At 43.4% G+C, this 144,179-nt stretch overlaps 1 protein-coding gene across 1 annotated transcript; it reads left to right on the top strand.

Moving 5' to 3' along the window:
• The first annotated feature begins 40,868 nt into the window (after positions 1 to 40,868).
• Positions 40,869 to 104,118, top strand: IL11 (interleukin 11). The gene is made up of 5 exons (XM_063435565.1): positions 40,869 to 41,049; positions 45,879 to 46,042; positions 54,673 to 54,759; positions 83,315 to 83,473; positions 103,951 to 104,118. The coding sequence occupies exons 1-5, from the start codon at positions 40,869 to 40,871 to the stop codon at positions 104,116 to 104,118; spliced, it is 759 nt and encodes a 252-aa protein (XP_063291635.1).
• The last annotated feature ends 40,061 nt before the right edge of the window (positions 104,119 to 144,179 follow it).

Here is a 144,179-nt window from a genome sequence, read left to right as displayed (position 1 = left end):
AAAAGCCCTACTGAAATCTAGGTAAGCAATGTCTACTGCACCACCCTGATCTATAATTTTAGTTACCCAATCAAAAAAATCAATAAGATTAGTTTGGCATGATCTCCCTGTAAACCCATGTTGTCTCTGATCGTGAAATCCATGTGTTTTTAGATGTTCAACAATCCTATCCTTTAACATGGTTTCCACCACTTTCCCTATTACTGAAGTAAGGCTTACTGGCCTATAGTTGCCCGACTCCTCCCTATTACATTTCTTGTGAATGGGCACAACATTCGCCAACTTCCAATCTTCTGGGACTACTCCTGTTATCAATGATTGGTTAAATAAATCTGTTAATGGTTTTGCTAGTACACCACTAAACTCTTTTAATAGCTTTGGGTGTATTCCATCAGGTCCCATTGACTTATTTGTCTTTACTTTTGACAATTGAAATAGAACCTCTTCCTCTGTAAACTCACGTGTAATAAATAACTCATTTATCCTTTTTCTTAACTGAAGTCCCTCTCCTTCATTTTCATCTGTAAATACCGAACAAAAATATTACTTGAGGCAGTCAGCTAGACCTTTATCCTCTTCTACATTTCCTTCCTTCTTTTATTTTTTTATCTAACTAATCCTTATTTTACTTTTCTTTTCTCATTTATGTATCTAAAAAAAGTTTTGTCCCCCTTTTTTACTGACTATGCTATTTTCTCTTCTGTGTGTGATTTGGAAGCTCTTGCTTAGCCTCTTTCTGCCTAATCTTATAGATCATTCTGTCTTCCTCACTCTGGGTTTTTTATAATTACTAAATGCTAACTTTTTGTTTTTTACTGTTTTGGCCACATCTGCAGAGTACCACAGTGGTTTCTTGAATCTTTTGCTTTTACTAACAAGCCTAATGCAATTTTCTGTTGCCTTCAGTAGTGCAACTTTTAAATAATCCCATTTCTCTTGGACGCCATTTAACCCCTTAAAGGACCACTCTAGGCACCCAGACGACTTCAGCTTAATGAAGTGGTCTGGGTGCCAGGTACCTCTAGGATTAACCCTTTTTTTTATAAACATAGCAGTTTCAGAGAAACTGCTATGTTTATAATGAGGGTTAATCCAGCCTCCAAATCCTCTAGTGGCTGTCTCATTGACAGCCGCTAGAGGCGCTTGCGTGCTTCTCACTGTGAAAATCACAGTGAGAGCACGCAAGCGTCCATAGGAAAGCATTGTAAATGCTTTCCTATGCGACCGGCTGAATGCGAGCGCGGCTCCTGCCGCGCATGCGCATTCAGCCGATGACGTCGCGATCAAGATGGAGAGGAGGAGGAAAGCTCCCCGCCCGGCGCTGGAAAAAGAGGTAAGTTTAACCCCTTCCTCTCTCCAGAGCCCGGCGGGAGGGGGTCCCTGAGGGTGGGGGCACCCTCAGGGTACTCTAGTGCCAGGAAAATGAGTATGTTTTCCTGGCACTAGAGTGGTCCTTTAAGGACACATGACATGTGTGACATGTCATGATTCCCTTTTATTCCAGAAGTTTGGTCCTTAAGGGGTTAAATTGCTCCAGTTTGATAATGACTCCTTTACACATATTCTAAATTTAGAAAAGTCTGTTTTTCTAAAGTCTAAAACTTTTGTTTTTGTGTGGTGTGACTCAGTCACTGTTCTTATATTAAACCACACTGACTGATGATCACTGGATCCTAAACTTTCACCTACAGTAATATCGGATACCAAATCTCCATTTGTTGACACTAAATCTAGTATGGCCTCTTTACGAATTGGCTCCTCAACGACTTGTTTTAGAGACAATCCCAGTAGGGAGTTTAGAATATGTGTGGGAGTTTAGAATATGTGTGCTCCTGGCACGAGCAGCTATTTACAGCAGTAGCTTAGTCTCCAACAGCTCAAAATACATAGTAAAAACAAAGAGAACGTTACCTGTGCTCTGGTCTAAATCCCTATGTTCATTTAAACAAAATGGAGGCTCTTAGTTTTATTCCAATGGCCATTTGAATATAAGCTTGCATGTCACGCCAAGGCAAGCCCCAAAAAGTAATGGAAGCACCGGCCCTGGATGTAGGTTTTCAGCAGAGCTTAGGGGCCTAGACAGGACATATTTGCGTATTAGGTAGATTGGAGCAGCATTGTGTAGAGATTTGTAAGCAAGTACCTGGATCTTAATTTGAGCCCTATCACTTACGGGAAGTCAATGTAGGGACTGACCGAGGAGGGAGGCGTGGGAGCTGCAGGCGGACAGGAAGATGAGTCTCACCACAGCATTCTTTATAGACTGAAACGGGGCAAGTTGGGAACAAGTAAGCCAACTGGGAAGCGGATTGCAGTAGTCAAGACGAGAGATTACAGTGACATGGACAAGCACCTTAGCCACATCAGATGTTTAATAGGAGTGGATGCACGCTATGTTTTTGAGATGGAAGCAGCAGGATTTGGCGATTGACTGGACATGAGGGGTGAAGGAGAGATTGGAGTCAAATGGAGGCAGCGAGCCTGCAATGTAGAGCTGATGGTAGCACAGTTGACTGAGAGGAAAATAGACAATGGGGTAGCAACACTTGAGGGATGAAAGACCAGAAGTTCTGTTTTGGATATGTTAATCAGCAGCCATCCAATTGGAAATAGCAGAGAGGTAGTCAGAGACAAGTCAAGAGGGGTGGTGAGAGATCAGGGAAGGACAGGTAGATTTGCATGTCATCCACATAAAAATTATATTGGAAGTCAAAGAAGCTGAGGAGTTTTCCAAGGGAGGCAGTATATATTGAGTACAATAGGGGACCAAGTACATGCCCTTGGGGAACACCAACAGAGAGGGATTAATGAGAAGAGACAGAGCAAGAGCAAGCAACACTGAAAGAGCACTGGAAGAGGTAGGAAGTGTCATGAATGCACCCTACTCCAAGAGTGTGTGTGAAAGGCTTAAAGTTCACTATTTGTCTGCACTAGACCGGAAATAATGATAAAATCCCCCTTAACACCACCCACACTTAATCATAATAATATAAATATTACTATTTCAATGCTGTCACCACCAAGACCATTTATAAATGGGGTCCCTTAGTCACCCCAGGTAACCTAATAATAAAAACCCACCAAATACAACTTAGCACAATACCTATGCAGTTGCAAAACACTCATTAATTAGTCTCTTCAGGTAACGTGATTCTTCACCAGACAAAAGCAGAACCCAATAAAGGAATATTTATTATGAGCAAAAAATAGTCACAGTACATACAAAAATATAGATGACAATCAATTTAGTTACACCAACAACAGATAAAAAACAAAAAGGATAAAATAACAGAAGTCCTAATCACTTACTCACTTAGGTTTTTTAAAGTAATACTTCTGCCCAGGGGGTCTGTGACAAAAAAGATGGCGACTCACTCAAAATTAGATTTTGGCCCCAAGCAAGTACAATACACATTTCAGTATCATTAGATTATATACCCTGTGGATTATCAAGCCTGGCCCAGAGGTGGAGATAAGGCATACCTATAGAGACAATAAGTGACCATCCCATTGTGTTCCAGACCAACATCAGTCCAAATGGAAACATTTGGTTCTATCTACACTTATGTACTTGCCACAGAAATAATAATTGCATCTATGAATTTGTTACCATTTCTTAATTCCATAGATATGTCACACTTCTTACTTGTGACCCAATATAGCAGACATTACAATCCCTTCCCATATGGTTAAGTTACACAAATTATGTTTAGGTTTGATTAGAAGATTGTGCTGGTCACATTCTAAATAAAATAAAAATTAGGCTTAATTATTAATCTGGGGGTAAGTATTAATGTTTCTTTTGGATATGATACTGGAACACTAGGGTTTTATCTTGAAAGCTAATGACCATTCATATTAAATGACTCCTATCTAATAGGGAATCTAGACATATAGCACACTAGACAGTTAGTTTATATTTAAACCAGACTTCCAGGCCACTTATTTGTGATCTCGTAGATCGAGATTACAGAGGATGAGAAGAAGCTGTTGATGATTAACAGTGTCAAAAGCAGCAGGAAGGTCATGTAGAATTAGGATATAGCAGCGTCAAGCAGAGAGTAGGATTCAAGGAAGTCTGTCAACCTCGCATACACAACGTTCTCAAGTATCTTGGAGGCAAACGGCAATAGCGAGATAGGACAGTAGTTGGATGGGGAATTAGGATCAAGGTTGAGCTTTTTCAGAATCAGGGTTACGGTTGCATGTTTGAAGGGTAGAGGAAATATAGCAAAGAAGAGGCAGAGCAAGAGAAGGAGACAAAGTGCGGATGAGATATAAGGGGATAAGATCGAGGGAACAAGTGGTGGGGCGGGAGGAGCAGAGCAGATCAGAAAACCTTTCTGCTGTAGCTGGTGCAAATGAGCATAGGACAGCGGAGGGAGTGGGGTTGGGTGAAAAATTGGTAGGGGATAGAGGGAGATTAGAGATATTTTCCCTGATTGTAGAAATCTTCTCAGTGACGTGAATTGCAAAGTTTGTGGCGGTCAAGTTGGTAGGAGGAGGAGGAACAACAGGACGAATAAGAGAGTTAAAAGCATGAAATAGGCGTTTGGGTTTGCAGGGGAGTGTGGTTAGGAGTGTATGAAAGAGCCAGACTATAGGAGTGCAGCATAAATTTATAATGGATGAAGTCAGACTTTCTCCAGCAGCATTCAGCAGTTCTGGAACATTTTTGGAGGTATCGGGTCAGCTTGTTGTGCCAGGGCATGTAATAAGGGGCGCTTGCTGTGTTTAAATGTAGGAGGTGCCACAATGTGTAATTGATAGTAAAGAGAGTGGAGTTGTAGAGGGAGTTAAGATACTGCACCACCAGACAGTGACAGATGCCTGGTGGACCCAAGCTAAGAAGTCAAACCATTATCAAACAGTTTGCCTACTTACATGGGGGCACTCCTTGCCTCATAACCACTATAACAGTAGTGAGTATAGTGCTTCCAGTGTTCCTTATTTTTTAGCAAAGAAAGTGAGAACACATAACATAATATATCCGTTCATTTAAGGAGAGAGAAGAAACAAACATACTTTCTGTGCAAGTTTCTCATGCAGTTGCATGCCTCTCAAAAGTCCTGTGTTGGATCATTAGTCATTAAACAGCATATTGTGGTAAACTGATACCTGAAGATTTAGGCAAAAAGTGCTGACTCTCAAAATTCTAAAGCTGGTTATTTAAGCCTAAATTTTGCAATGTGTTTTTCATTTGACTGCAATTTGCTGTTTAATGAATAAACCCAACAGTATGAATAGTTTACAAGGTAAATGTGCATTTTTGATTAAAATAGCTAAGTCAATTTTCCAGCTCAGTTATTTTGGCATGTCCCTGTTCATTAAATAACTCTCAGTAATATAGATATATCTTGAACAGTTCAAGCAATTGGCCTATCGCAACATGCTTAGTTGCAGACTAACTGTCTCTCCTATTGGAAGAATATCAAGTGTTCCAATAAGTTTTAATTTTGAGTGGAAAAAGAATGGCCCATTCAGTGTCACCTCTCTATAAATGCCCTTTTCCTCACTCTTAACAGTCCTCTTTCCATAAAATATTTGACTTCATCCAGCCTCGCCTCCTTGGAAAGCCTGAGAATCATCACTGTTTCCGAATTCCACTTTAGCCTTCCCCTCCTTCCTTACATTGCCTTACCTTTTTTTTTTTTTCCTTTTTTTTTTTTTTAATGGCGTGGAAGAATTGCTATGGTGACCTGAGAGCAGTTGGATGTTCTCACATGGCAAATTTGTTTTGGCCAGCTCTACTCTGAATTCAAAACCCATTCACTGGTCAACCCCACCCTGCCTAATGATGTTCTCATGGGTTTATTCTAATAGGTATACTGACTGCCTGCTTGACAGAGAAATTTAGCTGCCAACTCTCCATCACAAATAGTTAGATACAGCCTTGCATCATACTAGCTGAACACAACAAAGACCCTTGTAACACATTTATTCTGTAAGTACCTTTCTTATATGAACCGCCTGGAGGAAAAAAACATATACATTGTTTAGTCTACTCATAAGTGGCGTAATTAAAGATTGTGTAATCTGATAATGCAAACAAATTTCAAAGAAGATACTTTATAGAGAAAGTTAAAGGACCACTCTAGGCACCCAGACCACTTCAGCTTAATGAGGTGGTCTGGGTGCAAGTTCCCTCTAGGATTAACCCTTTTTTTTATAAACATAGTGTAGCGGAGAGCTGATTTCTCACAGCTATTCTCCACTTTAGATCCAAGGAAGGCTCAGGAACAAGTCATTAGTAAATCCACAGCAGAGTTTCCAGCAGGTAAAAAGGTACAGCAATATCCCCACAGCACTCCCAATAACTGGACGACACACAGTTTCAGGAGTAGAACTGACAATCGTTTATTCCAAGGTTTCTTATAAAGCCTGCTCCCATGCAAGGGAGGGAACTACAGTAATTATGACAGTAACTAATACAGTGCTTGTTACCTCCCACACATCTCCTCCCCTCAGAGTGAGTCATAATCCCCTTAACTTGTACAGTACTTTACCCCAAACTTGGATGTACCCCTAAACCATCACATATCCTTAATATAAGGGTACCGCTAGGTAGCCCTGATCTGGGTGAATATAATATCCAAAATTCACCCAGATCGGACCAGTGGTTCGGTAGTTACAGGAAGGTGAAGTTTGACCGACCGCACACGAGTTGGTATCCGAAAAGGGTTCCATGAGAATGGGCCCTGCGGTCGGTCTCCGTTCGGCAGTTAAAACAGACATTTATAATTGCCATCCATACTTTAATTCACCTAGATAGTGATTCCCTCATTCGGTACTTTGTTACTACCGAATGGGGATTCGTTAGGTCTCTCCGTTCGTCAGTTACGGAGCTCTGGAGGTCTCAGCGGTGTTTGGTTGTTTGAGTGTCCGATTTGAGTTCCAGACACTCGACGACCAAACACCGCTGAGATTTTCATGCATAAGATGGCCGCCGCCACGTGTACGCATGCCGAATGGCGGCCACCCAGATACAATGTTAATGAGCCGGTTAACTTGCGGTTTGGAAAGAATGTGAACCTTAATTGCTGGCACACTTCTCTCCGGGGTGGTCCCTCCATTCGGTAGTTTCCCTAAGCATATAGTACGGATGGAAACTACCGAATAACATACAATTTACACTTTAAATAGACGAATAGCAATTCAACACAGGCAAAATTATAACGAATATAGTCACACAGGCATTTTGCAGGACAGGCTTACTGCGTTCCGCTACACATAGCAGTTTCAAAGAAACTGCTATGTTTATACTGAGGGTTAATCCAGCCTCCAAAACCTCTAGTGGCTGTCTCATTGACAGCCGCTAGAGGCGCTTGCGTGCTTCTCACTGTGAAAATCACAGTGAGAAGACTCCAGGGTGCATAGGAAAGCATTGTAAATGCTTTCCTATGCGATCGGCTGAATGAGCGCACGGCTCCTGCCGCACATGCGCATTCAGCCGATGACGTCGCAAGGAAGGAGGAGAGGAGGAGGAGAGCTCCCCGCCCGGCGCTGGAGAAAGGTAAGTGTTTAACCCCTTCCTCTCTCCAGAGCCCGGTGGGAAGGGGTCCCTGAGGGTGGGGGCACCCTCAGGGCACTATAGTGCCAGGAAAACAAGTATGTTTTTGTCACATCCATGGTCTCTAACATGGCAGTAATATATTATATAATGTTCCATGCAGTTTGGTATTTGGCTGGAGCCATCAGTTACAAGATTTAATTCCTTAAAGGAACACATCCCAAGTAAGTTGTTATGGTGTTGAACTCAACATTTGTCCAAATTTAATGAATAGGAATCTAGTGATAGGCTAAGAACATCAATTGGTGCTCTCAGCCAATCACTTGCACCCAGTCAGAGGATCCTCATTAAAGTCAAGTGCTGAGACAGGGAAAGAGAGGCAGAGCTGACGGGTGCATTTAGACAACTTTGGGTTTAAACCGTTTGGAAATGGTTTAACCCTTAAAGACAAGGGACCTCCAGGCACCATAACAATAAGTTAGAATTTGTTTTGGTTGCCATGGTGTTCCCCTTAAGGACCAAACTTTTGGAATAAAAGGGAATCATGACATGTCCCACATGTCATGTGTCCTTAAGGGGTTAAGGACCAATTACATGCCATAGCATCCCCCAAATTTGGTCTTAAAAACACTTTATCAGCATATAGATGTTGTACAAAAAAATTAATGTTTTGCAGAATGCTGCACCATAAGTGTGCCTCCATAGCCACACCCTCTCTCCCTTATCAAATGTATGTATACAGTCTCATCCCCTACAGCAGTGCTCCCCAACCTTTTTATCGCAGCGGACCGGTAAACGTTTGATAATTTTTCCGTGGCCCGCTTGTTTTGATTTAATAAGACAAAAAAAAAACAGTCACATATATTAAAAAAACACGCAGACACATACATAGTCAGAAAATCACAAACACAGTCACATAAAGACATAGACTCAAAATTGTGTGTATGTGTGTGTGAGCAGTGCAGTGTGTATGTGAGGGTGGCAGTGTGTGTGAGAGTTGCAGTGTGTGTGTGTTTGGGGCGGTGTGTGTATGGGGGGCAGTGTTTGTGGGGCAGTGTGTGTATGGGGCAATGTGTGTAGTGTGTGTATGGGGCAGTGTTTGTGGGGCAGTGTGTGTGTGGGGCAGTGTGTGTATGGGGCAGTGTTTGTGGGGCAGTGTGTGCAGTGTGTCTATGGGGGCAGTGTTTGCGGGGCAGTGTGTGTAGTGTGTGTATGGGGCAGTGTTTGTGGGGCAGTGTGTGTAGTGTGTTTATGGGGCAATGTGTGTAGTGTGTGTATGGGGCAGTGTTTGTGGGGCAGTGTGTGTAGTGTATTTATGGGGCAATGTGTGTAGTGTGTGTATAGGGCAGTGTTTGTGGGGCAGTGTGTGTAGTGTGTGCATGGGGGCAGTGTTTGTGGGGCAGTGTGTGTATGGGGCAGTGTTTGTGGGGCAGTGTGTGTAGTGTGTGTATGGGGGCAGTGTTTGTGGGGCAGTGTGTGTAGTGTGTGTATGGGGCAGTGTTTGTGGGGCAGTGTGTGTATGGGGGGTAAGGAGGGTAGGGAGGCTTTTTTTTATTTATTTAATTAATTAAACTTAATATATTCATGTCCCCCCTCCCTCCTCTCCCCCCTCTTACCTTTACTGGGAGGAGGGGGGACATTTCTTAGTCCCTGGTGGTCCGGTGGGGATTCCCTGGTGGTCCCAGTGGAGGTGAGATGAACTCTAGCCCAGTTACAGGGCTAGAGTTCACTCTCGCGAGATTTGGAGCGTTGCCGTGGTTACCGCGGCAACGCTCCAAATCTCGCAAGAGGAGGACCCGGAGGAGCTGTAGGTAAGAGCTCCCGGGTCCTCTCTCACTCCCTCCCCTGCCGGCTGTCAGCACAGTGCCTGCAGACCGGGGAGGGAGATCTCTGATCTCCCCTCCGGTCCGCAGGCACATTGCAGGGCTGGCACTTGGGCAATGCCAGCCCCGCATTAGCCGGCAGGCTCGCACACCCCTGGGCGGCCCGGTACCGTTTGATCCACGGACCGGTACCGGTCCGCGGCCCGGGGGTTGGGGAACACTGCCCTACAGCACTGCGTGATCTCATTTTAATTCACAACCTGGCTGCAGACAGTCAGAGAAACTGCAAAAAGGCAGTGATATCCTTACTATGTGTCACCCTAGCTATCCGCTCCTTCCAATGCAGGTTGCTTTATAGTTCAGATCATTCAGTACTGTCATTGGCTGAGCTGTGTGCATACATCTGATAAGAAAGTCCTTTTCTGGAGTGAGGGGGCGTTGATAAGAAGGCAGGCTTATGGTGCACCACTCTGCAATAATTTGTGCAAAAACTATAAATATTTGAGCATGCAAAAAATACAGCATTATAATGAGGCAAAAAATGTATTAAAGTTGTATTGGTGCCAGCAGTGTCCCTTTAAAGTAAATAAGGGAATACGTTTCATGATGTATAACATGCAGGTTGACAAAAGTTGACAAAGGTTGAAGCTTTAGTCAAGCTCTACTTTCTTTGTTAACTTTGTCACTGACTGTCAAGCTCATTACTCACCTCCCTCCAGCCATGCATCATGCTGGAGATCTTTCACAGGCATGTGCAGACCCTGTAATTTGTGCATGCTCATTAGTCAGTATGTAGGCTAAGATGGTGATGCTATGAAAGAAGATCCAGTGGGACCGGGGATAATTTGAATGCAGGAATGCTTAAACTAACTCAACCAGGACTGTAACTAGTTGTAACATTTCTGTTAGTACACGATCAATGTTAAATTACAATTGAAGATTACACTAGCTTTAGTGCATTAATAATCTTAATTTTAGTAATGACAGGAGGCAAATATTTTGCATAATCTCTCTTTACTAGCTCCACAGCAGCAAAGAAACTCATAGAAAAAAAGAACCAATCACAAGAGAGTAGGATGTACATGAGGTATAGTGACCTAAGCACTTCATCTTTCAGACAGTGACAGCAAGCAGAAGCAAACATATAACAAGCAATAACAATAACTCCTAAATCCAACATCCGAAGGAACAAACTTCCAGAGAATTTTACACGTACAACCAAAACAACTTCAGGGCTGATTTAAACTGAAAAGAGAATGAGTGACAGGTTTAGACACATAATCATGAATGTGGAAATCCAAGTAACACACAGTATACATCATTTCATAGTAGGAATTTGTAAACTAAAATCTGATAACTGAACAACAATCATATAAAACTCCAATGACCATTCCAAACCAATGGAAATAAAATCATCAATGTAAACACAAAACATCAAGAGTCCAACCTTCCTTAGACAAGTGAGACATATAAGTAAAGCAAACAGAAAGGGTGGGACAGCAAAGCATGGTGGAAAATACTCGCCTCCTGTCATTACTAAAATTAAGATTATTTGAACACTAAAGCTAGTACAACATGACAGAATGCTTTATATTTTGCAATTTTAACGCTGAGAAAGGAATAGAAAACCAAGGCAGAATCCGACTAGTGAGATGAGAGACATGGACCGTAACCTCATCGGGGGGAAAACGAGACACCCACCTTGAATGTCCGAACATCCGATACATGATGGAAAGACACCAGACCAAGCATAACGTAAACTTGGCCGATAACAGACAGAGAGAAAGTCATTAGATGCCCAGTTTCGTAGAATACGGAGAATGATCTCCACATCTCATAAGCTGGAGGTGGATGTCACTGAGTAATTGGCACACAAGAGGATTCTTGCCCACTGGGAGTCCCCAGACCAGGACATGGGCCATTGAACTGGCAGAACATTCCACATTAATGGATCGAGGTTCTATTCCAAACACCAACCAGACCATGAATGCCCAGATGGAGGGGTAGCCTTGTCGTGTCCCTGGGGCCTGAGAGTCCAATAAGAGGTCCCTAACATCCTACAATAGTCTGCCGATCTGCTAAGAACCCCAGAAAGAGTCCAGGCGACCCTCCAGGAGTAAAACGTATGGGTTTTTCTTCGGGTCCGTAAGAAGCATCAGGTATGAAGACAGGAAGAGGAGATCCTCACAGGACAGTCTCCGAAGGTTCGAGAACCAAGGTTTGCTCCATCACAGCTGGATGAACAAGGTCAGTGTTACTTGTTGACCACAGAGGTGATGGAGAACTCTCGCAATCATTGTGAAGGAGGGAAAAGCGTGCATCCCCAGGCGAGGCCCAGCCTGCAGGAATGCTTCCATCATCGTGCACTCCGGATCTGGCAGCCAATTGAAAAATGCTGAAGTCTGGTGATCCCTCTGTGGTGAGATGGGGCACCCCCGGGAGGTAGTCTGCCCTCAGGGGGATCCTGCGAGGGAGGCAGCAATCAAAGATGCCTTTTGTGATGTCTGATAGGAGACAGGAGCAGGCTCCGTCCAGGCGATTTGAAATACCGGACTGCGGCAATCTGTCCATCAGGAGTAGGATGTAACAAACAAGTTACTCCTTCACCAGGCTGTGGATAGTGAAGGATCCCGTTAAGAGTTCCAGGCAGTCAATATGAAGGGAGAATTCCTGAGTTATGCACACGCCTTCCATGGGTACACTCTTGCAGGTTGTTTCCGCAGCCCCGCAGGCTGGTATCCGACTCCAGAACGAAGTCCAGTTGGTCGTAGGTGGGGTTCACCCAAGAAAACCTCACCATGAGGCACTGCATGTCCCAGTAACGTAGCAGGCCTGAGAAGATAGCCTGGATGGAGGAGGACAGTAGCCCACGATTCTTGCAAGTGTGTGAAGGGGCACGGTGTTTCAGCAGAGGACCTTGTGAATTTCCTTCAGGATTGAGAAGACCTGTGAAGGAGGAAGATTTAGGGTGCAAGACGTGGAATCGATTATGAATCCTAAGAAGTGGACCGTCCAGGAAGGTCCATCGCAGACTCCTGTCGTATTCACTACGAAACTTAACGATTCCAGGCAGACCACGAAGAATCGCACATTTTAACATAGGCTTGACCCCTCGGAAACGAACATATCGTCCAAGTAAATAATGCAACTCAACCCCCTGGCCCATACATAAGTGATCACTGGTTTCAGTAGTGTCGTGAAGCATCACGGAGCTGAGCTGAGGAGGCAGGTGAAGTGCCAAGTTGACCGCGTCACAGGAAACATAGATATCGTCGGCAAGAGGGGTGGAAAGGGATCAACAGGACATGTCTTCATGTCCAGTTTTGCAAACCAGTTCCCTACGTGACAAAAGACCCTTATTAAGTTTGAATGCCTTCCACTTTGAAGTGATGGCATCTCATGTGGGCATTGTAGGAAGCACATTCGATAATACCATAGAGACACTTACCTGAGAAAAAATGGAATCTAGAGCATCTGTTCATTCCGTGACCTCTGGACGATCGGCTGGAGTACCAGAAGGGTTGTCTCCCACCCACTTCTGGTAAAAAGGATGTGGCTGTCAACAAGCTCTGCTGAATACTCCCCTAGAGAGGTTACCATGGAACACCTTCCTCCTGGAGGTTTGAATCTTGATGAGGAAAGTGAAAACATTAACATGCGTAATAAGCTCTCTCAGGAATGCCTTCTCGAAGAGTGTGCCTCGTGCCCAGGGGCCCCAATGTTTAGGCGCCCAGACCCACCAACTTTCCACCAATACGGAGTAGTGCTGCTATGAGCTTCTCAGAGGAGAGGCAAACATTGGTGTTTCCGACGAAACAAAAGCATGTGTGCCCAATCACGGATATCGTGAGCCCATTCCCGGATGGTGCTGGTATCATCAGTTATTTTATCCTGGAGAGGGGGCCACCAGAATCCAGCAATTTGTCCAGGGCACCTCAGAATCCTCTCCTAACTCCCTTGTGGGGTCGCGGCCACCCATAACCATTTGCTGATCAAACACATGTGTCTGTGTCATTCTGTCTGGGAGGGAAAGGTGTGGGCAGTCCGACTGCAAGCAGTTACAGACATCTTTATCCAGAGACTAGCAAAGCCACAGGTGCATAAAGTTGGCCAGGTGTTCAGGAGGGGACCAGTCTCCCAAACGTGGGGGATGGATGTTGTTTGGGTTAAACAGCTATTGACCAGTAGGATCCAGGATTGCTTCCGTGTCTTCTTGGGCAGTAGCATGCAAGGTACAGTCACCTTCAGCCATCTGAAGTCACCCAGAAAAGTCTTGTGTATGAATGTGGAGTCATATGTGGATTCTGAACCTCAGTCATTGTTATCAAATCCAAGGCATTAGAGTCCGCCCTGTAGTGGGCTCATCTGGTGGCCGGTACTGGTGAGGGGACCGGCCCTCCTGTCAGCACATTTAAGAGTGTTTTCTTTGCGAATACCGCCACCGCTGCTTGACCTGAAATTTCACAGGGTTAGCCTGGGAATCTTCCATAGTGGCAACTCGTGTGACACAGAATTGAGCCTCACCCAAAAAGTAGACAGGTAGAGTTATCATGATATGGGACACCCTTATAGAAGGCACAAATTAGGAGGCAATTGCAGGAAGCAGGGCAAACAGACCAGACTACAATAGTAGCAGGCAATGCTCACAGAAACCATACAGGGTTATAATCTTAACAGTGGCCAAATATAATAGACTGGGGCTCACCCAGTAAACAGAGGCCACAACAGCATGCCTCCACTCAGGAGCACAGTGTAGTATAAATATATATTAGGGGGCTCACCCCAGGTGCACAGGGTAAGAACCCTTAGTCTGTGCTCAAACAGTTAATTCAAGGTTATGGGAAAATGGGAGAAAGTCCTTTAAGCAGTATGTCCTGGAAATCTTGTCCAGCAGTTAACAAAGGCTGCAACAGCATGTCTCCATTTGGTAGCAAAGTGCAGTAAAAATATAGTAGGGGGGCTCACCCACTGAGTGCAGGCTACAGTCCTGACAGAGAGCACTAATCCATGTTTTAATAGTTAATCCAAGGTTATTGGTGAAATCACTTTAACCCCTTTGTTTCCATTAAGGAAACACATTAATGGAGAAGAGTAATACTCTGACCTGTCTTCTTCATGGAGCAGCAAAGGAAGAGGAAGTGATTAGGTCACTATAACTCATGTACATCCTACTCTTTTGTGATTGGTTCTTTTTTTCCATGGGTTGATGAGATTATGCAAAATATGAAGCCTCCTGTCATGTTGCAAAATTCAAGTTTGAATCAGGTCTGAGGTTCATAGTATCACTGATACCTTGCATATAAAATACAGAAGCTTAATAATAGTGATCCCAATAAGCATATCGATCACTTTAATTTTAATGCAAATGCTTTTCAAAAACAATTATACAAATTACAGAAAACTATTTACAACAGAGGCTAGAAAAACATAAGGGACAAGTATTTTTTTTTTTTTTTTTCAAATATAGGAAAGATTTGTATTAAGAGATAAAGTATATAAATAAATGAGGAATTAAGTTGTCATCACACTTTGTTCTATGCAGTAATGCTGACATGCAGAATAGCTTGTCAACTAATTACCCAGACCACACACAGCCTTAGACTATGCATCCTTATTCTGGTCTTCTGCACCTCTCTACAGTGCCAAGATTAAGTCTCTGCTGTTCACAATCACAGACAACACACTAAGTCTTTGTTGATTGGCATATGTGTATAATATTGTAAGGCAAAAAACCTAATTCAAGCCTGCAAATAACTTTTCATGGTTGGTCATTTCTCTTAACATAAATTGTGTTAGTCTACTGTAAAAAGCAAGAGTAAAACAAATATGTTCCACTGATTTCAACTTTGTTTTTGTATGAAATGAAAAAGTAATCTATGATGGACAGGTTTAGTAGCACTGAATAGCTTTCATGCCGACTTTTTATGAGGCTTCAGGGACAGAGTTAGTGAGTGGCAGGATGTAATGAAGAGGTAATTTGAATTTAATTCTATTAAGTACTCTGTGTTGGACAGCAGGGAATCAGAAAAACACATTTAAAGCCAGTGCTCTGAGAGTTTCTTAATTTATTTCTAAATTCATTTGATCACATTTTTTTTTACTATATTTTTGTCTAAGAATGTGGATACAGTGAGCACTGCTTATGAGTTCTCAACAACACTTTATTAAGAAAGTAATTTTCAAAAATAAAAAGTAGTAAAGCAAAAATCCACAAATGCTTAGAGCACAATTTAAACAAAACATTTTGGTACACAACAGTCAAATCCAGATATGAATGACAAACACTATTACTGTTAGAAATATTACTCAAGTAATTTAATAATCTAACAACCAAATATATTTGCACTAAGATAAAGTATGAGAACAGTTTGTGTGATTTCATTACAGGGATATGCAGGACTATATGTTAAAAAAAAGTCTGCTAACATGGTATAATGTATCAAAAACATACAACTCTACAACCTCCCACCGCAGGAAAGTAGTGATACTTCAGAGGCATGATCTATACCCCATAACTGATTCAGTAAGCTTAAATTTGGTGACTATAGTGTCTATTTAATGTTCCGAATTCCTAGTGTTGTGCTGATTCAAGACTCTCAACATGTGATGTCAATCTTTGGATAAATGCTTGACAATGACATATTGTGATATGAGAAGACCAGGTCCACTAATCTAATACGGCACACAACAGCTCTGTCCACATGTCTAGGTTATTTATTTATTTGGAATCTATCATGCACTGATTGATCAGGTTAAATTAAATTATATATAGCTTCACAAAATGTTGTTGATGTGTTAAACATGTTATAACCAATGGCTTAAAACGTTTAGATTGCATAGCATATAAGCTAGACTCAATTAGATTTGGTGTATAATATAATGGATTTTATAGGATTTTGAGGCAGACTGGAGGAGCCATTAAAACTTTGAGGGTCTAGCCTTGACCACATGCTGCTAGATCTTAACATTTGCAAATATACAGTCACATTTACAGCACCCAAAATAGTTTGTAAGGATGGAAAAAATTAATTCATGATACATTTCAGGCAACTCCACTCTGCCTGCATGATTCTTAAATATTTTAAATGTCACCTACCATTAAAATCTCTTTACCTTCAATCATTTGTTGCATGTTTGTTAATGTCTCAAGTCATTTTATGTTTAATTAACTATGACATAATTTGGCAACTATATTGTCTATCAATTAAACAAAAATCATTATCTGAAGTAAGAAGCAAGAACCCATAGAAGCAGGGTCAGTGCCATGATGTTTGACTACAAAGGCAAAGATGAATTTTGCTGTGCCACAAAATGTGTTTTTGCCTGTGTGTCTGCTTAACTCCCCCCTCCAGATTGGTGCATTTGCAATAATTGCAGAGCATGCAGCAATTATAGCAGGAAAGGAATTGAGATTGTTGCCACTGACAGTCTCCCAGGGGCTGAGCAGAGCAGCAGTGAGTGAAGATTTGACACTAGAGAAAAGGGTAAATAAATCTTATGTTCATTTTTTTTTTTTTTTTTTGGTGGGGAGAAGGGGCTGGCGCCTGACACTTAGATTTTTTTTTTTTTTAACTTTGGAATTTTCCTTGAATGTATGAGTGCTATTGTGGCGGAACCAGCCCCACCACTTATGTCTGGAGAGGACTGCTTGCCAGCCTCTTGCCCTGTGATTATGGTCCCTGGGAGGTTTGACCCTTGAAATAGCAGATTTGAGCATAATGGATTTTTTTATGTGCTGCTGCTGGCCCTTTAACTCCCAGAGAAAGGGTTTGTACTTTTAAATTGGCACTTCGAATGCCGTCGAAGTGCCGAAGTAGTCGAAGTGGCCACCATTTGAAAAACGAACACGTGGCGGCGGCCATCTTGGTTCATTCCATGTGGTCAGCGGTATGTGTAGCCAAATTCATGGAACTGAAATCGGCTACACAGTTCCGCGAACACCGCTGAGCCTTACCTTCTCCCACTGTGATTTTGCAGCCGCAGAGACTAAGTCCAGTTCGAACATTCGAACGCTCGTTCGAATGGGACTTAGTCATTTTTTCAGCCTGAAATAGACCGACCGCACAGCCCAAATCTATGGAACTGTTTTGGGCATGAAAATGTGCTTGCGGTCGATCCTTAAGGACTTCCATATAACCTTTTAACCCCTGAACCGATTGTCCTGATGTTTGAGTATGTGTTTATTTCCCGCATGCTGATTATGAAAATGTATGTTTTATGTTTGTGGCATGTATATTTTAGAAGTCATAAATATTTTGTAAAAACTGTATTCCTCTGCCTGTGATAATGAGAGTACCCATTGTGTTCAGTAATCATATCACAGGCAGAGGGGAGGATTTTGTGTGGGAGTGTCTGTGTGTATTGTACGGATTGATTGGTTGTTCTGTAAAACCCTGTGGGCTGTACTGTGGTTGTGGATTGGGAATAAAAGAGACTGTATGTGCCAGTACAGTCAGATTCTGCTTAACCCTCAAAACGAAGTGTCGTCTCGTTATTGGGGGAATTGGATTGTATGCTGACTGCCAGGAGTGTAACCCTTTCGTATGGTTTTCCTGTTCAGCTGTTTCCAGGATTTGTAGAGTTTGCAGTTCGAGAAAAAGTTACTACACCTGGGGTAGTGGGTAGCTTGTCCATGTCCAGGAGCTCCACCTCGGCTCTGGGGGGTACTAGTGCTCCGGATCGGTGGGTTGCTGAGTGGGCAGAGACCAGCGGTACTCTGACCTGCTGCCAGTGCTACCATGGGAGCCCAGTTGAGGGAATGGCGTAGTAGGCTCCCCACTTTGAACTCGGTACTGCTGTTGGAGGGCATGACAGGCCATCTCCCCTTTGGATGAACCTCCCTGCTGTCGTGGGACAGGGCCGACAATCCCTTGCCCCTGGGAGGCATATGCAGAGACCATGGTCCCATCTGCACTGGTGTGGGGCTCATCATCTCCCCTTGGTGGGCTAGGCTGCCGCTGGGGAGAGCGAGTAACACGTTCCTCTCCCTTACCCACTTTCTGTCGCTGGGGAGAGGGGGTGACAAGCTCCTCTCCCTGACTCTCACTCCACTGGTGGAGGGGGGGACCGACTGTCTCCCCTTCCAATATATTGTCCTGCTGCTGTGGAGCGATACCAACTGCCTCATCTGCCCCCTCTGGGAGAATAGGATCTCCCCTTTGTGAATTAAGCTGCCGCTGGGGAGAGGTGGTCACCGACTCCTCTCCCTGGAAGACTTTCAGCCGCTGGGGAGAGGGGGTAGCAGGTTCCTCTCCCTGACACTCTCTCTGCTGGTGGAGGGGGGGGACCAACTGTCTCCCCTTTCAATATTTCGTCCTTCTGCTGGGGTGCGAGACCGACGGTCTCTGCTCCCTGCAGGACACTCTGCCGCTGGGGAGGAAGGATGGCACCTTCAGCTCCCTGTAACACACACTGCCGCTGGGGAGGAAGGACGGCACCTTCAGCTCCCTGTAACACACACTGCCACTGGGGAGGAAGGACGGCACCTTTGGCTCCCTGTAACACACACTGCCGCTGGGAAGGAAGGACAGCACCTCCGGCTCCCTGCAACTCACTCTGCTGCTGGGAGGAAGGATGGCACCTTCAGCTCCCTGTAACACACACTGCTGCTGGGAAGGAAGGACGGCACCTTTGGCTCCCTGTAACTCACACTGCCGCTGGGGAGGAAAGTGCTCCTTCGCCGCCCGCCTGCCTGCATGCCCGGTCGCCTCCCTGCCCAGCAGCCCCACTGGACCCCAGGTGAGAAATCGACCCAGCTATCCCAAAAGTAGGGAGGCTCGGTGGATTTAATATTTAAAAAAATAATAATAATATTAATAATAGTGAGTGGGGGGGGGGTGTATGTGTGTGTGTCAGTGAATGTAAGTGTGTGTGTGTGTGTGTGTCAGTGAGTGTGAGTGTGTGTCAGTGAGTGTGAGTCAGTGAGTGTGAGTGTGTGTCAGTGAGTGTGAGTGTGTATCTGTGAGTTTGTGTCTGTCAGTGAATGTGTGTGTGTCGGTCAGTAAATGCGTGCGTTTGTCAGTGAGTCTGTCAGTGAATGTGTGTCCGAGTAAGTGTATGTCTGTCTATCAGTGTGTCAATGAGTGTGTGTGTCTGTCAGTGAGTGAGCATCTGTCAGTCAAAGTGCGGTCTTGACAGGAAGGGGCAGGAAAAATTTTATTAGGGGGAGGGGTGCCCAAGCACCGTCCTGCCTAGAGCAGCACAAATACTAACTACACCACTGGCAGGTGGGCCGCAAATATATCCATTGAGGGCCGCATGTTTGACATGCTTGTACTGCTTAGCAGCAGTCACAATGATTCTTTTGTGGGTAATGCAGAACAGCCATTAACAGAGCTAAGGCCGCCAGATCTGACATTATGTATGCCACTGACCTTAGCCCTGCACATTGCAAGGAGCAACTGTCTGCTATCACCCCTCGCACTTCCTTGCAACATAGGAAACTTAGCTGCTGGGTGTAATGTTGCATTAGGCTGCAGGGGAGTTTTAATTACCTGAGCCTGTTCCTAACAACTGTCACTATGATCTTCCTCTACAGTTTCTAGTCTTTCACCTGCCAGGAGCCGACAGCCGACAGCCGACAGCATTGAAGTTTTGTGCATGTGAGAATGTACAACCCTGAGGGCTATATGGAGGACTAAGGGATACTGAAAAACAAAGCATTTTTCCCCTTAGCCATCACTAATAACAGCTTTGGGGCTTGACAAGGCTAGTTAAAAGTGATTGCCTCTTTGTCAAAAATAGGAAAATAAGACAATGTCGTTTCTACTTAGTAGAATCGTAGTAAAGCTTTTGATTTGGTTGGAATTCCAGTGAATTATCAAATGTATCTTTATGAAATACTCATTTCATAAAGATACATTTTAAAAGGGGAGGGGGTAAGAGTGCTGCTTTAAGCATATTTTAATAGCATTAAGGACATTTGTTGATGTTTATAGAAAAAGCAGAGAGGTGGCTGGAAGTAACTAAGACAGTTCAGGCAAACTACCAGTCCAAGTATGCAAATATATTATATGTGAAATTGTGGGGCCCCTGACAGCAGCTCAAGGTCTGGGTCTGCCCCCAAATCCAAAAATCCCAGGGGTCTTCTAACGGAAACAGAACTTCAATCCCTTTGTCCTTTCATCCCATTCGGGAGGTGAATGTACCTGGGAGCCCCAGCGCGGGAGGTGAATGTACCTGGGAGCCCCAGTCCCTGAGTGAAACCAGGCAAGGGAAGCGTCTCCTTTTGGGACACAAATGCTCCACCTGGCCGCTGCCCAGTTATACAAATGTTGGCCACCCAGGAGAGCACACATTAATTACTTTCCTTGTGGTTTCACACTTATGTTGCAAGTTGCCAACATTCTAATTGATTGGTGCGAACATTCCAAGGGGCACTGGGGAGGTCCTCGTTCGGGAACTTAACGAGGTGGAAAGCAATCCGCTAATGCTCCCCCTGGATGGCGGTCGTATAACAAACGGGCTGCCACCCAGAGGAGGCACACGCCAAAGCTTCCCTTGCAGGTTGTGGTTTTGACACCTCATTATGAGGTGCAAGCGTTCTAAACTAACATTCTAAATAAGTTGTCGGGGTGGTCCCTGTTCGGGAGGTGAATGCATTCCCTTCGTGTAGGACCTCCTGAAAGGGGAGCAGGCACATTCATACGAAAACAATGGGTAAACACACAGAATATAATACAATGCAATTCACGAACAGGCAGCAATCCCACCACAGTGAGAACAATATATACGCCCAAAATGTGCAGTAAAGTATAAAATCAAATACCTTTATTTTCTTCACTTAAAATCTCTACTGGGACAGCAAGAAAAAAGGTAAAACCTCAATAATGCTTACATGTTTCGTGCCTCAAAGGCACTTCATGAGAGACTTAATTTTTTGCAGACTTAAAAGGACATCTGGGCTTGGAGTGGCACACTTGAGCGCATGTTATAGAGAATAATTACTGTTCTGTTCACGTGAGTGGTTCTATGTCATATTATTAGGCTCTATCATCCTTATTTGGTTATACTATATATATATTTGTCTTGTTCTTTATTACATACTCACATACTGTACATCTTGTGATAATCTGTATTGCATAACTCCTTTTATTTCACGAGTAGAAACTTCACTCTGTCGCATTTAGAAATACAAATTTGCATGTTATCACTTTAGTTGCACTCTTTTTTTTTTCTTTATTTAATTTTATGCAATAGTGTGCTATTTTGTCAGTAGATTAAATTAATTTACCCACTTGGAACAAAGTATTCAGGGGTGCTTAAAATTAACTAGTTAATAATTAATCAAATATAGTTGTCAGGATATCACTGACCTATTTTCCTTCTGTTACAACCATTTGTTAAAAAATAATTTTACAACATAATACAAAAAACACAACATGCTCACTTGTACCCCAACAATATCAAATATGTATGATCTAATGGCAATTGCATAACTCAATAGTTCTATGGAAGGAAAACAGCAAGAAAAGTGGGCTAGAACAAAAAAGAATTAGATTAGAACAGAAGGTCAGAATAATATCATGTGATCCTTGCATAACTCATCTAATCACAAAAATGGACCAAATATTTTGTTTCCTGTTACTGACCTGGCAGCTGATCTTGAATATTCTGCCAGTTCTGCCAGGAATTAGCGTAATTAAGAGGAGGGGATGGGAGATCTACATCAACGGAATAAAAGCAAAAAGATTGCCCACTGCTCTGCATTATTCAAGTGACAAGCTCACATTACTTAATGATGTAATCCAGAACACAAGTTAAAGTTAGCAAATGCACATATTGCATCAAACAATTTTTTTTTTATAAAAATCAAATACACAGATACACACACATATAAATATTACACATACACACACATATATATATATATATATATATATATATATATATATATATATATATATATATATATATACCAATATTTTGGGTGTTGAACATTTTAGTTTCGTCATGGGATATCAGTATAGTGGGCTAGGCAACCATCGAAACTCCAAATGTTGTGAACTAAATCTCCCATAAAGCTCTTAGAGTCATAATACTGGCAAAGAATTAAGGGAAATGTAGTCCACAACATCTGGAGTACTGAAAGTTGCCTAATTCTGTTAAAAATGCTAGAGAGAAGTGGAGGAAGGATGTGGTTTAAATAAGCATTAGTGGGCCTGGCTGCATTGAACAAATCTGTAAGTACTCTAGATCATTTTCCCATGTATAACACAAGAGTTAATAAGGTTATAGACTGAATCTTGATGAAGTTGCTAGGGAAATATTTATGTGTGCTGTATATAAAATATTTCCTGGGGCAGAGACAGCGCCTGCACAAGTTGGACGCACATCTAGACAGCTCTGCAAGCTTACCCCGATATAAAGGGTAATTTCCGACATCAGCCCAGCTATTGCGCCCAGAGGGAACCAGACAGACACCCAGAGGTATAGGGAAAAAGAACATAAAGCATCGAGCGGACCCTGATTCGGGATCCAGAGATATAGGGGTCTTTATGAAACAGACAAGATGGCGACTGCTGAGGCCTATACCTCAATGTCATTGGACGATGACAGCGTTACCGCCGATATCAACCCTCTCATCTCAGCCACGCTCAGCACCACAGACAACTGCAGAGTCGCAGGACTCAGCCCCATCTACTAAAGCAGATATCAAGGCACTAATGACAGAAATTAAGGGCATGTTCAAAGTGGCTATGGCACTGATCCGTGAGGCAGTGTCTAAGCTCACTGACAAAGTGCAGGCAGCAGAGGAAGGCATGGAGGGCACCAAGCTGGCACAATCCGCTACCGATGCCGCAACAGGAGCGCTACAGAAACAATGCGCAGACCAACAGGCGCAGATAGCCTCCGTGGAGGATAGGGCCAGAGCACAAAATTTGAAAATGCGGGGAGTACCGGAAACAATTGCAGGGGCCGAACTCCCTCACTACTGTAGGAGGCTTATTGCCACGCTGCTAATACCCAAACAGGCAAAACAACTTGTGGTAGACTCCTGTTTCAGACTTACATAGTTACATAGCTGAAAAGAGACTTGCGTCCATTAAGTTCAGCCTTCCTCACATATGTTTTTGCTGTTGAGGAAGGCTCCTAACACAGCCCAAGATGCACCCAGGGACGTTTGAAGTAGCACAGATGGCATTTTTCCGGGGATTTTCCAGACATACCCTGTATGGCGAAGATCCCTCAAGCAAGTTACCTAGCTACTACAAGAGCACTCCATTCCTTACAAATGGGGGCGCGCCGTATCCTGGCTCATAAGCTCCTAACACAGCCCAAGAGGCACCCAGGGATGTTTGAAGTAGCACAAATGGCATTTTTCTGGGGATTTTCCAGACATACCCTGGTATGGCGAAGATCCCTCAAGCAAGTTACCTAGCTACTCCATTCCTTACAAATGGGGGCCGCACCGAATCCTGGCTCATAAGGCCGGCAAGACACATCTGATATCACACCTCTCTGAAGCATCAGCTTTCCTCCAGTCTCTCTGGGCATACCGGCAGAGAAGGCTCAACTGACAGATCGCCCATCTGTCACAGGAGCTGAACCCCAACACACAGGAAAGAAGAAACCCACAAAAGGTGGATCTAAAAGGCCTATTACCGAGCCCTATAGTGGCCGGACTTAACGTATTAATATTGCGAGAATCAAGATCAAGGATACAGAAATTCACAAAGTCAAGACAAAGCCGGGTCAGGATACCAGAAAATACAAGTCTAATACGAAGCCGAGGTCAAGATACCAGAAATCACAAGGTCAATACGAAGCCGGGGTCAGGATACCAGAAATCACAAGGTCAACACAAAGCCGGGTCACGATACCAGAAATCACAAGGTCAATAAGAAGCCAAGGTCAAACACAGAAAATCACTAGGGAATCACTAGGTGCACAAAGCGAGGAACTATACAGAAACCATGATAGAGCAATACATGTAGAGTTAAAACAAGCCTTAAATAGGCTCACAAGAGTTCCCATTGGTCCACGTCATCTTTGCGAGCCCAAACAGCATTGGGTCACCTAGATGACATGGTCCCTTTAAGGTAATGGCTTAATTTTAATTTATTTCTAGGGGCTGCAGTTTTTACCGCAAACCAGCAGAGGGAGACATTAGCGGGACCGAAGGTAAGCATTCTATTCATGCCGCGCAGCCACAAGGGGCATGTAGGCCACGCGGCCCGAGAAGAGGAGCGGCGCAGTTGCCGGGTAAAGGTAAGTTTGTGAAACCATCCTGGACTGTAGCGGAATTACCCCATTTGTATCCAGAGGAAGCGGGCGGGGGACAACCACCTTACCTACCGGAAGTCTGCACCAACAGGTACTTGTTTCATTAGTTTGCACTGTTTCATAGTGCATAAGACCCATTGTTTGTTTATTTCTCTATAACCTTCCACTCGTTCCACTGGCTCCATAAGCTAATGGTCTAGCCCCATGTTTAGTTCCCCCCCCCCTTTTTTACTAGAACGTGCAACGGCATACAGTCGCTTTTTATGTAGGCGTAACTATGCACGCTCAGCCCAAGTCCTTGGCCTTCTGAACAGGAAAAGGTCCTACTAGCTGTGACCCACAGATATTGAAGGCTTGTAAGCCTATTACTCACCCCATAAGCACCTTAGATGAGCTTTTGCTCAACAGCGTTGTGATGATAAGCTATACGGTGCAATAAGCCCCATACCTGCCCCCCTTCAGATATAGATCACTTACACTTTCACTGACGAGAAAAGGAATCCTGGCTACAATAACGTAAAATAAGTTGACTCATGCTATGTGATCTTTTTTTTTTCCATATTTAATTTTTATTGAAATGTCATCAGATTGGTACATATTTGCAATGTTTCAGGTAGGTACAACGTACAATTTGTCTATGATCAGGCATTTGTCTGGTAACATTGTGTACAAGTAACATGCAAGTTAAGTTTAAGTTTACATTGCTCAGCTCGACATTTCGGAATTTTTCATAGCATTAAGAAGAAGAGGGGGGTTGAAACAGGTGGGTACAGAACGAAAAAAGGGGAGGGGTAGGAGGGGGGGAAAGAGTTCACATGGTAACATTCACATATACATGCGTGTCCTGTACTGCGAGTGAGGTACATATTGACACAGTATCAATTTCAAATGCGTAGTTCCCAAAAAATCATCTTATCAGGATAACCAGCTTTCCCATTCCTCTGCAAACTTCTCCCCTTTGCCTTGAAGGCGGTAAGCTACTCTTTCGTAAGAGCTAATTACATCTAATTTTTGTATAAGCGCCATCGTGGTGGGGGGGGGGATTTGTTTTTCCATAATGATGCTATGTTGATTTTCTCTAGTGTGAGTATGTTAATGACTACTTTTCTGTGGGGGTGCTGTTTCAAGTTGGGTACCATGTGTAGGAGGCACTGCTCAGGTTTGCGTGGCAGGCTCAGTTGCGTCTTAGATAGTATTAGTGATCGCACTTGGTCCTAGTAAGGACGCAGCCCTGGGCAATCCCAGAAAATGTGCAACATTGACCCTTTCACCTTTTCACACCTCCAACATAGGTCAGATACGCCCTGGAACATATTAGCTAGTCTATGAGGCACCAAGTACCACCGCATGGTTATTTTACAGTAAGCCTCCCGCAGGGAAAGGCTGCTTGATGCCTTTTTTGTTAGTGCTATGGCCTCGTACCATTGGTCCAAGGGATATGCCGACCCTAGTTCTGCTTCCCATTGGAGCATGTAGGATAGCTTCGGTGAGACTTGGGTCGAGCTGCTCAAGATGGCATTATAACAGAGAGATAGGGGTTTCGTTTGTGTAGGCGACAATGCGCGTTTGAGGTTCAGTGAGCCCATGTTGGTGATGGTTCGGAGCTGTGCTAATCTGGATGCCAGTGTATGTTTTACCCTTAGGTAGAGGAATATATCCCTTGGTTTTAGAGAGTATTGCTGTTGGAGAACAGGATATTCTTTAATGTTGTCTTTCTCCATTAGGTCTTGTACTGAGTGTACCCCCTTGTCTTTCCAAGGTTTCACAGCTAGATCTGGTGAGAGAGCCATCAAGGATTCTATTGGGGCCTCCTTCAACAACATGTCTGCGGCTAGTATGTTCGAGCTCCATGCCTTCCAGGAGGAAAGCAGGAACCGCGTACAATGTAGCATTCCCACACCTGCCCCTTGGGGAATCGTGCTTACCCACAAGGCGTGAGTTATGTCGTGGGGGCGGAGGCAGGCGTTTTCTAGAGACAGCCATATAGGGTAGCTGCTCGCCTGAGTATGGTTGAGAAGTCTCATCCCCTGTGCCAGTACCATAGCCCTATAATAAGCTCTGATATCTGGGAGCCCCAGACCACCTTTTATGTAGAGGAGGCCCAACGTATTCCTTGCTACTCTGGGGGGCTTCCTCTTCCAGATGTGTGCATTAATTGTGCTTTGGAATTTGGTCACAAGTTTGTGTGGCAGTGCTATGGGTAGCGTACGGAAGAAGTAAAGGATTAACCCCTTAAGGACACATGACGTGTCTGACATGTCATGATTCCCTTTTATTCCAGAAGTTTGGTCCTTAAGGGGTTAATGGGAGGGTCATCATCTTTAGTGAGTTGATGCGTCCGAGCCATGAGACCTCCAAGACAGCCCATTTCCCCAAGTCCCTTTCAATACGTCTTATTAGTGGTATATGATTCTCGTGGGGGAGAGCTTGGATGTTTTTTGTCAGCTGTATGCCTAGGTATGTGAGTGATTTCTCACGCCAGTCGAATTGGTAGAGGCCTTTCAGGTCAGTGATTGTGTCATGTGGTAGGTTGATCGCCAGCGATTGTGTCTTGGACGAGTTATTTTTGTAGTAGGATACCAGGCCGTATGTCTTTAGTAGATCTAGCAAATGTGGGATAGATGATTTTGGGTCCGTGAGAAAGAGGAGGATATCATCAGCAAACAGGGATATCTTTTTGGGGCCCCCGGGTGTACATAGGCCCCTGATTTGGGGGTGCTCTTTAATGAGTCGTAGAAGGGGTTCGAGGCATAGTATGAAAATGAGAGGAGACAGTGGGCATCCCTGTATTGTTCCATTCTGGATAGTGAAGGGCTTGGACAAGAAACCTGTGCTAAAAACTTTGGCTGACGGATTCCTGTAGAGGGCCATAGTGCTGGAGATGTACGGGGCCGGGAAGTGCATCTTGGACAGCACCTGTTCCATGTACCCCCAGTGCAAGCGATCAAACGCTTTTTCCGCGTCTAAAGCTAGAATCAGTCCAGTTTGTGATGCGCGGTTAGCCCAGTCGATCAGATTAATAAAGTGTTGTGTGTTATCCCGACCTGTCTCCCAGGCACAAAACCCGCTTGCTCCTCAGACACAAGAGAAAGTAGCAGCGGCCTTATCCTACCCGCTAATAATTTGGCGTAGAGTTTGAGATCTGCATTGAGCAGAGAGATAGGCCTGAGATTAGCACATTGCGTAGGGGGTTTGTTGGGCTTGGGCAGTGTCACTATGAAAGCCTCTAGCATTTCGTCCTGGATTTGTCCTGTCTGTTTGATTTGGTTGAAGAGCTGTGTGAGATGTGGTGTGAGCTGGTTTGTCAGTTTAATGTAGTAGTAGTTAGTCAAGCCGTCGGGGCCTGGGGACTTGTGCGCGGGTAGAGTCATTATCGCCCGTCATTATCGCTTCGTCCTCTGTGAATGGTTGTTCAAGGGTTTCCTGTTGGTCAGGGGTAACATGGGGGGGTTGCACTCGTTGTAAGAATTGGGCTATTTCGTCACTGGAGGGTTGGCGCGTATCAGGATCTCTGTGTAGTTGGTATAGGGATTCGTAATAGTCAGCTAATGCGTTAACAATGTCTTGTGGGTGGTAAATTTTATCCCCACTCTTTGACATAATGTATGGGATTTTTGTTTGGAGCTGGCGCTGTTTCAGTTTATTTGCCAATAGTCTGCCTGCTTTGTTCCCTGTTATATAGTAGTTTTGTTTCAGGTGTCTCAACTTTTTTCTCCGTGTCGTGTAATTGAAGTAAGTGTAAGCTGTCTTTTAATTTCCTTAGAGTATCATGTTGTGTTTTAGTAGGGTTACTTTTGTGTAAAGTCTGCAGAGCGGAGATTTCTTGTTCTATTGACTCCTGGTTGTCTTTGCGGGTCCTCTTCAACAAGGAGCCCAGTTGTATGAGGTTTCCCCTCATTACCGCTTTGTATGCCACCCATTGTGTGGTAAGTGATGTCGTGCATTGAGTATGGTCAGTGAAGTACTGCGAGGTTCGGTCTATTATGGTCGTCAGGGTTGAGGCGTTTTTAAGTCAATCAGTACTGGGGCGTGGTCCGACCAGTTGATGGGGCCTATCCGTGCCTCCTTCACCAGTGGAAGTGTCCTTCTGTCAGAGAGGCATAGATCTATCCGGGAATATGTCATGTGGACTTGGGAATAGTAGGTGTAGTCTCTCATACCGGGGTGAATGTTGCGCCATATGTCGTAGTAGTCATATGTGTAACGGATCCACTGGCACCCCGACTGGGTACCTCCGTTGAAAGATGCTCCTAGCGCTTCCAGAGGACTCCAAGTACTCCACCAGACACCATAAGCACCGCAGGCTGCAGCTATCTCCCTTCAGAACGAAGCAGGAACAAGCTCTTACAAGAGCTCAGTGATTATAGCAAGGGAATATGCCAAGCATAGCAATCCCTTGTAGCAGATTCCCCCAATAAGAGACAGGACTCAAGTTGAGGGTAAAAATAGAACTCTCTGGCTGCTAGCTTGCAGCCCTTTTTATTAGGTGCTCCCATGAAGGGGAGGGACACACACAGTAACGTACATTAACCAATCACACAATAGTTACATCCCACACATAGCCCTCCCCTCTACCTGTAAACTAATAATCTGTACACACAGGAAAATACAATTATCCTAGGTAGGGAAAATACAGTTTTTACACAACATTCATAACTCCCAAAATATACATCACATTCGCATAAAAATACATATACACAATCAATCCATTCGGGGGAACAACATACTCAAAAATCATACGAATTGGACCAGGGGTTCAAAAGTTAGTACAAATGTGCATTTGACCTTCTGGAAGCATGGTTTTTAGAAGCTCAAACTAGTTCCCCAGAATCCTCTATCCTGGAGACAATGGAGAAGCTGATTTAATTATATCCAGGGACAAACACAGCCTCCATTAAGCACATGTTACCAGCAACCACCAAAAGACATAAAAATACATAACTCCTGTTATACTAAACAGAACCCCCACATTCAACCCATCCCAAGATGGCTTGGATCTGAGCGCTCAACATATCCAAACAGCGTTTAGATGCCACAAACACAGTTCAAATGCCATGGGGTTTAAGTTTCGTATGGGCTGATGAGAGGGCCCATAATCCTGGGGCAGCCCAATAACCCACAGTATGCCCAAATACCGTGCATAAAGGGCCAAATTGCCCAGGGACCGTAGTCACAGGGTAAGAGGCGGGCAAGCAGCCCCCTCCAAACCACAGTGGCGAAGTGGCTTTCGCTACATATCTTCCCATTCGGGGGTAGACTAACCAGGTACCTGACCTTCTGCCGGTCAGTACCTAGATTAGTCGGGCAGCCCACCCATAAAACAAAATTAGCAGAGTAGCCCACCCACAAAACAAATTTAGCAGTGTAGCCCCCCCACAATAAAGAATTCACAGAATGGCCCACCCACGGTACATAGTTCACAGAGGGTCTAACCCACAAAACAAATTTAGCAGTGTAGCCCCCCCACAATAAAGAATTCACAGAATAGCCCCCCAACAATAAGTCATACTGGCCTGTAGGTCCCAAGTTGTGGGGTGAAACTGTGGCACCCTCGGCCTTGCTGGGCAAATGGCTGTGAGTACTTGGGGGCCAGATGCCCGATGTGCTCTGCTCCGGGGTCAGAGCTGGGGTAGTCTCAGGGTAAGGAAAAAAGGAAGGACAGAGGCCAGCGGCGCTCTGCCCAGTTGCCAGCTCTTCCGCTGAGGCAGCCTGTAGAAAGTCAGGCTCAGGGGAAGGAAACAAGGGAGGCCAGAGGCCAGCGGCGCTCTGCCCAGTTGCCAGCTCTTCTGCTGGGGGGTCAGGGAACAAAGGAGTTGACTGGGGAGGAGAAATATCACTTACCTCCCCCTGGTACTCCGGCTGCTGCTGGGGGGGGAGGTTGATGCTCTCCACTTTCTCTAACTCCAGCTCTAGTTGGGGATCTGGCCCGGTTGCCCAGCATCCCTGTAGGGCCGGTGGAGAGATCTCGGTCCCATCTCCACCTGCCTGCAGGGGGTCCTCCCAGGACCAGTCTATGAGGTCCTCTACCTCGGGTACCTCTGGTTGCTGTTGGGGAGGGAGACCGGTTGTCTCTTCCTCCAATAACACATTCTGCCGCTGGGGAGTGAGACCGACTGTCTCCCCTCCCTGTAAAACATACTGCCGCTGGGGATCTGGGCCGGGTGCCCAGCATCCCTGTAGGGCCAGTAGAGAGACCTCGGTCCCATCTCCACCGGACACCTCGGTTTCTTCCTCGTCCCACTCTACCTGTGGCTGGAGTTTCTCCCAACGTGCCCACTGGCCTTCCCTCAACGCCCTGTGTTGTAGGTTCCGGGTCACCATGTCCCACACGAACCGCACGTATTTCTCCTCTGGATTGGGTCCGTAAAACTTCAGGCGCAACCCTACCATCGTGCCAAACTCTAGTACGGAGTAGCTATACGCCATGCTTGCTGTAGCCACTGCTGGTTCCATTATGTTGCTGAAGATATGGACGCTGCACAACTCCACACGTTACCGGTGTCTCTGAGCTGCTTCTCCTCGCACTAGGACGCCATCCCACCGCTTGCCACCAATGTAACGGATCCACTGGCACCCCGACTGGGTACCTCCGTTGAAAGATGCTCCTAGCGCTTCCAGAGGACTCCAAGTACTCCACCAGACACCATAAGCACCGCAGGCTGCAGCTATCTCCCTTCAGAACGAAGCAGGAACAAGCTCTTACAAGAGCTCAGTGATTATAGCAAGGGAATATGCCAAGCATAGCAATCCCTTGTAGCAGATTCCCCCAATAAGAGACAGGACTCAAGTTGAGGGTAAAAATAGAACTCTCTGGCTGCTAGCTTGCAGCCCTTTTTATTAGGTGCTCCCATGAAGGGGAGGGACACACACAGTAACGTACATTAACCAATCACACAATAGTTACATCCCACACATAGCCCTCCCCTCTACCTGTAAACTAATAATCTGTACACACAGGAAAATACAATTATCCTAGGTAGGGAAAATACAGTTTTTACACAACATTCATAACTCCCAAAATATACATCACATTCGCATAAAAATACATATACACAATCAATCCATTCGGGGGAACAACATACTCAAAAATCATACGAATTGGACCAGGGGTTCAAAAGTTAGTACAAATGTGCATTTGACCTTCTGGAAGCATGGTTTTTAGAAGCTCAAACTAGTTCCCCAGAATCCTCTATCCTGGAGACAATGGAGAAGCTGATTTAATTATATCCAGGGACAAACACAGCCTCCATTAAGCACATGTTACCAGCAACCACCAAAAGACATAAAAATACATAACTCCTGTTATACTAAACAGAACCCCCACATTCAACCCATCCCAAGATGGCTTGGATCTGAGCGCTCAACATATCCAAACAGCGTTTAGATGCCACAAACACAGTTCAAATGCCATGGGGTTTAAGTTTCGTATGGGCTGATGAGAGGGCCCATAATCCTGGGGCAGCCCAATAACCCACAGTATGCCCAAATACCGTGCATAAAGGGCCAAATTGCCCAGGGACCGTAGTCACAGGGTAAGAGGCGGGCAAGCAGCCCCCTCCAAACCACAGTGGCGAAGTGGCTTTCGCTACATATCTTCCCATTCGGGGGTAGACTAACCAGGTACCTGACCTTCTGCCGGTCAGTACCTAGATTAGTCGGGCAGCCCACCCATAAAACAAAATTAGCAGAGTAGCCCACCCACAAAACAAATTTAGCAGTGTAGCCCCCCCACAATAAAGAATTCACAGAATGGCCCACCCACGGTACATAGTTCACAGAGGGTCTAACCCACAAAACAAATTTAGCAGTGTAGCCCCCCCACAATAAAGAATTCACAGAATAGCCCCCCAACAATAAGTCATACTGGCCTGTAGGTCCCAAGTTGTGGGGTGAAACTGTGGCACCCTCGGCCTTGCTGGGCAAATGGCTGTGAGTACTTGGGGGCCAGATGCCCGATGTGCTCTGCTCCGGGGTCAGAGCTGGGGTAGTCTCAGGGTAAGGAAAAAAGGAAGGACAGAGGCCAGCGGCGCTCTGCCCAGTTGCCAGCTCTTCCGCTGAGGCAGCCTGTAGAAAGTCAGGCTCAGGGGAAGGAAACAAGGGAGGCCAGAGGCCAGCGGCGCTCTGCCCAGTTGCCAGCTCTTCTGCTGGGGGGTCAGGGAACAAAGGAGTTGACTGGGGAGGAGAAATATCACTTACCTCCCCCTGGTACTCCGGCTGCTGCTGGGGGGGGAGGTTGATGCTCTCCACTTTCTCTAACTCCAGCTCTAGTTGGGGATCTGGCCCGGTTGCCCAGCATCCCTGTAGGGCCGGTGGAGAGATCTCGGTCCCATCTCCACCTGCCTGCAGGGGGTCCTCCCAGGACCAGTCTATGAGGTCCTCTACCTCGGGTACCTCTGGTTGCTGTTGGGGAGGGAGACCGGTTGTCTCTTCCTCCAATAACACATTCTGCCGCTGGGGAGTGAGACCGACTGTCTCCCCTCCCTGTAAAACATACTGCCGCTGGGGATCTGGGCCGGGTGCCCAGCATCCCTGTAGGGCCAGTAGAGAGACCTCGGTCCCATCTCCACCGGACACCTCGGTTTCTTCCTCGTCCCACTCTACCTGTGGCTGGAGTTTCTCCCAACGTGCCCACTGGCCTTCCCTCAACGCCCTGTGTTGTAGGTTCCGGGTCACCATGTCCCACACGAACCGCACGTATTTCTCCTCTGGATTGGGTCCGTAAAACTTCAGGCGCAACCCTACCATCGTGCCAAACTCTAGTACGGAGTAGCTATACGCCATGCTTGCTGTAGCCACTGCTGGTTCCATTATGTTGCTGAAGATATGGACGCTGCACAACTCCACACGTTACCGGTGTCTCTGAGCTGCTTCTCCTCGCACTAGGACGCCATCCCACCGCTTGCCACCAATGTAACGGATCCACTGGCACCCCGACTGGGTACCTCCGTTGAAAGATGCTCCTAGCGCTTCCAGAGGACTCCAAGTACTCCACCAGACACCATAAGCACCGCAGGCTGCAGCTATCTCCCTTCAGAACGAAGCAGGAACAAGCTCTTACAAGAGCTCAGTGATTATAGCAAGGGAATATGCCAAGCATAGCAATCCCTTGTAGCAGATTCCCCCAATAAGAGACAGGACTCAAGTTGAGGGTAAAAATAGAACTCTCTGGCTGCTAGCTTGCAGCCCTTTTTATTAGGTGCTCCCATGAAGGGGAGGGACACACACAGTAACGTACATTAACCAATCACACAATAGTTACATCCCACACATAGCCCTCCCCTCTACCTGTAAACTAATAATCTGTACACACAGGAAAATACAATTATCCTAGGTAGGGAAAATACAGTTTTTACACAACATTCATAACTCCCAAAATATACATCACATTCGCATAAAAATACATATACACAATCAATCCATTCGGGGGAACAACATACTCAAAAATCATACGAATTGGACCAGGGGTTCAAAAGTTAGTACAAATGTGCATTTGACCTTCTGGAAGCATGGTTTTTAGAAGCTCAAACTAGTTCCCCAGAATCCTCTATCCTGGAGACAATGGAGAAGCTGATTTAATTATATCCAGGGACAAACACAGCCTCCATTAAGCACATGTTACCAGCAACCACCAAAAGACATAAAAATACATAACTCCTGTTATACTAAACAGAACCCCCACATTCAACCCATCCCAAGATGGCTTGGATCTGAGCGCTCAACATATCCAAACAGCGTTTAGATGCCACAAACACAGTTCAAATGCCATGGGGTTTAAGTTTCGTATGGGCTGATGAGAGGGCCCATAATCCTGGGGCAGCCCAATAACCCACAGTATGCCCAAATACCGTGCATAAAGGGCCAAATTGCCCAGGGACCGTAGTCACAGGGTAAGAGGCGGGCAAGCAGCCCCCTCCAAACCACAGTGGCGAAGTGGCTTTCGCTACAATATGTGTGCAGCAGCTTGGTCAGGTCGTCTCCCAATGAGACTGAGGCCTTTTTGGGTGGTTTGAGCTGAGATCTACTTATGTCCCGTGACGGGTCCGGGGAGCAGTTAAAGTCGCCGCAAATTATAGTGTGTCCTACTTTTAGCCTGTCAATTTTCCGAAATGCTTTGTTTAGGAACGATTTTTGTGTGTCATTTGGCGCGTATAGAGATACTACAGTTGTTTGGATTCCATTTAGTGTTCCCACCACTATCAGGAGCCTCCCGTCACCACTCGCATATTCCTTGGACATAGTGAATACCCAGTCGTCATGGAAGTATATAGAGACTCCCCGTTTTTTAGAGGTGGTTTGTGCGTGGAAGGCTTGGTAGTACCGTCTAAATGTAAATTTGGGAGGGTTGCTTGCACAGAAGTGGGTTTCTTGAAGGCATGCTATGGCTGCCTTGGAGGTGGTTATCTCACGCATCATAAGCCTCCATTTGTGGGGACTATTCAGGCCCTTTACATTCATAGAAAATACTTTTAGAGAGTCATCCATTATCACGATGGGGCGTACTGCTAGTTATGTACTTTGGCTCGCAGGGACTGTCAGCAGGATCAGTGAACTCATACGGAAGATATAAGGCATAAAGGGGTTTGGGTAATAACAACATACATTCTGAAACAAAATATTTACATAGCGTCTTAAACGTAACTGACGCTTTTCGTGGATGAGTCGCAAGTCTGGTCATTACACCGGCCTGCTCACTCCTCCTAGGGGGTAAACTCCGAGTGCCACCCAAAAGACCCAAATAAACGCCTAAATGCCATTTGGTGTAGCTCCCTTTATGTTCCCATGTTTATGCTACCAGCAGGGGCGTGGACCCCTAAAATTCGCCTTCAGCTCTCTCTAAATTGGAGTAGAATACAGTATCCCACCCAGGCGGTACACATGAGTCCAGGCTCTGCCCCTTCCCGATGTGGCATAGCCGCTAAGCATTTTGTACATTAACTTGGTGAACGCTACATTCTACACTCATATACCTGAGGGTCAGATTTGAGCCCGGCCTTGCAGCATACCAAAGGCATGTGGTAACCTAACGTAATCGTCACAACGGCATAATAACAGTAATAATAACATTAATAAAGGATATAGTGTCCAGCTACTTAGCCAGCGTAAACAGTCATGGCAGTAGTCCGTCTTACTGAAACTTGTAAGGTTAGTCTGCCATCTGCCATTTTTCTCGCTGGTGCTTTGGGGAAGAGGCATCATGGTCACGAGTCTCTTTATACGGGAACAGACCCCATTCTTTTTTCCTTGTCGCCATATCAGAAGCTTTGTTGGATATCCCCATCTGTACTGTATTTGATTGTTCCTGAAGGTTTTTGTAATGGTGACGAATTCTCTGCGCCGAGCCATCGTTAATGCTGATAAGTCCGCATATATTTGGATCTTAGTGTATGGTTCTTGTAGCGTGGTAATTTTCCTGGATGCCGCCAACAAGGCTTCTTTTGTCTTGTAATAATGAAAGCGTGCCACTGCATCCCTTGGGGTGTCGCGGGGCAGCCGTTGGGGCTTCGGTAACCTATGTGCCCTATCCATGAGCCAGTCACCTTCCCTTATGTCCGGTAAGAAGGATTTAACTAGGGCCACCAGATAGTCGTACAGAGCGTCCGCTGGTACCGTCTCCGGTATTCCTCGGAACCGTACATTATTTCTCCTGGACCGGTCTTCCATGTCCGCCATTTTGCGTTTCAGTTGCTGGTGCTCTTCAGTGAGACTGTGCACCATGTCTGCCAGTTCGGCATGCTCTGTACTCAGCTCCTCCGTGCGAGCTTCTAGGTTGTGAGTGCGTTCTCCCAAATCCGTCACCTCACGTTTCAGTTCGTTGGTTACCTGCTTAAAATCCGCTTGTAGGGTGACTCTAAATTCTTGCAGCATCAGGTATAATTTTTTTTCTGATACTGGGGCGTCGGTATATTGGCTGGGCTCTTGTTCTCCCCGGTCTCTTTTAGGCAAGCGGAGCTGTTCCGTGAGCTTGGTTTGCTTCGTAGGGGCCATTTATGCAGTCTACGTGTTAGGGGGTGTTCTGCAGGGTCTGTTAGGTGGTGTATTGCGGCGATTTACGAGGCTGGTGGGTCAGATGGACCGGGAGCACTCACAGCATGCGACCGCTCGTCTCGGCAGTTGGCCCATGCTATGTGATCTTAATGTCAAAACTATATCAAGCTCATTACTGTACAATTCTCATGCTATGTTGTAATTCAGCGATAACTCGCAAAAATAAAGAATTTATAAAAAAAGTTTCCTGTATATTTTTACTTCTTTTCTATTTATCCAATAACTATATTATACAAATGATAATTCCAATAAACATATAAATTAAACATTTTAAACATAACAAAGGTAACAATTTCTTACTACATGACAAACATTGCCATATTATTGAAAAAATAAAATAAAACCTATACAAATAAATATAGGAGACATTTAAACAAAAAGAAAGTGATTTCTTTGTTCCCGATGATCTTTTTATAATCAAAAAGTGTATAGTCATTTAGAGAAATTGCTCATTGTTCAGATATAATTACCGTATATACTCGAGTATAAGCCGAGTTTTTCAGCACATTTTTTGTGCTGAAAAACCCCAACTCGGCTTATACTCGAGTCAATAGTCTGTATTATGGCAATTTGCATTGCCATAATACAGACTGGGGCTGTGGGGGCTGCAGAGAGCGTTACTTACCTGTCCTGCAGCTCCTGTCAGCTCCCACCTCCTCCGCGCCGTCCGTTCAGCACCTCGGTCAGCTCCCAGTGTAAGTCTCGCGAGAGCCGCGGCTCTCGCGAGACTTACACTGGGAGCTGACAGAGGGAGCTGCACGGACGGCGCGGAGGAGGAGAGAGCTGACAGGAGCTGCAGGACAGGTAAGTAACGCTCTCTGCAGCCCCCACAGTCCCCACTGAACTACCAATGCTGGACCACCAGGGAGTAAGAGCCCCCCTCCCTGGCCAGCTAGCAAGCAGGGAGGGGGGACGAAAAAAAATTATAATAAAAAAAATAATAATATTTAAAAATAAAATAATAATGAATAAAATTAATAATAGAACAATCAAAATGCCCACCCCCACCAACACATACACACACACACTGCATCACACACACTCACACTTCATTCATATACACACACTTCACTCACACACTGCATTCATACACACACTGCATTCATGCACACACTGCACTCATGCACACACTGCACTCATGCACACAGTGCATTCATACACACAGTGCATTCATACACACAGTGCATTCATACACACACTGCACTCATACACACACTGCACTCATACACACACACACTGCACTCATACGCACTGCACTCATACGCACTGCACTCATACGCACTGCACTCATACGCACACACTGCATTCATTATATACACACACTGTAAATAAATATTCAATTAATATATACACACACACAATGCACTCATACACACACAATGCACTCATACACACACAATGCACTCATACACACCCACTGCACTCACACTGCACTCATACACACACACTGCATTCATTATATACACACACTGTAAATAAATGTTCAATTAATATAATTTTTTTAGGATCTAATTTTATTTAGAAATTTACCAATAGCTGCTGCATTTCCCACACTAGTCTTATACTCGAGTCAATAAGTTTTCCCAGTTTTTTGGGGTAAAATTAGGGGCCTCGGCTTATATTCGGGTCGGCTTATACTCGAGTATATACGGTACTGCTTATCAAATGCTTTACTTGTTAGGGTATGTACTTCGCTGGTGTTCCAAAAAATGGAAGAGAAGGAAAGTTGCATCCTGCATGGAGAGTAGCCAACATTCTGTTATCCAGCTGTTCTAGACCACTTAAGCAAACAGCAAGGCCCACACAACCCTTTCTCTTTTAATTAGGTGGCATGTTTATAATAGTGGTTATGGCACTACTACAGGACCCTTATTTCTTAGACTTGACCTTGTGAGACTTGTAATCTGACATAGCCTTTTTATCATGTTTTGTGCCCACAATGTAGCCTTCCAAAGGTTTCTAGCAGAATGTTAAAAAAATTAATTTGTCCCAGCGATTTAATGAAAACCTGTTATATTTTTTTTCATGAAGCAATGGATAAATCTGTATTTTAATATTCCTACACTATTTATTCAGCTTTCTACTGACATTTTCTCACCGACCGAAATAACGCAGCTAGTAAGAAATGTATTTTCTAACATTATTCTTATATGTATTATTTTAATGTGACTTGGCTGTTCTTTGTGGCAGAAACTGTAGATCAGTTCACTAAAATGTATAACAATTGCATATTGCAAATTGATTTAATATATAAATGTAAGTTGTAGAGAATTGAAAACTGCAAAATATTGGTTAAAATGTGACAACAGCTGTAATTTTTCTTTTTTCAAATCAATACTTTTTGGATTTATTTCACTGTAATCTATCATTAAGTAAGTAAAGCACAATTGTTTTATGAAGTAGAAAGTAGAGTTTGAAATTGTTTCTGCTTATCAGCAGCTAGTATCTTTCAGTGTAATAATTATTAACCCCTTCAGGACGGAGTCAATAGTGCACGTTCTGATCAAAACAAAACGTAAACAAAAACTGGAATTTGCGCTATATGTCTGTTCACCCGTAGTTCCCCTCTTTCATATTATATGCACCCACACTTATTATATATAATTTTGTTAAGGAGAAACAGGGCTTTAATTTATCATTAACTATTCATATATGGAACATGAAATTTAAAAAAAATTTGAGAAAATAAGATTTTTTTTTTTAAATTTGAATTTCCGTCTGACATTTTAGCTGTGAATGTCATAATACTGTTAGGTTTTACTGCACAAAAATGCACATATTTGTAATCAGCGATGTCTCATGAGTACAACAGTACCCCCCATTAACAGGTTTTATGGTGTTTTGGAAAGTTACAGGGTCAAATATAGAACGTTCCATTTTCAAATAGAAATTTGCCAGATTGGTAATGTTACCTTTGAGACTGTATGGTAGCCCAGGAATGAGAATTACCCCCATAATGGCATACCATTTGAAAAAGTAGACAACCAAAGGTATTGAAAGTGGGGTATGTTTAGTCTTTTTTAGTAGCCACTTAGTCACAAATATATTTATTTTATTTTATAACATGTCTAATTTTTTTTTTTTACACTACCTACCAACAGGGGGACTGTCTAATATTTTAGACAGTCCCCCTGCTGGCAGATCCACAGCCAGCTATAGGGGGCCATGTTATTGCTCTTTGAGAGCGATCACATGGCCCCCGGGGGCCTGATTTGCCGTGGGGGGCTGCCTGGGCTGTCAGGCAGTCCTCCCGAAGCGGAGCGCCGGTAAGGTAAGTATACCGGGCGCTCCCGGGCTCAAAGTCGTTACGGCGTTCCATGCCGCCGCAACGGCTAAAAAGCCCACTAAATGCGGAACGGCATGGAACGCCGGAAAGGCGGGAAGGGGTTAATAGAAGGCACTGGGGGTTTTATTAAAACATATCCACAAGATTTGGGTATGCTAGAGCACAAACAACTTAAGAACAAGTGACAGTGAGGACTTGGCCTAGATTACTTGCTACAGTTAATGCAGCAGTGCAGATGATTGGCTTGGCACTTTTTTGTTTAAGAACAAGTGCCAGTGTGGATTGCAATCTAAGGCTACTTGCCCTGTGTCAAACACAAGAAAAAAACATAGAAAACACAAGAATAACAAATTGCCAGTATAGCCATTGCATGTATTCTTTTACAAATTCCCACCAAAGGCAACACGACTTGCCTAAATGCTCACCCAAAGTCCCAATATAGACCTTAGGATTGTTGCATTTTATGGTCTCTCCCATAGATAAAGATTAAAGCCCTTCATAAAACCAGCCCTATACCATGCCTTAAAGGGACACTACGCTGCCCCAAAGTAAAAATAAATACATTACTTTTAAAGGAACCAGAAAAACTACAGTTTAACAGTTGTTCTGGTGACTATAATCATTCCCTTCAGGCATTTTCATGCAAACACTTCCTTTTCAGGGAAAATGCAGTGTTTACATTCCCCCCTTGGAACACCTCCAAAAAAGCATGGGATTGGCTAAACATGGGCAATTCTGATTATGTCACCAAGGACGCACATCAGGGACGGGGCCTGCATGAGCGGCGTTGGAAATAAGGTGAGTTTTCACCTTTTCTAAGGAGACTAAGGGGGGAAAGCAACCTAAATGGTGGATTAAACACTATAGAGTCAGAAATACATGTTTGTGTTCCAGACCCTTTAAGTAGATATGTCTATCTATGTCTGAGCTTCTTTTGGTTCTTCCACCCCTTCCCAGACTTCAGCTGTAGATCGCCACCATGGCTGACTCTGTGTCACCTTGTTTGAGAGTGGTGTGCTCCGTGCTTTCCACCGCCATATTAGGTTTCTCTGAGCTGCCGGAGCTGAGGTCTTCTGAAGAGAGCGTCGTCTGGATGAGTGTCCACTCTTCTGTAGTGGGACAGGTTGTTGCATTATGTGCTCCGCCTATGCCAGAAGTCGGCAATTTTTTTTTCCAGTCTAGCCAGGACATCGAGGTGATCGCTGCCGGGACTGACACATGCCGCATCCGCCATCTTGGGTAAGTCATCTTGTAGTTTCTCCATCTGTGTTGCTTCACCCCAGGCTCCATCAACATCAGGGTAGCCTCCCATGGGGGGACCGGGATCATTCCAACCGGTCCGCGGGAGGGGGGGTTAAGGGGCATTAGCGCGTAGTCGACTGCTACTGGGCTCCTCTCAGACAGGAGAACAGCGATTTCTCCCGCAAGATGTGCACCAGGCCGCAGGGTCCAATTTGGGGCATGCAGGCTCCCATCAAATCGCTTGTTGTCACGCTGTATGGCCTCTGTCGTGAGTGTGCAATTGGTTGCCCTTGCCAGCTCAGATCGAGTGTGGAAAAGCAGTGGAAAGCCGCTATTTCCAAGATTGTGTGGGAGCGTGTGCGAAACATGTCTCTCCACCATGCTGGTCATGCACCACCCCTACAGTATCTCTTTAAGTACAAATCTAAATCTTAATATTTGCTACAAATCACATTATGACAACATTCTGAGTATTACATGAACTTGTCTTTATATACACAACTTTATGATCAAAACATTCATTGAATTAATCTCACCATTGTTTGAAGTTGTGAATATGTCTGGATTTATCCTCTGTGCATCTCTTTTCCACAGAAATAAGGCTGGGATAAAATAATTAAATGCACATAAAATTCCATTGTTAGGGTTGATAACTAGAGACAGGTACTGACTGAAGGAATAACTTGAGATGTATCTTTATTTCTTTAATCATTATTGCAGGTGTAACATATTTCAGTGAGAACAGTAAAAAAAATACAATATGCAGTACATGATTCACTTTAGTTAAATGATCACTATAGGGTCAGGTACACAAACATGTGTTCCTGACCCTATAGTGTTAACACCACCATCTAGCCCCCCTGGGCCCTTCATGCCTCCATAAACATAGCAAAATCTTACTGTATTCAAGCCTGAAGCTGTAACTCTGCATGCTGTTAGATTCAGAAAAACAAGCAGTCTGCTGACATCATCAGAAGTGGTAGCCTGATCCAATCACAGTGCTTCCCCATAGGATTGGCTGAGACTTACAAAGTGGCAAATCAGAGGAAGAGCCAGCATGATTCAAACACAGTGCTGGCCAATCAGCATCTCCTCATAGAGATGAATTGAATTAATGTATCTCTATGAGGAAAGTTCAGTGTCTGCATGCAGAGGGAGGAGATACTGAATGTTTCGATGCATTTTAGGCAGCCATGACCCAGGAAGGATCTCGAACAGGAGTGGCCAGTGTAAATTTATTGCTAGGATGTAATATAAACACTGCATTTTCTCTGAAAAGACAGTGTTTATAGCAAAAAGCCTGAAGGTAATGATTCTACTTACCAGAACAAATTCAATAAGCTGTAGTTGTTCTGGTGACTAGTGTCCCTTTAAGAAATGTAGTATTCATGCAGAATTACAACATGCATTAAAAGAAAAGGTAAACTTTATTGATTGAGTCTTGAATGAAAGTAAGCTTATGAGGTTTGTATCAGTGGAGGCTGGTTGATAGAGGCAGGTGGGACATTGCCCCCAGTCTTTGCTACAAAACAAAGAGATTAAGGCATTGTACGGCCTATTGATAAGTTAAATAATTAAATAGTTACATAGTTACATAGCTGAAAAAAGACTTGCGTCCATCAAGTTCAGCCTTCCTCACATATAGGTGATACTCAAAAAATTAGATAGACGCATGACATGCAAAGCAAGATAGTTCAAGCCGTGATTTGTCATAAGTGCGATGATTATGGCTTACAGCTCATGAAAACCCCAAATCCACAATCTCAGTAAATTAGAATATTACATGCAATCAATAAAACAAGAAGTGTGCATAGAACAATATCGGACCTCTGAAAAGTATAAGTATGCATATGGACTAAGTACTTGGTTTGGGCCCCTTTTGCAGCAATTACTGCCTCAATGTGGCGTGGCATGGAAGCTATCAGCCTGTGGCACTGATGAGGTGTTATGGAAGACCAGGATGCTTCAATAGCCGCCTTCAGCTCTTCTGCATTGTTCGGTCTCATGTCTCTCATTTTTCTCTTGGCAATGCAAGTTTGCTTTGGATCCAAAAGAAGGCAATAAGGTCAGACGAGTTTGTTGGCCAATCAAGCACAGTAATCCCATGGTAATTGAAACAGGCTTTGGTGCATTTGGCAGTGTGAGAAGGTGCCAAGTCCTGCTGGAAAATGAAGTCAGCATCCCCATAAAGCTCGTCTGCGGAAGGAAGCATGAAGTGCTCCAAAATCTCCTGGTAGACGGCTGCGTTGGCCCTGGACTTAATGAAGCACAGTGGACCAACACCAGCAGTTGACATGGCTCCCCAAATCCACACAGACTGTGGAAACTTCACACTGGACTTCAAGCATCTTGTAGTGTGTGCCTCTCCATTCTTCCTCCAGACTCTGGGTCCTTGGTTTCCAAATGCGATTCAAAACTTGCTCTCATCAGAAAAGAGGACTTTGGACCACTGAGCAACAGACCAAGTCTGTTTTTCTTTAGCCCAGGTAACACACTTCTGACGTTGTTTGTTGTTCAGGAGCAGCTTGACAAGAGGAATACGACATCTGAAGCCCATGTCCTGGATCCGCACTGACTCCAGCCTCAGTCCACTCCTTGTGAAAGTCCCCAACACTTTTGAATGGCCTTTTCCTGACAATCCTCTCCAGGCTGCGATTATCCCTGCTGCTTGTGCACCTTTTTCTTCCACACTTTTCCCTTCCACATAACTTTCTATTAATGCGCTTTGATACAGCACTTTGGGAACATCCAACTTCCTTCGCAATTACCTTTTGAGGCTTTCCCTCCTTATGGAGGGTGTCAATGATGGTTTTCTGCACAACTGTTAGGTCAGCAGTCTTCCCCATGATTGTGATTCCTACTGAACCAGACTAAGAGACCATGTAAAGGCTCAGAAACCCTTTGCAGGTGTTATGGCTTACTTAGCTGATTAGGGTGGGACACTGTGAGCCTAGAATATTGCACCTTTTCACAATATTCTAATTTACTGAGATTGTGGATTTGGGGTTTTCATGAGCTGTAAGCCATAATCATCGCACTTATGACAAATCACATCTTGCTTAGCATGTAATGCGTCTATCTCATATATTAGATTCCCCCTTTAGGTTGCATTACTGAAATAAATCAAGTTTTGCACAATATTCTAGTTTTTCGAGTATCATCTGTATATTTTTGCTGTTGATCCAAAAAGAAGGCAAAAAAAAAACCCAGTCTGATGAGCTTCCAATTTTGCAACAAACTAGGAAAACAAAATTCTTCTTGACCCTAAAATAGCAGTCAGATGTCTCCTTGGATAGAGCAGTTATTACCCCACTAATTAGAAATTATATCCCAGTATGTTATGTTTTTGCAAGTATTTATCCAATTGCAGTTTAAACATCTGTATGGACTCTGATGAAACCACCTCTTCAGGCAGAGAATTCCATATCCTTATTGCTCTTACTGTAAAAAAAAATGTCTTTGCCTTAGATGAAATCTCCTTTTTTCCAGCCTAAATGTGTGACATCCTGTCCTATGTATAGCCCTATTTATGAATAGATTTCCAGATAATGTTTTGTACTGGCCCCGAATATATTTGTATAATGTTATCATATTCCCTCTGAGGCGCCTTTTTTCCAGTGTGTGTTAGAAAACCAGATGTCTTTCATTATTATATCTGCTGTTTCTATTCTCCTCTTTACTGACAATTTGCAATGCAGCAGGTTTTGAGCAGAGAATGGCATTTCATGGGGTTAAGTGGGTAGAGCCCAACAAGTCAGACAAGGTAGTGCCGTTAAACTTCATCATCTGTCACTGGTTTGTAAGGAAACAACCCAATTTTGTGAAACAGAGATTATTACTCAGGTACTCCTCCAAGAATCCTGCCAACACATTGCCCACCGAGATCTTCTCCTATTTACAAATAAAAATAGTTTTCCAAATGAGAACTTTAATCCTCTGTACTAGCATTATTTATATAGACTTGTTATATAAAAGTACTAAAGTGCACCAGCAGGTTTTATTGTTTCAATACCAGCAGTCTACATTTCAGTACAAAAACTTGTATTAAAAAGTTTGTTAAATTCTTTAAATTCACGAGTAAGCACTGCCAGCATCATTCCTGGAATTTACACAACTTCTATTTACAAATTGATAAGGAAAAAAATATTAAAGGGATTAAAGCAGTTCTTTCACTTCTCAGTATTTCATAAAGATGTAATCTTTATGAAATACTTATGAGTCACTGAAATTCCAAAGCAATCCAAACGTCAACTCCTCCGTCAACTTGTTTCCAATCCCAATAGCAGTCATAAGTGATGGCTGTGGGATTTATTTATGGTCTCTCTTATCTTCTTGAGACATCATCTATGGAGACTACCAGGGTCTTGCAAGATCCACCATAGACTTATGTGTTGAATTCTAGCCCATGTACAAGACTACAGCACAGACACCTCTCGTGACAAATAAAGCACCAGGTGCAAAAGAAGACCAAGAGAAAAAAAAGATATGGCGGCCATGAGAAACAGCTTTGAGTAAGTAAAGGTACTGCATCCCTCGGAGGTGTCACCATCAGGGGTCTTTGCAAAATATGCAAAAACAAAATATGCAAAATAAAAGTGACAGATCTGCTTTAATCAATGAATTCAAGAAGCCCTCTGTTAACTGGAACAAATTTAAGATACCTCATGAAAATTGTGCAAATGTTTATTCTTCAAATGTTTTATAATATATAATTAATACTGTTTTTTATTTTATTTATTTTTTACAGGAAGTTTGTGTCACTTTGCTCTAACAATATTGAGCTTGAATGAAGGCTTATGGGCATTTCCGCTTTCAAAGACAAAGCCTTCTGATCCAAAAGTGGAGTATGAAAATATACTTACCATTGCTAAGCATCTTCTAAGTGACACCAAGCATGTCTATCACAATTTTGTAAGTGACTTGTTAAATGTATTACAAGTTTTAATGACTTTAAAGAAAAATTACATGCCAGACATGTTAAGCTATAAATGTATTTTCCTAACCTCTGATCCATAACGGAATACAGTTATTCTAAGCCCCAGTTCTAAAAAAAAAAAAAAAAAGGAAACATTGCAGTTCAACATGTGATGCAAATATTATAAGATTTTTTTTTTTACAGTATATAGTTACAAAAACATTCCTGATCAAACACCTGATTTTAGTAAACTATAAGCTGTATTGAGTGTGTTTACAGACATGCCACAATTAGGGGCAATCTGCATGACAATAGTCTTTATTCAAGCATTTGGTACATTGCAATAGCATGCAAAACTGTTTTGTATGACTCTAGAAATATACACTGTAGCTGATGAGCAATAGGCACATGTCTGGACCCAAGTCATATGCAAATTAAGTAAATAATCCAGTTATGTAATTAACTGTGCCTTGCAATTTCAAAAGCAAGTAGTATTGTCACCAGCAGAGCAGCACTGTTTAGCTCCCATAAATACAGTGTAAAGAATGCTTATCGTTAGGATTTTAAAATCTGAAATGTACTCTTAAATAATGAATTTGATATACTGGTATGGAAGCTGCAGAGCTGTAGCTGACCATTTGTTAGCTTGCAAACCAAATTCGCTCTAGGATTAATACACGTGAATGCTCAGCACATTCATTATTTTCTGAGCATGTTCACATGTTCCTGAGCTGTCTTGACTTTAACTTTAGGTGCCCTATAATTAAAGGACTACTAAAGCATACCTCCTTCCCCCCTCTCCACCCCCACCCTAATTTGCTATAAAAATAAATAAAATAAGGTTTTACTTACCTGTTTTCAGCTCCTAGCCTCCCTCAGTGCTGCTTACCTCCCACGGTGCAATGTAATGCTCCTCATTCAGGACCTGATGGGTACCTGATTCAAATATGCAGTTAGTGCTGTGCATGCATCCACGCTTCTCTATAGGAAATCATTGAATCAATACTTTCCTATAGGGGCTTCCACGTCACGTGACCGAGTTTTACTCCATCGGTGAAACAGAAGCACCATTATTTTTTGTCAATAGAGGTGACAACTAGAGATTGAATTAACAATGCAATGTAAACATTGCAGTTTCTAAAAAGGACCACTGCACCCAGACCACTTAATTGAGTGGCTTGGATGTCATTAGTGGTGCTTTCAAGTTAGAATTAAATGATTACATTTATTAAAAATGTTTATCTACACAGAATTATCTACTCAACCAATTCCTTTGTTAAAGAAGTGTCACTTTCCAGGACTTTTGACAATATGTTTACTTATCCCTACATTTAACAAATATGTATTTGTGAGTTGTGAAAAATAAAATTGAATGTTGATTTACCCATTGCTTTATCCTGCAATTGGGTGCTTCCATCTTAGTTCTCTGTCAATCATTGTTAGAAGCTCATGTTGAACCTTGCAGTCAGCATAGAGAAAGCATACAAAGAAAAGGAGAAATTGAAAAGCTTCTGTTTCTCCTCTTCATTTGCAATGTTTGCCCAGGGTTTCCTGTGTCTCAACTGGATTTTGAAGTGATTTGTTTAATCTTTAGTAAATATTTAAAATAAACATAGCATCACATCAAAAACAGCATAAGTTGCATGTGATATTCAGTGTTTTAAATAGTTGAAATTACTGAGAAGCTACAGTTCCCTTTAACATTATTACTGTTACAAATTTCAAACAAACAAATCGTGTCTTAACGTTTTGTTTTTTTTAACCCCTTAAGGACAGAGCTTCAGAAGCTTGTCTTTCACTTAATGACAGCGAAATTTTTTGCTGTTTGCGTTCAACTGCAATTTGCATTTTACTAATTTATTGCACCGACGCATATTATATACCGTTTTTTAAAGGACCGAAAGGGCTTTAATTTGATGTAACATATATATATATATATATATATATATATATATATATATATATATATATATATATATATATATATATATATATATATATATATATATACATACATGCTTATTTATTATAAAAAAAATACAGAAAAATGCAAAAAAAATGAAATATTTTGAGTTTTTTTTACAGTTTTTGCAATAATAATGTGTACACAATTAGTGCAGCTTAAGGAAAGTAATCAAAAATAAATTAATTTAGTTGTTCTGATTTACAGAATATATAATGTGTCTGGGATTTTAAGTTTTTTTTGGTAGTTACAGGTCACAAAGCACAAGGAGTAAAATAAACTTTAAATGTGGAGCGATTTTAGAATTTGGTATGTTTGTCTTGTAAGCTTAATAGCCATAAAAGAAAACAAAATTGCCACACAAAAGTATATATTTATATATAGTAGACACCACAGGCTATTTACCTAAGGTTGTTTTGACACTTTCTACGTAGCCATTTCACCGCCAACCTCTGCTAAATATTGGAGTAACATTTTATTTTTGGGGGGTTTTGGCTCACAAACTTATAACAAAGAACTTCTGATGTGTATTTTGTAAAGTTGGTGTGTGCTATTCATGTACAAAGTTTTATTTTGTGTTCAGTTATATCTGCTGAGTAAAATGACACCCCCATTGTATGTCTTTGGCACTATTTTGTGAAGCTACAGTGCCATATAGGAGACCAGTCCTTTTCAGTATTCACAGTCAAATTTTGAGAGACGGATTTAATGAGCCTATGCTTCCATTTGGGGTATTATAGTAGTTTGACTGTTCAAAAAAAACCACAATGGCCTGCCATTTGTAAAAGTAGACACTCCAGGGTATCTCATAAGGTGCATATTGTGCCTTAACATGCCCCCATTTTTTCACCAATATATGCCAAAGTATGTGGTAAAAAAATATTTTGTGCATTTTTTACAAAGGGATTGCATTTTTGCTGGGCATTTTGTATATTTCATATGTGCCACTAAGTTCAAACCCCCCAAATTATGCTCAGCTAAGTCTTCTGAGTAAAAGGACACCCCCATTGTATGTCTTTGGCACTATTTCGTGAAGCTACAGTGCCATACAGGAGACCTGTCCTTTTCAGTATTCACATTAGAATTTTGAGAGACAGATTTAATGAGCCTATGCTTCCATTTGGGGTATTATAACAGTTTGACTGTTCAAAAAAAAAAAAACACAAATGCCTACCATTTGTAAAAGTAGACACTCCAGGGTATCTCATATGGTGCATATTGTGCCTTAACATGCCCCCATTTTTTCACCAATAAATGCCAAAGTATGTGGTAAAAAATCATTTTGGGCATTTTTTTACATACGGATTGCATTTTTGCTGGGCATTTTGTATATTTCAAATACATACAATATAAGGTGGAGACTCTTCTTATTATAACAGGTAATCAATAGTTGATAATCCTAAAAGCAGAAATAAAACACATAATAGTGCAATATTGTCTATAGATAATACAAGTGAAATGAGGTAGATGGAATATCACTCACAAGTAATGAGCCTCTAGATAGGGCTCAATTATCCAGTGTTGTGGGAAATAATGTTCCCACTGCCTTCTTTATTTTGCTGGTAGCCAAATATGCTCACAGGGACAGGTATATTCTTTCCATTATTAAGCCATGGCTTATGGTGGCAACTGCTCTTTTCAATGTAGCTATTTGCATCTATAGGTTTAAAGTGATTTTTAGTGATGATCTTCGAGTCTTGAATACTAATATCTAAATCAAGAAAATTTATATTGGAGCTACTAAAGACGCTGGTTAAGTGAATTCCATAATTGTTAATGTTAAGATATGCTATACATTCTTGTAAGGCTTCCATAGTGCCATTCCATATGAAGAAAAGATCATCAATAAATCGGCAATAAATCATCAAATTCATTTTTCACTGTTGTTCTGTAAATATATATGTTTCTTCCCAAAATGACATAAAAGGTTGGCGTAGCTTGGGGCAAATTTTGTGCCCATTGCATTACCGCAGATTTGTAAATAAAACGAATCTTCAAACCAAAAATAATTATTAGTTAAAATAAGTAAAATAATTAAAATTCCTTCTAAAATATACTCAATTTGTTCTGTTTTAAAATTTGATTTCTCTAAAAAATATTTTACAGCTGCCAATCCTACATCATGAGGGATGATACTATACAATAATAGGTTACCATCTGTCCATTTTGTTTCTTCCAAAATTTGTAGGACATGGATAGTGTCTTTAAGGTAACTAGGACTCTTTGTGACTATTGGTTGGAGTATAGTGTAAAAATGATGGGTCTCCCTCAGTATATAAGAAAATAAGATCGCGATCTATGCGTTCCACTGTTGGAACGCAAATACCCGGAAGCGGAAGTCCCGTCCGAACACAGACATGATGATGACGTTTGCGTTCCACTGATGGAACGCAGCTACCTGGAAGCGGATGTGACGCCCGGACGCCAGGACCACCGACTTCTAATGAACGCTCATTAGGAAACATTTAAAAACTGACAAGTTTTATACACCCCAAAGCAACTGATGAAGCCTCTGAATGAGGCGAAACGCGTTTTGCACTAAGGACTCAACCCATCAATTACCTTCAATATTGTAAGGTCTTTTATATTCTTATTTTATTATTTTTTTGCACTTTAAAATAAAGCACTTTTGGAAAGAATATACCTGTCCCTGTGAGCATATTTGGCTACCAGCAAAATAAAGAAGGTAGTGGGAACCTTATTTCCCACAACACTGGATAATTGAGCCCTATCTAGAGGCTCTTTACTTGTGAGTGATATTCCATCTACCTAATTTCACTTGTATTATCTATAGACAATATTGCACTATTATGTGTTTTATTTCTGCTTTTAGGATTATCAACTATTGATTACCTGTTATAATAAGAAGAGTCTCCACCTTATATTGTATGTATTTGAAATTGTTGTGAGGTGAAAGGGAAACTCACTAAGGTGTTTTGAATACTTCATATTGTATTTTATTGTGTGTGTCTCACTGCAATACTATTATTTTGTATATTTCGTATGTGCCACTAAGTTCAAAATCCCCAAATTATGCTCAGCTAAGTCTTCTGAGTAAATAGACATCTCCAATGAATGTCTTTGGCACTATTTTGTGAAGCTACAGTGCCATATAGGAGACCAAGCCATATCAGTTTTTACCGAACTTTGAATTTTGACGCTGGGCCTATGTGCAATTTCCAAGCATCTTCGCAGGCTTTAAATTCAAACTACCCCACAAAGGCCTACCATTTCTTAAAGTAGACACCCCAGGGTATTTCAAAAGGCATATTTTGAACCTTAGCGTGGGATCATTTTTCTGCTAGCTTGTACCAAGTGTAGTGGTAATAAGCGTTTTTTCTGCCTTTGTGACACACAAAGTGAGTTTGCACAGTATATTTTGCAAACCTTATGTGTACTACCACTGTATATTACTTCATATGTTGCTCAGCTATGTCTGCTGAGTACAAAAATACCCCCGTATGTACCTTTGCCAGGTATATGTGGACATCGGAGGGGCACATTCGGGACACAGCCATTCCATTTGTTTTCAAACTTTACATTTTTACGCTGTGCCCATGTCCCATTTTAGAGTATTTTACCAGGCTATATAATCCAAATACCCAATAAAGTCATACCATTTCTTAAAGAAGACATCCCAGGGTATTTCAAAAGGCATATTTTGAACCTTAGCATGGGATCATTTTTCCGCTAGCTTGTACCAGGTGTAGTGGTAATAAGCAGTTTTTTCTGCCTTTTTGTCACACAAAGTGAGTTTGCACAGTATATTTTGCAAACCTTATGTCTACTACCACTGTATAATACTTCATATGTTGCTCAGCTATGTCTGCTGAGTACAAAAATACCCCCGTATGTACCTTTGCCAGGTATATGTGAACATCGGAGGGGCACATTTGGGACATAGCCATTCCATTTTTTTTCAAACTTTAAATTTTTACGCTGTGCCCATATCCCATTTTAGAGTATTTTACCAGGCTATATAATCCAAATACCCCATAAAGCCATACCATTTCTTAAAGAAGACCTGCCAGGATATTTCAAAAGGCCTATTTTGAACCTTAGCGTGGGATCATTTTTACGCTAGCTTGTACCAGGCGTAGTGGTAATAAGCGTTTTTTCTGCCTTTTTGACACACAAAGTGAGTTTGCACAGTATATTTTGCAAACCTTATGTGTGCTACCACTGTATAATACTTCATATGTTGCTCAGCTATGTGGTCTGAGTACAGCAATACCCCCGTATGTTCCTTTGCCAGGTATATGTGGATGTTGAAGGGGCACATTTGAGACGCAGCCATTCAGTTGTTTTTCTAACTTTGAAGTTTTATGCTGTGTCCATGTTCCAATTTGGAGTAGTTTAGATGGTTGGTTATTGAAACTTCCCCACAAACACATAGTATTTATTAAAGAATACACCCTGGGGTAATTCAAAAGGCATATTTTGAACCTTGGCGTGGGATAATTTTTTTCTCTGGTTTGTTCCAGGTGTAGTGGTAATGAGCGTTTTTAAATGTATTTTTTAACCTTTTTTTAAAATTTTCTTACTTTTTAAAACTATTTTTTAAACTTTTGTTTTGCTTATTAATTTTTTTAAAGTTTCCTAAACTTTCTTAAAACTTTTTTTTACAGATTTAAAATTTTTCTAAGCTTTTTTTTTACCGTTAACCCCTAACTAGCAGTAAGCAGCACTAACAGTAAATTCCCCATTTTCCCATAACTCCCACCCACCCCAGCTAGCAAAATATTTAATTATACAATATTTAAATTAGTTAATTAAATAAATTGAACCCCTGAGGGTTAAAAGATAAATAAAAGTTAATCGTCAGGGGTTAAAAAAAATTAGATCGCAGTATAATACTGTGATCTGTATTTTGATCACTGTAGGCAGTGATCGACGGGCAGGGAAGGGGTTAATTTTTATTTGGACTGGGTAAAGGGTTTTTTTTTACTTACCGTATTTTTCGCTCCATAAGACGCACTTTTTTTCCCCTCAAAAGTGAGGGGAAATGTCTGTGCGTCTTATGGAGCGAATACTTACCTGTCTTGTAGCGTTGGCCGGCAGCACAGGGCGCACCGCGGTACTGGAACTTGAATTTCAGGTTCCGGTTTCCGGCGGGACTGAAAGGAAGTGTGCACAAGCTGTGCACACTTCCTTTCAGTCCCGCCGGAAACCGGAACCTGAAATTCAAGTTCCAGTACCGCGGTGCGCCCTGTGCTGCCGGTCAACGCTACAAGACAGGTAAGTAATTATGGGACAAGGGGAGGGGGACAGTATGGGAGAGAAGAATATGGGAGGGGGGGAGATATGAAGTCTATGGAGGGGGGGAGATGAAGTCTATGGGGAGGGGGGGAGATGAAGTCTATGGGGAGGGGGGGAGATGAAGTCTGTGGGGAGGGGGGGGAGATGAAGTCTGTGGGGAGGGGGGGGAGATGAAGTCTGTGGGGAGGGGGGGAGATGAAGTCTGTGGGGAGGGGGGGAGATGAAGTCTGTGGGAAGGGGGGGAGATGAAGTCTGTGGGGAGGGGGGGAGATGAAGTCTGTGGGGAGGGGGGGGAGATGAAGTCTGTGGGGGGGGAGATGAAGTCTATGGGGAGGGGGGAGATGAAGACTATGGGGAGGGGGTGGATGAAGACTATGGGGAGGGGGTGGATGAAGACTATGGGAGAGAGGAGAAGACTATGGGAGGGGGGGAGAAGACTATGGGAGAGAGGAGAAGACTATGGGAGGGGGGGACACTATGGGACAGGGGAGAAAAAAAATATTCTGAACAAACTGTCCCATAGTAAGAAACACTATGGGACAGTTTGTTCAGAATATTTTTTTTCTGAGTTTCTTCCTCTAAAAACTAGGTGCGTCTTATGGTGAGGTGCATCTTATGGAGCGAAAAATACGTTAAACGTTATTAAAACTTTTTTTTTAACTTAATTTTTTTACTTTTTAAAGCTTATTTTAAAACTTTTTTTTAACGTTAACCCCTAGTTAGCCTAACACTAAATCCCCCAATTCCCCACTAACTTCCACCCTCCCCAGCTAGCTAAATTTATCATTTTAAAATATTTAAATTAATTAATAAAATAAATGTAACCCCTGAGGGTTAAAAAAAAAAAATCAGATCATAGTAAAATGCAAACCCTGCCAATTTATCACTGTAGTCAGTGATCAATTGGCAGGGAAGGGGTTACTTTTTTTATTAAAATGGGTAAAGGGGGGTGGGATTTTATTAAAACTTTTTTTTTTTTTTTTTAACAGGGAAGCAGATCAGTGCTGATCGAGCTCCCTGCACTTCACAGTAAACTCGGAAGTGCAGGGAGGCGGAGGTGAGTATACTAAGCACATGTGCTCGCTCTGACATGCTGTCAGAGCGGGCACATGTGCTGGGACAGCCTGATCCGGTGCTCCCGGTCTGCCTCTAATACAGAGGCAGACCGGAGCACCATTAACCCCGCGATCTACGTGATTGCGGCGATCTGGGGTTAATTTTACCGCGTGACGGACGAGGTCCGTCACTCATCGTTAAGGGTTTCCCCTGAGTGACGGACCTCGTCCGTCACTCGTCGTTAAGGGGTTAAAGAAAGTAATTTGTCCAATAGGTTTTTTTTTAAACTAGAAAATACAAAGAAGATATAAAATTGAATTTTTTTGTTTTGTAATGTTTCTCTTACAGAAAGCAAAATATCCATCAGAAGGAGAGCATAAACTGGATACTCTGCCCACACTGTCTATAAATGCTGGAGAATTGTCTTCTATTCAGGTACCATTATTTCTTATTTCAAAAGCACTGGCAGCAGTTTCTTTCATGATGAGACATGTATAATTCTGCTGCCAAATAGCTAACTCATAGTTTACCTATGTCTTCATTTATGAGATGCATGTAAAGTCCTGTATTAGAAGGGAGATGGAGACAGGACATATATAGTAAACGGACACTATAGTCACTAAAACAACTTTAGCTTAATGAAACCGTCTTGGTGTATAGATCATAACCCTTCAGCCTCACTGGTCAATTATCTGCCATTTAGGAGTTAAATCACTTTGTGTATGCACCCTAGTCACACCTCCCTGCATGTGACTTGCACAGCCTTCCTAAAAACTTCCTGTAAAGTAAGATCTAATTTTTATCCTTCCTTTACTGCAAGTTCTGTTTGATTTAGCTTTTCCTATCCACAGCTATTTTAATAGCTTGCTAGACCATGCAAGAACCTCCTGTGTGTAATTAAAGTTCAATTTAAAGATCAGGAGATAAAATCATTTAAGGTAAGTTACATCTGATAAAAAGTGAAACCATGTTTTTTTTCATGCAGGAACAAAGTGATTTAACCCCTAAATGGCAGTAACTGAGCAGTGAAATATAAGATGTATGATCTATACACTAAAACTGTTTCATTAAGCTAAAGTTGTTTAGCTGACTATAGTGTTCCTTTCATTTTCACAGATATGAAACCGGAAATCAGATATGAAAATCAGAAAAAGTGTGTTGGGCCAGTGTGGGTGCATGCCAGAGGGCAAATGTATGTTTCTGGTGACTTGTATGACTGTCAGATGATCCCTGCAAGCAGGCAAAGAAGGTCCACATGTCCTTAGGTAGGTTACCAGCTTGGGTCCACCGGCCTTCTTAGGGCTTGATAATAAGGCCAAGCAAATTCATGGTTCCAGGGATGCTATCTAAACCCTGGGCCCTACACGGACACCTAGAGTCACTTTTGGTTGAGCCTGCTCTGCATGCAGGCACAGCAGAATTTAAGGTTGCAGAGCAAGGTGGCCAACCCAGGCAGAGACGGCTCTAGACTTTATGAGGCCTTAGGCGAAACTCAAACATGAGGCCCCACTAACAAAAAAAAGTGTCACATATACACATTGATGCACAGTTTATCTGTGTATGTGCCTGAGAGTGTGTCTGACGGAGTATCCTTGTGTGTGAATGTATGTCTCTGTGAGCATGTTTGCATTTTTGTCTGAGACCCTATGTGTATGGGGTAGCTGCTTGAAGTGTGTTGTGTGTATAGGAGGGTGATGGTGAGAAGGGGTGATGGTGACAGGGAGGTGATGGTGTGGGGGGTGATTGTAATGTGAGAGGGGTGATGGTAATGTGAGAGTGGGGGGTGATGTGAGAAGGAGGGGGGGTGATGTGAGAAGGAGGGGGTGATGTGAGAAGGAGGGGGGGTGATGTGAGAAGGAGGGGGTGATGTGAGAAGGAGGGGGGGTGATGTGAGAAGGAGGGGGGTGATGTGAGAAGGAGGTGGGGTGATGTGAGAAGGAGGTGGGGTGATGTCAGAAGGAGGGGGGTGATGTGAGAAGGAGGGGGGGTGATGTGATGTGAGAGGGAGGGGGTGATGTAAGAGGGAGGGGGGTGATGTGAGAGGGAGGGGGGTGATGTGAGAGGGAGGGGGGGTGATGTGAGAGGAGGGGGGGTGATGTGAGAGGGAGGGGGGGTGATGTGAGAGGGAGGGGGTGATGTGAGAGGGAGGGGGGTGTGATGTGAGAGGGAGGGGGGTGATGTGCGAGGGAGGGGGGTGATGTGAGAGGGAGGGGGGGTGATGTGAGAGGGAGGGGGGGTGATGTGAGAGGGAGGGGGGGTGATGTGAGAGAGAGGGGGGTGATGTGAGAGGGAGGGGGGTGATGTGAGAGGGAGGGGGGTGATGTGAGAGGGAGGGGGGTGATGTGAGAGGGAGGGGGGTGTGATGTAAGAGGGAGGGGGTGATGTGAGAGGGAGGGGGTGATGTGAGAGGGAGGGGGGTGATGTGAGAGGGAGGGGGGGTGATGTGAGAGGAGGGGGGGTGATGTGAGAGGGAGGGGGGTGATGTGAGAGGGATGGGGGGGTGATGTGAGAGGCAGGGGGGTGTGATGTGAGAGGGGGGGGTGATGTGAGAGGGAGGGGGGGTGATGTGAGAGGGAGGGGGGGTGATGTGAGAGGGAGGGGGGGGTGATGTGAGAGGGAGGGGGGTGATGTGAGAGGGAGGGGGGTGATGTGAGAGGGAGGGGGGGTGATGTGAGAGGGAGGGGGGTGATGTGAGAGGGAGGGGGTGATGTGAGAGGGAGGGGGTGATGTGAGAGGGAGAGGGTGATGTGAGAGGGAGGTGGTGATGTGAGAGGGAGGGGGGTGATGTGAGAGGGAGGGGGTGATGTGAGAGGGAGGGGGTGATGTGAGAGGGAGGGGGGTGATGTGAGAGGGAGGGGGGTGATGTGAGAGGGAGAGGGGTGATGTGAGAGGGAGGGGGTGATGTGAGAGGGAGGGGGGTGATGTGAGGGTTGATGGTGAGGGGGGTTGATGCTGAGGGTGGTGAGGGGTGATGCTGAGGGTGGTGAGGGTTGTGGGGGTGATGCTGAGGGTGGTGGGGGATGGTGAGGGTGGTGGGGGTGGTGGTGCTGAGGGTGGTGGGGGTGGTGGGGGCTGATGCTGAGGGTGGTGTGGGGGGCAGTGAGGCTGAGGGTGGTGTGGGGGGTAGTGAGGCTGAGGGTGGTGTGGGGGGTAGTGAGGCTGAGGGTGGTGTGGGGGGTAGTGAGGCTGAGGGTGGTGCGGGGGTAGGGAGGCTGAGGGTGGTGTGGGGGGTAGTGAGGCAGAGGGAGGTGTGTGGGGTAGTGAGGCAGAGGGTGGTGTGGGGGTAGTGAGGCTGAGGGTGGTGTGGGGGGTAGTGAGGCTGAGGGTGGTGTGGGGGTGGTGATGCTGAGGGTGGTGTTGGGGGTGGTAATGCTGAGGGTGGTGTGGGGGGTGGTGATGCTGAGGGTGGTGTGGGGTGTAGTGAGGCTGAGGGTGGTGTGGGGTTTAGTGAGGCTGATGGTGGTTGGGGGGGTAGTGAGGCTGAGGGTGGTTGGGGGTGGTGATGCTGAGGGTGGTGTGGGGGGTAGTGAGGCTGAGGGTGGTTGGGGGTGGTGATGCTGAGGGTGGTTGGGGTGGTGATGCTGAGGGTGGTGTGGGGGTAGTGAGGGTGGTGGGAGGGTGAGGCTGAGGGGTAGTGAGGCTGAGGCTGGTAGGGTTAGTAAGGCTGAGGGTGGTGGGGTAGTGAGGCTGAGGGTGGTGGGGTTAGTAAAGGCTGAGGGTGGTGGGGTAAGTAGAGGCTGAGGGTGGTGGGGTTGGTGAGGCTGAGGGTGGTGGGGGTTGGTGAGGCTGAGGGTGGTGGGGGTTGGTGAGGCTGAGGGTGGGGGGTAGTGAGGCTGAGGGGTAGTGAGGCTGAGGGTGGTGTGGTTGGTGAGGCTGAGGGTAAGGCTGAGGGGGGTGAGAGCCTACCTTTCCTGGTGGTCACCCTTCCCTGGTGGTCCAGTGTGGGCTCCCTGGTGGTCTGGTGGCCATTGCTGCCTTCCGGTCTGCAGCTCCACAGAGCTGCAGACCATGTAATCTCGCGAGATGTCAGAGGGTTGCCGTGGTAACCCGCGGCAACGCTCTGATTGGCCGGTTCTCGCGAGACACATGGTCTGCAGCTCTGCTGACTGCGGAGCTGCAGACCGGTGTCTGCGGTGGCCGGGCAGCCAGGAGGGGCCTCGCACCCGGCGGCATACCGGGCAACCCGCCGGGCCCCCTCCTGGTGTCAGGTCCTCGGTCACTGACCGAGGACCTGACACACTCTGCCAACAGGCGGTTTAGGCGGCCGCGAGGCCCCAGCCAGCGCGAGGCCTTAGGCGGCAGCCTAAACCGCCTAATTAGAGGGCTGCCTCTGAACCCAGGCTACACATGCACAGGCACCCCTGAAACCCTTGTAATTGGGCCTACATTTCCTGCAATTTCTTTTTCTATAGCAGATTAGTAGATATTAATTTTATTACTTTACAATAAAGAAAATACTTTGGCATAAAACATTTTATAGCCATTTTGATTTCTTTTTCACCGGACTATTCATATACTATCTACCTGACGAGAAGCCTAAAGAATCCTTAGGTGGGGATGATACCACCCAAGCGCCTACATTGAGCAGTACAAGCCTGCTCTATATACTGTGAGTAGTATATTTATTCTCTTTTTATACCTTTTAATTACTATACAGAGAGCACTATATACTTTATTTTATCTCCCTGGGTCGAATAATACCAACTTGGACGTTGAATCTGAGCCAGATACTCGCCAATCAATATTACTCCGCATATCCTTGAGTGGGGATTATTCCACTTCACGTGCGTTATATCAGAGCTAGGTTCTAGCTCTGAAAAGTGTGAGTAAGACTACTTTTATTTTATTTACCATTTTATTCATCTATATACTGTGCCATTGGAGTTCCTCTTGTTTTTTTCTTCACATATTACTTCACTGGATTTCAAGGACACCTTTGTGAAGACACACCCCATTTTACGCCTCAGGATCCCTGTTCTTATACACGGCATCTACCATTATGGACTTATGATAAGTGCTCTGAACTATTGCCAATTACCCATTTATATTTCATTTAATATTTAATATTAAATTGTATTATTTTATATTATTTATTATATACACTCTTATATGTTTTACTGTATATTTTAGGCGCAACCTTTTTTTGTTCTATTTTGCATCATTTCTTATCATTAGGGGATTATAGGGGACTCCCCTTTAAGGATTGCAGCCTTACTATTATTTTCTTGTGTGGCAATCTAGCGCTGATTTTTTCTCTTTCCAATTTCTTTTTCTAACTTAACATTATAGGTAGATTTCTCTGATGCAAAAGGTTATAACAGATTTCCAGTTTAGTAACATATGCACTTTAGTAATATATGAGTTTGGCGCTCAATTCCTATGGAATTCCTTCTCCCATCAGACTATCCCCTAGTCTTCAATCCTATAACAAGTCCTTAAAGGGACACTATAGACATCAGAACAACTACAGCTTATTGCATTTGTTCTGGTGAGTAGAATCATACCCTTCAGGTTTTTTGCTGTAAACACTGTCTTTTCAGAGAAAATGCAGTGTTTACATTACAGCCAAGGGATAACTTAACTGACCACTCCTCAGATGGCTGCTGGAGCTGCTTCCTATCTCAGTCTTGCCTAGTGGGCATCCCAACATATCAGTATCTCCACCCTCTGTATACAGACACTGAACTTTCCTCATAGAGATTCATTGATTCAATTCATCTCTATGAGGAGATGCTGGTTGGCCAGGGCTGTTTTTGACTTGTGCTGGCTCTGCCCCTGATCTGCCTCCTTCACAGTCTCAGCCAATCCTATGGGGAAGCATTGCTCAGAACAACGCTTCTGATTATGTAATCAGACAGCTTGCTATTTAGAGGCAGACAGGGGCAGACTCAGCAGCTTCAGGCTTGAATACAAGTAAGATTTTACTATATTTAGGGAGGCAAGAGAGGGCCAGGGGGGCTAGATGGTGGTTTTAACACTATAGGGTCAGAAATATATGTTTGTGTTCCTGACCCTATAGAGCTCCTATAGTAGCTTATGGCCTCCTAGAGTAACTGTCACTTCTCAAACCAATCTATTACTCTCTTAACTTAATTAGTGGCCTGACACTCCAATTTCGCCTTTAATTTTTGCCACTACCCCAGCTAGGGACATATTAGCCGCGAGGCAAACAAGGCATTTGCCTTGGGCGGCATTTTCCAAAAAAAGCCGCCCCCAAATGCCCAGGGCAAATGTCTTGTTAGCCTTGCAGATAACTAAAAATCCGGGCGGGCTGCTGGGCGGGCGGTGCTGGCGAGGGAGCACTGATCCCTGAGCTCTCTGCTCAGCTCCCTCGCGCGGCGCAGAGTGATGCAGCGCACAAGGGAGCTGAGCAGAGAGCTCAGGGGAAAGTGCTCCCTCGCCAGCGCCGCCCGCCCAGCAGCCACTGGACCCCAGGGAAAGGGAGAACCCCCCAGCATTCCCAAAGGTAAGTATGGGGTTGAATTAAAAAAAAAAAAAGTGAGTGTGTTTCTCTGAAACTGCTATGTTTACATCTGAAGGGTTAAAACCTGGGGCACCTGGCACCCAGACCACTTCATTGAGCTGAAGTGGTCTGGGTGACTATAGTGGTCCTTTAAGCTGTGTCACTGGAGATAATAATGCACCACCATAGCCATGTTATATCACTGATATATTTCAAATTCCAAGGGACACTTGATTTCGTTTTGGATGTGTTGCATTAAGTGTTACGTTAAGGGGACTTGATGTAATCAACAGCTGCAAAGTTTTGGAAACAACTTCCAAACATAAGTCTTCCTGCATGTTGTTTGACCTCAGGAACTCATTGCTTAAAAATACCTCCTACAATTTTTAAGCCCTGTTCAACTGAATATGCAGAGGAGTTGTTGTCATGAGACTATTTTCCCCAGCTCATAATCATCACTGACAGAGATTAACCACATGTAAATACAACATTGAAATGAACAGCACGATAGTCAAAACAATATATGCCCAAAAGATGTAAAATAAAACACGTAAACTAGGCTCAACATGCAAGAATAAAACAAACTAAGACAGTGTACTATGCTGACACCATGTGCCATATCTGTATAATCAAGAAATCGTATTTCCTTTGAAAACCAAAACAAGTTATTTGGAGTATTGTTACATAAAATTAGTTCATGTCTGACTTTAGAAAGATTATTATATGAATGACATATACATGCAAGGCTTCAAATGTAAGTAGTAACACACCTGGCAGGCCTTATGCTGACACACACTGTGTTATTGTAGTGAATGACAATATTGTAAATATTCAACTGCTGTGTTTTCTATATAAAATGTCGACAGCAAAGGGTTATTATAAGTAGTGTAACACTTTTGATCTCTTTATTTAGTAAAGGAAATGCCTATTAAATGTTATTTTTTAAACAGTTTCAAAAATAGTTGTAAATTACTTTGATGTATTTATTAAAGGAACACTCCAGGCACAATAGCCACAACAGCTCACTGTAGTCAGGAATGCCCTGACACTCTCCCAACACACCCTATTGAACCATTGGGGTTCAAAAGGCACGGCAATCCACCTCGATGTTGGAGAGTGGGATGTTCCTAAGAAGGACCTTCCATTAGCTCTCCTGACCTAAGCCCTGCAGTGCAGAGCTTTGCGTATTGGCTGAGAACATCAGCTGATCACTGTCAGTCAATGAGCTACGTTTTGCACTACCGAATTTAGCTCTTGAGTGCTAACAGAAGTTTGTAATTAGGAACTTCTGATTCTCTGTTGGAAGTACTGGAGGCAGAGAGCAGTATTCTGCGGAACCCCATGTAAGAAGCCTAACCTTTCTAAAACAGTATGACTACTTACAAGCTGTAGTGGTTATGGTGCTTGAAGGGTTCCTTTAAAAAAGCATAGCAAAACATACATAACTGCGCAAGTCTACAAATCTCCCATTTTCCCATTTGCTATATGCTAAGAGATAATCCTATTAACTACATGCACAACAGAGCTCATGTGCATAGATAGAGGGTAACTGTGTATGGGTATAAACCTTCACCGTTGATAAACCACCCCACCTCTTATTTCCCAAATGAACCACAAACATACTTTCTTTGGATTAAAATAGGCCACAGCTTTATTCAAATATAACTATATAATTCATTAAACTTCAACTTTATAACATAAAACACTATATACATAATTACTCAATAAATAGATACGTCACATAGTACCACCTTGCCAACCAAACATAACTTAGGGCAGCTGCTCCTCCCCCCTCGTTCCAACCAGCTCAAGGACTTTTCTTGGGCCTTCCATTTCGTAATGCTAACCACTAGCCGCTTATTGGCTCAGTGGACACATCCCTTATCCATAACTGTACCTGAGGTTAGGGGAGGGACAGCCTTACCCATCCACTTTCCACGGACCGCTGGTCCAACCTCCGGTTGACAAGGGCCATATACCGCCACATGCCCGCTGGGCGTCCACAAAGCCGCTGGGCATCCACAAGCCTGCTGGGCGTCAACAATGCCCGCTGGCCAACCAAGCTGTGACAGACAAAACACACAGACAGAAAAACATTAAATAAATAAGAAAGGTAGGGCAGGATAAAGTTACCAACTGATTATTAAGAAGGCTGCAATCCTGTAAGATGGCAACATATTTATACTAGCCCACCCATCTACCCCTTACTACTCCACCCACATCCCAAGACCAATTTTCCACATTCCTCTGTATACACTTCCGTCACACTCACATGCTCCTGTTCTGCCTAGGCCTTGCCTGGCTCCTCAGGGTCATGAATGTTAGTAAGCACCCTGCTAAACCCTGAGCTTTCCTGAGTAAAGTGCATGTCATGAAGTTAATGTTTTGGTTGTTATTTAATCCAGTACATAATCTAGTACAAATTATTCAAAATAAAGTCACTATACATTATGTAAGGAAAATGAGATGGTAGGGGCAATGGGAAATATTAAACATAATGGATAAATGCTCCATAAAATGTAATATTTTCTTTCGATAATTAAGTCTTTCATATAGCACTTATTACATTAACTTTAATAGATCTAATACAGAAAATAAAAAAGTGATTGAAAACAAATTGCTTGCCCTTGCACACACTCCAGTCTTGCTTTTCTATTTCACTCTGCTATTTAACATTCATAACTGGATAATTAAGCTATGAATTTATTAAAACAGTTCATCGTAAATGTTTCTATATAGCTTCTCTTTTACTTACGCTATTACTAGCATATTTTATTCCCATTTTTGTCTCAGAAATGTTAAAATGAGGGCCCTGTGTTTTAAGAATTTCCATGTGGTTGACTCAGTCTCTCCTTGGGCCTCAAAACAAAGTAACCCTTTATCTGCCAGCAGTTTTCTCATTTACACCAAATGAATGTAGCACTGTTTTGGTTTAATTTCCATAAGCACACTGGAAGCATGGGAGTAAATCCCAATTTACTTAAGCAATTTCTAATGCAATAAAAGTGTTCCACACTCCAGTCTCTTGGGAATTGGCCACTCATCAAAGAGTATTTAAAAGCTGATATTTACATATTATATGAAACTAATGTTTAACAGTCCCTGAACATGTTAGTTGAAAATATTCCATGTGCAATGTTTTTACGAAAATGAATTTGATCAATGTGGTGATAGCAGGATCCACAAAATATGCAACATTTAAAAAATATTGTCTCTAGCCCAGCATTGCATAAAGATTTAACCCCTTAAGGACACATGGCATGTCTGACATGTCATGATTCCCTTTTATTCCAGAAGTTTGGTCCTTAAGGGGTTAAACTGAAAAAAATTACACTAAGTAAAAGAGCCAATTTTACAGAACAGTGCAGTGTAGTGTTTATGGTGCCAGGAGTGCCCTGGCCTGCTCCCAATGCAAGAAGTCAAATTGTTTGGTAACTAACAGGGGTCTGCTGGGCACCAGCCACCTCCATCAGTCCATCTCATAGCGATCAGCTAATGCTTTCAGCCAATGAACTGGCACTGTACTGCATGGCTCAGCAGGCATGGTTTAGCCCAGCAGAGTTAATAGAATCACAACACATGAACTACTATGTTTACATGGTAGTTCATGTTTACAGAAAAACAATATGAGAAGATCTTGAATATATTAGCACTTGTTTTAAAATAATAATTCATCCACTTAATAATTTTACAAGCTAGCTAACTCTTTCACTGCCAAGTTCATATGTAAATGGTTTTACTTTCAGTTACTTTGCAAAATGAAAATTAGTCTATAAAGCCTATTTATACTCTGAATGATTACCAGCCTGTAACAATCTTTTCTGCTAGGAGGCACGACCATGACCATGACAGGTACCCTTTAATGTCTGCAACTGCGCAGAAAATGTTAGCTATCCTCTCCTGCCAAACAGTGAATGAAGTCTCAGTGGGTTATACCAGCAGTTCCCAAACTGTGTGCCGCCCACCATGACATGCACACAGGATTGCCACGGAATGTTTCCCCAGTGCCAGGGGCGGGCTGGGCCGGGGGGCAGGGAGGCAATTGCCCCCCAGGCCACCCTAAATAATTTGAAAAACGGCCACTGCAGGGCCGATCCTGGGTGGTGTGCACCACGCACAGGCACCAGGAGGCAGGGCCGCCACCAGAAATTTTGGGGCCCCTAACTCAGCTCAGGGTCTGGGCCCCCTGGGGCCCGCCTCCAATCCCGCCCACAGGGTCCGCCTCCAAATCCCGCCCACAGGAATACACACAGACACAAAAACACACACTGATACAAAAGGACACAGACACACACACACACAAAAATACATACTAACAGACACACATACTGAAACAGAAATACACGCATATAGGCATACGTACTGACACACACATACTGAGACATACACACATATACAGACACACAGGCATACATAGTGACAGATAGACACATACTAACATACATACATACAGACACACATGCATGAGGACTTACACACACATACACCGACATCACATACAGACACACAGACATACATTAATTCATACTGGCATACATACATATAGACATACTGACATACTGACATACACACACAGACAGTCACAGACATTCTGACATACACACAGACATTCTGACATACATACAGACATACTAACATACACACAGACATACGTACAGACATTCTGACATACACACAGACATACTGACATACGTACAGACATACTGACATACAGACATTCTTACATACATACTGACATACGTACAAACATACTGACATACGTACAGACATACTGACATACACACAGACATTCTGACATACACACAGACATTCTGACATACACACAGACTTACTGACATACATACAGACATTCTGGCATACACACAGACATTCTGACATACGTACAGACATTCTGACATACGTACAGACATTCTAACATACATACAGACATTCTAACATACATACAGACATTCTAACATACACACAGACATTCTAACATACACACAGACATTCTAACATACATACAGACATTCTGACATACACACAGACATACTAACATACACACAGACATACTAACATACACACAGACATACTAACATACACACAGACATACTGACATACGTACAGACATTCTAACATACACACAGACATTCTAACATACATACAGACATTCTAACATACATAAGACATTCTAACAGACATCCTAACATACACACAGACATTCTAACATACATACAGACATTCTAACATACACACTGACATACGTACAGACATTCTAACATACACACAGACATTCTAACATACATACAGACATTCTAACATACACACAGACATTCTAACATACATACAGACATTCTAACATACATACAGACATTCTAACATACATACAGACATTCTAACATACACACAGACATTCTAACATACACACAGACATTCTAACATACACACAGACATTCTAACATACATACAGACATTCTAACATACACACAGACATTCTAACATATATACAGACATTCTAACATACATACAGACATTCTAACATACACACAGACATTCTAACATACACACAGACATTCTAACATACACACAGACATTCTAACATACACACAGACATTCTGACATACACACAGACATACATACACAAATACAGCTAATTTTTATTACCTTTTTTTGCAGGTGGAAGGCTGTGGCTGATGGGAGTCGGCGTGGCTCCTGCGGGCTGCAGGCCTGTCCTTCTTGCCTCCTGCGCGGTGCTGAGGGGAGGGGAGGGAGCTGGGAGGAAGTGACGGCCACTTCTTCCCAGCAGTACTTTGCGGTTGGGATTTTTTTTTAAGGGGCCCGGTCGCGCTATTGCACGGCCGCAGCGCTGACCGGGCCCCTGAAGATACAGGGCCCATGGGGTGGCCCTAAGTGAGTGGGCCACCCGATGGGCCCCATCAGCATGCGCTACACGTGGGGCCCGGGCGGCCGGGCCCCCCAGGGCCGCTGGGCCCGTGACAACCGTTATGGTTGTCACCCCCTGATGGCGGCCCTGCCAGGAGGTGGGGGGCGCCGCGCGGAGCAGGCTGATGGCCTGTCACGGGGTCCAGGGAGCCCAGAAGGTGGCCAGCCTCCATAGCAAGGCAAAGTAGGCACCTGCTTGTCCCAGATGGCAGGTGCATACTATGCAGCAATACATCGGCCGGGCGAGGAAGCAGGTGGCCAAAACAACTCGCAAGTTGGGGACACCAGCATATTCAATTTAAATGATTCCCTGGTGGTCCCCTGGTGCATACCAGCAGTAGGTGCAGTCAGATTATATAATTTCCTTTGTGGTTCCAGTGCTCAGTTAGTGAGTCAGAGCACAGGCTCAGAGATTCTCAGCCTGCGCTCTGACAACATTGAAAGTCAGAGCCATGAAGGAGTGGGTATGGCAAAGAGCTACTGATTAGCATAACATCAATATCCGTTATAAAACCAGGAAAAGGTGGGCATGGATGGTGAGCGGATTTGGTGGTGCAATGGGCCACTTGACTGGATTTGCCCCCCAGGCCTGAGGCTGCCAGCCCTCCCCTGCCCAGTGCTATGATTATAGCACCGGGGAAACATTACTACTCAACAGGGATCCGGTCGAGTGCCGTGGTCTTTTAAGACCGCAACAGGGCCCCTGTAATGTCAGACGACTGAAAGGAAGTGAAAGCCTGTCACTTCCTCCCAGCATCCTGCAAGCAGCTGCAGCGTGAGGGGAGAGGAGCATGAAGAACTCCAGACCCCTCACTCCCACAGCAGCAAGACTACAAGCCACCCTCCTGGCACATAAGGTAAACTAACAGGAGGGTGGCTGGAGATATACAAAAAAAATCACTTTCATGTGAGTGTGTGTATGTGTGTGAGTTTGTGTGCATGAATGTGTGTGTGCATGAGTGTGTGTGTGTGTGTGTGTGTGAATGAATGCGTATGTGTATGTGTATGAGTGTGAGTATGAGTGTGTGTGTGTGTCAGGGTGTTTGTGAGTGTATGTGTGTGAGTGAGTATGAATGTCTGTGTGTGTGTCACAGTGTTTGTGAGTGTGTGTGTGTGTGTGTGTGTGTCAGGGTGTGCATCTGTATGTATATATATGTCAGTGTGTTCTGTGTCTGTGTGTGCGCACACATCTGTGTATGTGCATATGTGTGTCAGGGTTTTCCTTTTTTAATGACACATAAGGTAAGCTAACAGGAGGGTGGCTTGAGATATAAAATAAATAACTTTTATGTGAGTGTGTGTATGTATGTGAGTGTGTGTGCATGAATGTGTGTATGGGTGTGTGTGTGTGTGTGTGCATGAGTGTGTGTATAAGTGTGTGTGCATGAGTGTGTGTATGTGTATGAGTGTGTATGTGTATCAGTGTGTGTATGAGTTTGAGTGTGAGTATGTGTGTATGTATGAGTGTGGGTATGAGTGTGTTTGTGTGTCAGGGTGTATGTGTGTGAGTGAGTAGGAATGTGTGTGTGTCACGGTGTTTGTGAGTGTGTGTGTGTGTGTGTGTCAGCATGTGCGCACACATCTGTGTATGTGCATCTGTGTGTCAGGGTGTGCGTTTTTATGTCAGTGTGTGTATCTGTGTCATGATGTGGGCATGTATTAATGTTTGTGTGTGTCAGGGTGAATGTGTGTATATGTTGGTGTGTATCGGTGTGTACCTATATGTGTGTATGTGTCGGTGTCTATATGAATTTGTGTGTATGTGTCAGTGTATTTATATGCATCTGTGTGTTAATGTGCATGAATATCTTTGTAAGTATGTATGTATGCATGTATGTGGTAGTGTATGTGCATACCTCCAAGCAGTCAAACACCAGCACAACATACAAGTACCCTCCTGGAATCTAACACAAATATTACATACAAACACACCCCTGCATTCAAACTCAATAAAATATATACAAACACACCCCTTCACTCAAACACAAATACTTCACACAAATGTACATACACATTTAAAAGTGAACATTACATTTAAACACACCCCTGCAATCAAACGCAAACCATTACATACAAACACACCCCTTTATTAAAACAAAATAAATGTATACAAGCACCACTTTAAACACCAACCCTGTAAATTCCGTAGTGCTGTAGAGATATGCAACCTAGAAATTTTGACTTGGGGTACCTTGGAAAAATACTGAAATATTAAGGGCACCTTGAACCTAAAAAGTTTGGAAACCACTGGGTTTTACCTTTCCTACAGGATGGGAGAGGAGTGAATGGGCTTTCATATTGTACTGTTACCATTACATTGGCCTTGCGTGATTGAAAACACTTGCAATAGTTCTAGAGTTGAGGGAACCCGGACTGTAAATTTCAGGTTCGTACCGCACATTGTTTTTTGGACCCCGACCTTACTAATGGCATGGCTGTGATTGGCCAGTGCAGCATGTGACCCAGCCTCTAAATATAAAATGGAGTCGCGTAGCGCCGCACACACATGAGGTCTTATTAGTGTAGGGAGAGGATGCTGCATCTGTGAGGGACAGCTTAGGAAAGAATTCTGCAAACTAGTACATTAGTGGGGTGCACTTCATATCTGAGAGTCAAATAGAAGCGTCAAATACTGCGGTTACATCATAGTTTTTAAAAGTCAATTAAATATAAGCGTTAAATACTGTGGTTACATCAGAGTTTTAAAAAGTCTAAATTTTTGGGTGCTAAACTGCTAAATAGTACATTTGGGGCGTGCTCTTCATATCTGAGAGTCAAATAGAAGCGTCAAATACTGCGGTTACAGCGCAATTGTAAACATTCTAATTGTTTTGGTGCTAAACTGCTAAATAGTACATTTGTGGCCTGCACTTCATATCTGAGAGTCAAATAGAAGCGTCTTATAGTGCGCTTACAGAGCAATTGTAAACATTCATATTGTTTTGGTGCTAAACTTTCTAAATAGTACATTTGCAGCCTGCACTTCATATCTGAGAGTCAAATAGAAGCGTCAAATAATGCGCTTACAGTGCAATTGTAAACATTCTTATATTCTGGGTGCTAATCTGCTAAATAGTACATTTCCGGGGTGCACTTCATATCTGAGAGTCAAATAGAAGCGTCAAATACTGCGGTTACAGCACAATTGTAAACATTCTAATTGTTTTGGTGCCAAACTGCTAAATAGTACATTTGCGGCCTGCACTTCATATCTGAGAGTCAAAAAGAAGCGTCAAATAGTGCGCTTACAGCGCAGTTGTAAACATTCTAATTGTTTTGGTGCTAAACTGCTAAATAGTAAATTTTGGGCGTGCTCTTCATATCTGAGAGTCAAATAGAAGCATCAAATAGTGCGCTTACAGCGCAATTGTAAACATTCTTATTGATTTGGTGCTAAACTGATAAATAGTACATTTGCGGCCTATGGTGCATTTCTTGCAGTCCAATAAACAAAAAATAAATAAAAAAATTGTTGACTATTGGCGGTTACATTGTCTCCTGACATAAATCATCTGTTAGTTTGGTCGGTGAACGCACAGAATGAGGAGAGCGTCAAATAAGTGACGTGGCCTTCGTCATGGTGCTGCTGGTGTTGGTGGAGCTCCTGTTGCAAGGAGAGGACGTGGTCGATCTGTGCCAGCTACACGCACAAGTGAAACACCTTCCTCAGGTGAGAGTAGGCAACAGAACCTTCAGCGTTATTTGGTAGGCCCGAATGCCGCTCTACGAATGGCCAGAACAAGTACAGGCGATAGTAGATTGGATGGCTGACAGTGCCTCCAGTTCCTGCACATTGTCTCCCACCCGGCCCCTGCTGAAAGCTCAGAGTTTGCACCTGCAGCCCATGGCCATCTGTCTTTCACCTCACCCCCTTGTAAATCAGCAAAGGAGTCTGAGCCACAAGTCATGCAGCAGTCTCCTATACTTTTTGATGACTCTTCTGGCAGGGTTTCCATGGGCCATCCACCTAGCCCTGCCCCAGAAGTGGAAGAGATTGAGTGCACTGATGCACAACCACTTATGTGTCAGGATGTGGACATTCAAGGACCACCGCAGCACGTCTCTGATGATGACGAAACACAGGTGCCAACTACTGTGGCTTTCTTCAGTGTGCAGACCAGCAAGGAGGGCAGGGTTGAGGAGTGGGTGGAAGATGATGTGGAGGATGATGAGGTCCTAGACCCCACATGGAATGAAGGTCATGAGAGTGACGTGTGCAGTTTGGAGGAAGAGGCGGTGGTCGCACAGAGGCACAGCACAGCAAAAGAGGGAGCAGGGTGAAAAATCGGAGCGGTTGTCCCCTAGACGGTATGCCTGTTACTGCCAAGACACGAGTGGTTTGCACGCTGTGCAATCAGAGCCTGAAGCGAGGCATAAACGTGCTAAACCTGAGCACAACCTGCATGACCAGGCATCTACATGCAAAGCACGAGCTGCAGTGGAGTAAGCACATCAGAAACCAAGAAAGGTCTCAGGCTCCTCTTGCTTCCTCTTCTGCTGCTGTCTCGGCCTCTTCCTCCACCTCTGGGGTGACAGTGGCACCTGCCACCCAGCAAACAGAGGATGTGGCAGCAACGCCGCCACATCCGCCACCGTCCCCAAGCATCTCCACACTGTCCCATGAAAGCATTCAGCTGTCCATCTCCCAAACACTGGAGAGAAAAAGGAAGTACGCCCCTACCCACCCACGATCCATTGCCCTGAATGCAAGCATTTTAAAATTCGTGGCCTTTGAAATGCTGTCATTCCGTCTGGTGGAGACGGACAGTTTTAAAAACCTGATGGCGGTGCCTATCCCACAGTACATGGTTCCCAGCCGCCACTACTTTTCCAGGCGAGCCATCCCTTCCCTGCACAACCAATTGGTGGACAAAATCAGGTGTGCACTGCGCAACTCCATCTGTAGCAAGGTTCACATAACCACAGATATGTGGACCAGTAAGCATGGGCAGGGACGCTATATCTCCCTAACTGCACACTGGGCAAATATAGAGGCGGATAGCAGTTTAGCACATGTCCTTCCGCCACCGAGGATTGCAGGGCTTCGCCTACTCCTCCTACTCCGCTTGCTCCTCCTCTACCCCCTCATCCACCAACTTCAGCACAGCCAGGGGGAAATGACAGCAGGCTGTTTTAAAACTCATATGTTTGGGGGAAAAACCCCACACCGCGCAGGAGCTGTGGACGGGCATGGAACAACAGACTGATGAGTCTGAGTCTCAAGCCCGGGCTGGTGGTGTGCGCTAATGGGTGAAATCTCGTAGGAGCTCTGGGCCTAGCCGGTTTGACTCACATCCCTTGCCTGGCGCATGTGCTGAATTTGGTGGTGCAGAAATTCCTGAAAAACTACCCAGATATATCAGAGCTGCTGCAGAAAGTGTGGGCCATCTGTGCGCGCTTTCGACGTTTTCACCCTGCTGCTGCTCGCCTGAGTGTGCTGCAGCGTAACTTCGGCCTTCACGCTCACTGCCTCATATGCGACATGCCCACAAGGTGGAACTCCACCTCGCACGTGCTGGAGAGACTGTGCAAGCAGCAGCAGGCAATAGTGGAGTTTCAGATGCAGCAGGCACGGGTCAGTCACTCTGCGGAACAGCACCATTTCACCACCAATGAGTGAGCCTCCATGTGAGACCTGTGTGCCATTTTGCACTGTTTCAAGTACTCCACCAACATGGCCAGTGCCGATGATGCCATTCTCAGCCTTACTATCCCGCTTCTATGTCTCCTTGAAAAAATGCTGCGGGCGAAGATGGAAGAGTATGTGGCACAGGAGGAAGAGGGGTCATTTCCACGGTTTTCAGGCCAGTCATTCACAAGTGGCTTGGAGGGTGGGTTCCTGCACCAGCATAGGCCAGGTACACAATTGTCCAGCCAGGGCACAGTTCTGGAGAATAAGGAGGAGGATGATGATGAGGAGGAGGAACCATGTTCGCAGCAGGGTTGCACCCAACACAGCTCGTGGGCATTACTGGAGCATGGCTGGGGGGATACGGAGGACACAGATGATACACCTCCCACAGAGGACAGCTTGTCCTTGCCTCTGGGCAGCCTGGCACACATGAGCGACTACATGCTGCAGTTCCTGCGCAACGACTGCCAAGTTGCCCACATTCTAACGTGTGCTGATTACTGGGTGGCCACCCTGCTTGATCCCCGTTACAAGGACAACGTGCCATCCTTAATTCCCTCACTGGAGTGTGATCGGAAGATGCGTGACTACAAGCGCACGCTGGTAGACGCGCTGCTGAGGGCATTCCCAACTGACACCAGGGGTTCAGTGGAAGGCGAAGGCAGAGGAGGAGGGAGAGGTCACCAACGCAGCTCGGGCACTGCCAGCACCTTACAAGGCAGGGTTAGCATGGCCGAAATGTGGAAAAGCTTTGTCAGCACACCACAACAACCATCTGATATGGAACGTCTTAGCAGAAGGCAGCATTTCAGCAACATGGTGGAACAGTACGTGTGCATACGCCTACACGTACTGACTGATGGGTCTGCCCGATTCAACTTCTGGGTCTCCAAATTGGGCACGTGGCCTGAGCTTGCCCTTTATGCCTTGAAGGTGCTGGCCTGCCTGCAGCCAGTGTATTGTCTGAACGTGTGTTTAGCATGGCAGGGGGCGTTATCACAGACAAGCGCAGCCGCCTGTCCACAGCCAACGTGGACAAGCTCACGTTTCTTAAAACGAACCAGGCATGGATCCCACCAGACTTGTCTGTACCTTGTGCAGAATAGACATTTATACCAGCCTCAACCAGCCATTGTTATACTCAAGTGCACTTATTCTTTGTTTTCTTTTTTTATATGTCCCAATATTTTGGGGGCTACCCCAACAAAAAAAAAATACATAAATAAATAAGAAAATAAGAAATAAAAAAAATAAAAAAAAGTGTTAGCTACCTCCTCCACCGCCGCTTCCACCTACACCGCCACGGTCACCGCCTCCTCAACCTATGGGTCACTTAGTGTAAACTATGTACACAATAACAGAGGCTTGTGAAGGTTTTTTCTCAATGCATCAGGAGTTGAGCATTTCTCCATGCATCAGGACTGCAAGAAATGCACCGCAGGCCGCAAATGTTTCTTTTTTTATATGTCCCAATATTATGGGGGCTACCTCAAATATATATATATATATATATATATATATATATATATATATATATATAAAACAGTCACAACAAACAAGACCCAGTGGAGCGCTAATAAAATGACTTGACTCACCCTTATATAAAGGGATATGGAATATAGGAAAATCTAAAGGGAAAAAAATATAATGGAGACGATGGTGTAGTATATATGGACTTGGTGTTCTTAGAGAGAAGAGTTGTAAATATAACAAACTCACATGGTTCAGAGCCTGAGAGGGATAGGCTCAAATCATAAACGCAGAGGTATTTTAAAGCAAATACCAGGCTTCTTCAGTAGCTATTTACCAATCCTCAGAGAAAGGGAAAAAGAAGGGACAATGGACCAAAGTCCTGGTGTATTGTCCTTAACCCAATGTAATGCCAGAACAGATACAAATGCTTGCTCACCTTTAAGAGAGCCAATCCAGACTGGGCTCTCAGTGTGATGGGTAATGTGCCTTTAAGAGGGCACTACACTTCTTTATATGCAGGAAAATAGATGCAGGTCGTAGGCTCATATGGAGAATAAAAAACGTATTTATTATAAAACACTTACATAAAATGTAAATAAAAAGTCCCATAAAATAATGGTGTAGAAATGAGTCCTCGTCCGAGACGCGTTTCACCTTGTGCAAAGGCTTTTTCAATCGGTATCCTGCTTGTATGTTCCCGCCGGTTAAATACCCAGAGGGTCCTTTCCTATTGGTTCATGTTGTCTTCCGGATTGCCAAATATGGCGAGGAGTATTGAGATCAGCTGTTGTAAATGTTCGTAATACCGGAAGTGACGTATCGCACTTGCCTCAGCGTCACTTCCGTTTTGATCGTAGACGCCATAGCAGAAAAGAAAAAGGGGATCAGTCTAATATCTTAACTCCATGAATACATTGAATAAAATAATAAGGCAAATACAAACTAAATATAAGTAAAAAAGGGATAAGGTTGAAGATGTCAATTCATTATGTTAAACAGCAGCTTATATTAGCCGTGTAGATCAGCTTGCCCTATTAACCCTATGTATAGGGTGCTAAATACATAAATAGATATTCGACAGTATTACTGACTTAAAGGGATACATAGCCAATTAATTGTTGGCAAAATATAAAAATAAATTACAGGCATATATCATCCATGTGGAACAACTTACCCTGTTGACCACATGTATAGAATACCTGAATTTATACATAAATCTTCGACAGTATTGTTGCCTTAAAGAGGTACACAGTCAATTAATTATTAACCACATGTATAGAATACCTACATTTATACATAAATCTTTGACAATATTGTTGCCTTAAAGAGGTACACAGTCATTTAATTATTAACAACATTTCTCTTCCTTTTAGAGTTACAGACATCGTAATTCATCATAGTGAAGACCATATGGGAAGGCCGAGATGAAAAAAAAATATATATATATATATTTTTTCCTTTTTTTTTTTCTTTCTCTTTCCCCTTTTATAAAAAATGACAAAGTTCAAAATCACAATTAAGACCTCTAGGGTGTAGAGTGTCTAGTTCAAAAATCCATTTCATCTCAGCCTTACCCATTTTCCTCACCAGATCATCACCTCTCCAGTCTGTAACCACTTTCTGAATGCCCATGAATTGCATACCTTTTGGATCACTATTATGTGTGTTTTTAAAATGAAGTGATACATTGTGTTTTGCAAATCCATTTTTTACATTTCTGACGTGTTCCTGTATCCTCACCTGTAGAGGGTGTATAGTTCGACCAACATATAAGAGGCCACATGGGCACGTCAGCATGTAAATTACTTTCTTAGTGTGACAAGTAATGATGTCCTTTATTTTGTAACTCTTGTTGGAACTATTGAGATCTGCAAATTCCCTAATTACTCTTTTGTGATTGCTGGTATTTCTGCAGGCCCCACAAACCCCACATCCATAAAAACCTTTGGACTCATTAAAGGGGTTTGAAGCTTCTTTGGCTCTGGTCTAATTATTTTTGGAGAGACTGTTTCTTAAGTTGGATACTCCCCTATAGATAATTTTAGGTTGTTCTGGCAGAAGAATGTTTAATATCTCGTCATTTTTAAGGATGGGCCAATGTTTACGAATTGCTTTTTTAACTTGTTTGCTCTGTGTGTAAAAGTCGCAGATAAAGGCCAATTCGTTATCCACAGAGGTGGTTGGTTTCACTTTATATTTTAAAAGAGATTCTCTCTCTCTCTAAGACTTATCTCATCATAAGCGTTATCGAGTAGCTGTTTATCATAACCCTTATCTGAGAAATCCGTCATAATTTTTTGTGCTTGTTTGTGAAACATGGCAATATCAGTGCAATTGCGTCTTATTCTGAGAAGTTGCACCTTTGGTGCGTTAAGGAGCCAGGGTGAGTAATGGCAACTATTGCCTTCGATGTAACTGTTTACATCGACCTTTTTAAAAAAGGTACTGGTCTTGATGGTATAATAAAAATGTTGAGATCAAGAAATTCAACAGAGGTTTTGCTACTGTTTCTAGTGAGTTTAATACCCCAATCATTATTTTCAATATATGAAAAAAAGAGATCAAGGGATTCACTGCTACCCTTCCAAACAAAAAAAAATATCGTCTATATAGCGATGGTAGGACACCAGGCTTGCACCCCATCTACAATCGCCAAAAACAAATAGATGTTCCCAGTATGACATGAACAAATTGGCGTAGCTGGGTGCAAACCTGGTGCCCATTGCTGTTCCGCAGATTTGCAAACAGAATGTCTTATTAAACCAAAAGTAATTCTTGAGAAGGATCCAGTTTGTTCCCTTGAAAATGAAATCAATCTGGGACTGTGGGAAAAGTTCGGATCTCACAAGGAAAAATTTAGTCGCTTCACATCCTTTGGTATGTTGTATGATAGTGTACAGGGAATGAACGTCGGTTGTAACTAGCCAGCATTCAACGTCCCATACAATATCTTTAAGGACCTGAAGAACATTAATAGTGTCCTTCAGATAACCTTTACAGTTCTTCACTATGGGCTGTAGGCATTGATCGATGTATTGAGAAAGCCTGCTTGATATGGATCCAATTCCCGAAATGATTGGACGCCCTGGAGGCTTGGTGATGTGCTTATGGATCTTTGGCAAGTAATAGAAAACCGGGATCCTGGGATAATGGATGTTCAGAAACTCTGATTCTTTTTTATTAAGGATACCCTCTAACTTGCCTTGGTCTATCAGTCTGGTGTAGCTAACCTTAATTTCACTAGTGGGATCTTTATTTAAAACAGTGTATGTTGTAATGTCCCCAAGTAATCTATTGGATTCTGCAATATAATCACTTTTCTCGATAAGGACAATGCCCCACCCCCCCTTATCGGCCGGTTTAATGACCAATGTGTTGTCGTTTTAGAATTTCCTTTAGACTATCTTTCTCTTGAAAGGTCAGATTGTATTTATTTTTCCCAATGGGTTTGATGCGTTTAATGTCCTTCATGACCAATTTCTCAAATGTTGACATCTCAGCAGAGATGCAAAACTTGGGGAAAAAATGGGACTTATCTTTAAGTTCCGTATGTACGAATTCATCATTTACTTCACTTAACGTGGATCTTAGTGGTGGTTTCTTATGGAAGAATTTTTTTAAACACGTTTTTCTCTTAAACCTGTTTAGGTCCAAATAGGTGCTAAATTTGTCTAATGTTCTAGTCGGGGCAAACTTAAGGCCCTTCTCAAGTATTGACTGCTGTGATTTAGAGAGCACTCTATTTGTAAGGTTAAAGATACCGTTTTTAATTATTTTTTGTCTCTTCTTCCTCTTTTGTAGAGATACTCCTCCTCTAGTTCCCCTTCTTCTAGGGATCTCCTCCTCTTTCCTAGTGGGGAACATTTGTATCTCTCCCTCTCCTGAAGTTCCCAAAAATCCTCCTGGCTTGGTGAGTGATCTAGATGTGAAAATCTGTTATGTGAAAGAACATTATCTTACACTTTTCTCTTAGGTCTATTTAAATGTGATTGATGTTTGTCAAAATATACACCCTGTTTTCTCCTTCTATACCCATCTCTTTCTTTTGAATGGTCATTTCTTTTGTGGTTAGGAGAGACATAGTCTCTTCTGTTATGGCTATAAATTTCCTGTGGTTTATAGCTTGATCTATTTATTGTTTTTATTTGAGGTTCTTTATAATTAAAAGTATTCCTATTGGAATATCTACTACCAGAAGGACCTTTGTAGATGTTCGGATGATAAGATATATTTCTGTCAGAGATATTTCTTTTAGGGTACTTTAAAAATAAAGTAGTCTCTTCTGTTATGACTATACATTTCCTTTGGTTTATAGCTTGATCCATTTGTTGTTTTTATTTGAGGTTCTTTATGAATAAAAGTATTCCTATTGGAATATCTACTACCAGAAGGACCTTTGTAGATGTTCGGATGATAAGATATATTTCTGTCAGAGATATTTCTTTTAGGGTACTTTATTTTTAAAGTACCCTAAAAGAAATATCTCTGACAGAAATATATCTTATCATCCGAACATCTACAAAGGTCCTTCTTTAAAGAACATCTACAAAGGTCCTTTTTAAAGTACCCTAAAAGAAATATCTCTGACAGAAATATATCTTATCATCCGAACATCTACAAAGGTCCTTCTGGTAGTAGATATCCCAATAGGAATACTTTTATTCATAAAGAACCTCAAATAAAAACAACAAATGAATCAAGCTATAAACCAAAGGAAATTTATAGCCATAACAGAAGAGACTATGTCTCTCCAAACCACAAAAGAAATGACCATTCAAAAGAAAGAGATGAGTATAGATGGAGAAAACAGGGTGTATATTTTGACAAACATCAATCACATTTAAATAGACCTAAGAGAAAAGTGGAAGATAATGTTCTTTCACATAACAGATTTTCACATCTAGACCACTCACCAAGACAGGAGGATTTTTGGGAACTTCAGGAGGGAGAGATACAAATGTTCCCTACTAGGAAAGAGGAGGAGATCCCTAGAAGAAGAGATGTCAACATTTGAGAAAATGGTCATGAAGGACATTAAACGCATCAAACCCATTGGGAAAAATAAATACAATCTGACCTTTCAAGAGAAAGATAGTCTATAGGGATTCAAAAACGTCAACACATTGGTCATAAGGGGGGGGGGGGGGGGGGGGCATTGTCCTTATCGAGAAAAGTGATTATATTGCAGAATCCAATAGATTACTTGGGGACATTACAACATACACTGTTTTAAATAAAGATCCCACTAGTGAAATTAAGGTTAGCTACACCAGACTGATAGACCAAGGCAAGTTAGAGGGTATCCTTAATAAAAAAGAATCAGAGTTTCTGAACATCCATTATCCCAGGATCCCGGTTTTCGGGAATTGGATCCATATCAAGCAGGCTTTCTCAATACATCGATCAATGCCTACAGCCCATAGTGAAGAACAGTAAAGGTTATCTGAAAGACACTATTAATGTTCTTTAGGTCCTTAAAGATATTGTATGGGACGATGAATGCTGGCTAGTTACAGCCGACGTCCATTCCCTGTACACTATCATACAACATACCAAAGGATGTGAAGCAACTAAATTTTTCCTTGAGAGATCCAAACTTTTCCCACAGTCCCAGATTGATTTCATTTTGGAGGGAATAAACTGGATCCTTCACAACAATTACTTTTGGTTTAATGAGACATTCTACTTGCAAATTTGCGGAACATCGATGGGCACCAGGTTTGCACCCAGCTACGCCAATTTGTTCATGTCATACTGGGAACATCTATTTGTTTTTGGCGATTGTAGATGGGGTGCAAGCCTGGTGTCCTACCATCGCTATATAGACGATATCTTTTTTGTTTGGAAGGGTAGCAGTGAATCCCTTGATCTCTTTTTTTCATATATTGAAAATAATGATTGGGTATTAAACTCACTAGAAACAGTAGCAAAAACTCTGTTGAATTTCTTGATCTCAACATTTTTATTATACCATCAAGACCAGTACCTTTTTTAAAAAGGTCGATGTAAACAGTTACATCGAAGGCAATAGTTGCCATTACTCACCCTGGCTCCTTAACACACCAAAGGCGCAACTTCTCAGAATAAGACGCAATTGCACTGATATTGCCATGTTTCACATACAAGCACAAAAATTATGACGGATTTCTCAGATAAGGGTTATGATAAACAGCTACTCGATAACGCTTATGATGAGATAAGTCTTAGAGAGAGAGAATCTCTTTTAAAATATAAAGTGAAACCAACCACCTCTGTGGATAACGAATTGGCCTCTATCTGCGACTTTAACACAAAGAGCAAACAAGTTAAAAAAGCAATTCGTAAACATTGGCCCATCCTTAAAAATGACGAGATATTAAACATTCTTCTGCCGGAACAACCTAAAATTATCTATAGGGGAGTATCCAACTTAAGAAACAGTCTCTCCAATAATAATTCGAACAGAGCCAAAGAAGCTTCAAACCCCTTTAATGAGTCCAAAGGTTTTTATGGATGTGGGGTTTGTGGGGCCTGCAGACATACCAGCAATCACAAAAGAGTAATTAGGGAATTTGCAGATCCCAATAGTTCCAACAAGAGTTACAAAATAAAGGACATCATTACTTGTCACACTAAGAAAGTAATTTACATGCTGACATGCCCATGTGGCCTCTTATATATTGGGCGAACTATACGCCCTCTACAGGTGAGGATACAGGAACACGTCAGAAATGTAAAAAATGGATTTGCAAAACACAATGTATCACTTCATTTCAAAAACACACATAATAGTGATCCAAAAGGTATGCAATTCATGGGCATTCAGAAAGTTTTTACAGACTGGAGAGGTGATGATCTGGTGAGGAAAATGGGTAAGGCTGAGATGAAATGGATTTTTGAACTAGACACTCTACACCCTAGAGGTCTTAATTATGATTTTGAACTTTGTCATTTTTTATAAAAGGGGAAAGAGAGAAAAAAAAAAAAGGAAAAAATATATATATATATATTTTTATTTTCATCTCGGCCTTCCCATATGGTCTTCACTATGATGAATTACGATGTCTGTAACTCTAAAAGGAAGAGAAATGTTGTTAATAATTAATTGACTGTGTACCTCTTTAAGGCAACAATATTGTCAAAGATTTATGTATAAATGTAGGTATTCTATACATGTGGTTAATAATTAATTGACTGTGTACCTCTTTAAGGCAACAATACTGTCGAAGATTTATGTATAAATTCAGGTATTCTATACATGTGGTCAACAGGGTAAGTTGTTCCACATGGATGATATATGCCTGTAATTTATTTTTATATTTTGCCAACAATTAATTGGCTATGTATCCCTTTAAGGCAGTAATACTGTCGAATATCTATTTATGTATTTAGCACCCTATACATAGGGTTAATAGGGCAAGCTGATCTACACGGCTAATATAAGCTGCTGTTTAACATAATGAATTGACATCTTCAACCTTATCCCTTTTTTACTTATATTTAGTTTGTATTTGCCTTATTATTTTTTCAATGTATTCATGGAGTTAAGATATTAGACTGATCCCCTTTTTCTTTTCGTCTATGTTCGTATTTTACATATAATACCGAGCATATAAAGGTTAAGAGAATATGCTCGATGTTTGCCAATGATAAATATGGCGGCTACGATCAAAACGGAAGTGACGCTGCGGCAAGTGCGATACGTCACTTCCGGTATTACGAACATTTACAACAGCTGATCTCAATACTCCTCGCCATATTTGGAAATCCGGAAGACAACAGGAACCAATAGGAAAGGACCCTCTGGGTATTTAACCGGCGGGAACATACAAGCAGGATACCGATTGAAAAAGCCTTTGCACAAGGTGAAACGCGTCTCGGACGAGGACTCATTTCTACACCATTATTTTATGGGACTTTTTATTTACATTTTATGTAAGTGTTTTATAATAAATACGTTTTTTATTCTCCATATGAGCCTACGACCTGCATCTATTTTCCTGCATATAAAGAAGAGTAGTGCCCTCTTAAAGGCACATTACCCATCACACTGAGAGCCCAGTCTGGATTGGCTCTCTTAAAGGTGAGCAAGCATTTGTATCTGTTCTGGCATTACATTGGGTTAAGGATAATACACCAGGACTTTGGTCCATTGTCCCTTCTTTTTCCCTTTCTCTGAGGATTGGTAAATAGCTACTGAAGAAGCCTGGTATTTGCTTTAAAATACCTCTGCGTTTATGATTTGAGCCTATCCCTCTCAGGCTCTGAACCATGTGAGTTTGTTATATTTACAACTCTTCTCTCTAAGAACACCAAGTCCATATATACTACACCATCGTCTCCATTATATTTTGTTCTCTTTAGATTTTTATATATTTCATATCCCTTTATATAAGGGTGAGTCAAGTCATTTTATTAGCGCTCCACTGGGTCTTGTTTGTTGTGACCTTTCTGCCCCACTTTCATCACCCCACTTTTTTGCATGTTAATGTGTTAAGGTTTTGAGGTACCTTCACGTGTGTCGAGCTGCTTAGTGGAATCAGGTTCTTCACTAACTACAGTTTGAGCGCCTATACAGCACGGTTTATTTGTCATTACTTTTTTGATATATAAAACAGTGTTGGCTACCTCCTCCTCCTCCTCCTCCACCGCCGCTTCCACCTACACCGCCACGGTCACCGCCTCCTCAACCTATGGTTCACTTAGTATAAACTATGTACACAATAGCAGAGGCTTGTGAAGGCCTTTTCTCCATGCATCAGGAGTTGAGCTCAGTTTGAACAATGAAAGAGAATACCCTGCACTCCAACCCTCTCTCGAATGGATAATTCTGGTGATCCTCCTGACAGCCATGCTTTAGATTTTGATTTATGTTCTTCCAAAGCTAAAATCAAAGATTCCATCTAGTGCTATTTTATGGCTCAGCTGTATTTTAAATTTGTATGTTATTTTAAGTGATTTCCCTTTCCACATTTGTTTGCAGGGCACTTGTCCTACTCTTACCCCCATTTTACTTTTGCAGCCCTCCAGCCCCTTCCAGGACTTTTTTTAGAGGCATTTTTGTGCCCAAAAGTTCAGGACCCCATTGACTTCAATGGGGTTTGGGTTCGGGGTCAAGTTCGGATTAAGTTCGAGCCTGAACCCGGACTTTTTTTCAAAGTTCAGCTGAACCCGCCGGACCCGAACATCCAGGTGTCCGCTCAACTCTAAATAGTACCTTTTACATACCTTTACTAAATTACCTTTAATTTGACTGCATTGTATGTGGGCATAATACTCAAATGCAGATATTTGTTTTACATTCTGTTGTCATTTTCAGTACTTTATACTGCTAGTAATGCCTTTAGGCTCATTACAAATACCTATAAACAGAGCATTTGACCTTTTTTATTTATCAATTTTGTCACATCTTTTTGTCACATCTTTTTGAGAAAAAAAAATATATTAATTGTTGTCCTGCTGGAACTGGTGTTTGATACAGTATGTCTGATTGTTATATATACCCTTCCATCTCATTCCAGGTTCCATCTGGTCTCACAAAGCTTAGCACTGACCTTTTCTTGTATCAGAAACATTTTGATTGGCTGAAGAAGGCAGCTCATGCTATTCGATCTATGGACCATGAATTTACCAGTATTCATAACCGCATTGACAAACTAGTGAAAAAGATTGACTTGTTGGTAAGGACGTATTTCAAATGTAATGTTTTCATGTTGGTAACAAATAATATATAGCTGCAGCTGTTGGTACAAATTATATGTAGTTACAACTAGAATTAAAAATAGATGCACACTGCTTCAGACAAAGAGACGATTTGACACACTGGGCGATGCAGGTGCTAACTCCTATGCTCACTCCTAAATACACATAGATTGTCACTAATAGGCACTCACACAGACAAACAAAGGTGTTAAGTCATGACAATAGGTGCTTAATAGTTACATGCACAGGTGATAAATCATAGATAAACACACAGGTGCCCTCTCATAGATACACATACACTCACTCGTTGTCACACACCCCGGTGTTTTATCTTGTTTATATTGTTATATAAGGAATTCAAGCACATGTCTTCATAACTGTAAACTTTATTAAGAATGGCCACCCACACTCCCACAATGCAAGAGCCACTTTCTGACTGTACCATTGTGCACAAAATACCAGATTAGATATGGTTCATACCAACTGATAATCTCAATATCACACATTTCCCTTTTTCTTTTAAACAGAAAGCTTACAGTACAAATGTATTTTAAACTGTAGTATATGTGAGATAACTTCAGTCTCTTTTAATATTGTTCAATGAGACCATAAGGTTTTTTGATATATCAACCTGACATTGTTTGATTTGCATCACTAGCAAGCAAGTCATTCGAGCTTTGTAAAGTTTCTCTGGCATCTTCATTCTCCAGATGCAAAAAAGTGTTTGATGTATCTTCACAGATTTCTTTCACTGTCGAATTGTTGTGATCTGATGGAATAGCCATCAAATATCTACGATTCCTACGAAAGCATTGTCCATCAGTGGTTTCAACTACATATGATCTTGGAGAATATTGCTGGATAACTGTCCCTTTAGTATTCCAGTGGTTTGAACCTTGTACTCCTACAGGAGTTTGTAACTGAAGATTCTCCAATGGCTTTGCAGCTCGGTCATAGTATTAATTTCTTTTTTCTCTGAGTTTCAATTTGGTTTCTGTTACAAAACTGTTACAGACAAGCATTATGATGTTCTTTACTATATGTGGCTTCGGAACTTGCATCCTATACTTTGCTCATGAAAGGATTACGTGCACCGATTCGTGAAACGAACAACGGACCACCCGGTCCCTGGCGTGTGCCGCCACTTAACCCCGGTCACCTTTTAAACTACCGAACGGTCGACCACTCTACGGGAGGAGCATGTTATCACTTGATCGCCCAGAGAGTTGCTGTCTGGGGTTAACCGCAGGTTAATTGACGGCCTCCAGGCATTCTCGTTCGTGCCTTATCTCCCGATCATCTAACTACCGAAAGGGTCACTAACGGGGACCACCTACAGCCTGGCGTGTGGCCTCAATTAGAATGTGGAATGTTGCGGTTAACCGCAGGTTAAGTACCTCCTTCACGGCGGTCTACGTTCGTCTCCCGAACAGCTGAAACATCCAGCCAGAGAGCGGGGATTCGTGCACAACTCTGGCCGGTACTCGTTCCACGAGTTTGATGCCGAGGTCCCGCTGCCTATTGAAGCACTCAAAAACATGGCCGCCATCTCAGGTTCAGGGACCAAATATGCGAACAGACTTTGTAACGAAGAAACTAAGCATATGGCTCATGGGTTTGAGGCGCTCTTCAGTGAACTGTTACACCCAGACCGGGGCTATAGAATGAATGGCGGAAGTCCCGAATTATAACTAAAAAAGGTTGAAGTTATATATTTTTAACCTGTTTTTTGTGTGTAATAAAAACGTGGTATTTAGGCGCTTGGAGATAATTGTATTGTAAGAGCCATTGGATTCATTATCTCCAAGCTTGGCCGTAACAAATTCAAAGGATGCATTGTATTCTGATTGGTTGAAACCTTGAAACATTCCTGTATCCCATCAGGTCCAGAGGGGGCTGTCCCTGGACCTGAGATTTTGCATAAATACCGATCCTTGTGTGCCATTAAAGCCAGTTCTTGTTTGACCTTCAAATAGCAGCCTCGACTCGTTTTGTGGGGGAAAGAGTATCCTAGCTGTATAATAGCTAGTGGGATTGTTCTACATTTACAGGATTCGTATGGACTACTAACTGAAGCGGCTCTTCTCACTCTCTACACTGGGATCCAGATCATCCAAGCGGTCCAGCTTTCAGCTAGCCTGGGAGTAACCGTAACAGTTTTAATTACATGTTTTTGTTTGAACCTTTTCCATGGTTCAAAACTGGTGCTCGTGTGACCCACTACTTGTCAAACAATAATTCTGCCGGTGACTTCCCACATTTTAAGGGGGTAGCTCTATTGCTAAGAAGAGCCAGGCATGGATCCTCGTGTGCTTTTGTTGCTTAACAAAGTATGTTTTTCACTATCTTCACTCCGGCTTCTGCTAATCCATTTGCTTGTGGATATCCCGGGATGGATGTTCAATGTTCAAATTATAGGTACTGGCAAAAACCCTAAACTCTCGACAATTAACTTGAGAACCATTGTCTGATATTATTACTCTTAGAATGCCATGTCTCGCCAAAATTGCTTTTACTCTTTTGATCACTGTACTTGCTGACTCATCTTCCAATAAAGCTATCTCTGGGTAATTAGAGAAGTAGTCCATGACTAAGATATAATGCTGATTTTTTAAAACAAGCAAGTCCATTCCTATTTTTTCCCAGGGTGCCAAAGGAATGTCTGTATCCAGTATAGGCTCTTTAGGTAACTGAGGTCTGAATTTTTGGCAAGTCCGGCATTGAGTGATCATTGTCTCAATGTTTTCATTCATGTTCGGCCAGTACAAAATGTCTCTAGCTCGTCTTTTGGTCTTTTCTATACCTGAAAGACCATCATGTAGTCTTTTCAGTATTTGACTTTGCAAACTCACTGGTACACTAATCTTCTGTCCTTTCAAAAGTACCCCTTTTATCAAATAAAGTTCAGACATGTATGGTTTATGCAGTGTTGGTATTAGTGTCTTAGATTTGCCACTAGAAAGTGCTTTCTTCACTTGACTTAGAAGATCATCCTTTTCTGTAGCCTGTACAATTGCTGCCCACATTGCATGCCTAAACAGGGCTGTCTTCAAGATCATATTGACATACTTTCTGCAACTGTAAGTCCTCCATTTTAAACGGTAAGTAAGCTCGAGACAGAGCATCAGCTACCACCAACTCCTTGCCAGATATAAAGTCCAAGGTGAAATCATACCTTTGAAGTCTCAGCAACAAGTGATGAATTCTTGGAGGTGCATCTATCAAGCCCTTTTGGTAGATGTGAATCAAAGGTTTGTGACCAGTTTCTGATGAGAATACTCTTTCATACAAATAAGCATTACATTTTTCACATCCGTAAACTAGTCCCAGTTTTTCTTTTTCAATTTGTGCACATGATTTTTCTGTATCCTTCAATGCCCTTGATGCATAAGCCACAGGCATCCATCCCGAGCCTTGATTTTGAAATAGAACTGCGCCCAATCCATTCTGTGAAGCATCAGTTGACAACTTTGTTTTTGCTTTTGAATCAAAGAATTGCAGAGTTGGTGCAGTAGTAAGCATTTCCTTCAATAACTTACATTCTTTCTGGTTATTCTCTGACCATTCCCAGGCATAGATTTTTCTGAGTAGTTGGCGCATTAGTGCAGTTTTGTCTGGTAAGTTAGGTATGATCTTACCAAGGTATATCAGCATTCCAAGAGTTGTATATCCTGCTTATTTTCTGGCTGTGGCATTTCAGTAATTGCCTTAATCTTTTTCATATCTGATTAAACACCATCTCCAGTGAGTTGTTCTACCAAATATTGAATTGAAGTTTTTCTGAATTGACACTTTGTCTTATTGAACTTCAAATTATTCTCCTTAGCAACGTCTAAGACCATCTTCAGTCTTTCATCATGTTCTTGCTTGGTTTTACCCCAGATCAGAATATCATCAATAAATACAGTTGTGCCTGGTATTCGTTCTAGAAGTTGCTGCATTGTACTATGAAACACTTCCGGTGCTGAACACAAACCAAAGGGCAGTACCTCCCATAAGGAGTATTGAAAGTGCAGAGTTTCATGCTTTCCTCCTCCAGTGGAATCTGGCAAAATCCTGGTGATGCATCCAGTTTGCCGAATACTGTTGCTCCACCTAACTCCTCAAGCAATTCTGGTTTTGTTGGTAAGTGGAAGTGTTCTCTTAAGATGCTTTTATTCAGTTCTTTGGGATCAATACAGATTCTGAGACCCCCATCCGTTTTTTCCACCAACACCATTGAATGAACCCATTCAGTAGGCGTCTTGATTTTCTTTACAATATCGTTTTCCTCCATCCTGGCAAGTTCCTATTTAAGATGATCCCTCAGAGCAACAGGAACATTTTGCATGGCATGCACTACTGGACGAAAACCTTCTTTTAGTTGTATTTTTTGTTGCATTGGAAGACATCCGATTCCTTCACAAACTTCAGCATAGTCTGTTATTAAAGCTTCTATGTCCTCTTCTTTATTCATTCCATCAATGGCATTTAACCTTTGAGTCAGGGCTAAAGTTTCACACATTTGAAGACCCAGTAAAGCTGGTTTGTTTCCTGAAACTACCAGAATATTAATTGTATGCGTTTGATTTCAATATTCCAGGAACACACTGCACTTGCCAAGCACTGGGATAACCTCCCCATTATATGTATTTAGTTTGACTGAGCTTTTCAGAAGTTCTGGTTTGTTCTTCAATTTCAAGTCAGCGACATACTCCTCAATAATCCCTGTTTCATTCTGCATTTTACATCTGAAAATATACCTTTCATAGGCTTCATTGCGTCTATGTACTCAGTATTGTTCAAATTTGTCTAGAACAACCCGATAATCATCCCTTTCTTCATCTGTAAATATGAAGGTGTTGTACATATCTATTGCTACTGATCCTGCTACAGTCTGGAAAAATGCAATCTTTTGTTCATTATCTTGCTCTTTAGCTCCTATAACTCTAACATATAGCTGGAATCTTTGCTTAAACCTCAGCCATGAATCTTCCATATTACCAGTCATTTTTAATTCTGGTGGAGGATTTAACTTTTCCATCTTTATGTTACTGACTGTCGATTTATTTTGCTATGAATTATGCAGTATTAATGGATAAGACTGTAGTGCTCCTCTGTTTGGAATCACAGGCAATTTTACATGTAATAATGCACTTACTCAGTTCATGAGAAGCTGTTGTAGTCACTGCCTGAGCTTTGGCCCACTCTCATTTTATTTGCTGCAAAGATGGTCTATGGATTCCTTAGATCCCCCCCAAAACAAGGACAGAAGGTGCCTGTAGCAAGTATGTTAAAAAAATGATAAGCTTAGAGTCATGTCTACAAATGCTCGTAGTTTAGGGAATAAGATCCATGAACTTGTGGCAATAATGGCAACTGATAATGTAGATCTAGTCACTGTTACTGAGAAGTGGTATAATGAGAAAAATGACTGGGATAATACGAGGGTGCTCTTTATATAGAAAAGACAGGGAAGGCAAGAAAGGGGGAGCGGTGGCCCTGTATGTGAAGGATAGCATAGTATCTAGTATAATAAAAGTTAGTGAGGCGAACATAGAGTTTGCTTGGGTTACGTTAGAATTTAGTAATCTCACAGTAACTCGTGTAGGCGTGATTTATAGACCCCCAGGACAAATAGAAGAGTTAGACAATTTACTAGTTGAGGAAATAGCTAAAATGACAATGAAGGGGGAAGTTATCATCATAGGTGACTTTAATCTTCCTGATGCGAACTGGAAAACCAAAATAGCTGCTTGTGCCAGCAGCACATATCCCATATCCCTATTGGGATTGTCTCTAAAACAAGTGATTGAAGAGGCAACTCATAAAGAGGCCATACCAGATTTAGTGTTAACAAATAGGACTCGGGAATTGTTATAGACAACAAACTATGCAACAATGTGCAGTGGCCAAGGCCAGTAAGGTATTGTCATGCATGAAAAAAGGCATTCATTCTCGGGACGAGAATATCATTTTGCCTCTTTATAAATCACTGGTAAGACCACATATTGAATATGCTGTGCAATTTTGGGCACCTGTTCTAAAGAAGGATATTATGGCACTAGAAAAAGTGCAGAAGCGGGCTACAAAATTAATAAAAGGAATGGAACATATCAGCTATGAAGAAAGGTTAACAAATTTAAACCTATTTAGTTTAGAAAAACGTTGCCTGAGAGGGGATATGATAACATTATACAAATATATTCGGGGCCAATAAAAACCATTGTGTGGAAATCTATTCACAAACCGGACTTTACATAGGCCATGCGTTTAGACTGGAAGAAAGAAGATTTCGTCTAAGGCAAAGGAAAGGTTTTTTTACTGTAAGAACAATCAGGATGTGGAATTCTCTGCCTGAAGAAGTGGTTTTATCAGAGTCCATACAGATGTTCAAACAGCTACTAGATGCATACTTGCAAAGACAGAATATTCAAGGATATAATCTTTCAATGTAGGGTAATAACTGCTTGATCCAAGAATAAATCTGACTGCCATTCTGGGGTCAAGAAGGAATTTTTTCCTAGCTTGTTGCAAAATTGTGCTTCAAACTGTTTTTTTTTTTTTGCCTTCTTTTGGATCAACAGCAAAACAACAAATGTGAGGAAGGCTGAACTGGATGGACGCAAGTCTCTTTTCAGCTATGTAACTATGTAACTAGGTAAGATTTAGTATCAGATATTACTGTAGGTCAGGCCTGTCCAACCTGCGGCCCCCCTGATGTTGCCGAACTACAACTCCCATGATTCTTTCAATGAAACAGATAGCCAGGGAATCATGGGAGTTGTAGTTCAGCACATCTGGGGGGCTGCAGGTTGGACAGCCCTGCTATAGGTGAAAGTTTAGGATCCAATGATCATCAGTCAGTGTGCTTTAATATACGAACAGTGACTGAGTTACACCACACAAAAACAAAAGTTCTAGACTTTAGAAAAACAGACTTTTCTAAAATTAGAATATGTGTAAAGGAGTCATTATCAGACTGGAGCAATTTGAATGGAGTCCAATAGAAATGGGATTATTTAAAAGTTGCACTGCTGAAAGCCACAGAAAATTGCATTAGGCTTGTCCGTAAAAGCAAAAAATTTAAGAAACCACTGTGGTACTCCGCAGATGTGGCTAAAAAAAATAGTAAAAAACTAAAACTTAGCTGTGGCAAAAGTGGCCTCGCCACTGGATTTTGGAGAGGCCTGTTTCCTTGCCTCCTACCCTGTGACTATGAGCCCTGCAATATACCTTGCCCAATACACTTTAAAAGGCTCCATTCATGTAATGTAAGTACTTTTCTACTCCATAACATAAAGAGAGACCAACCGCTGGCCCTAATTCCCTGGAACTGTTTTGGACATGAAGCCATCCTTGCGGCCGGTCAAAAAGAGACTTCCATTAAACTTTTGAACCCCTGCTCTGATCTGGGTTATTTTTGGATATGTTTTTCACCCAGATCAGGGCTCTCCGGGGATGTTTACACTGCAGGGTTAATCTAGCCTCTAGTGGCTGTCTCGCTGCATGGGGAGGAGAGGTCACCAGCGCCAAGGGAGCCTGGTGCTGGATTAAGGTAAGTGGCTGAAGGGGTTTTAACCACTTCAGCCCAGCGGGAAGGGGGCCCTGAGGGAGGGGGGACCTATTAGCCCTATAGTGCCAGGAAAACGGGTTCCTTTAAATTAGAGGGGCAAATGTTTAAAAATAATATCAGGAAGTATTACTTTACTGAGAGGGTAGTGGATGCATGGAATAGCCTTCCAGTTGAATTGGTAGAGCTTAACACAGTGAAGGAGTTTAAACATGTGTGGTATAGGCATACGGCTATCCTAGATATAAGATAAGGCCAGGAACTAATGAAAGTATTTAGAAAATTGGGCAGACTAGATGGGTCATCACATTCTATGCTTCTATCACTGACACACACACACAGACATAGTGAATAGTGTGTAGCCCACGGTCATCCACAGCAAATCAATGTATTAATGAATATACATATATTTTGAAATACACTGATTGTGTTACAACCTCTTTTATGAATAAAATGCCTTGGCTCTGGGCACTGACTAGTTCTTCATTAGGTCACCTTTGCTGAATAACTAGCACCTAAACACTATAAAATGATATTGGGATATGTGCTGCCATGGTGCTTGTTTAGGATAAAAAAATAATTGTTAGTAGATGAACATTTTGTGTTGGAATAGGAATACAGCCAGAAACCATTTTCATCTAAAGAGTTTCATCGATAACAAATGGACTTAATCATAGATGTATGATTAAATCTATTTGTCAAGGACCGGTAAATTATAAGGACATGTTTTTTTAGATTGTATTCTGAGATGATGGTTTTATATTTAGCCAAATAAAGTCTACTATTTGAAGGTTACTGTTTCAGTCTCCGCTTCCTTTCTCCTTTCACCAAAACAACTTTATCCTAATGAAGCAGTTTTTTGTATAAATCATGCCCCTGCAGTCTCATGACCTAATTTTTAGCCCTTCAGGAGCTAAATCACTTTGTTTATGCAGCCCTAGGCACACCTCCCTGCTAGTGATGTCCCGGACTGTTCGCCGGTGAATAGTTCCCGGCGAACATCGCTGTGGCGAAACCGACCTCGCCACGTGTCCTTGGAGGGGGCTGCTTGCCCGCCTCTTGCCTTTGGACTATGGACCAGACCTTATGTGAATGTGTTAACCCAGATAGCTATGCCATGGAGCCCATTTGTGTAGTTAAAGACTTCGGATCCGTGGCGAGTGAACTGTGTGAGTAGGATCTGCGCGCTATTCTGTAGTTTTGTGCGCGCAGAACCCAGCTATCTGGGGATAGGTGAAATGTCTGTGTGTTATGTGTAAAAGGTGAATTTATGTATTTTAAAGTGTTTTACTGTCTTTGTGCCCCCATGTGCTCAATGGAGTCTGTCTCTGTGCTGGGAGGTAATTGGATTACTTCTCCAGCACAGAGAAGGCTCTGTAAAAAACGGTCTGAGCTGGAAAGCTAGGGGTTTTAAAAGATACTTTACTAACTTTTGAACCCCTGATCTGATCCATGCCATTTTTTAATATGTTGTTCCCCTGAATGGATTGATTGTGGATATGTAATTTTGTGTGAATGTGATGTATGGTTTTGAAGTTATAAATATTGTGTAAAAAGTATATTTTAAACTGTATGAATAATGGGATTATGTGTCACACTAAGGGGAGGGGATGTGTGGGAGGTAACATCTATGTCATTGGTTATTTTATGCCTCCCCCTGGGTGTGGCCTGTATGTGTACTCTTGTAATAAAAGCCAGGCTGGATGTGCCAGTCCAGAGTTCCTGCTTAACCCTCAAAGCGATGTGTCGTCTCGTTCTTTGGGGGAATTGGATTGTATGCTGACTGCCAGGAGTGTAAGCGGATTGTATGCTTTTCCTGTTCAGCTATTCCAGGGTTCGTGTGTTTCCAGTTCGGGAGTTGGAAGATTTGTACAGTTTGCAGTCCGGGAGATTGGTGCTTGCAGCAGCTGCTGGTCTATGGAAAAGGGGATTATCGCCTAAACTGGGTTTTATCCTCTTGTAAGTGAAACGGTCCGTTACAATTGGTGGCAAGCGGCGGGATCGTTCCTACAACCAGAGGGACAGCTACAGGCAACATCAATTCCTGGAGTACAAATTGAGGGCAACACTAGTACCCGTACAGTGACCCTATCTACTAAGGAATTCGGGAAAATGGAGGAGAAGCTTCAAGATACAGTGTACAGTTACGTACGCCTGGGGTCTGGAGTAGTCCCAGAGGAGGACATGTTGAGGTACAGAGATATGGCCAGAGCCAGATTGTGGGACGAAGCCCTAGAAGAAGTACAGTATTCACAAGGGGATCGGCGCCGCAGCAGAAGGCAGCGAATCCTGGCTAGAATGGCAGAGCGGATGCCCCTCCTGAGAAAACAGACCACAGAAAAGTGGGTGACTAGACTCGAGATTTTAGTATACGCAGAACTGACGCTCGACGACTCATACCAGGCGCTACAGTGGTACGCAGCTCAGTGTGTCCCCGAGATGGCAGAGTATGAGTTCCCAGAAGGCGGAGATTACACTGACCTCGGCCTATTTTGGGATAATATTGATGATGAGGACTTTGGGGAAGCTACTGACTCAGGTTTTTGGGACCTGTGTTACTACCGAGAAGACATGTTGGGTCTCCCTAGTGCTATTGACCTCGAGGCAGACCTACAGTATTTGGTCACCAAGGAATGCAACCTGGAGTGGGATTACCTGCGACTCATCAATCAGGCCCGGGAAGAGTCAACCGGTCCGCCTTCCCAACAGCAACCAGCGGTACCCAAGGTAGCAGATCTCCTAGACTGGTCCTGTGAGGATCCCCAGTGGCAGTGTGTATCCCAGGGAGCTGAAGGTACAGTCCTTCCTCCTCAGCAGCAGAGTAAGTCCCAGGGAGCTGAAGGTGCAATCCTTCCTCCCCAGCGGCAGTGTGTATCCCAGGGAGCAGAAGTTGCCGTCCTTCCTCCCCAGCGGCAGTGTGTATCCCAGGGAGATGAAGGTATCGTCCTTCCTCCCCAGCGGAAGTGTGTATCCCAGGGAGATGAAGGTGCCGTCCTTCCTCCCCAGCGGCAGTGTGTACCCCAGGGAGCTGAAGGTGCCGTCCTTCCTCCCCAGCGTCAGTGTGTATCCCAGGGAGATGAAGGTGCAATCCTTCCTCCCCAGCGGCAGTGTGTGGCCCAGGGAGCAGAAGGTATCGTCCTTCCTCCCCAGCGGCAGTGTGTATCCCAGGGAGATGAAGGTGACGTCCTTCCTCCCCAGAGGCAGTGTGTAACCCAGGGAGCCGAAGGTGCAATCCTTCCTCCCCAGCGGCAGTGTGTGTCCCAGGGAGCAGAAGGTGCCGTCCTTCCTCCCCAGCGGCAGTGTGTAACCCAGGGAGCCGAAGGTGTCATCCTTCTTCCCCAGCGGCAGTGTGTCCTGCAGGGAGCAGAGACCGTCAGTCTCACACCCCAGCAGCAGGACAAAATAATGAAAGGGGAGACAGCTGGTCCCCCTCTCCACCAGCAGAGAGAGTGTCAGGGAGAGGAGCCTGTTAACCCCTCTCCCCAGCGGCAGTTGACAGTCCAGAGAGAGGAGCTTGTTACACCCTCTCTCCAGCGGCAGCCTAACCCACCAAGGGGAGATGTTAAGCCCCGCAACTATGCAGATGGGACCGTAGTCTCTGCACTTACAGCCCAAGGGGTAGGGATGGTCGGTCCTGTCCCCCAGCCACAGAGCGGTGTAACCAGAGGGGAGACAGTCGGTCTCTCCCTCCCACAACCAGACTCCAACCCGGCTACTTCCGCGGTAGTACTGGCACCAGGGCAGAGTACCGCTGGTCTCTGCCCCCTCAGCAACCCACCAAGGCAGACTACCAGTCCCCCACACAGCCGTGGTGAGGCACCTGGACCTGGACAAAGTTCTCCTCTACCCAGGTGTAGTAACCAGTTATTGTGGGTGGGAGGTACTGCTGTTTGTGCTTCGTGGGTGGGTTGCTGGACTAACCAGGGCACTGACCGGCAGGAGGTCAGATACCCTGTTAGTCTGGGGGGTAAAGGGGAGAAGTGTGGCGAAACCGACCTCGCCACGTGTCCTTGGAGGGGGTTGCTTGCCCGCCTCTTGCCTTTGGACTATGGACCAGACCTTATGTGAATGTGTTAACCCAGATAGCTATGCCATGGAGCCCATTCATGTAGTTAAAGACTTCGGCTCCGTGGCGAGTGAACTGTGTGAGTAGGATCTGCGCGCTATTCGGTAGTTTTGTGCGCGCAGATCCCAGCTATCTGGGGATAGGTGAAATGTCTGTGTGTTATGTGTAAAAGGTGAATTTATGTATTTTAAAGTGTTTTAATGTCTTTGTGCCCCCATGTGCTCAATGGAGTCTGTCTCTGTGCTGGGAGGTAATTGGATTACTTCTCCAGCACAGAGAAGGCTCTGTAAAAACCGGTCTGAGCTGGAAAGCTAGGGGTTTTAAAAGATACTTTACTAACTTTTGAACCCCTGGTCTGATCCATGCCATTTTTTAATATGTTGTTCCCCTGAATGGATTGATTGTGGATTTGTAATTTTGTGTGAATGTGATGTATGGTTTTGAAGTTATAAATATTGTGTAAAAAGTATATTTTAAACTGTATGAATAATGGGATTATGTGTCACACTAAGGGGAGGGGATGTGTGGGAGGTAACATCTATGTCATTGGTTATTTTATGCCTCCCCCTGGGTGTGGCCTGTATGTGTACTCTTGTAATAAAAGCCAGGCTGGATGTGCCAGTCCAGAGTTCCTGCTTAACCCTCAAAGCGATGTGTCGTCTCGTTCTTTGGGGGAATTGGATTGTATGCTGACTGCCAGGAGTTTAAGCGGATTGTATGCTTTTCCTGTTCAGCTATTCCAGGGTTTGTGTGTTTCCAGTTCGGGAGTTGGAAGATTTGTACAGTTTGCAGTCCGGGAGATTGGTGCTTGCAGCAGCTGCTGGTCTATGGAAAAGGGGATTATCGCCTAAACTGGGTTTTATCCTCTTGTAAGTGAAACGGTCCGTTACAATCGCTTGTTCGCGTTCGCCACGGATGGCGAACACATGCACTGTTCGGTCCGCCCCCTATTCATCATCATTGAGTAAACTTTGACCCTGGCCTGTACCTCACAGTCAGCAGACACATTCCAGCCATTCAGCAGCAGACCCTCCCTCATTGGCGGATCCAGGGGGGGGCAACGGGGCAATTGCCCTCCCCGAGATTCCCCCCGGCCGGCTAGTGCAGGGCTGGCATTGCCCATGTGCCAGCCCTGCAATGTGCCTGCGGACCGGGGAGGGAGATCAGAGATCTCCCTCCCCGGTCCGCAGACACTGTGCTGACAGCCGGCGGGGGGAGGGAGTGAGAGAGGACCCAAGAGCTCAGCCCGCAGCTCCTCCGGGTCCTCCTCACGCGAGATTTGGAGCGTTGCTGCGGTAACCACGGCAACGCTCCAAATCTCGCGAGAGTGAACTCTAGCCCTGGAGCGTGGGCTAGAGTTCACTCCACACTGGACCACCAATGAATCCCCACTGGGACCACCAGGGAATGAAATATGTCCCCCCCTCCTCCCAGTAAAGGTAAGAAGGGAGGGGGGACATAAAATTTATATTTATTTTAATTAAATTTAAAAAAGCCTCCCTACCCTCCTTCCCCCCATACATACACACACTGCCCCACCATACATACACTATACACACTGCCCCACAAACACTGCCCCCATACATACACTATACACACTGCCCCACAAACACTGCCCCCATACATACATTATACACACTGCCCCACAAACACTGCCCCCCATACATACATTATACACACTGCCCCACAAACACTGCCCCCCATACATACATTATACACACTGCCCCACAAACACTGCCCCCCCATACACACACTACACACACTGCCCCAAAAACACTGCCCCCATACACACACTACACACACTGCCCCATACACACACTACACACACTGCCCCACAAACACTGCCCCCATACACACACTACACGGACTGCCCCACACACACACACTACAAACACTACCCGCCATACACACAATGCGCCACAAACACTGCCCCCATACACACACTACACACAATTCCCCACAAACCCTGCCCCCCATACACACACTGCCACCCTCACATACACACTGCACTGCTCACACACACACACACCCCTAACACACACACTTCACCACTCACACACACACACTGCACCTTTCACACACACTTCACCCTTAACACATACCACTGCTCCTATGCCCTATATCTCAGCAGACCCCAGGTAAGTTGTCAAACTGTTTTTAAACGGTTTGACTACTTACTCTGGGATGGGATCCTGGCACTACTGGCGCCATAACTACTACACTGAGCTGTAGTGGTTATTGTGACTGGATTATTTATTTAAATAATCTACAAGTGCCCCTCCCGAGATCAGGCTCTGGATCCGCCACTGCCCTCCCTCCCAGACCCTCCCACCTCCTGGACAGCATCCATTTTACATTAATAGTGAAGCTGCATTTTTAGTGAGAGTAGGGACAGTGTAGCTGCTGATTTGATAGGGAAATTGATAGCTAGGCTAGTGTATTCAGTGTATTTAGAACATCAGTCTGCTTTTTTTTTTCTGTGTAATGTAATTGCAGTTGCCTGCCTGCCTGCCAGCCAGCCTGTGTGTCAGGTTTACAGCATATACTGTGCCCACTTGCCCAGTGCCACCACTCACTCACTGGTGTCACAATAGCTTGCATTTAAACAAAAAAAACTTTTTTTAATGTAGTATAATAGCAGTTAGTTTCCTTCACTAGTGTGCGTTTCAGGGCCTGCCCAGTGCCACCACTCACTCACTGGTGTCACAATAGCTTGCATTTAACAAAAAAAAATCCTTTTGGACTGTAATATAATAGCAGTCAGTTTCCTTCACTATTGTGCTTTTCAGGGTCTGCCAGGGCACAGTGTCACACCAGTGCAACTCATATCTGGTGTAACAGTAGTGTACATTTAAAAAATAAATAAAAAATTTGACTGTAATAGATTGAATAGCAGTTAGTTGTCTGCCAGCGTGTGTGTCAGGCTCGCAGCGTATACTGTGCCCACGTGCCCAGTGCCACCACTCATATCTGGTGTCACAATAGCTTGCATTTAACAAAAACTAAACTTTTTGGACTGTAATATAATAGCAGTCAGTTTCCTTCACTAGTGTGCGTTTCAGGACCTGCCCAGTGCCACCACTCACTCATATCTGGTGTCCCAATAGCTTGCATTTAATACACAATAAACTTTTTGGACTGTAATATAATAGCAGTCAGTTTCCTTCATGAGTGTGCGTTTCAGGGCCTGCCAGGGCACAGTGTCATACCAGTGCCACTCATATCTGTTGTCACAGTAGCTTGCACACATAGTACCACTAATCGAAAAAAAAATGACAGGCAGAGGCAGGCCACCCCGCAGGGGCTGTCGTGGTCGTAGTTCTGTGATTCCCTTTTGTCCTAGAATAATGCCCAGTATTCAGAGGCCACGTACCCTGAACTTGAAAAGTTCTGAGGACATAGTTGACTGGCTAACACAGGACACCCAATCTTCTACAGCTTCCGCTCAGAACCTCGACGCACCATATTCCTCCAGCTTAACTTCGGGCAACTCTCAAGTTACCACTCACCCGCCTGTAGCCACCACCAACACTAGCACCACAGCCGCTTCACTTGGTATGTCAGAGGAGTTATTTACACATCAGTGGGAAGAAATGAGTGATGTGCAAACATTATTGCCAGAGGATGTAGATAACAGGGATATGTCGCAAGGAGCTAGTGGCACAGTCAGACAGCATGCATCGGCACCTGGGGTCAGCCAGACAGCACGCCAATCAACGCATGCTGTTGCCACCACCAGAATGCCGTCATTGCAGAGCTCAGCAGTGTGGCATTTGTTTTGTGTGTCTGCCTCTGACAACAGCGATGCCATTTGCAACCTGTGCCAAAAGAAACTGAGTCGTGGGAAGTCCAACACCCACCTAGGTACAACTGCTTTGCGAAGGCACATGATCGCACATCACAAACACCTATGGGATTAACACATGAGTACAAGCAGCACACAAACTCAAAGCCGCCATACTCTTCCTGGTCCAGCATCTTCAGCCACGTCAACCACTGCTGTCTTCCTTGACCCCTCTCAACCATCCGCCCCTCCGTCTCTCGCCTTGAGCAGTTCCTGCTCATCTGCCCACAGTCAGGTGTCTGTCAAGGACATGTTTGAGCGTAAGAAGCCAATGTCACAAAGTCACCCCCTTGCCCGGCGTCTGACAGCTGGCTTGACTGAACTCTTAGCCAGCCAGCTTTTACCATACAAGCTGGTGAAGTCTGAGGCGTTCCAAAAAATTGTAGCTATTGGCAAGAGGAGTCAGAGGAGGAATGTGGCTTTAAGGAGGAGGAGGAAGACCAACCACAACAGGCATCCCAGGGTGCTCGTTGTCACCTATCTGGTACCCGTGGTGTTGTACGTGGCTGGGGGGAAGAACATACCTTCAGAGAGATCACTGAGGACGAGGAACAGGACATAAGTAGCTCAGCATCCAACCTTGTGCAAATGGGGTCTTTCATGCTGTCGTGCCTGTTGAGGGACCCTCGTATAAAAAGGCTGAACGAGAACGACCTGTACTGGGTGTCCACGCTACTAGACCCCCGGTATAAGCTGAAATGTTACCGAATTACGGCAAGTCGGAAAGGATGCAGCAGTTCCAAAATCAATTAAAAAGTATGCTTTACACAGCATATAAGGGTGGTGTCACAGCACAACAGGAATCTAACAGGGGAAAAGGTGAAAGTAATCCTCCTCCTCCCACGACCACGCCGGCAAGGACAGGACGGTTTACAGACAGTTTGTTGAAGGAGGACATGCGGAGCTTTTTAAGTCCTACGCATTGCCACAACCCTTCGGGGTCCACCCTCAGAGAACGACTCGACCGACAGATAGCAGACTACCTTGCCTTAACTGCAGATATCGACACTCTGAGGAGCGATGAACCCATTGACTACTGGGTATGCAGGCTTGACCTGTGGCCTGAGCTATCCCAATTTGCGATAGAACTTCTGGCCTGCCCCGCTTTAAGTGTCCTGTCAGAAAGGACCTTCAGTGCAGCAGGAGGTATTGTCACTGAGAAGAGAAGTCGCCTAGGTCAAAAAAGTCTAGATTACCTCACCTTTATTAAGATGAATGAGGGATGGATCCCGAAGGGACTGACAGTGGGCGATACATTCGACTAAAAAAGGCCTGATGAGGGGGACTACTTAACACACCACTCCTATCTGGTGGCACATTAAATTGCACGCGCAGTGCCCCAAATTTGAAGTAGGAGGACCGACCAAGCATCTTTTTCCATCTCCCACTTCCTAAAATCGATGCCTTATATACACGTCCCCTGATAGGATACGTAACAGAGATTAAACTGATAGGAATAGTACTACTTTTTTTTTTTCATAATCAGATTTTTATTAGCAAGTGAATACAGTAAGTATAGGGCTCACAGGCCCTCATCAACCAAACAATGTAAGAATACAATAAAGTAGCATTATTCAAAGACAATATGGACAACTACAAAGTCAAGTGTGTTTTCCGGACCAATACATAACAAGTAACATTATACAATTGTATTTAAATCCCATAGTGGGGGTTGCAGAGTGTCGTCATATCGATATGTCATGGAGCTGAGTGCGTCCGATTAGAGCTAGAGCTATATGGACACTGTAGCGTCCATAGATACTGTAGGCTGCGGTTCTGTGATCAGTGTGTGTCTATAATAGTCGTCGATGACTGTGGTATTTGTGATTCAGTGTGTAGAGTGGTGGTCCAACTAGGGGCCGTGTGTGTATGATCGTATAGTGTCGGCATGATACGAAGTACCTGATGTAGGGGTGGGGAGAACAGTGGAATGAGATCCGCATGTGCCCATGCTATAGCGCAGTCAATGTCCCCCCCCAATGATCCGAGTCAGTGAACGGTATCCCCGTCCGAAGGGCAATTAATTTTGCTCGTCGTGACATTCCCATTGAGGTGAACAAGTTTGGGTGAGCGTGGGAGGCTTGTGCCCTCTTCAGGTTTGCGTGTTCCCTTCCGGGCTCGGTAGGTTAGTTAACATCCAGGCTGTTTCTCTAACTAGATATCACGTTGTCGTGACGCACTATGACAGGCGTAGTGGGTGAGGACAACCGCCAAGTTCCCTGCCTAGATCAGTGTGGGCGCGGATCGCGCGTGTTCCCAGTTCCGTGCGCAGGGGGTAAAATGTTGTTGTATGTGTGTGGATTGTAGTGTCTCGAGGCTGCCGCACACGTCCATGGGTCAGACCGTCAGCGTCGTCTCGCAATTGTGATGTGCGCCTCATGTCGATGCATACTGGACATACCCCCCCTTGTGGCCTCCGGGAGAATACGGGCTCTGTTCTGATATGTACCCCTTATCTATGGAGTCAATGAAAGTTAGGGCTTGCTGTCGTATTGGGAGGGGACCTTGTGCGTCTATCTGTTCGTCAATCTCGTGTTTGTCCCCTAGTCGTTGCGTGAGTTGTGAGCGGAATACTAGGGGTACCGTCTTAACCTACGAACATCAGAAGGTTGGTACTGAGCGTGATTCATGACACACGGATGCTTGTGCCACTCCAGAATCTGTTGCAGCGTCGCCCCTTGGTGGTATTTTTTTAAATCGGGCAAGGCTAAGCCCCCCCTATGTCTGGGCATGCATAGTATTTCATGATGTATTCTGGATCTTTCCCCCCTCCATACGTACTTAATGACCTCCGATTTCAGGGCCGAGAAGAATTTTGCCGGCAGGGCCATCGGTATAGTCGGAAATAGGTAGAGAGCCCTTGGGATTACGTTCATTTTAAGGACCGCTATTCGGCCGTGCCAGGTGATGTGTGGGTAGGACCATCTTTTTAGATCGGATTCAATGCTTTGCAGCAATGTCGCGAAGTTGCGCCGGTATATGTCTTGGGGGTTCGTGGTGATCCAGATGCCGAGGTATTTCATTGCTCCTGTACACCACCGAAACGGAAAGAGTGGACCGAGGGAAACGTAGTCTGCCATGGGCATGCTAATGTTCAGTGCTTCACATTTCGCTAGATTAAGCTTAAACCCTGAGATTCGGCCAAACCTCTCCATCTCCGAGAGTATACATGGCAATGTGATCCTAGGCTGGGAAACAAAGAACAGAAGGTCGTCCGCGTATGCGGCCACCTTATGCTCTGTGTCCTGCCAGGTGTAGCCGTGGATGTCTCGACGGTCTCGGGTTGCCTGTAGAAGCAGCTCCAACGAAAGTGCAAACAGGAGCGGCGAAGAAATAGTACTACTTAACACACCACTCCTATCTGGTGGCACATTAGATTGCACGCGCAGTGCCCCCAATTTGAAGTAGGAGGACCGACCAAGCATGTTTTTCCATCTCCCGCTTCCTAAAATCGATGCCTTATATGCACGTCCCCAGATAGGGGATGTAACAGGGATTAAACTGATAGGAATAGTACTACTTAACACACCACTCCTATCTGGTGGCACATTAGATCTGAAGAAGAGGAGTCAGAGGAGGAAGGTGGCTTTGAGGAGGTGGAAGACCAAACACAACAGGCGTCCCAGGGGGCTTGTTGTCACCTTTCGGGGACCCTTGGTGTTGTACGTGGCTGGGTGGAGGAAGAGACCTTCAATGACATCAGTGAGGACAAGGAACGGGACATGGCTAGCTTGGTATCCAACCTTCTGCAAATGGGGAGTTTGCGGTTGTGCAAATGGACTGTTTGCGGTTGTTTGCTGTGCGTTAAACGGGGAGTTTGGTCTGTCACTGTGAAGCGGGCGTAACACTTACACTACCTGATCGATACAACATCATACCTGATGTTTTAAAGCACGTTATCCCAAACAATTTAGGAATGTTAGGTGATTTATGCCCTTTATGGATTAAAACCAGACTCTGCATCAACTATGTAATTTTCCATGGCAGTTTTGCCATGGATCCCCCTCCGGCATGCCACAGTCCAGGTGTTAGTCCTCTTGAAACAACTTTTTCATCACTATTGTGGCCAGAAAGAGTCCCTGTGTGTTTTAAAAATCGCCTGCCCATTGATGTCTATGGCGGTTCGCCCGGTTCGCCCGTTCGCGAACATTTGCGGAAGTTCGCATTCGCAGTTCGCGAACCGAAAATGTTATGTTTGCGACATGACTACTCCCTGCATGTGACTTACACACTTTCCTAAACACTTACTATAATTATCTAATGTTTACACTCCATTTATTGCAAATTCTGATGAATTTAGAATTTCTTATCTCCTACTCTGTTAATTAAAGTTCAGTTTACAGAGCAGGAGATAAACACTTTTAGGTAAATTACATCTCATTGAAAATCAAACCATTTTGTTTTCATGCAAGCTATATCAGTCACAGCCAGGGGAGGTAAAGACATTTAACTCCTAAAAGGCAGTGAACAAAGAGGGCTTCTGCGTAAGCCACATATTGCTATACTCTTGCTCTTCCTATCTTGTACAAAAATGTAGAAATATGAAAAAAAAAAAAAACCTAGATAGGTGGCAAGGAATAAGGAAACCAAAGAGAGGCTTATATACATATGCTTATGTTCACTACGTCATTGTAAGTTTCTTTTCAAAGAGGGCTTCTGCGTAAGCCAAATTTTGCTATATTCTTGCTGTTCCTGTCTTGTGCAAAAATAAAGAATTAAAAAAAAAAAAAAAAAGGCAGTGAATTAGGCAGTGAAACTTTAGAGGCATAATCTATACACCAAAACTGTTTCATTAAGCTAAATTCGTTTTGGTGACTATGGTGTCACCTTAAGATTGGGATAGACGTATAGTGACATTATTTTCAGATAGAGATGTAAAAGCTATACCGCAAAACAAGTTGCATTGTGCCAGAATGTTCCCTTAAGTCATCTGCTGCATTTTCTTTGTACATACTACCCTATAATTTAAGTTACACATTTTTCTTCCCCACAGATGATAAAGCTCAACATTGTACGTGTCAGTGATCCACCTTTGCCTCAGTTGCCTAACTCAACAACCCAGTGGGGCGTAGTGCAAGCTGGCCATGCCATATTCCACCATTTTCACCTGTTCTTGGACTATGCTACGCGTGTTCTGTTTCTGATGAAAAATAAGTTGTGAAAATAACAGCACTTCTCCATCTTGAACTTTAACCCTGGCAAGAGTGTTGCAATAATAATAACCTTTTCAGCTTGAATTAAAATGGACACATTGTTCAGGCAGAGATTCCAGGAAGCACCTACATTTTATCCCTAAACTTGATACATGCAGGATAGTTCAGCACATGAGATACTACATGCCTTATATATATATACTGTAGTGATGTAGCAATTCTATTTATACCACCAGCTATTTATTTATTTATATCCTTTTTATATTTAAAAATAATTGTTGTTTTTTTTAACTTAACTTTTGAAAAAGAAATGCAGATTTTTCTAGTTTTTTTTTTATTATTATTAATTTATTTTACATTGCTGCCTGGTTTTAATAAGAATGTGTGCATTGTTTTGGTAAAGTGTATGGTTTTGATTGTTGTTTATAAACTGTTATGTTAAGTGCTGGAGTGTGTACAAAAAATGCAGATGTTGATCATTGCTTTTAATGTGTCAATTTATTGGCACTTACTATTGTGTGCTAATGTGGAGCATAAATGTTAAATTAATAATGACTGGAAGTTTACTTGTTTTGAAGATGTCAGTTGGTCTTGTAATTTTTATTAAAATTTTTAATGCATTATTTTATGAAACACTTGTAAAATAGAAAAATGGCACAGAATAAAATGGATGGGTAAAGTAGTCTAGATATTCTAAATTGTATAATTACAAGAATGAATAGTGAGTTAAAAAATAAATATTGATGTTTATGCACCGCTTAAAGCAAAACTCATGTCAACTGAAGTTTTTCAGCTTGCTAAGGTGCTTTAGGTTTAAAATGTCGTCCCTCCAAGCTCATTTTAGAAAAAGTGTTTATTTCAAATGTTCATTTATAAAACATCTTAGTCATGCCCTCCTGGCTGTCAATCAGACAGCTTAGACAGCTTAGAAGGTTTCCTGTTTCACTTGCTTTAAACTATAGTTCAAATCAGAATTGAGAGAAGCTTGCACGATCAGCAGGCTAAGAAAACTAACACTCAACTCATAGAGAAATATATAACTGGCAAACTGATTCTGTAATAAAACATATTCTGAAGTGTACGATTGGCCATTTGAATGCATGCACAAGTCGTCCTTGGTTTAGACATAACCAGCACAGGTGGGGAAGACTGTGCTGCACAAAAAGAGATGGTTTGCAGTAACTGCAGAAATTAATTCTGCAGCTAATGTAAGCTGTATATATGTATATATATATATATATATATATATATATATATATATATATATATATATATATATATATATATATATATTTGTACAATTAACCAAAACATAAGCAATATGTGTATCTACTAAATTATTTATTTATTTTCCAGTGGAGTGTTTCTTTTAATGCTTTTTTCCCTGCTGTTTTACACCTTAAATTTAATAGTGGCAAGTTCCCTGTTATATGCTTTTTATTGTCAGTCCATCCTAATAAAAAAATTACACGATATAGCCAGATCAAATTGCCATGAATATTAAAACAGAGTAAAATTTACAGTCATATATGTAGTATGAAATAACCAGATGAAACCTTAAAGGTCATTAGTTATAAAACAATGACTGTGTTACTTGTGATTAACACAGTAAATGATGACCATTTCATTTAAGTGAATACCCCTCCAAGAATACATTACATATCATGTTTCCTTTAAGTGGGCTAATTTCTCATTGTACTAAGGAGTGCAATCTGAATTTTGTGCTTTCCTAAAAAGAGAGAGAACTTGATGGAACAAATACTTGAGCAAATTCACTATAATCTAAGTAATTATAGTGAATTTGCTCAAGTATTTGTTCCATCACGTTCTCTCTCTTTTTAGGAAAGCACAAAATCTATAGCTCATAAACAATTCATTACATTTCTTGAAACTTAATGACACTTAAAAAAAAAAATATCCAGCCTTAATTCCTGGTTTATAAAAATTGAGTTTTACCTGCTTTGTTGTTTAGTATAGTCACAGTGTATCTATTTTTTTTTTCTCTTTCATTCAAATTAATAGACTGATCTGAATGGGTGTGACCCAAGCAGCCAAGCTCTCAGTTCTTCCACTTAGAGATGTGCCTAAATATTATGGATACTTATAACAAACTGACTTTTCTCAGCTAATCTTCCTGACAATGTTACTTTATAAAACATTTGGGGCAGTTTGTGACTGTTCGCATAAAGCAACACCTTTATTTTATATGTGTTCATTGCCTTATCACTAATTGAGAAATTGTTACCATTTTTACTTCTGTGTTTTGTGCCTTTATCTAACATGATCTAGAAGTTCTTAATCATGCTGAGCAATGTATTTCATGCACCTGTGTCTCTCTACTAAGCAAACAGTAGCATTCATTTCTCAGTGGAAAACCAGGCTAGAATCCCAATCAGACCACCTTACCAGTAAATGTCCTTGGGCAAGAAATGTTGCCTACCTCAAATCCTCATAGATTGTAAGCTCATTTGAGCAGGGCCTCTTAACCTCTAAATATTCTCTTTCTATAATTATATAAAACTGTGTCATATTTTGGCTCTATATAAATATTAATAATAATTGATGTTCTGGCTTTGTTGTGTGAATGCCCAAACAAACACATTGACCAAACTTGATTAGTAAAGTGAAAAAGCATTTTGTGTGAATGTGTAAGACAAAGATGTTTTTGTATTTATTTATTTATTTATTTAAGACTGACTAAATGCAATTCATTTACAGAATGGTTAAAGATTACCTTTTAAAAAAAACTTTTTTTAGTTATTTTTCAAGTTGTTGAATGTTTTACTGAACCAAAATGACAGTTTTTCAGGAAAAAAAAATCAAGAATTCTCTTTGGAGAATGGCAAATCTAAAGCCAAAACAACTAAGCTGGAAGCATAGCTATTTTAGCGATTTGCTTTCTAATTTTTGGGTTAAAATATGCAATTCACTAGGGATTCTCAACAATTATTAATTTAGAGAAAAACCATTAAAATGTAATCTTAATTTTGTACAAATGCCGCTGTTAGCTTTATGGGTTTTGTTATTGGTATAATACTACTAATCAATATACTTGTAATGTATAAAAAAACAAACAGTTTACAACCAGAAATAATATTTTTGTTGTTATTTATTATGGTACTTATTAATTAAACAAAATGTGAGGTAAAGATACTTAATCACCATTTACCACACTAAAGTGTAGGATGAAGCTTACATACAGCTTACACAGCCCAATTCAGAAATGCAATATTATTGCCATTTTGGGGTGAGGGCAGTTGTGAAATATTGATTCTGTTTGTGTAGAGACTGACAACACTACTGGCAGAGGAAAAGTTTACATACTCCTATTGTGAAGTTGATTAAATATTACTAGATTCCAGAGGAAATCTGTGATTAGTTCATTGATTTTACACTAGGGCATGTGAATTCCACTGCTGGGCAACACTGTCAAGCCCTCTGAGATAATAAATAATTCATAAGTGCCCTGAAAATATGGCAACATGCAAAATGACATGCCTGATACTGATCGGACGTTGTAAAATATAAATTACTGTACAATACAATTTTTGAAAGTACTCTACATTAGGCTATATGTAGGAGACACTGACAGTTTAAGGGATGCTCTAGGCATCATAACCAAGGTAATGTTTGCTGAAAAGCCTTTTCTCCTATTCCAACGCATCACCTGGCCTTAGAAGATATTACAGCATGTGTGCAAAAGGCTGGCATATGCAGACCAAGTTCCCACGTTCTCTGACACTCCCCATTATATAGGCTTTTATTTGGGAGTGAGTGATGCTGGCGCTTCTAGCAACTTTCATTAGGTGACAATAGTAGGGCTATTTACTACTATTTACATAGCTACATATGTATAGCAGGAGTTTATGCGATCAGCACTCCTATCATAAGCTGTACATTTTTAACATGAATACAAATCTTAAATTCATTAAACACTTACAGGATTATTCACGTAAGTAAATTGAAAAATAAATTTTAAATTGAAGGTAAAAATAGCCAAACTGGAAACATACTCTAATTCAGATATGCTTCCAGTTCATCTACTTTGGCCTAAAGTTTGAAATTCACTTTGAATTCTCACTTTGGTGAATAACCTGGTAAAACACATGAAGTAAATAATTTGCACTTACCTCATTCCACCACTAGAGAGCCCCAACATACTTTTTAAGAAGCAAGGACTGAAGAATGATAGTTCTAATCTAAGGGAATATCTTTCTAGTAAACTGTTGAATTGAAAGAGACCAACTATGAAAATATGTTATTCAATTTAATTGTATTGATGCATTTTATTTATTAATACATTATTATTTATTTTAGAGTCTAGGGAAAGCATTTATTTAACAGCACATTTGTTGGTTTACATAGTTAAATAAAAATACAAAACTTGGATGAGTATAATAAAAGTGATATTCAGTTAAACTGAGACACTAAATTGACTGATTAAAAAAACAAACATTTTTTTCCCATCAAAATAGTTTATTCTCAGAACAAGTAACTTGGTAGACTTGCAAGTTTTAGGTCAAATTCACAGAGTTGGAAAAAATATCCAACCTGGCAATCATTTCAACATTTCAATGTTGGCCTAAAATTCACACATTTTGGGGTCAGTTCTACATAATGCTTTAAAAGGACACTCCACTGCCCAAATACAAAAAAGAAAAATCAGTGTTTAGTTGATGTACCCTCAAATAAAACATGCATACATTTAATTATGTCAGTTTTGTCATTGACGGTAAATCTAAGAACAGCTTGCAAAAATTGTAGACTACCTAATGCAGCTCAATAAAAAGTTTTTGCAAGGCAGATTCTCTAAGCAATTTCCGGCCTGTTGAGTTTAACTCTACTGTCCTTTTACATAAGCCGTCTTTAGTGAATAAATTCTATTATTTTTTTCTTTTTCATGGAAATTCCTTCAATACAAAATACATCTATTGCAAGTCCACTGCTGAAGTTTGAAAGCATTTTTAATTGTATCTGATATGCAATATTTCTGCAGAGATGTATTTCTTTTGAAATAATATAATTAATCAGAAAACAAATGAGACATTTACTTGACTAATCTAAGGACTGTAATAAATGCTATGTAACAACAACTGTGTTAGTAAATACGAAAATAAGACTATTTTTCATTGTTTAGAATCAAATATGTATTTATTAAATATACTATTTCACTATCAGTTATGTATTTATTTATATACGTATGTGCTCCTGAATATGTTTTTCCAAGAGTGCATACATTATGGAACTATAAAATTTAGTAGAACAATGGAAATTCAATTAAATATAGAATTATTTATAGTCAGGGAATCTATCTCAAAATATGTAGGTAATTTACAGTTGAAATCTACTTACCTTTTATATTTTCAGTTTGCCACAGCACCTGGATTGTAGAACAATAATATTTGCTGTTATAGGTTTCAATGATTTTCACTATTTCTATTATCTTATTGTGTGTATGCAAAATAAAAATACAGAAGTGTTTATTGTAATGGCTTGATTCAATTTGTACATTATTTTATTTATGTTTCCTAAAAAAGTTTCATGTTAAAATTGAATTAAAAAAAAAAAAACTTTTGAGACTGGATCCCGCTTTACTTTTTGACTATACTCATTAAACACAGTATGCATAATGCATTTACCAAAAGAAGAATTGTTGTTAATTACTAACTGAACTACAAAGTGAAAGTATTTTTGGCCTACTTTAGAAAAGTCTTCAAGGATTTGCCAGAATATTTTTACAAATATTATAAAGATTATTTTTTGCCTACATGTACTCTTCCTTGCCCATGATGTAGCTGGTTCTCCAATAAAATATGCACTCAACGACTGTAACTAAGAGGTAGAATATTTGAATTTATTCAAACTACTCATTCAGTGAAATAAATCACATGAGGAAAGATCAAATCAACAAAAATACTTTTTAAGTAGACAAAATTAAGTTGTTTTTTTACGATCAATAAACACTAATCAGTTGCAACATTAAAATCACCAGTCTAATACTCTAATATACCAGTCTAGTGTAGGTCCCCCGAGTGTTGCCAAAACAGCTCTGATATGTCAAGGTCAAGATATGGACTCCACATGAGCTCCGGATGTGTCCTGAGGTATATGGCACCAAGACGTTAGCAGCAGGTCCTTTAAGTGCATTTAATAAGTAATTATTGGGGTTCTGTGATCTTGTGATCACATTCGGGGAAGGTTGCAATTCTAGATCTGCAATGTTTCTGCCCTCATATGTAATCTTCACCCTTATAGGTGGCTATCTTCACTACATATTTGAGACTTTATTCTACTAACAGGAGTAAGGCTAGGATATTTATTTATTCATTCATAAAAAAGATACATTGAGATTTCTCTTGTTTTCAAGTATGTTGTGGGTCCACAAATCATTGCATTGTTACATTAGGGTACAATAAAATACAAAAACAATATTAATACACAATAAATACAAAATTTAACATAGAACAGGTAGGAAATATATAATCAACCATGACAGGTGCATTCTGTTTTGAGGTATGTAGAGAGGGATCTCTTAAAGGACTTTAGGCTTAGGGAAGATTTTAAATTGTGCGGGAGGTCGTTCCACAATTGCGGTGCTCTGTAGGAGAAGGAGGGTCGGGCTACTTTCTTTTTGTATTGAGGTAGACTAAGTAAAGTGTTGGTACTAGAACAGAGGTTATAGGAAGTGGGAACATCTGGGGAAAGCATTTTGTTCAGGTAGGGTGGGAGTTTCCCAGAAAAGCTCTTAAACACAAGGCTGGAAAGATGAAGGGTGCGTCTGGATTCCAGCTACAGCCAATTTAGTTATTTTAGCATGTCACAAGTTAGAGTGTGCTGCACAAATAGGGAGGACTTTTCTAGGTAGGGAGGATCAATAGACATTTCTGGGCTTTTGGGGTTTTTGGTGCCCCATTTAATATGGGAGTCACCATTCCAGTTGGTTATGTAAAGCAGGGTACCAGGTGTTTGTATATGGGCCCTCGCTCATTAGCAACTACAACTGGATTTCTAGTTTTTGTATGTAGAACACTACCAGACTCCTCTCTCCTTCTCCTTTTACTTTTCTTTTTCTTCTTTCCATCCTTCCCGTGAACCCTAAGGGATGGATCTATTTACCAAAATCATTACAATTTTGGTCTCACAATGTTAGGGGCCTACATGTGCTGGAGAGAAAGACCAGACTTCTGTGGGATCATTTATTCAAGAAACACATTTTTGAGAGGACTCACACCCAATGTTACGAGATTGCCACTTCCCGGCGGGCTTCTTTTCACATAAAGCCTTAGCTAAGGCGTCCGGGGTGGCAATCTTGATCAATAGCAATATCACTTTTATGCACATAGATTCCCAACTGGACTGGGATGCTTTTTGTTTGTTAAGGGGATGATTGCTTCATAGCTAAACACCTTTGCGTCGATACATGCACCCAATACTAGGAAACATTTATTTTTGTCAAGGGTAGCAGCTAAGCTGGGGTCATTCTGGGAGGGAACCACAGAAAGATGGGGACCAAGATGGATGGGGATTAGGTGGCTCCTCTACTCCCGGCTCTGGATACCTGGAGAGGTCAATGTTCCTGGTCTGTAACACACTTATGCCCTCTCAGAGGTACGCTAGGAAGAATGGGGCTAATAGATTGATGTCGAACTAAACATTCAGAGGGCAGGTCCAACAATAGAATATACTAGAACAGAATAATGTGTTCATAGTGGACATAGGAATTTGCACATGGTCGGATCACGCACCGATGGAGATGAATTTACATGTATACCTGTACCAGAGGTTGAATGAAAATCCTCTGAGACAAGCAATGTTCAACTCAGGCCCTATCAGACTTGCAACACAATTTTAGAGAAAACACAACCCAGGAAACCCCTAGACTTACAGTATGGGAAGCAAACAAATGCTTCATTCAGGGCCACATTATCAAAGAAGGGACCGCCAACAGAGGGGACAGGGAGCAGCAGTCCAGGAACTCCTGCAAAAAAACTAGAAATCTCAAAGTAAAACATAAAGATAGACCCTTAAATATACAGGAACATACTGGAATCTTGCAGACAAAATATCTTTTTGCTCATAAACAAATCATGGTTATTCAGAGATCCAAGATGTTTTTCTTCAAATACAATAAATGTAACAGGCTGCTGGTGTGCATGCTAGGTAGAAAAAGTACCCCACATGATGTTCATTTGATCCACCATACCCCCACCGCCCAGTGGCGTACACACAAACCATGGGGCCCCGGTGCGAAAATAATCCGTTGCCCCCCCCCTTCCTATGGCCCCCCCAACAGACACACACACACACATACATAGAGACACGCACGCACACATAGACACATACACACAGACACATACATACAAACAGAAAGGCACACATATATACATAAAGACAGACACACACATACAGACCGACACACAGACAGGCACATAGACACATACATACAAACAGACAGACAGACACACACATACAGACAGACAGGCACACATACAGACACACACACAAACAGACAGACAGTCACACACAAGACACATACATACAAAGACACATACATAAAAATCATACAGGCACACATACACACAGGCAAACACATACAGACAGACACACAGACAGACATACACACAGGCACACAAGACGCACATACATACAAACAGACAAGCACACACACACATACAGGCAGACACACACACAGATAGACAGATACACACAAGACACATACATACAAAGACACATACATAAAAAAACAGACAGGCACACATACACACAGGCAGACACATACAGACAGACAGACAGACAGACACACAGACAGACACACACAAGACGCACATACAGTTGCAAGAGAAAGAATGTGAACCCTTTGGAATGATATGGATTTCTGCACAAATTGGTCATAAAATGTGATCTGATCATCATCTAAGTCACAACAATAGACAATCACAGACTGCTAAAACTAATAACACACAAAGAATGAAATGTTGCCATGTTTTTATTGAACACACCATTTAAACATTCACAGTGCAGGTGGAAAAAGTATGTGAACCCTTGGATTTAATAACTGGTTGAACCTCCTTTGGTAGCAATAACTTCAACCAACATTTCCTGCAGTTGCAGATCAGACGTGCACAACGGTCAGGAGTAATTCTTGACCATTCCTCTTTACAGAACTGTTTGAGTTCAGCAATATTCTTGGGATGTCTGGTGTGAATCGCTTTCTTGAGGTCATGCCACAGCATCTCAATAGGGTTGAGGTCAGGACTCTGACTGGGCCACTTCAGAAGGCGTATTTTCTTCTGTTTAAGCCATTCTGTTGTTGATTTACTTCTATGCTTTGGGTCATTGTCCTGTTGCAACACCCATCTTCTCTTGACCTTCAGCTGGTAGTCAGATGGCCTGAAGTTCTCCTGCAAAAAGTCTTGATAAACTTGGGAACTCATTTTTTCCTTCAATGATAGCAATCCGCCCAGGCCCTGACGCAGCAAAGCAGCCCCAAACCATGATGCCCCCACCACCATACTTCACAATTGGGACAAGGTTTTGATGTTGGTGTGCTGTGCCTCATTTTCACAACACATAGTGTTGTGTGTTTCTTCCAAACAACTCAACTTTGGTTTCATTTGTCCACAGAATATTTTGCCAGTACTGATGTGGAACATCCAGGTGCTCTTGTGCAAACTGAAAACGTGCAGCAATGTTTTGTTTGGATAGCAGTGGCTTCCTCTGTGGTATCCTCCCATGAAATCCATTCTTGTTTAGTGTTTTACGTATTGTAGATTCGCTAACAGGGATGTTAGCATTTGCCAGTGACTTTTGTAAGTCTTTAGCTGAAACTCTAGGATTCTTCTTCACCTCATTGAGCAGTCTGCGCTGTGCTCTTGCAGTCATCTTTACAGGACGGCCACTCCTAGGGAGAGTAGCAGCAGTGCTGAACTTTCTCCATTTACAGACAATTTGTCTTACCGTGGACTGATGAACAGCAAGATACTGGAGATACTTTTATAGCCCTTTCCAGCATTATGCAAGTCAACAATTCTTAATCGTAAGTCTTCTGAGAGCTCTTTTGTGCGAGGCATCATTCACATCAGGCAATGCTTCTTGTGAAAAGCAAACCCAGAACTGGTGTGTGTTTTTTATAGGGCAGCTGTAACCAACACCTCCAATCTCATCTCATTGATTGGACTCCAGTTGGCTGACATCTCACTCCAATTAGCTCTTGGAGATGTCATTAGTCTAGGGGTTCACATACCTTTTCTACCTGCACTGTGAATGTTTACATAGTGTGTTCAATAAACACATGGCAACATTTCATTCTTTGTGTGTTATTGTCAGGGTACCTGTTGTCTCTACCTCTGTGGAGGTGAGACACTTGGACGTTCTTCCTCGCAAAAGGGTTGAATCACTCGTTCCTCGCGGTTCCCTCGGTCGTTTACACGCCGGCCGCGAGGGATCCACTTCCTTTTATGACGCGGCGTTCAGTAGCCGACGTCATGACGACAACCCAACCCGATCTGTCAATCAAGCCCCAAGCACGAATGAGGATTCGTCGGGGGCGTGATTACCTGTTTGGAACCAGGGTATAAAATAGGGCTTTCTACATTTGTTCATTGCCCTGTCGTGGTTCTAGCTTGTCTAGTCACTCAGTGCTCTTGTATTCTGTTAGTTTCTTTGGTTTTGACCCGGCTTGTCTGTTCTACCTCGTTTACCTCTATTACCCTTTGACTCGGCTTGTCTCTCGCTTACCTGCTCTCTCGTTCCCTCGACCTCGGCTTGTCTCTAGACCATTCTTTACTTACTACTTACGTTAGTCCGGCCATTCTAAGGTCCGGTATACGTACCCTGTACCTGTTTGTACTCTGCGTGTTGGATCCCTGTCCCGATCCTGACATTACGACAGGGCCAATGGATCCTGCAGGTACAAACACTCAGGTTGGTCCTTCCGATTCTAGATTTAATGCCATGGATCACAGAATGGACCAGATGGCTCTAGCGCTGCAAGCTTTATTATCAAGATCTAGTAATCCACCGGAAGTAATGCGAGCCACGTCCATCTCCTCTGTAAGTTCAGGTCTAGAAGTAGCCACTGTAGGTGCTTCTTCCCGTATTACACCTCCTGTACGTTATGGTGGTTCTCCGGAGAAGTGCCGTGGTTTCTTAAACCAAATTGGTATTCATTTTGAATTACAACCTCGCTCTTACCCTACAGATAGGGCAAAGGTTGGATTCATTATCACACTCCTCATTGATAAGGCTCTGAGATGGGCCAATCCTCTGTGGGAGAATGATAACCCGTTAGTCTATAATTATAATGCCTTTGTCGCTGCTTTTAGAAGAACTTTTGACCCTCCAGGTAGAAAGGTCAATGCAGCTAGATTACTATTGCGCCTTAGACAAGATAACCGAACCCTTGTGGATTATGCACTAGAGTTCAGGTCTTTGGCGGCAGAAGTTAAGTGGAATGAACAGGCCTATATAGACGTATTTGTAAACGGATTATCTGATGTAATTCTAGACGAGGTGGCTACTAGACAGCTTCCTCAAAATTTGGAGGATTTAATTTCGTTTATTTCTCGTATTGACGAACGTTTAAGAGAGAGACAGAACACTCGAGATAATATTCGTAGACCTTCCTTTAAACTAGCTCCTTTATTTCAAAGTCCTCAAACCACTATCCCAGTTTTTTCTGAACCTATGCAGATAGGCAATACTCGCCTCTCAGAAGAAGAGAGACAGTACAGGAGAAAGGAGGGGTTGTGTATGTATTGTGGAGTAAGAGGGCACCTTCGCCTAAATTGTCCTAATCGTCCGGGAAACGCTCGCACCTAAGTTTCTCTAGAGGACAGGCCTTGGGTGTTTCTATTTTGTCCTCTATACACAATTATAAAGATCACAGGCTTCTGCTACCTGTTTCTTTAGCATGGGAGAAGGGAGTAATAAAGACTATGGCATTGATAGACTCCGGAGCTGCTGAGAGCTTTATTGACCAAGTTTTTGTTTCTAAACACTCTATCCCATCTCAGCTAAGAGACACCCCCTTGGCCGTTGAGGCCATAGATGGTAGACCATTATCTGAACCTGTGATTTCTCATGAGACTATACCTGTTATTTTGACTGTTGGTATCTTACACGAGGAGGGTATATCCCTTATGCTTATCTCTTCCCCTTCTGTTCCTATAGTTCTGGGGTATCCATGGTTAAAGAAACATAACCCTATTATTGATTGGGAGCTAGGGGAGATAACTTCATGGGGTCAGGGTTGCCAGGACAGGTGTTTACAGAAAGTCTCACCACTTTGCGTAGGTAATACACCGGTTAACTCCACCCAGTCTACAGACTTACAAATACCGTCTCGGTATATAGATTTAAAGGCAGTCTTTGACAAGAAGAATGCTGATACTTTACCTCCACACAGGTCCTTTGATTGCAAGATTAATCTCCTACCTGGTACTATGCCTCCGAGGGGCAATGTATATCCTTTATCCACTAAGGAGAACTTAGTCTTAGAGGAGTATATCCGTGAGAATCTAGACAAGGGATTCATTAGGAGATCATCCTCGCCTGCCGGGGCCGTTTTTTTTTTTTGTGAATAAGAAGGATGGCACGTTAAGGCCTTGCATTGATTACCGAGGTTTGAATAAAATAACTATCAGAAATGCATACCCAATCCCTTTGATTACTGAGCTCTTTGATCGTTTAAAGGGTTCCAAGATTTTCACCAAGTTAGATCTCAGAGGGGCGTATAACTTGGTGAGAATTCAGCAGGGAGACGAGTGGAAAACAGCGTTCAATACTCGATATGGGCACTATGAGTACACGGTAATGCCTTTTGGGCTCTGTAATGCACCGGCAGTATTTCAGGATCTGATCAATGAAGTTCTTAGGGAATTTCAACAGGATTGTGTTATTGTATATTTGGATGATATACTAATACACTCTAGAGAAATTGAGACCCACCACAGACAAGTCAGAAGGGTATTGCGCAAACTCCTACAACATGGGTTGTACTGCAAATTGGAGAAATGTAGTTTTGACCAATCTCAGATAAACTTTCTTGGTTACGTGATTTCTGGGGAAGGTTTTAAAATGGATCCGGATAAACTCCAGTCTATTTTAGATTGGCCATTACCCAGGGGTCTCAAGGCCATTCAGAGGTTTATTGGATTCTCCAATTATTATAGGCGCTTCATTAAAGGATACTCTTCCATTATTGCTCCTATTACCAATATGACCAGACAGGGGGCTGACACTAAGACTTGGTCTACTGAAGCTCTCGTTGCCTTCAAGACACTTAAGGAACTTTTTGCTTCTGCACCAATTTTAGTTCACCCCGATACAACTTTACCTTTCCTACTCGAGGTAGACGCCTCAGAGACAGGTATAGGTGCCATCTTGTCTCAAAGGCTAGGCGTGGATAAACCATTACATCCATGTGTTTTTTTTTCCAAGAAACTATCTGGGACTGAAAGCAGATATGATATTGGTGACAGGGAACTACTAGCTGTTATCATGGCTTTAAAGGAGTGGAGACATTTATTGGAGGGGACCTTGCATCCTGTTACTATTCTGACGGATCACAAGAACTTGTCTTATATTGGGGAGGCCAAGCGCTTATCCGCCAGACAAGCTCGTTGGTCCTTGTTCCTCACCCATTTCAATTACATACTCACTTATAGACCTGGTTCTAAGAACTCTAAGGCCGATGCTTTGTCTCGCCAACATGAACCTTCTACTATATCTGAGACGGTTTTGTCTTCTATAGTTCCCAAGTGCAATATTATCGCCAACACTAGCCTCAGGATTCATTCTCCGTTGCTTGCCGAGATTATGAAGCTACAACATCTGGCTCCTAGACAGAGTCCTGAGTCACGGTATTTTGTTCCTGCTGAACTCCAACTAGAACTGCTACAATGCTTTCACAATAGTAAGGTGGCTGGGCATCCTGGCATTCGTAAGACATGCTCCTTAATAGCCAAAGATTTCTGGTGGCCCTCCTTACGTAAAGATATTAGGGATTTCGTCGAAGCATGTGAGGTCTGTATGAAGACTAAACGACCTCAGACGCTTCCATGTGGGCTTTTGCATCCCTTGGAAATTCCCGAGAAACCATGGACCTGTTTGGCTATGGACTTCATTGTCGATTTACCTGTTTCTAAAAAACAGACTGTGATTCTCACGGTGGTTGACAGGTTTACTAAGATGGCTCATTTCGTGCCCTTACCTAAACTTCCATCTTCTCCTGAATTGGCTGAGATATTCGCTAAAGAGATATTTCGTTTACATGGGATACCTTCCGAAATTGTTTCTGATAGAGGTTCCCAATTTGTTTCCCGTTTTTGGAAGTCATTCTGCTCTCAAATGGGTATCAAATTGAATTTCTCTTCTGCCTATCATCCCCAGTCTAACGGAGCTGCTGAACGCACTAATCAAAAGATCGAACAATATTTGCTTTGTTTCGTTTCCGAACACCAGGACGATTGGGTTGGTCTGATTCCTTGGGCAGAGTTCGCACACAACAATCTCGTTTGTGATTCTACTCGTTCTAGCCCCTTTTTCATGAATTATGGCTTTCATCCCTCCATTCTTCCCTCGGTTTCTCCTTCCCAAGGAGTACCGTCGGTTGATGTTCATGTTGCCAATTTGAGGAAGTTGTGGGATCAGACTCGACAAATTCTTCTGCATAATTCCATGTTGTTCAAGACACACGCTGATAAACATAGAAAGGCGGCTCCAGTCTTTGTTCCAGGGGACAGGGTATGGTTGAGTACCAAAAACATTCGCTTGAAGGTTCCTTCTATGAAATTCGCTCCTCATTACATTGGACCTTACAAGGTCCTGACTCGAATTAACCCAGTTGAGTATCGTCTGGCTCTTCCATCTGCCTTACGCATTCCTAACTCCATTCATGTTTCCTTGTTAAAACCCCTAATATGTAACAAGTTTTCCTCCACTGCATCCTCTCCTCGCTCTGTTCAGGTTGAGGGACAAGAGGAGTATGAAATCAATTCCATCATCGATTCTCGTATCTCCCGGGGGAAGTTACATTATCTGGTTGATTGGGAGGGATATGGTCCTGAGGAGAGGTCTTGGATACCTCAGGAGGATGTGCATGCGCCTCGCCTCCGCAGGGCTTTTCACTCCCGTTTTCCATCTCGTCCCGGTTCCTTCCGCCCGGTGGGCGTTTCTGAGGGGAGGGTACTGTCAGGGTACCTGTTGTTTCTACCTCTGTGGAGGTGAGACACTTGGATGTTCTTCCTCGCAAAAGGGTTGAATCACTCGTTCCTCGCGGTTCCCTCGGTCGTTTACACGCCGGCCGCGAGGGATCCACTTCCTTTTATGACGCGGCGTTCAGTAGCTGACGTCATGACGACAACCCAACCCGATCTGTCAATCAAGCCCCAAGCACGAATGAGGATTCGTCGGGGGCGTGATTACCTGTTTGGAACCAGGGTATAAAATAGGGCTTTCTACATTTGTTCATTGCCCTGTCGTGGTTCTAGCTTGTCTAGTCACTCAGTGCTCTTGTATTCTGTTAGTTTCTTTGGTTTTGACCCGGCTTGTCTGTTCTACCTCGTTTACCTCTATTACCCTTTGACTCGGCTTGTCTCTCGCTTACCTGCTCTCTCGTTCCCTCGACCTCGGCTTGTCTCTAGACCATTCTTTACTTACTACTTACGTTAGTCCGGCCATTCTAAGGTCCGGTATATGTACCCTGTACCTGTTTGTACTCTGCGTGTTGGATCCCTGTCCCGATCCTGACAGTTATTAGTTTAAGCAGACTGTGATTGTCTATTGTTGTGACTTAGATGATGATCAGTTTGATATAGAGAAATTGAGGTGCACTCAACCCTTCGTCCAGGAATACAGGGTGCTTTTTCACTGGACAAGTCCCAGTACCAGAATGGACCAAATAGAAACTTATAAAATGTAGAAAATAATCCAGGCATTCCAGCGAATTCCAAAAAATAGGCAATTCATTAGAACCAGCAGCTACACAGTGACGTTTCATCCCCTCAGGGTCTTTATCAAGCTGCTTGATAAAGTGTCAGGGTACCTGTAGTCTCTACCTCAGAGGAGGTGAGAGACTTAGACGTTTATCCTCCCAGAGGGGTTGTTTCTTCCGTTCCTCGCGGTCCTCTCGGCCATTTACAAGCCGACCGCGAGGGATCCACTTCCTTATATGACACGACGCTCAGTAGTCGACGTCATGACGCCAACCCGGGTCGACCTGTCAGTCAAGTCCTGAGCACTAATCAGGACTCGTCGGGGGCGTGATTACCCTCTAGAATCAAGGTATAAAGTAAGGCTTTCGGCATCTGCTCATTGCCCTGTCGTGGTTCTAGCCTGTCTAGTCACTCAGTGCTCTTGTATTCTAGTTGTCTCTTTGGTTCTGATCCGGCTTCTTTGTACTACCCTGTTTATCTCTGTTACCCTTTGACCCGGCTTGTCTCTCGCTTACCTGTCCTCTCGTTCCCTCGACCTCGGCTTGTTCCTAGACCATTCTCTACTTACTCCTTACGTTAAGTCCGGCCATTCTAAGGTCCGGTATACGTACCTACCACCTGTTTGTACTCTGCGTGTTGGATCCCTGTCCCGATCCTGACATTACGACAGTGCCAATGGATCCTGCAGGTACAAACACTCAGGTTGGTCCTTCTGACTCTAGGTTCGACGCCATGGATCACAGAATGGACCAGATGGCTCTAGCACTACAGGCGTTACTATCTCGTTCTAGTAATCAACCAGAAGAGATGCGTAATACTTCTATCTCCCCTGTGAGTTCAGGTCTAGAGGTAGCCACTGTAGGTGCTTCTTCCCGTATTACTCCACCTGTACGTTATGGTGGTTCTCCAGAGAAGTGTCGTGGTTTCTTAAACCAAATAGGTATCCATTTCGAATTACAACCCCGCTCCTATCCTACAGATAGGGCGAAGGTTGGATTTATTATCACATTACTTGTTGAGAAAGCTCTGAGATGGGCCAATCCATTGTGGGAAAATGATAATCCGTTAGTATATAATTATAATGCCTTTGTAGCTGCATTCAGAAGAACTTTTGACCCTCCAGGTAGAAAGGTCAATGCAGCTAGATTACTGTTGCGCCTTAGACAAGATAACCGAACACTTGTGGATTATGCACTAGAGTTCAGGTCCTTGGCGGCAGAAGTTAAGTGGAATGAACAGGCTTATATAGATGTATTTTTAAACGGGTTATCAGACGTAATCCTTGACGAGGTTGCTACTAGAGAGCTTCCTGAAAATTTGGAGGATTTAATTTATTTTATTTCTCGCATTGATGAACGTTTAAGAGAGAGGCAGAACACTCGAGAGAGAAACCGTAGACCTTCCTTTAAACTAGCTCCTTCATTTCAAAGTTCTGAATCCACAACCTCACTTTTTCCAGAACCTATGCAGATAGGCAATACTCGCCTCTCAGAAGAGGAGAGACTGTACAGGAGAAGGGAGGGGTTGTGTATGTATTGTGGAGTCAGAGGTCATTTACGCCTAAATTGTCCTAATCGCTCGGGAAACGCTCGCACCTAAGTTTCTCTAGAGGACAGGCCTTGGGTGTTTCTATTTTGTCCTCTAATCATAATTATAAAGATCACAGGCTTCTGCTACCCGTTTCTTTAACTTGGGAGAAGGGAGTACTAGAAACTATGGCATTGATAGATTCCGGAGCTGCTGAGAGCTTTATCGACCAAGTTTTTGTTACCAAACACGCTATCCCATCCCAGTTAAGGGAAACACCCTTGGCCGTTGAGGCCATAGATGGTAGACCTTTAGTTGAGCCTGTTATTTTTCGTGAAACCATACCCGTTAAATTAACTGTTGGTATCTTACACGAGGAGGATATATCTTTATCTGACAAGTCAGAAGGGTATTGCGCAAGCTTCTTCAACATGGCCTGTACTGCAAATTGGAGAAATGCAGCTTTGACCAATCCCAGATAAACTTTCTTGGTTATGTGATTTCTGGGGAAGGGTTTAAGATGGACCCGGATAAGCTCCAGTCCATTTTAGATTGGCCTTTACCCAAGGGCCTCAAGGCCATTCAGAGGTTTATTGGATTCTCCAAGTATTATAGGCGCTTCATTAAGGGATACTCTTCAATTATAGCTCCTATTACCAATATGACCAGACAGGGGGCTGACACTAAGAACTAGTCTACTGAAGCTCTTTTTGCCTTCAAAACACTCAAGGAACTGTTTGCTTCTGCACCAATTTTAGTTCACCCTGATACGACTCTGCCTTTCCTACTCGAGGTAGACGCCTCAGAGACAGGTATAGGTGCTATCCTGTCCCAAAGGCTAGGTGTGGATAAGCCCTTACATCCATGTGGTTTTTTTTCCAAGAAACTATCAGGTCCTGAGAGCAGATATGACATTGGTGACAGGGAACTACTAGCAGTTATCATGGCTTTAAAGGAGTGGAGACATTTATTGGAGGGCACCTTACATCCTGTTACTATTTTGACAGACCACAAGAACTTGTCCTATATTGGGGAGGCCAAGCGCTTGTCCTCCAGGCAAGCTCGTTGGTCTTTATTCCTCACGCATTTCAATTACGTGCTCACTTATAGACCTGGTTCTAAGAATTCTAAAGCCGATGCTTTGTCTCGCCAATATGAACCTTCTGCGATATCTGAGCCGGTTTTGTCTTCTATAGTACCCAGGTGCAATATTATCGCCAACACGAGTCTCAAGATTCACTCTCCGTTGCTTGGTCAGATCATGAAGTTGCAGCATCTGGCGTCTAGACAGACTCCTGGGGCAAGGCATTTCGTTCCTCCTGAACTCCAACTGGAACTCTTACAGTATTTTCACGACAGTAAGGCGGCTGGGCATCCGGGTATTCGCAAGACATGTTCCTTGATCTCTAAAGATTTCTGGTGGCCTTCTTTACGGAAGGATATTAGGGATTTCATCGGAGCATGTGAGGTCTGTATGAAGACTAAGCAACCTCATACGCTTCCATGTGGTTTGTTACATCCCTTGAACATTCCAGAGAGACCATGGTCCTGTTTGGCTATGGACTTCATTGTAGATTTGCCTGTTTCTAAAAAACAGACTGTGATCCTCACGGTGGTTGATAGGTTTACTAAGATGGCTCATTTCGTGCCCTTAACTAAGATATTCGCGAGAGAGATTTTTCGCTTACATGGGATACCTTCCGAAATTGTTTCCGATAGAGGTTCCCAATTTGTTTCACGTTTTTGGAGATCCTTCTGTTCTCAACTAGGCATCAAATTGAATTTTTCTTCTGCCTATCACCCTCAGTCTAACGGAGCTGCTGAACGTACCAATCAAAAGATTGAACAATATTTGCGTTGTTTTGTTTCTGAACACCAGGACGATTGGGTCGGTTTGATTCCTTGGGCGGAGTTTGCACACAATAATCTCGTTTGTGATTCTACTTGTTCCAGCCCCTTTTTCATGAATTATGGCTTTCATCCTTCCATTCTTCCCTCGGTCTCTCCTTCCCAAGGGGTACCGTCGGTTGATGTTCATGTTGCCAATTTGAGGAAGTTGTGGGATCAGACTCGACAAATTCTCCTACATAATTCCATGTTGTTCAAGAAACACGCTGATAAGCACAGAAGGGCGGCTCCGGTTTTTGTTCCAGGTGATAGGGTATGGTTGAGTACAAGAAACATTCGTTTAAAGGTTCCTTCTATGAAATTCGCTCCTCGTTACATTGGTCCTTACAGGGTTCTGACTCGAATTAACCCAGTTGCGTATCGCCTAGCTCTTCCAGCTGCCTTACGCATCCCTAACTCCTTTCATGTTTCCCTACTGAAACCGCTAGTCTGTAACAGATTTTCCTCCACTATATCCTCTCCTCGCTCTGTTCAGGTTGAGGATCAGGAGGAGTATGAAATCAACTCCATCATCGATTCTCGAATCTCCCGGGGGAAGTTACAATATCTTATTGACTGGAAGGGATATGGTCCTGAGGAGAGGACTTGGGTACCTCAGGAGGATGTACATGCTCCTCGCCACCGCAGGGCTTTTCACTCCCGTTTTCCATCTCGCCCCGGTTCCTTCCGCCCGGTGGGCGTTTCTGAGAGGGGGGGTACTGTCAGGGTACCTGTAGTCTCTACCTCAGAGGAGGTGAGAGACTTAGACGTTTATCCTCCCAGAGGGGTTGTTTCTTCCGTTCCTCGCGGTCCTCTCGGCCATTTACAAGCCGACCGCGAGGGATCCACTTCCTTATATGACGCGACGCTCAGTAGTCGACGTCATGACGCCAACCCGGGTCGACCTGTCAGTCAAGTCCCGAGCACTAATCAGGACTCGTCGGGGGTGTGATTACCCTCTAGAATCAAGGTATAAAGTAAGGCTTTCGGCATCTGCTCATTGCCCTGTCGTGGTTCTAGCCTGTCTAGTCACTCAGTGCTCTTGTATTCTAGTTGTCTCTTTGGTTCTGATCCGGCTTCTTTGTACTACCCTGTTTATCTCTGTTACCCTTTGACCCGGCTTGTCTCTCGCTTACCTGTCCTCTCGTTCCCTCGACCTCGGCTTGTTCCTAGACCATTCTCTACTTACTCCTTACGTTAAGTCCGGCCATTCTAAGGTCCGGTATACGTACCTACCACCTGTTTGTACTCTGCGTGTTGGATCCCTGTCCCGATCCTGACATAAAGACCCTGAGGGGTTGAAATGTCGCTGTGTAGCTGCTGGTTCTAATAAATTGCCTATTCTTTGGAATTCGCTGGAGTGCCTGGATTGTTTTCTACATTTTAGATGATGATCAGATCACATTTTAGGACCAATTTGTGCAGCAATCCATATCATTCCAGAGGGTTCACATACTTTTTCTTGCAACTGTACATACAAACAGACAAGCACAAACACATACAGGCACACACACACACATAGAGATAGACAGGCACACATACAGATGCACATACATACAAACAGACAAGCAGACACACACACAGACAGACACACATACATACACAGACAGGCACACACAGTCATATAAAGACATACATACATACAGACAGGAACACACATACATACAGACAGACACACATACATACAAACACACATACACACACACAAAATGTTTAAGTCACCCTCCTGTTTCCTACCTTTTAGGGGCAGTAGGGTGACTGGGGTCCAGTGGTGTCTCAGGTGGATGGGAGTCAGAGTTCCCACTCTGACTCCCTCTGCTTCCTCCCACGCGACTCTCAGTGTTAGCTGGGAGGAGTGACGTGCGGGCACTTCCTCCCAGCTTGTGATGTCATCACAGGGGGCCCGGTCGCTCTGTTAAAGCCCCCAGCACTGACCGGGCCCCCTGACAATCCACATCCATCGGGTGGTCCTGACAGCATGGGCCACCCGATGGACCCTTTGGACGGTGATCCTGACGGTTTGCCGTGCGGGCCTGGGCCGCAGAAGATGATGGCAGCGGATACCCGGTCACAGGGGTCCGCAGGGCAGCCGGAACCCCCTGGAGTGGTGGGCCGGGTCGCAGCTGTGACCCCTGCGACCGCGTTATGTACGCCACTGTCACCGCCACTACACTGTTACTGGAAGAGATTGCCCTCGTGAAACGTACTATACAGCTTTTTGACATTTCTACAGGACAGAGACCTTCAGACCAGGGCAAGAGGGGCTATGCGCCTGAGCAACTTCTTGGAGACTTACGTCAACTATAAACTAACTGTGAGAAAATGAGACTTTAATGTGTCACATGGCACAAGATACAGAGCCTCCCCACATGCTGAGATATCTGCCTGGCAGTTGCTGTTTGAAAATAAAAGGCAGTTGCTGTTTGAAAACAAAGGTTTTTGCTATTTGTACCAAGAAAGAAGCTGATTGTCTCTTTCCTTGCTGTAACTAACCAAGATCTGCTTTAATGTGAATGCTGGTGGATAAAGGGACTCCAAGCCCAGGTCATAGTATTTAGTATAGTGATCAGCTGTGCAAGCTAGTGGAAGTATGACAGATGACAGACATAGTCTTAAAGTAGAGGGACAAAGGTTTAAAAATAATATCAGGAAGTATTACATTACTGAGAGGGTAGTGGATGCATGGAATAGCCTTCCAGCTGAAGTGGTAGAGGTTAACACAGTAAAGGAGTTTAAGCATGCGTGGGATAGGCATAAGGCTATCCTAACTATAAGATAAGGCCATGGACTAATGAAAGTATTTAGAAAATTGGGCAGACTAGATGGGCCGCATGGTTCTTATCTGCCGCCACATTCTATCTTTCTATGTTTCTATGATATTAGTCTGTATCTTCACACTAACCAATGAACAATCGGGTGCACTGGAGGATTCCATTACATACATTGAAGCTCTCACGAATGGGAAAAGCCTCAGACAGCCTCACACTCAAATAGTATAAAACCCTTGAAGTAATCTCCTTCAGGTTTCAGAGCATCCTACAGAGCCTAGTCCACTCAGGTTGTGGCAAACCAAGCCACTTTAGGTCATACTGCTTTACATTTGAAGTTTGTCTGTAATTCTGTGTATAAATGTATTCATGTAATTTTGTAATATAGAGCATTCGTATGCTAACGGCTGAAAGCCGCTAGCATTCATATGGTAGTTTCACGAACAGTGACTTTACACACTGTTCGTGAAACGAATAAAGTACCGAATGGGAGCCCACACACAGAGGGTCGTGTGGCTCCCATTAACAGATTGCAACATTGTAGCAATCGGCAGTTAATTGCTTTCCTGGATGGCCGCCGTTCGGCTACCGACCACGCGGCGGTCGGCCATCTTGGATCCTTTGTTAGCCCAGCGGTGTTTGGTCGTCGAGCGCCTGGAACTAAAATCGGTTACTCGACGACGGGAACACCGCTGGACTTCCAGGCCGTTCGGGAGCACCGGTCCTTCGGTAGTTTGTTCCCTAATATGTATTCGGTATTTTTAAGGAGAATGTATATTAAAGTATGTTTTGTGCGCCGTTCGGTTATTTATGCTGGGATCTGAGTGGTACTTTCACGAAGTGTGCGCTCAGACCCCAGCTATCTACCGAACGGTCGATTAGTAGAATCCCACAAATAATGTTAAAGTTATAAATTTTTATGTTAAACTCCGATTCTGCTGTACGGAAGGATAATCCACTTAACAGGATATTCTAGTGGGAGTATCCCTCTCGTACAGCAGTGTATGGTGGGAGAAATGCTCTGTAAATTCAGTTCTCCATGTAGTCCTCTACTGGAATACCCCTGTAAAGTGACTAAGGAAACCCCTTGCATGGGGAACCACATAAATACTAGAGCTGTGAATAAAATCATCAGTTGACTCCCAGAAATGTGTTTCATCCAGTTACTGGGGGATTTGGGATATTGCCTTCATTTCCAGCGCTTTATTTGGATTACCTTCTATACCAGCGGAGATATTGGAATTTAATATTGCAGCTCCGCTGTGTTATACCTGGGAGGGAGGCTAAGGACAGTGAGGGTCCTGAATTTGGCACATTTGGCCATGAAATCTGGGGATATCCATTTGCATGAGGGTCAATGGAACATTGGCATGGCTAGTGAATATACATAATGACCCTCATCAGGGTGCTCACGATCTCCACTCTTGTTCTTTCTTACTCATGAGCCCTCGTGTTGTTGCCTAATCATTTAATTCATGAATTCATGAAGCACCAATATCAAAAAGCAATAATCAATTACCCTAAGGTTTTTAAAGATATTGTTGGGCACCAAAAACTATTCGGAATGAGTGACTTGAGTATTTGAGAAAGGGAAAGACACTGACACCAAGTACTTGTAAATAATCAATATACACTGTATTGACAAACAGAGACTTAATTAATAAGTAATAACATTTAACCTATAGTGCACATTCAGCTTAAGGAAACAGTTTAATTATCTAGATATTCAGTTTAAGTATACATCACCATTAGAGAAGCTGGGTTGTCACTGCACTGCACACAACTGAAAGAACTCCAGCAGTCAGGCTTGGAGGGACCCTCTCTCTACTGGGAAAAGCAGAACCACCAATAAGCGTCCGTATTACAGGTAGGTAGTATTTCTCCATCTTTTAGACCTTTTTTTGCCAATGGGATGGATAGTCTGTACTTTTCCACCAAGTTTCCTTATCAATGTAGTCCAGCAAAAAACTTTTACAATTGCTGGATCCGGCAGCTTGCCAGGCTGTTCAAGACCACCAACAATGCCATGCCAGGTCTGTGCGGTTAATTATCTCTCATCAATCTTAACTATCTATAAGAGTTTAATTTGCTCAATAGTGATCAATCAATCATTCTTAATTAATATGGAATATTATTATCACACCTTGGTAAAAGGAGGGATCAGAAGATATGTTAAAGGATGTGGAGAACATAAGGTAGCAACCTACATATATATACATAGTTACATAGCTGAAAAGAAACTTGCGTCCATCAAGTTCAGCCTTCCTAACATATGTTTTTGCTGTTGATACAAAAGAAGGCAAAAAACCCAGTCTGAAGCGCTTCCAATTTTGCAACAAACTAGGAAAAAATTCCTTCTTGACCCCAAAATGGCAGTCAGATGTCTCCTTGGATCAAGCAGCTATTACCCCACTAATTAGAAATTATATACCTGTATGTTATGTTTTTTGCAAGTATTTATCCAATTGCAGTTTAAACATCTGTATAGACTCTGACAAAACCACCTATTCAGGCAAAGCATTCCATATCCTTATTGCTCTTACTGTAAAAAAACCTTTTCTTTGCCTAAGATTAAATCTCCTTTCTTCCAGCCTAAATGTGTGACCTTGTGTCCTATATATAGCCCTGTTTATGAATAGATTTCCAGATAATGGTTTGTACTGGCCCCAAATATATTTGTATAATGTTATCATATCCCATCTCAGGCGCCGTTTTTCAAAACTAAAGAGATTTAAATTTGTTAAACTTTCTTCATGACTAAAATGCTCCATTCCTTTTATCAATTGTGTAGCTCGTCTCTGCACTTTTTCTAGTGCATGATAGTGCATGATATCTTTCTTTAGAACAGGTGCCCAAAATTGCACAGCATATTCAAGGAGTAGTCTTAGAACAACGAAGAAGTCCTGTAAGACAGGAACAGTGTAGTGTGTCCTGAGAATATCCAATAGTAGGGGATAACCCTATATATATGAACTGACAAAAAGAAAGAAGGAACCCTAGGACAAAGTGTCCAGGATACACAAGTAGGATATCTCAGTGTGAACTGATGCTGCTAAAAACCATAATTTTATTTATACATCCTAGACATCAACAAAAAAAATATAAAAAACACACACAACTATAGTCCCAAAATAAGGGGGAAAAATGACATCTTACTAAGAAGGGAACCCAAAATGAAATGGGATAAAGCAAGGTTAGTTGCTCATGAACAGCAACTGTGCTAAAGGTAGTAACACCTATATAAGGAGTATCCTAGTCTTAGATTAGTAAAAAACAAAATAAAGACCTGAAGGGTTATCTACCTTATAGGAATTATAGCAGCCTAGAATCCCATAAGTAACCTAGCTCAAAGAGTAGCAGAATATAGGTATATGCCAATAGGCAGCTGTAAAGGAAGAAAGTCTCTCTGGTTCAATAGTATATGTAGGTCAGCTGTGCCTTTAAACTGCATTCCCCAGAGTAAACCCACTGCTAGTCCTTGCTCATGCTAAGGTAACTTAAAACAGGTCCATGCCCTTCCTAGCTAAATAAATTTTTTCCCCTTATTTTGGGACTATAGTTGTGTGTGTTTTTTATATTTTTTTGTTGATGTCTAGGATGTATAAATAAAATTATGGTTTTTAGCAGCATCAGTTCACACTGAGATATCCAACTTTTGTATCCTGGACACTTTGTCCTAGGGTTCCTTCTTTCTTTTTGCAAGGTGTGGTCTTACAAACGATTTATAAAGAGGCATGTAAAGGACCGTTTTGCTCACAAGGGGATAAAAACCATTTAGGCGATAATCCCCTTCCCAGATAGACCAGCAGCTACTGCAATCACCAATCTCCCGAACTGCAAACTACCTGAATTCACCAACTCCCGAACAAGAGGCACACGAACCCTGGAAGCAGCCGAACAGGAAAAGCAATACGAACAGCTTACACTCCTGGCAATCGGCATACAGTCAAATTCCCCCCAAGAATGAGACAACACTTCACTTTGAGGGTTACGCAGGAACTGCAGATTTATTCACACAACCTCCTTTTAAGACATTCTCCCATGCAAGGGAGGGATCCACAACAATTATTACCACAGCCAATAATGTACCAGTTACCTCCAACACATCTCCTCCTCTTAGTGTGACACATAATCCCATTATTGCAGACACAAATTCCTTGGGTTTCTGGATGTACCCCTAAACATAGGGTTATCCCTTTAAATGTTACATACCCTGGTAGCCCTGATCTGGGTGAGACACATATCCAAAAATCACCCAGATCGGACCAGGGGTTCCGGAATTATGGAGGGTTAAAGTTTTGACCGACCGCATGGCAAAAGTATCCGAAAATAGTTCCTTGTATTTTGGCCCTACAGTCGGTCACAGAAAAGGGAATGGAAACACACAAATTGCATAGGTTATAGAGCCTGGGGAGGGTTTGAATGAATTCCCTTGTTCGTGGGGTTCTTTCTACCGAACGGCGGGCCATTCGGTAGTTTCTACACAAATTCATGAAAGTCTGGAGGTCTCAGCGGTGTTTGCCTAGTCGAGTGTCCGATTTTAGTTCCAGACACTCGACGGCAAAACACCGCTGTTCAGGAGTTTAAGATGGCCGCCGCCAAGTGTTTGTTTCCCGAATGGCGGCCACCCAGAGGACAAAGAACACATTACATAGATTTCCAATTACCCGCTTGCAACATTGTTGCAAACGGTAATTGGAGGCACACTTATTCCTGGGTGGTCTGGTTGTTCGGTAGTTTCACTCAATATAATGAATGGAGTGATTCTACCGAACAATCAGATGAATGCTGCATACACATATACAATTTACCGAACACATAATAACATACATAATATTTAAGACAGCCTGAATGCAATCTGCTACACGGTCTTAAAGGGGCATTGTTCCTAAAAATCATAATATGTCCACGGATGGCCCTTAAAGGGCCAGTAGCAGCAATATAAAATACCACATGCCCAAATATCGCACCCAAAAGTATAAATTCCCCAGGGGCCATAGTCAGCAGGTAGGAGGCGAGCAACCAGGCTTCTCCAGTTCACAGTGGCGAGGTTGGTTTCGCCACAAGGCAAAATTATATTTTCATCTCGAGAATTTATGCCTCTATTTATACATGACAAAACCTTACTGACCTTAGCAATGGCATATTGACATTGCATATTGCTGCTTAATTTGTTGTCTATAACAATTCCCAAATCATTCTCGTGTGTGGTTATCCCTAGTTCACTACCATTTAGGGTGTAAATTGCTTGTGCATTCTTAACCCCGAAGTGCATAACTTTGCATTTCTCTATGTTAAATTTCATCTGCCATTTTAGTGCCCAGTCCCCCAATCTATCCAAATCCCTCTGCAGCAAGGCAATATCCTGCTCACATTTTATTACTTTACAAAGTTTTGTGTAATCTGCAAAAACTGATACATGGCTTTCAATGCCTATTTCAAGATCATTTATAAATATGTTAAATAGAAGCGGTCCCAAAACAGAACCCTAAGGTACACCACTTACCACTTTGTCCAGCTTGAAAATTTACCATTAATGGCAACTCGTTGTACTCTATCCTTAAGCCAATTTTCTACCCAATAACAAGAATATTCATCTAGACCAATTTCTTTTAGTTTGAAGACTAACCTATTGTGAGGAACCGTATCAAATGCCTTGGCAAAATCCAAGTAGATCACATCCACTGCAACACCCTGATCTATACTTCTACTTCTTCGTAGAACACAATTAGGTTAGTTTGACATGACCTATGTTTCATAAAACCATGCTGATTATTGCTAATAACACAGTTATTCCCAATGAATTCCTGAATATTATCCCTTAATAGCCATTCAAATAATTTCCCAGTCACAGAAGTTAAGCTCACAGGTACTATAATTTCCAGGCAAGGATTTTGAACCCTTTTTAAATATAGGAACAACATCTGTTCGGTAGTTTGAAACCCACGAACGAGGGAAATTACCCGAAACCTTCCCAGCTCTCCTAACATAAGCATTCGTGTGTTATATTCCCTTTTCTGTGACCGACCGCAGGGCCAAAACACATGGAACCCTTTTCGGCTGGTAAGCCCAGTGCGGTCGGTCATTTTAGTACTTCCATAAATTTCCCGAACCCCTGGTCCGATCTGGGTGATTTTTTGGATATGTGTCTCACCCAGATCAGGGCTACCAGGGGATGTAACATTTAAAGCGGTACCCCTATGTTTAGGGGTACATCCATAAACTCAGGGAATGTGTGTCCTGTATAATAGGATTATGTGTCACACTAAGGGGAAGGGATGTGTGGGTGGTAACTTGTGGATGATTGGCTACTGTAATAATTATTGATGTTGGGATATTGTTGGATTGTTTTGCCTGCTGGAATTATTTCCGTATGGATTTATAATACTTGTTCCTGAGCCTTACTGGGATCTAAAGTGGAGATAACATGTGTAATAGCACACTGACTGTAACGGATCACCTGGCACCCCGACTTGGTACCTCCGTTAATGGATGCTCCTAGTGCTTCCTGAGGACTCCAAGCACTCTGGCAGACACCATAATCACCGAATCCGAGAAACCTTTAAATTCTCCCAAGCATATGAATGCTGTAGACCATTGAATAGGAACCATACGAATAGGCTTGTACTCCTAGCAGTCAACTGGAACAGCATACCATAAATCCTTCCCCCAATAATGAGACGACACATCACTTTGAGGGTAAAACAGGAACTCTGGACTGTCTCATCCAGCCTGGCTTTTATTCCAATAATACACATACAGGCCACACCCAGGGGGAGGCATAAAATAACCAATCACATACATGGTTCAGCCCACACATCCCCTCCCCTCAGATAACATTAAACTCAATTATCCGGTACACTTTTCCAGCCAAGTTCTGGATGTACCCCAAAAACAGGGGGTACACCTTTAAATCCAGCATCGCTGGATAGCCCTTATTCAGAGGGACAACATATTCAAAATTCAAGTCATTCGGATGAACGGTTCGTGAGATATGGGGTTCCAAAGATTTGACCGACCGCATGGGTAAAGTATCCGAAAACAGTTCCATGCATTTTGGCCCTGCGGTCGGTCACAAACATGGAATGAAAACAGGCGAATTGCCTGTGTTATAGAGCCTGGAGAGGGTTTGAATGAATTCCCTTGTTTGTGGGGTTCTTTCTACCGAACGGCGGGTCATTCGGTAGTTTCCATACGAATTTCTGGAAGTATGGAGGTCTCAGCGGTGTTTGCCTAGTCAAGTGTCCGATTTTAGTTCCAGACACTCGACGGCAAAACACCGCTGTTCGGTAGTTTAAGATGGCCGCCGCCACGTGTTTGTTTCCCGAATGGCGGCCACCCAGAGGACAAAGAATACATTACACTGATTGCCAATTACCCGTTTGCAACATTGTTGCAAACGGTAATTGGAGGCACACTTAGTCCTGGGTGGTCTGGTTGTTCGGTAGTTTCCCTCAATATACTGAATGGAGTGATTCTACCGAACAATCAGTTGAATGCTGCATATATATCCCAGGTTAAACTTAACACACAAATACACATATAATATAACAGGCAGTACACTAGAATATGTAGCACAGTCTTAAAGGGACAGTAGTCCCAAAAGTCCCAATATGTCCATAGATGCTGTTAAAAGGGCCAGTAGCAGCAATATACAGTACAATATGCCCCAAATAACCCAGGGGCCATAGTCAGTAGGTAGGAGGCTAGCAAACAGGCTTCTCCAGGGCCCAGTGGCGAGGTTGGTTTCGCCACATTTCTCCCCTTTTCCAAACATACTAACAGGGTACCTGACCTCTTGCCGGTCAGTGCCCTTGTTAGTCCAGCAGCCCACCCACAAAACAGAAACAGCAGTACAGTCCACCCACAATGAATGGTTACTACACCTGAGTAATGGAAAAACTTGTCCAGGTCCAGGTGCCTCACCCCGGCTGTGTGGGGGACTGGTAGGCTGTTTTGGTGGGTTGCTGAGTGGGCAGAGACCAGCGGTACTCTGCCCTGGTGCCAGCACTACTACAGGAGTAGTCTGGTTGGAGCCTGGTTGCTGGAGACCGACTGTCTCCCCTTTAGCTGCGCAGCTCTGCTGCTGGAGACAGACTGTCTCCCCTTTGGCTAAACAGCCCTGTTGTGGGGAGGCAGGACCGACCGTCCCTACCCCCTGTGCTGGAAGTGCAGAGACCACGGTCCCATCTGCACAGGTGTGGGGCTTACAGTCTCCCCCTGGTACATTAAGCTGCCGCTGGGGAGAGGTGGTAACCAGCTCCTCTCCCATTAGAACACTCTGCCCATTGATGATCTGCCGCTGGGGAGAGGAGGTAACAATCTCCTCTCCCATGCCTACTTTCAGTCTTTGTGGAGGGAGACCGACTGTCTCTCCTCCCAATTCAGTGTCCTGCTGCTGGGGAATAGATACTGGGCTCTCTATTCCCAAAAAATCACGCTGCTGCTGGGGGGTAGGACCAACTACCTCTGCCCCCTGTAACTCAGCCTTCCGCTGGGGAGGGAGGACGCTGCTCTCCTCTCCCTGCACTTCACACTGCCTTCCCGGCATATCACTCTGCTGCTGGGGGGTAGGACCAACTACCTCTGCCCCCTGTAACTCAGCCTGCCGCTGGGGAATGGAGACTGGGCTCCCAATTCCCAACAAATCACACTGCCGCTGGGGAGGGAGGACGGCCCCTTCAGCTCCCTGTAGCTTGGGCGCAGAGACCACGGTCCCATCTGCGCTGGTGTGGGGCTTACTGTCTCCCCTTGGTGTGCTAAGCTGCCGCTGGGGAGAGGGGGTAACAAACTCCTCTCCCTTACACACTTTCAGCCGCTGGGGAGCAAGAACGGCACCTTCAGCTCCCTGTAACGCACACTGCCGCTGGGGATCTGGGCCGACTGCCCAGCATCCCTGTAGGGCCGGTAGAGAGACCGCAGTCCCATCTCCACCTGCCATCGGTGGGTCTTCCCAGGACCAATCCGTGAGGCCCCTCAACATTTGTGAGTAAGGGCCACCTGCTTCCCCACCTGGCAACTCTGGCTGCTGCTGGGGATCTGGGCCGGCTGCCCAGCATCCCGGTGGAGTGACCTTGGTCCCATCTCTACCTGCCTGTTGTGGTTCCTCACAGGACCAGTCTATGAGGACCCCCACTTCGGGTTCCTCCCGCCGCCTCAGGGAAAGACGGCTAACCTCCTCGGATGCAGCCTCTACCCGGCTGCTGTAACGCTCCTGCTGCTGAGCATACTTCCTCTCTTTTGCCAACCGGAATTCTCGGTCCAGCCTTGTGTTTCGCTCGGCCATGACCTGGTTCCAGATCACCCGGCGTGTCTCCATGGGTATATCATCCCCATGCTCAGCCACTCGCTGCCTCACCTCGGCCAGCCAATCATCTCCAGAGCCAGAACCTTCCATATTTGTCTGCTCCCAGGGGCGCTGCACGACTGCTAGCGTTGCCCTCAATTTGTAAATCCAAACGAACTGTGTCTCCGAGCTGCTTTACCTCACACTAGGACGCCATCCCACCGCTGCCACCAATGTAACGGATCCACTGGCACCCCGACTGGGTACCTCCGTTGAAAGATGCTCCTAGCGCTTCCAGAGGACTCCAAGCACTCCACCAGACACCATAAGCACCGCAGGCTGCAGCTATCTCCCTTCAGAACGAAGCAGGAACAAGCTCTTACAAGAGCTCAGTGATTATAGCAAGGGAATATGCCTAGCATAGCAATCCCTTGTAGCAGATTCCCCCAATAAGAGACAGGACTCAAGTTGAGGGTAAAAATAGAACTCTCTGGCTGCTAGCTTGCAGCCCTTTTTATTAGGTGCTCCCATGAAGGGGAGGGACACACACAGTAACGTACATTAACCAATCACACAATAGTTACATCCCACACATAGCCCTCCCCTCTACCTGTAAACTAATTATCTGTACACACAGGAAAATACAATTATCCTAGGTAGGGAAAATACAGTTTTTACACAACATTCATAACTCCCAAAATATACATCACATTCGCATAAAGATACATATACACAATCAATCCATTCGGGGGAACAACATACTCAAAAATCATACGAATTGGACCAGGGGTTCAAAAGTTAGTACAAATGTGCATTTGACCTTCTGGAAGCATGGTTTTTAGAAGCTCAAACTAGTTCCCCAGAATCCTCTATCCTGGAGACAATGGAGAAGCTGATTTAATTATATCCAGGGACAAACACAGCCTCCATTAAGCACATGTTACCAGCAACCACCAAAAGACATAAAAATACATAACTCCTGTTATACTAAACAGAACCCCCACATTCAACCCATCCCCAGATGGCTTGGATCTGAGCGCTCAACATATCCAAACAGCGTTTAGATGCCACAAACACAGTTCAAACGCCATGGGGTTTAAGTTTCGTATGGGCTGATGAGAGGGCCCATAATCCTGGGGCAGCCCAATAACCCACACTATGCCCAAATACCGTGCATAAAGGGCCAAATCGCCCAGGGACCGTAGTCACAGGGTAAGAGGCGGGCAAGCAGCCCCCTCCAAACCCCAGTGGCGAAGTGGCTTTCGCTACACTGACGCTATGCATTAGGAATTCCAATGTCGCCGGAATCCCCAGAGGAAAGCACTGAATAATGCTTTCCTATGGGGAGATCCTAATTCCCCACAGGAAATTCCTAATTAGGAGATCCTAATGTGAGTGCGGCCATTGCCGCACATGTGCATTTGGTCCAATGGGGGAGGAGCATGGATGAAGCTGAGCCAGAGCCAAAGGACATTGGCTCTGGACCCAGGTATGTGACTGAAGGGGTTATTAACCCTTTCAGGGCAGCGGGAGGGGGCCCTGACAGAAGGGGAAGCTACAGTGCCAAGAAAACAAGTTTGTTTTTCTGGCATTATAGTTTCCCTTTAACCTCATGCAAAAAGTCGAATTAAGCTACCGAATGCTTTCTTAAAACTATGGACACCGCCTTACGAGAATTGGGGTGTATGAGGGCATGGGCTGAGACTGGAGGTAATTCATCTCCCAAAGCAACTAGGTGGAATCAAATTTGCTTCTTTCCATTGCTTTTACTTGGCACTGCTATTACTACTTCTATGTATTATGGACTGGGCAGCGGAGGAAGCAGGTGTTCATTGGATTGATCTTGAGATAATGGATTCAGAGAGAACCCTAACAGTTATAGTGTGGCTGGAGTGGAAGGATGCTTCACAAGAACTCATCTACCACCCTTACATCTTCACTGAGTGCTACTCCCATAGAGAATTCCTCCAGTTAATGCCTGCTCTGGTCTACTTTGTCCCATGGATGTACCCCACCATACTGATAGTTCTGGGGGGGGGGCGGTTGTAAGACTGGTAGCCATCTGTGGACCCACAGATATACGGTTGACTCATGCCTATGGGCCCTGCACACCACTAGAAAGATTCACCATGTTTCAAATCAAAACACTATTACAACTTTCTTCTGCAAAGCCAAAATCTCCACAGAGAGCTCACCCAATTTGAGTGCCTGTGCGTACAGGGCGATAAACTATGGAGAAACATATCCCATATGTACAAACAGTTGATAACTCCCAAACAGTTTTCGCAACCGAGGGTTTATGGAGCAATGGGAGCGACTTTCAGAGTGTATTTTCGTTTGAATAGTGACTTAAGATGTGCACCTTCATCTAATTCATCCAGGAAGCCAATTACAAGATAATGCCACGGTGGTATCTGATACCTCACTTACTGCATAAATAATCCTGGCAGTACCAACTACATGTTGGAGTGGGCTCTATGATACACATTTGGTGGGACTGCCCGAAGAGAAGACAATTTTGGTGCTATGTACATGGAACTATGACAGTGATTGTAGGTGGCAGAGTGCCATGGCCCCCGAAGTCATGTTTTTTCGTCATCTCCCCCTCCCTATCTCTATATTTAAAAAATCCCCTACGAGTCACTTTCTCAATGCTGCAAGGGTGTTGATCCCTGCCCGCTGTTAATGTGCAACTGTCACGGTTGATGTTACCCTTACACTCAGAAAAAAGGATACCCACAAAGTAAAATACATATTACTAGGTCTTAGAGTGGCTGGATTTAATGTATTACTAGAGAGAATCAAAGTCAGGAATAGCCGAGGTCAGGAACACAGAGATAGGGACACACAAAAAACAGAAATACAAAGGACAAATATCACAAGCTTGCAGGTATTCCTTTATGTCCTCCTTTAGAAGTCATGAGAAAAAGGATAGTGGTCTTGGTTACACTGAGCTGCCCTGTGGACTTGCTCTCATGACATAACAACATAACCTCCTTTCTGGCCTTAGGCATGACAAACAACTTATTGTCAGGTTTGTTATCAGGGGCTTCAGATTGAGAGGACAAGATTGTTACGGTTGCCTCCAGGCTGGCTGGAAGTTGGACCGTAGAAAGGATGCTCCTAGCGCTCACCAAAGGACCATCAGCACCGTAGACACCATAACTACTGCGTAGACACCATAAGTACTGAGGACTCCACGGACCGCCGCTGCTGGGCTAGGATCTCGCTGTCTGCTATCCACCCTGGACCTACGACCAAGCTCCAGGTTTCAGTAGGTGAACCTCTTCCTTCTGTAGAGCGAAGCAGGATCAGGAACAAGAGCTCTTACAAGAGCTCAGTAGCTAAGGGAGTATGAAGAGCATAGCAATCCCTGTAGTGATTATAGCTGTCCCCTACAAACATGACTCAAGGCTGCAAGTTAGAGGGTCAAGTCATTCATTTATTGGCACCAAAAGAACCTTCTTTTATGCAGGTTTCCCTTAGATAGGACCACCCACAGGGTTTTACAAAACAACCAATCATGCATGTACATTACCGAAAGCACTCCCAGCAATTACAGACAAAATCCTCCCCTCTGCCTGTGATATAATTATGTTACACAATGGGTTAACATAATTATCACAGACAGTAAAAATACAGTTTTTACACATACACTGTAACTTTAAAACTATACATCCAATCTCCATAAAAATATTATTAATCAGCACACTTTAAATATAAACATACCCAAAAATCACACATATCCCTCCAGTGGATAAAAGTTAGACGGAAGTCCTTTATGACCGACCGTAAGCACATTTTCCTGCCCAAAACAGTTCCATAGATTTGGGCTGTGCGGTTGGTCAATTTTATGCAGAAAAAAAATCTTCCATTCGAATCTTCCAATGGGATTTAGTCTCTACAGCTGAAAGTTCCGTGTAGGAGTAAGGGTCAGCGGTGTTCGCAGAAATGTGTAGCCGATTTTAGTTCCATAGATTTGGCTACACATACCGCTGACCCAGTTCGAATGAACAAAGATGGCCGCCGCCACGTGTTCGTTTGCCTGAACAGCGGCCACCCAGCAGTCGGCAATTAACTTGCAATAACCTCACAGCCTGGGAGGTAAATTGCCTGCACACTTCCACTTCTGGGTGGTCCGCCTGTGTAATACTTGGTTCAGTAAGCCCCATTTACTAAACCAAGTGGGAGAAAGCCAGGAACACATTGTATTAAAGGTTTGGGGACACCGTCTTAAATGGGCATTGTTCAACAAAGTCACAATATGTCCCCAGACGTTTCTTAAAGGGCCATACACACCTAATAAAAGTCCATAAGTTTTCAGGGGCACAATCTCCCAGGGGCCATAGTCATGAGGAAGGAGGCTGGCAAATAGGCGTATCCACAACCCAGGGAAGCAGGGCAATTTGTCATTTAAAGGGCCAGTTACAAATGGCAGTTTGTAACATATCTCCCCTTTTGGAGGGAGACTAACCAGGCACCTGACCTTCTGTCGGTCAGTGCCTAAGTTAGTCTTGCAGCCCACCCACAAATAAACATTAGTAGCAAAGTAGCACGCCCACAATAAATAGTACTGGCCTGTAGGTCCCAGGTTGTAAGATGAAAATGCAGCATCCTCGACCTTCCTGGTGCAGCTGGGCAAATAGCTGAGGGTACTTGGAGGGCAGAGGCCAGCGGCGCTCTGCCCTGATGCCAGTGCTTCTGCTGGGGTGAGGGGGTTTCAGGCCAGTACTGTAACAAGGGGGTCGGTAGGGCAGAGGCCAGCGGCGCTCTGTCCGGATGCCAGCTCTTCCGCTGGGATAACCAGCTCTGTACAAGGGTCAAAGGGAGGGCAGAGGCCAACTGCACTCTGCCCAGCTGCCAGCTCATCTGCTGGGGGAATTGGGGCATAGTCCTGGCCGGTGGCAAAAGGAATGTGGGAGTCAGTGGGGGTTAACATCTCCACTGTTAGGAGTTAACTAGGGAGGGGAGAATTGGCTTACCTCCTCCTCCTGATACTCCTGCGGCCGCTGGAAAGGGAGTTCGATGCTCTCCATTCCCTGTGGAACATGCTGCGGCTGGGGAGAGACCCCGGTTGTCTCCTCTCCCTGGAAGGCATACTCCGGCTGGGGAGGGAGGTCAATGCTCTCCCCTCCCTGTAGCTGGGTCTGCCGCTGGGGATCTGGGCCACCTGCCCAGCATCCCTGTAGGGCTGGTAGAGAGACCGCGGTCCCATCTCCACCTGTCTGCTGAGGGTCCTCCCAGGACCAGTCTATGAGGCCTGCTGCCTCGGGTACCTCTGGTTGTGGTTGGGGAAGGAGACCGGTTGTCTCTTTCGTCTGCACGGTGCACTGCCGCTGGGGAGGGAGATTGCTGCTCTCCTCTCCCTGTAACTCAGGTTGCCGCTGGGGGGGTCAATGCTCTCCACTCCCTGTAATTCACCCGGGGGTTGGGGATCTGGGCCGACTGCCCAGCATCCCTGTAGGGCCGGTAGAGAGACCTCGGTCCCATCTCAACCTGCCATCAGAGGTTCCTTCCAGTATACCTCTACGAGATCCTTCCAGCTAAAGGGCTCTCGATCTGGCTCTGCTGCTGTACTCTCCTGGGGGACCTCTGGATGCTGTTGAGAAAGGGGACTGGTTGTCTCTTCCCGGGACCCATTGATTATGTGCTGGTACTTCCACTCCAGGTCACATTCCTGGGTGACTAGGTACCGCAGGTCTGCCTCCAGGTCAATAGCCCTAGGGAGACCCAGCTTGTCTTCCTGGTCATCATACAGGTCCCAGAAGCGTGAGTCTGTAGCCCTTCCAAAGTCATCATCGTCCATATTCTCCCAGAATAGACCAGGGCCATTGTAATCCCCACACTCAGGGAATTCATACTCAGCCATCTCTGGAACAAGCTGAGTCGCGTGCCACTGTAGCACCTGGTATGCGTTGAGCCACAGTTCACTATATACTAGATCCTCTAGTTTAGCCACCCATGCTGGAAGGGGTTTTTTGCCCAGGAGGGGCATCCGCTCTGCCATTCGAGCCTGGATTTGCTGCCCTCTGCTGAGACTACGATCACCTCGCCAACACTGGACTTCCTCTAGGGCTTCTTCCCACAGCTCGGCTCTGGCCTAATTTCTGTACCCACACATCTCCTCTTCTGAGACTGCCCAATCCCTCCAGGATAGGAAGCCCTGCATTCTGTCGAGGAACCTCTCCTCCATTTCGGATGCTGGCTCCATGCTGCTATAGGAAGGGGCACTGCGCAGTGGCTAGCGTTGCCCTCAATAACTCTCATACGATATCAGTGCTGTTGGGGTGCTGCTCCTTGCGCTAGGGCGCCATCCCACCGCTGCCACCAAATGTTACGGTTGCCTCCAGGCTGGCTGGAAGTTGGACCGTAGAAAGGATGCTCCTAGCGCTCACCAAATGACCATCAGCACCGTAGACACCATAACTACTGAGTAGACACCATAAGTACTGCAGACTCCACAAACCGCCGCTGCTGGGCTAAGATCTCGCTGTCTGCTATCCACCCTGGACCTACGACCAGGCTCCAGGTTCCAATAGGTGAACCTCTTCCTTCTGTAGAGCGAAGCAGGATCAGGAACAAGAGCTCTTACAAGAGCTCAGTAGCTAAGGGAGTATGAAGAGCATAGCAATCCCTGTAGTGAGTATAGCTGTCCCCTACAAGCATGAGTCAAGGCTGCAAGTTAGAGGGTCAAGTCATTCTGTTTATTGGCACCAAAAGAACCTTCTTTTATGCAGGTTTCCCTTAGATAGGACCACCCACAGGGTTTTACAAAACAACCAATCATACATGTACATTGCCGAAAACACTCCCAGCAATTACACACAAAATCCTCCCCTCTGCCTGTGATATAATTATGTTACACAATGGGTTAACATAATTATCACAGACAGTAAAAATACAGTTTTTACACATACACTGTAACTTTAAAAGCATACATCCAATCTCCATAAATTTTATAGCATGACAGGAGGCTTCATATTTGCTTAAGTCTCTCTTTACTAGAACTCCACAGCAGCACATTAACAGAGAGATAAACACCAAAGACAAAAACATAAGGTATCTATATAAGGCTCCTCCTAAGCCACCATTTCCTCTTTCTTTGCTGCTCTGCATCAGTACAGGTCAGAGTACCTCTGCCTCCTGCTTCTTGTGGGTGGCTTTGGGATTTAGTGTGATTTATTTATGATTTATTTATGATCGTTTTTTTTTTTTTTTTTTTTTTCATGTGTTTATTTATACAGATTACTGACAGTTTGCCATGTGTTTATTTATACAGATTACTGGTAGTTTGCCATGTGTTTATTTATACAGATTACTGACAGTTTGCCATGTGTTTATTTATACAGATTACTGACAGTTTGCCATGTGTTTATTTATACAGATTACTGACAGTTTGCCATGTGTTTATTTATACAGATTACTGACAGTTTGCCATGTGTTTAGTTATACAGATTACTGACAGTTTGCCATGTGTTTAGTTATACAGATTACTGACAGTTTGCCATGTGTTTAGTTATACAGATTACTGACAGTTTGCCATGTGTTTAGTTATACAGATTACTGACAGTTTGCCATGTGTTTAGTTATACAGATTACTGACAGTTTGCCATGTGTTTAGTTATACAGATTACTGACAGTTTGCCATGTGTTTAGTTATACAGATTACTGACAGTTTGCCATGTGTTTAGTTATACAGATTACTGACAGTTTGCCATGTGTTTAGTTATACAGATTACTGACAGTTTGCCATGTGTTTAGTTATACAGATTACTGACAGTTTGCCATGTGTTTAGTTATACAGATTACTGACAGTTTGCCATGTGTTTAGTTATACAGATTACTGGCAGTTTGCCATGTGTTTAGTTATACAGATTACTGGCAGTTTGCCATGTGTTTAGTTATACAGATTACTGACAGTTTGCCATGTGTTTATTTATACAGATTACTGACAGTTTGCCATGTGTTTATTTATACAGATTACTGACAGTTTGCCATGTGTTTAGTTATACAGATTACTGACAGTTTGCCATGTGTTTAGTTATACAGATTACTGGTAGTTTGCCATGTGTTTAGTTATACAGATTACTGGCAGTTTGCCATGTGTTTATACAGATTACTGACAGTTTGCCATGTGTTTATTTATACAGATTACTGACAGTTTGCCATGTGTTTAGTTATACAGATTACTGACAGTTTGCCATGTGTTTAGTTATACAGATTACTGACAGTTTGCCATGTCTTTAGTTATACAGATTACTGACAGTTTGCCATGTGTTTAGTTATACAGATTACTGGTAGTTTGCCATGTGTTTAGTTATACAGATTACTGGTAGTTTGCCATGTGTTTATTTCTTTGTGCCTGTTTTCTCCTTGGGAGTTTTGTTTTACCCTGTTGGCTTTATTGTTTGTTCTGTTTCCTCTGGCTTATTGGCCGTGGTGGTCGCCGAGAAGCGGTCTTCCGACCGCTCCCCGTGCCGACCGCCGGGACCGCGGAGAAAGACTCCTGCGGTCCCTCGTGTGTTGCCTTTGATTCCCGCCCGCCGGCTTCGTCCGCCGAGCGGGAATCCCCGTTTTGTTCTTTACCCTGCCCGCGTCCCCGCTCACTCGCTAACACTGTTATCAGAGTGGGGACGGAGCAGGGATCTATTCATTTGCCGCGGGAG

The sequence above is a fragment of the Pelobates fuscus genome, chromosome 11 (assembly GCF_036172605.1).
Source record: "Pelobates fuscus isolate aPelFus1 chromosome 11, aPelFus1.pri, whole genome shotgun sequence".
Classification (NCBI taxonomy): domain Eukaryota; kingdom Metazoa; phylum Chordata; class Amphibia; order Anura; family Pelobatidae; genus Pelobates; species Pelobates fuscus.
This window is presented reverse-complemented; position numbering and strand designations above follow the sequence as displayed.

Excerpts from the sequence above, each read along its gene's own strand:
- IL11 (XM_063435565.1), top strand. The coding sequence starts at position 40,869 with ATGGCTGACTCTGTGTCACCTTGTTTGAGAGTGGTGTGCTCCGTGCTT. Across the intron at positions 54,760-83,314 it reads GAGAATTGTCTTCTATTCAG|GTTCCATCTGGTCTCACAAA; the intron begins GTACCATTATTT and ends ATCTCATTCCAG. Across the intron at positions 83,474-103,950 it reads TGAAAAAGATTGACTTGTTG|ATGATAAAGCTCAACATTGT; the intron begins GTAAGGACGTAT and ends TCTTCCCCACAG.